Raw genomic sequence first — 144179 nt, 5'->3', positions numbered from 1 at the left:
CCGGTACCCTCCTTTCCTTAATTTTATCAGGCACAGCTACTCCCCTGCTCCGGAGTCTGCTGGTATTCACGGACTCACCTTCTCCTTCCATACCCTCCGGTGAGTTCCCTTGAGGCATCTAAAGGCAAAAGAAGCAAAATGAATATACGTAAATGAAAGGGATGCCATTTTGATTGTAAGACAGAGCCGCTGACTAGCTGCACGGGCATTTCTCCATTCCAGCTCAATCCCTTTTGACACTAATTCTTGACTCCAAGCCCCATGATCTTTCCTTTTTGACCTCCATAAAAGTATGAAGTCTTTCCTCCTCATCATCCTATCTATCCTTATTTCTGTTCTTTGCACTGCCACTTTTCTTGACCTCTTCAAGGTCAGTTATTGCCTATTAGTCTTAAGAAACCTCTTGACCCGAACTCCTCTTCCTATTCCCAATTTCCAGCCTCACATTCCATTGAATCCATAGCTGTTCACTTTGTTCTTAATTCACATTCTGTTAGATGCCTTTGATATATTCTCCTTAGTCTCTTCACTCAGCTGTTCTGCAGTTCCTCTTACTTGGTTTGTTTCTTTTTTTCTTCATCTTGGTCACTTAGAGCCGTGGTTCCCAATCTTTTTTGTGTCATGGCACACCTGGCCTTCCCTATCACCTTCCCTATCCTCCCTCCCCTCGGCGTCATCATTCTATTTTTTTCCTCTTCCCCCCCCCCCCAAATTCCTAGCATTATCACCTTCCCTTCACCCTCCCCCTTCTCCCCATCCCCCCGCATCATCACCTTTTCTCTTCCCCCATCTCCCCCCCCTTACATCGTCACCATCTTTTCCTCTCTCTTCCCTCTGCCTTCACGTCACTGCAGTTCTCATTTTCTCTCCACCACACTTAGCAACATCACCTTCCCTTCCCTTCCCTCTCCACCTCCCCCCACCACCACCTCTGGTATCATAACTTTCTCTTTCCATCCCTCTCCCCCTCTCCCCCAGCATCAGCACCTCTCTTCCCTTTTTCTCTGCCCCCCAGGCATCATCACCTACTCTTTCCTTCTCTCTCCCTCCACCCTCCTGGCATCATCACCATCATCTTCCCCTTCCTACCCTCTCCTTCCACCCCTCCCCTGATATAATCTCCATCAAGCTCTCTCCTACCCTCTCCCTCCCCTCTACCCGTGTCCCTCCCCTCCCTGGTATCAGTACTTTCACTTCCCTTCCCTCTCCCTGAACACCCCCAGTTTCTTAGCAAATTCAGTTGCCTCTTCCAGCAGCACCTACCTAGTGCTACTTCTTTCTTCTATGTCTGTTTCCCTCTGTTTCCCCCATGCCATTTCAATTGCAGAGTAGAACCAGCAGTGGGGAAAACAGAAGCAGCAGCATATAAGTGCTGCTCTCTGACTCCCCCTGCTGGGGGGGAAATATCCTGCAGGCCAGCTGTTGGGGAAAGAGAAACTGAAGGCTGTCGCGGCACACCAGAGCTACAGCTACGGCACACCAGTTGGGAAATGCTGGCTTAAAGGACAATTTTCAGAGAGATTCAGGGGAGTAAAAAGTGTTTTATATGCTTTAACTAGCCACCTGAAAATTTCCTTCCCCTTAGTATGGCTAAAAGTCCATGTGTTCTTCTGCAACGTATGTATTCTGCAACGCACTGGGAGGAGGAGTTTCCAGGAGCATGTCTAGGTAAGGGGAAGGAAAAATAAGCACCTATTTCAACTCTATGCATTTACTTTTCCAGCCAAATTCTACCCACAGAAAAAAAAAATAGGGGCATGTGAGGGCGCCTACTTTCTATCCAAGGCAAGTTTCAAAGACATGGGTACTTTCACTTTGAGAATTGCCACAGAGCCTGTGGGTAAAAAGCATGCAGGTCTTTATCCCAATGCTCACAGCTTGAAAATTACCCCCCCATAAAGTCCTGGTCAATACTTCCTGCTCACTCTGTTCCTCAGGCTCTGTCCTGGGGCATTTATTCTTCACTTTGCACTAAGCCCGTGGACAGGGATGAGCATAGAGGAAGTGCTAGCGCCGTGAGTGTTGAATACCGTGGGAGACGCCGCAGAAAGCTTGAGGAATGGTTGGCTGTTTGGCGGTCGGATTTCAGTACTAAAAAATGCAGAGTTGTGCATTTGGGATGCAGAAATCCAAGAGAGTGGGATCTAATTGAGGGGGAAAAGAAGAGATTACCTATGTTCATAGAGCTGGAAAAAGACCCAAGAGAACAAAATAGTGTGACAAGTCGATGGGCAGAGCCAGAGGGATGCACGGGTGTATAGGGAGAGGCATCAACCCGGTTGGTTTCTAAGGAGTTGTAGCCTACGGCTCCTCCCCCAGCTACCCCATGGCCTTCAGTGTTGCTAGTATGTGTTTCCTTTGGCCGCACCATTTCTTTACTCCTCCTCCTACTCTCCCCTTCTCTCTGCTTTTGAGGGAGCGAAAGGTGGCTTGTTTGCAATACTGTAATCCCCTACCCCATCCTCCGTATCTACCTCCAGCATGCTTGAATTCTATTACGGTTTTGGTTGCCGGTGGGCTACCTCTGCTTGTAGGCTATGCAAGGTGTCTTCCACCTTCTCAGAAAAGAAATATTTCCTCAAGTTCCCTCTGACCCTTCCCGCCAGTGACTTCAATTCAGGACTTCTTTTCCTTTGCTATGAGGGGGCACTCCTCAATCACATATTCTTTTACTGTCGTATTCCATAGTGCTTAGCTTACACTTTGATCATTATTTTCAGGGGTCCTCCAGATGGGAGAATCCAACAAGAGGCTTTCCATTGGCCTTCCTAAGAGTATCCAAATTGCTTAGCAAGGGAGCTGAAAATTCAGACTGCTACCCCCTGAATCAGCTGCTGCCTCGTTTCAGTCTCTCTGCCTGCAAGAAAGATACTCTCTTTCAGAGCATGCCCAGATTTCACAGGAGGAACACAGAGCTCACTGGAAGATACCACAGTAGCATGCAGAGGTTTTGTGTTTCCCACGCTGAAATCTCTTGTGCCCTCACATAACATAGTTCATCTAGGTACAAGAAAACAGGTAATTATTCCTTTCTGTTATGGGCGATCAAGTCATAACAAGCTGTGTGACCCTCACAGGCATGTGGCACCTGGGAAACATTTCCTCTTAACTTATTTACTTAAGGTAAAACATAACTCAAAAGGATTTTCATGCATAAACCTCAGTGTACGTGCATAAAGCTGCTTTTGAAAATTATTTGGGGGGAAAGTCTGGGAAAACGTGATTTTGTGCTTATTTTTTCCAGACCAGCAGGTGGTGTTCCAGGGGGTGGAGTTGCAGTGGGGGAAACTATTCACACTTGAAATTTTTGCAGGTATATGTGTGTGTGTGTACATGCACATGTGGTAAGTTACACTTGCTCGTTGTTACCTGGTTAGTGCTGTAGCTTCCTAGACGAGTTTCTTTATCCCCTGGATCAGGAAGAGTAACCCCCTGGGGTAACTGTAATAGGATCCTTCCATGAACCTGGCACCCACTTTCAAGTAAACACCACCAAGAGAACTACCAAACGTTCTCCCATGGGAGAGGAAGGCACTCTTTCATTCCTTCAACAGGAACAAGGAGATCAAGAGCAGCTTCTTTTTTCTCCCAAGCTCCTCTTTTTCTCCCACTAGTGATCCTGAGCACGTATTGATTTTGGACAAAGAACCTACCCTGTGACGGATGGACCATTGACAAACGCATACTCTCATAGCCACTCCCAGAGCTAGAAATTTCTACATTATCTCATATGGTGAAGGTCTAATAATGATGGCATCTCCTATGGTGAAGGCCTAAATACATAACAATGGCAACTGACAATTTTTTTCACTTTGATCACCAAAATTTAGGTACCTAAATTCACAATTTCCTAAATGAAGTGCTTCAAAATTGGATAGGTATAGTGGCAGGACAGGTCAGGGGAGGAAATTAGTTGCCTAGCACTGATTTTCAGCAGTAGGCACTTAACATTTATTTACAATATTTATTAGTTGCCATATGCCCATGCCCTAGATGACATACAATGTAAACACTCATAAAAAAATTAAATACAAACAGAATATAAATCTCAAGTAAAAACAAAAGCATATCAAAACATTAAATCAAGGGAACTTGGCTCACATTAGTGCCACTGCAGTTATAAATTACAGAAAAGCCTGCTTAAATAAATGTGTTTTCAAAAGGGACTTAAAGATCTTAGATATTTCGAGGGATAGTCGTGGTAGTCTGGTGTAGCAAAAATTACACAAAGCGGGTGCCATCTTATAGACTAACCAATTTATTGAGGCGTGAGCTTTTGAGGACAGAGTCCACGTCATCAGATGCATGAAGTGAAGTACAGAGGTGAGTACTGAGGGAGCTTCCAGCGTACCCCCTCCCCCATGCCAGCATCTCCCAATTTTCCCACTTGTAAAAATGGGAGGGGGCAGGACAACAGACCCCCCTCTCATAAATCCCTCCTCCACTCATCAAAAGCCCCCTATACCCTCCACAAGTCAAGCTGGGAAGAGGACAAGGTCTTACCTCTTCCCACCTCAACCGAATAGCAAGTGTTGGTAGGCTGAGAGGATACCAGCACTTAGTATTCATTTATTAAATTCTCTCTCAGTGTATAGATCATTCAGAACTCTGACAGGGACGGGACCACTCCCTCTTCAGAACTAAAATCTGAAAATAGACATCTAACTTGAGGCACTCTGTGATCTGTGAATATAGGCCTATAAACTAATAACAATGGGAAGAGTAATTTTCAAAGCTTTTTATGTGAGTAAACAGCTCTTTACCCATGTAAAAATGCCCTTTCAAAAATTACTCTCCCCCTCACTGAGGGTAAAAGTAAATGCCCTGTGAACTGTGTGTGTACTTTTGTCCTCCCACAAAAACAAGGTGGAGACAGGGCAGAAAGGGGGAGGAAAGGAACATGCTAGGCCAATGCAGGCTTTCCCTTTGAAAATGGGCTTGCAAGTCCTTGGTCTGTCTCAGAATTGCCCCCTAAATCAGTAACAGACATAACAATAGTCACATTGCCTAGCATGTGAAGCTGAAGGATGGTGATAAAACATTTTCACTGAGAGGGTGGTGCACACCTGGAAGAGATTTCCAGCTGAGCCTATAATAACCAAAATAATGACAGAATTCATAAAAGGGGAAGGCCGGAAAGGCATCCAGGGTCGCACAGGATCTATGTCTACATAGCAGACAGGTACAGTTTGGAAGATTGAGAGGACCAAGCTGTTCTTTTCTACCAACATCTTTAATGTTTCTATAGGCTCACACCAACATTTTAAACATAAACGCTTCACGTTCAGCATCACTAGATATAAACTTAGCCCATTTTCCTAAACACCAAACCCAATATTTACAGTATCATCTGGCCCAGCCTCATCCCAACAATCCTACGCACAGACACTTTAGTGACAGTATCAGGCACAGCCTTGCCCTGAGATCCTAAACATTTAGACTCTATGGTTACATCACAGTGCACAGTCACTTCTGCATATCCTCCATACAAATTCTGACAGCTATAGCCTCTGCCCAGCACTCTGCACACAAACCCCACCTCATCCTAAAAACTGAGCAGCACAGGGACAGCATCACATGACACTGCTTCACCCCCAAAGTGCAGAACACGAACCCTGGTTGCAGCACTCTAAACACAGAACCCATTCATTCACAACAGTACACGATACGTCTGCATCCTCACATTTTCAATATAGAAACCTATGTATTCCTTGGCCACACTGAAGGGCCATCAAACAACACCCTATTGGACACCCGGAGTTCTGCTAACGGGGCAAGAGACAAGCTTTTAGGGACCTTCAGGCTTTGTACCACTTCAGTGCCTCCCAGTACAAATGACTGCCACAACAGTCAATGCTGCTCCAGAAATAAAAGTTTACTGGGGTACTTGGTAAATCTGGATGACTTGGCAAACAATAATACACTTTCTTCTAGTGCAATCCATAAAGAAGAAATAAACTGAACACGCAGCCAGGGAATTTTTACAGTCACACAATCTGTAGCCTGAGGGTTTTCTCCTCTCACGCCTAGTGGGGTATCCTTTAGAGATGATCCCATCTGGGACTTTCCCTGTATTGGCATCTAAGTAAAGCTGCAAAATCTCCTTTTCAAAAAGTAGCAAAACTAGAAATTCTCCTGGAATAGCAAAAAAAAAAGCACTTATCTAAGATTTCTGAACAAATTATAGATGAAAAATCTTCAGGAGAATAGCCGTGTTAATCTGGTGTGGCAAAAATGTTGAAGCATGAGCTTTCGAGTCAGTGTCATCTCTTTCTATAAGGTGCCACCCGACTCCTGTCACATTATAGACGAGTTTCTGCTGGTGCTCCTGGAAACTGCAGTCCTGCAGCACTTTCAGCAGCCTGGCATCCTGCCCTCTGACTCTAGAATGTAGCTCTGCTTTGTAAGACAGCTGAGGTCATAAGCAAAGTAGACAAGTACAGTATGCAGCTAACTCCCCTCTCTCACCACGGATCGCATCTGATCCCCTCACTCTCAGGATTCTCCTGGACACCAAAACAGATTCCCAACTCCTAGAGGCGCTACCACCTTGAGCCCCAGCCACCTTGCTTGGATAGGAGGCAGAAGAAAAGAACAAGAAACCTCCGGAGCTTTTCCGCTTTACAGAAACAGTACTCCTGCAAGGCACCTTCCTGCAGTACCTGCTGAATCCTGATACCCTCTTCACTTACATGACTGAGAAATGCCTGTGGAGACAACATAGCTAAATAATAAGAGACCAGGGGACTTTTATGATACACACACACACACACACACACACACACACACTCACACACACACACACACACTCACACTCACACACACTCACACACACACACACTCACACTCACACACACACACACACACACACTCACACACACTCTCACACACACACACACACTCTCACACACACTCACACACACCTGCCTTCCTTACACCTACATTTACAGCATCACAAGACCTGGCTTTATCCACACAGCCCATCAACAGAGATTTGTGACAACAGCATCAGACTGCCCTGCCAGCACCCCACATCCCATCACTGCCACCAACCGACATCTCATCCATTTAACTCCTATAGTCACTACCAAAACCCAAAGAAATGTACCTTCTATAAGACACCACTCACCAGTTCTGCTTTAACTTCCATTAGGGGTGCTTCTGCTTTCCCCTTCTCCTCATCTTCTTCCTCCTTTGTTGCTGTCTTCCCTGATGTCACAGGTGGCTGTGGCACCACCTTTTCAAGCCACTGGAAGCCGAACATCCCGATACCTGCAAAAGAGAAATATCCAGCAGCTGGTTCTACTCGCTTCTAGTGCAAGCCATATGGCTGCTCCCTAGATCACATTCTGCCATGCTTAGCAACTTGTTGTGAGTCTGAAGGCAACCGTCCTCATGTACATTTAATTTCCTTAAACCTTATTCCTCATCCAGTGTTATTCATACCAAGACTCTGGTTTCCTGCAGCAGTTCAGAGTAGATTCTGCAAGAAGGGTTAAAATATTCTGCAGCTCAATTTTTTTTTTTTTAATTCTCTGGCGATTCTCTGCTTGTTTGGATAAATTTGCATCTGACTTTAGCTTTACTAAGCTTTTTTTCCCCATAGACACAGAAGGATAAAAATGCCTTAATACACAAAGCAAGGTCAATTCTATTGAAAATCCTAGCTTTAGCTGCTCTCTTAAATCAAATAGTTTTCTAACCTTATAACAGCATATAGTTTTGGTTCTATAATTCTCTCTGTTCTCCATTTCTCTTCCTCTTCCCTCATTTGCTTTACTTTTCAATCCTTTTTTCTCCAGCTTCCTTTCTTCCTTTCTCTTACTACCAATTGTTTCTCCCATTCTAAAGGCTCCACACCTGGTTCGGGTTCACCAGTTGATTTTTTTCCTGCCCCCCCCCTCCCCTCCCCATTCACTTCCCTTCCCACCAGCTTCCTATGTCCAGAGGTAAATTCAACAACTGCCATAGCCATAGAATCATGAGAAAATGGGAGACTTAACTATGATGTCTTAGCACAGTCTTTGAAACCCTCGGCAAGATTGGGTAGCTGGGTGGGCATTATTCCCCTTGCTCCCTTTCTTCTAGCACCTCTAAAAGGCCATAGATGCAGAGACGTTTATTACTGATATCATGGACAAGCAGGAAACATGGGCAGAGCTGTCTGCGTAGATAAGTTTGCTGTGTCTAAAGGCCTGGACTCTACTAACTGAAACAAAGAAGTGCAATGATAATCCTTGTTCTCCCTTTTCTCTGCTGACAAGCTGATGCAATGAGCCACGTGGACACAGGCTACAGAATTCCATCTTATGCTAGTGCAGAGGACATCCCCCAGAGCTTCTTGCATGCACTCCCACCAGATGCACAGATCTTCAGGTTTCTTCTTTTTTGTATGTGTGGAGGAAAACAGCAGTTTTTCCTTTTTTCTTCTCGGTTTGAAGTTCCATGACCCCTCCACCTTTAGAAGTTCCAAAGAGACACTTCTCCCTCCTGTTAGGGGTACTGAGCAGGGCCGGCAGGATGCATTAGGTGGACTAGGTGAGCGCCTTGGGGCGATGGAATGGGGCAGGGCACAATGTTTGAAAAAGGAAGGAGTTGTACAGTGCAGCACATAGATAGGTGAGATCACAGCCTAGGACGGCTGGACACATCCCTGTAGCAGCATTGATACTAAGAGCCCTTTTACAGTCATGACTTGTGATGGAGAGCGGTGAAAAGGCAGTGAAATACTTTTTGGCATGTCCCACAATAAGCCATTATTCTTGCTTTCTCTTAAGTTTTTTGACTTTTGAGCATAAGTAGCTTTATAATTACTCATAAGTCTTCTATAGCATTTATACTTCAGTTTTGTGCCTTGCTTTTGCTAAACAGACAGAGGCCACAGAAGAGAAGATGCTGGATAGAAATGCTGCATAAGCTAGAAAGCTGCTAGGCCACAGTATTCCAGAGTTATGTTTAGAAAACTTCAGGCTGATAGATAACATTTGCATAATGAGTGAGAGCAAATTTACATATAGCCACTTAGATTAATTGTTTAAATGAAATAGCTATTCATAGTAATATGTTGACAATTGTGTAACCCAGTGATTGGTTTAGGGGTTGGAAATGTGAAGAAGTGTAAATCCCTTATAATCACCTGAGAGAGAGCGCCATACTGGTGTCTTGCATGGCTCTTTGTCACTCTCTCTCCATAGGGTATACTTTAATATATTTGTAGCATTTAATTAAAAAAAGAGTTTCTTTTCTCCTCAGCTGCTGGCTCTAAGTGTTTATTGAACCACATCACTTCCCCCCCCTCACAGATATTGTTTAACAAAAAAAAGTTGAAAATCACTGCCTTAGATTAGAAAGTCCTTCCAGCCTTCCTTTCGTTTGATCTTAAAAAAAAAAAACAAGCCTCTTATTGAGAAAGAATACTGTTGTAATTGCATTTCTCATTTGTGAAGGAGCATCCCTGAAAACCCTCCTTAACCAGCACTGGACCAGGCATCTGGCCTAATCCACCTTAAAAAGAATAAGGCATCCAGGTAGCTCTAAGAGTGGGGCCCTGAAAGCGGGATTAGGAGTACAGCCCTAGGGGAAGGAAGACAGGCCCCAGGGACCCCAGGAGAAGGCAACTCCTGTGACATTTCTGTCCGAGCCCTGAGTCGAAGGCTAAGGCAGCTCCTTTAACACAGCTGGCCTCTGTTAAATGTTTGTGCATGTGGAAATGAGGGTTTGAATAGCTGCACTGTGAAGAAAGCACTGGGAGAAAAGCCTTGATCGCTTGTTTTTCTGTCACATCATTGGTATATAATTGTGAGTTTGACCTTTTGTGAGCGAGTGCTCTTCCAATTCTGACTGTATTCAGTTATTTATCTCATCTAGAGAAAACGAGTACCTTGGGGAAAATTAGTGCATGTGCACGTAAGTAGCCTGCATTAGCGTACGTGCCGTTTTATAAACATCAAAAGCACTCACACATCTTTGGATTCACACTCTTATTTATCTATGCAAAAAAAGGAGCAATCTGGGGCATTCTGAGGCAGGGTCAGAGGTACATATGGAAGTTGCTTTTTTTTTTTTTTTATAAGCGGTTTACATTAGCCAACTTATTTGCACACTTTTATACCTGTTAATTGAGTTGGGCAAGTAAAATTGTACTTGTCTATCTATTTTTGAGTGGGAGGTCTGGGTGACCCAGGAAGAATTCAAGATGAAGTACATGAGGGTCTCAGTGAACTGGAGAAGGACTGGGTGAACTGGCGGAGGAATTGGCAAACTGGTGATTTGAAGTACGCACACATGTCTGAAAGAGAACCTGCCTCCACATATAGATCAGGGTTTTTACATGTACATATTGGGGGGGTTTTCACACATAAAATATATGCATGTATGTTTATAAAACATACTTTCAACGCATTGCAAATATTCACATTTACTGAAGCATATACATGTACTTTCAGAGCTGAACTATTCTGTATTTCATAAATTGCGCAGCAACCCACTGTATAGTTTATAAAATACTAGGATAAATCTCTGCACATCCACTTAGGCACGTAAACACAATACAGCAAAAATGTTTGAAAATTATCCTCTTATGGTTTTTTTCCTTTTGAGAGCTTTGGGTCCTTTGTCACCTGCCTGCTAATTTTTTTCTGAATTGGGAGTGGGAGGATCTCTAATGAGATGCAAGGGTGGTAATGGTGTCATATCAATGCCCAGGCTCTGAAAAGTTGATTAGCATTGGCTTTGTGTGAATCTGATTATATGAATGGAGAGTTATAGTGTCAGTTTGACTCCCTAGGTCTATTCAGGGTGATGACATGTCTCAGATGTCCTCAGCTCTTCTGACCCTACCAAATGAACATAGGCAAATAGGGACAGATATTGAAAACAAGCTGCCTAAATTTAGACCTCTCAATTAGGTGCCTAAGTTTTCAGCTGCAAATTCAGACACATTTAGGATTCTAAAAGTTAGGACCTAAATGTAGGCCTGCTATTTATTTGCCTAGATTTAGGAACCTAAATTAGGTGCTTAGGTCTGAAAATCAATGCTAAGTTCCTAACTTTGTTTCCCTGCCCTAACTAGGAGCCTAAATTTAGGAAATCATCCATAATACATTTTCAAAAGGGTCAATTTAGGATCCTAACTCCAAAGGTTAGGAGCCTAAACCCTTTGAAAATCGGCCCCATAAACACCAGGCCTAAATTTAGGGGCCTAACTTTCAGGGTCTTTACATTTATGAGAATTTTCAACTGAAAATAAAGATGCTTAATTTAGAGGCCTAGGAGCCCAGCTTTTTCTGGATATCTGCCCCAGAGTAAGCACACCCTGCTGAAGAACATGTCTGTTCCAAACACGGAGCCATGTCAGGCTCGGTGGGCGTATTAAGGATTACAAAGTGAACCCAGAAGAAGGGGGGTGAAACAGCAGCGATTATAATACTGCTAATGAGATAAGTACAGGTTATTACAGGTTAAGGTATCAATGACATTTTATTTGCAAAAGAGAAACCTTTTCTAAAAAAATATTAAGAATATGCGTATGAAGACCAATGATTATATGTAAGGCGGAGACAGACAATATGTGAAAGCATTGTTGTTGACGCTTAATATGACGGTCACATTATACATTTATTTATGAAGGATATCTTTTGAGTTGGGGGAGGAGCATTACAGTGACCTGTTTGGTGTATCCACAACCATTTCATTGAGATAACCAGGGAAGAGAGGTATAAGGAGGTACCATCCAGGTATGAACAGGGAAATAAGGGCAGTGACCGAACGACTGAACTGAAAGTATGAAAAATGGGACTTTAATGAAATCTAAACTGGGAAAATATCATCCTATCCAGCAAATTCTGGAAGGAAGCTCCAAAACTGCCTCACTACTTGGTCAAGATCAAGAATAAAAGATTCATTTGACTTCAGTAGCATTATACACTAACTGGAACTAAAGCTGTAACTGGACTGAAGAGAATAAGAACTTGAAACTGACCACTTTCATCAACTTTCATCTTTGCTTAGTAAAGGTTAAGTTGGAAACCACCACTTGCTTCAAGTTTTATTACTGCTGTTTACTACAATGGGATTATTAGTGCTGTATACCATAGACTAATACTGAATTAAAGGTGATCAATGCTCAGAGCCTAGGCAATAAGCTTTTCCCCCTCTCAGGGAATCTTGGACACTCGGATAATATAAAAGCTTGGGAAGATATTACTTAAAAGAATGTTTGAGGTGAGGTTCCTGGGACCCCCTCCAGGACTATCACCCCAGGGGCTACATATGCAAAAGGAGGGACTTACATAGCGGTGTTTTGCCATATGTAATGTTTAAGCCCCATACACCAACTAGGGCCATGCCTGCACACACACCCTGCCATATCCTGGTGATTTCTGTGTATCGATTAATTTGCTGTATAGACAAATTATGACAAGGCCCAGGCTGACTTGAGAAGCAGAAATTCCAGTACTCATGCCCATTTCCAGCTATCGCCTCCTGAGCCAGGAGCATTCAATGTGCCACATACCTTGAAACCAATAAATCACAAAACCCACTAGGCGGTGCATTATGTGTACAGTAGACTGGTAAATAACATGGCACATTTAATAAATATTCTTAATAGCAAGGAGCCCTTACATACATGATTCTTCATAACCTATTCAGCATGTTAGCATTCACCTTTACAGCATTCTGTTACCTAATTCCTTGTTCTCCACACCTAACTACTATACATAAACTCATGAAATACTAACGTAGTAACCTAGTAGATGATAGCAAAAAAAGACCATCTGCTCCATTGAGTCTGCCCAGTTATCCTGCCCACACTGCTAAGGATACAGCCCAGCTGCCAGCCACAGAGTGTGACAACCTGCAAGATTTATTCTTATCCAATCTTTTTTGTCCTTTCTACTCCACCATCTTGGTTAGAAAAACATCAAAGATCTCCACTTATTTCTCTCCAGCACCCACCTTCCTCATGCCTAATCACAAGGCTCTGTAATAATCTAAATATCCAGCAATACTAGCATGAACCAGTGCACAAACACCCAAACTCCAAAGTCCCTTAAGAACATAAGAAATTGCCATACTGGGTCAGTCCAAGGGTCCATCAAGCCCAGCATCCTGTTTCCAACAGTGGCCAATCCAGGCTACAGGTACCTGGCAAGTATCCAAACACTAAGTGGATCCCATGCTACTGAGGCCAGTAATAGCAGTGGCTATTTTCTAAGTCAACTTCATTAATACCGTAGCAGTTAATGTACTTCTCCTCTAAGAACTTATCCAAAACTTTTTTAAACCCAGCTACACTAACTGCCCTAACCACATCCTCTGGCAACAAATTCCAGAGCTTAATTGTGCGTTGAGTGTAAAAGAATTTTCTCCAATTACTTTTAAATTGCTACTTGCTAACTTCATGAAGAGCCCCCTTGTCCTTCTATTATCCGAAACAGTAAATAACCAATTCGCATTTACCCATTCTAGACCTCTCATGATTTTAAAGACCTCTATCAGATCCCCCCTCAGATATCTCTTCACCAAGCTGACCAGCCCTAACCTCTTTAACCTTTCCTCATAGGGGAGCTGTTCCATCCCCTTTATCATTTTGGTTGCCCTTCTCTGTACCTTCTCCAGTGCAACTATATCTTTTTTGAGATGCAGTGACCAGAATTGTACACAGTATTCAAGGTGCGGTCTCACCATGGAGTGATAACAGAGGCATTATAACATTTTCCGTTTTATTCACCATTCCCTTTCTAATAATTCCTAACAGTCTGTTTGCTTTTTTGACTGCTGCAGCACACTGATCCTTACTTGTTACGCCATTATTTCTCAGGCTACCAAGATATCAAACTCAAAGCTAAACTTTTATACCTCTGTATCCCATGATCCCCATCTCTGCAATGTGTGCTCTATGTCGACCCACTACCTCTCCAGCACTATAGTTGTCAAAACTGCTTCCTTTTTCTCGCATCTATTTTGGCCTTCTCAGATCTCTACCTGGAGATTCCGTCCCCTGCCTCCTGGTTTCCGCACGTTACAGGATTACTCCCTTGCAGAATGTTCACAGTGCTGGGAAAGAATCATTCGGGCCGAAGCCTTGTGTTTTCTTCTGTGAAGCTGCAGTCCACTAGACACCCCAGACATTCCTAAATCTGTACACTTGGACAGATTCACTGCAATCCTCTTAAGGGCTCAGTAGATGATTAGAAACTTCCCAGCATGCCAGCTGGGGATTAATGAAACAGAGCTGTCCCATAACAAAAGCAATGCAAGGCTAGCCAATAACCATGTTAATGAGACACTCCGACAACCCACATTAATGGACCCACCCTCAACACAAGAGAAGGAGATCATCCCATAACAGAGGGGAATGGGGGACTTCTGATAAGCACGTAAGAAGGGAACGGCGTTGTCCTGCAGCCCATGGGAAGGGGAGCAATCCCGCAATCCAAGGGAGCAGAAACTCCTTATCTAATCCAAGAGAATAGGAGCCCTCCTGCAAACCTAGGGGAATGGGGACATTGCATAAGAGAGAAATGGGAGCAGGAGATGGAGGGGGTCCTCTTGCAACTAGGAAACAGGAATTGTGTAGAACAATGGAATGGGATTGGACCACAGGCCAGAAAAAGGGGACCCTCCCACAATGCTAGAGAATGGAAACATTCCCGTAGTCAGGAAGACTGGGATCCTCCCACAACCAGTGGTAATAAGGTCTTCCTGCAACCTGAAAGGACAGAATTCTTCTACTGACCAGCAGGGAATTGTAATTAATTTATTTCTGTATGTATCGGATGCCCTCCTATAGGGCACCCCATAAAACAAAATAAACAGAGTTGTTGGATAGTACAAAGTGAAGCAGGTACTACAGTAGTCTAAGAGAAAGCGAGACAAAAAAAAAGAGGTTTTTACTAGTTTTCATTTGAAGAACCTAAGGCAGAGATATTTTGCATATCAACAGAATTTGATGCCAGAGGAGTGGTGCAAGCAGAGACAAGGCCTAGGAGTGGGAAGGAGCTTGGCTTGAGCACGGCAACATAAAAACAGGATGGTTTCCAGATTGGAGTGATAAGGGAAATAGTATGAAATAAGGGATGATAGATGAGGAGGACCAGACCGCAGGCAAAAGAATTATACAGTGTACTGGCAAGAGTACAGTATTTGACAAGGAACCAGTGGAGAGCTTCAAAAAAAGGAGCAGCATGATAAACTTAAGGAAAAAAGAGAGAATATAAGAAGTAGAATTTAATAAGAGCTGAAGGGAATAAAAAGCAGTTTTAGGGAGACCAACTAGCAGCGCAATACAGTAATCCAGATGGGACAGAAAAAGTGCACAAAGGTGAAGATGACAGGAAACAAAACAGCTTGAAAAAATGTTTCTGGAAGATAGAAGATGAGAGATGAACAGATCAAATGAGAGATGAACAGATCAGATACAGGTAAATGCAAGGAGAAAGAAAACAAGGAATCAATGAGGACACAAAGATTTTTAACAGAATAAGAAAAGGAGAAAGGAGTAGAGCCAAGGCTGACAAAATCAGAGGGTGGAAAAGATTAACTGTGTTATATAGCATCTTAATTTTAGAAGCATTAGGGATGTGCAGAAGAAAAACATTTGTTTCATTTCGTTTTTCATTTCGCTGGGACCCAAATTCATTTCATTAATTTCATAGGGGGAAAAACCAATTTGTTTATTAGTTTAATTCGTTTTTCGTTTTGCCATTAAAGTCAGTGGGGGAAGAATTTGCAGCCTATTTTTGGCTGCAGAATTGGGGTTTTCTTATCAATTCTGATGAAACTTCTGGGGAGCAATCATCAGAACGAGAAAAGAGCTCCAAGGTACTTAGACTGTGGCAAAGTGGCACCAAAGTGCATGAATAGCCTAAGACACTGTAAAGGGGCAAAGGGGTACCAGGAGTGGCAAGAGTGATTTAACAGAGGTGCAAAGCAGCAGCGAGAGAGTGTCAAAAACACACCACAGCTTCAAAAGAGAGCACCGATAACAGCTGCATGAACCCTCGAAGGCAGCACGACAGGTAAAGTGGCAAGACAAGTGGCATCAACATCCTATTTATTTAAGAACATTTATGAATCTCCTTACAGATTACAGTAAACCTCTCAAATCGATGTGCATCTCGACAAAAGCATTGGATATCGAATTTTGAGGACAAGTGAAACAAAATCAATAGGAACGTGTGACAAACAAATCAGACATATAAGCTACAGTCACATGGTGGCTGATGAACTGAGACTCTTCGATACATGACTAGCTGGCGGTTGATTTGTGTTGCGGCAGATTGTTGGCAATCTGAGATCAGAAGCCTTCTTATTATTAATTTAAAATTTGATAAAGGAAGTTTCACTATCTCCAACCGGTCTACAAATGGAGTATAACTATTAGGAGGGTAGAGAGGTACAGCGACAGAACAAAATGCGAGTAGAGGTAAGTCCTTTACAGTAAAAGGATTGGAATGGCCGGTACGGGTTTCTTCCCGGCAAAGGGTCCTGGGTGATGGAGACTTGTTATTTATTTAGTCAGATTGATCAAAGGACTAGTTAAACAGCCATGGCGTAGCCTTTTTGCAGAAAGTAAGGCAGCATGATTCAAGGCGAATGGGCTGTGGGACCTCATTCCAGAGAATGGGGGCCTATCAGCTAAAGGCTTGCTGCCTCGTGCAGGTCAATTACGCAGCAGTTAAGGGGAGGAGGCAAGAAGGGTAATGTACACAAAGAGGGGTTGGATTAGCACAAGTTTAAAACTTGTAATGGGCACTAAAGCACAGAAGTTTCAGACTTCCTCTAATTCAGCCTTTCATGCGTTCGTTGCATATCTGAAGAATGTTATGATCGATTTAGTATGTACGCACTACTCCAGCTCGATAGTACAGCTGATCTTTACCAGGTGATAAAAGTAACCATCCCCCCCTCCCCCATTCTTGTCACAGGGTATCTGTGCAGCTTCATGAAATTCACTGTAGTTATGAATAAGGAGAGAAAGAAAGTGGAAGGAATCAGGGGAGGGAGAGAGTTAATGTGAGAAATGAAATTCTGCAGATGAATCCAGGTGGAGGTCACTGAGTTCATGCCTTAACGCTGAGGCCACCATCCCTGCACTGATCCAGTTACCACCTAATAGGCTTTGTCGGTGCCCCTAATCTTCAGCACTGCTCCTGTCTGCATTTGCACACCTGCTGGGGTCGGAAGGCCTGGTCAATGGTCATACCCTGTGGGATGCAGGGCCCTTTACGTTTCTTCTTGCAGCAAAGGCTTGCCTTTGGCAGTCCTTCAGCGCCCCATTTTTTTCCCTTAAAATAGTAGAAGGCATGGTCTTCTGGGAGAAGGAAGGTGGTCATGTGCAGTCTTAGCCCTCTCAGGCACGCTGTCACTAACCATAGAACTGAATCGGTCTATAGGGCCACCTCTCTCTCTCAGTATCCTATCTCTGACTGCAGTGTATCACAGGTGCTCTGTTTGTCAGACATTTTTCAAAGTATGCCTCTTATGCGAAAATACCCTTTGAATACTCTATACATATAATCCAACATAGAGGGTGAAAATACCGTACTTGCTAAATCACTTGTCCGGTATTTTACCGCAACGGCATCTTTTATTTTATTTATTTATTTATTTATTTATTTAATTTTTATATACCGGAATTCCTGTATACAATACAAATCAATCCGGTTTACATGAAACGATAAGTTGCCCTGGTCTGTGAGGTCCGACCGGAGCTTTTTACAAGGAACATTGAACAGAAACAATAAACCATTAAACGTTTTCGTATTTTAAAACAATTAGGCTATGCCTTGACTGAGAGTATACCGTTTTTAATTTGAAGTCTCAAATTCTTTCTATATTTTTGTTTGTTTTTGTAATGCAATTAAAAATAACAATCTTTTAAAAAATTCTAATAGTTCTTGCCTTGTATTCAGAAACCCTCTCCAAAATATGTATTCTTGGTGGCTAGGGAACACTTAGGTACCTGAAATGTTTATTTCTGAGAGACGCGAGCGACTTAAGGTCATATCATGGTTCCCTGCCAACTTCGACTTCCTTCGCCCGACACTGACAGCGTTTCGACCAGAAGGTCTGCTTCGGGGGCTGGAGAGAATGCATTGTGAGAGTCTCGCTTCTTTCAGCTTGCCGCCATTCTGAGATTTCAAATTAAAAACGGTATACTTGGACAAGTGATATAGCAAGAAAGGTATTTTCACCCCTTTATGTTGGATTATATGTAAACACTTTTCAGAACCACCCAATATTCAGGATACAATGTTACAGCTGATGCCTTAATGATATCAGGTCCTATATCAAGATTTTAGCATTGGAGGGGCCTCTAGAATAGAAGGAAGGGCCACTGCAACAGTCCTAGCAGCCTTTGCTGTTTTAGCCGCTCCGAGATGCAATCTGAGCAAAATTCTAATATGTTGCTTTGTATCCAGATTTAGTAACACACAGTGGTGGATGGTGACCCTATGAGTCCCTAGTCCAGTGCTTATATACGAAGCTCTCTCCCACTTTCAACTAAAATCTCAGCTTTTTATTGCTAAATTTGATGAATATTTAGTTAGCTACTGTGAATGAAGCTGCTTTCATTAAACTTTAGAGGTGGCAAAAATCATGATACGCAGAAATATTGAATTTCATTCCCATGATTTATTCATTTAGGAAAATAAACAGAGTAATAATTCTGCAACATCAATAAGCGCTTGACCCCTCCTCAAACTTTTTTATACCACTTATGCTGTGAACTTCCTCAGGGAGAGCCATTCTGTTGAAAATCTTAGTGTTACAAGCAAAAAGACAAATTTTTCCTTCTAGCCCTTCAGCAATATCACACAAAGATATTAAGTAGAAACACAGGAACAATCCTAGGAGCATTCCATTAACCATCCTTTTGTCCTCGGAGTTAAGTCCTTTTACCACCAGGGCTTAATTTGTAGGGGAATGGACTGGAACGCAATGCAGGCACCTCTTTTCAGATTTAAGAGGCAGAGCAGGAGAGGTGTTCTGCTCTAGCCCCTCCCCTTCAGGCAGCCTGCAGGGAAGAGGAGAGGAGGGGATGAGCTGGAGCAAACAGAACAGCCCTTCCCCTCCTGTTCTACAAGGAATAGGAAGGGAAGAGATGTTACCAAAGCAGAAACTGCAGAGCAAAAAACAGACCCAAAAAGGATTTGAATTAGCATACGTTTGAAACTTAAGTCCCACTATTGCTCCTTGTGACCTTGGGCAAGTCACTTTACCCTCCATTGCGTCAGGATTTTCTAACGTAGTGCAGCTCTCTGAATTCGGCAGTAACGGGGGCGGGGGGCGAAGCAGGGGGTGGACCTGCGAAAGCCGGCAGCGATCGCACCACCCCGGTGTTATCGCTGCCGGCTTTCACACCCAATAGCGCCATCGTAAAAGGTGGTACTATTGGGTGCGCTACTGGCAGCGATAAGAGGGTCTTACCTTATCGCTGCCACCAAAGTTTAGGCAGCGTCCGCCCTGACGCCACCCCGACTCCTCCTCCTCTTCCGGTACCAACACCGCCCCGACTCCACCCCGACTCCGTCCCTTTTCGCTTGCGATAGGGTTAGAAAATAACCCCCTTAGATTGTAAGCCCTCTGGGGATAGGGAAATACCTACAGTACCTGAATGTAAACCACTTTGAAGTGCTGAAAAAAGTGGATTATAAATCTAAATAAAAAAAACAAAAAAAACAAACTTGTGAGCAATAGTGCCAGTAATCAAGGCTTCAACCCTGCCCTTAATGACTAGGGACTAAAGCTCACAAGTTTCAAACATGTGCTAATTCAGCCCCTTCTGGGGCCTATTACCCAGGGCTTAATTTCTGATGGCATTCTGTCATCTTTTTTCCGAGGCCTAAGGAAGCAGGGTAGCGTTGGCAGTGTAAATCAGTTCTGGTTCCCCTGAAGAAACAGAGCAGATCTGGCAGTGTAAATTAGTTCCAACTTTTCTACAGAAATGGAGCAGAGCCAGTAGTGGCACGTTTTATTTCTGGCCCCCCAAATTACAGACGGGCCGATGCAGTAAAGTGTGCTCAGGCCGAGCGCACTGTTAGCCCCCAGTTGGACACGCGTTTTCGATGTGTGGAAAATGGGCGGCCAACCCCCCCCCCCCCCAAAAGTAATAGCGCTCTGAACATGCAAATGCATGTTGATGAGCCTAAAGTTAGTCCCGCTCGACACAGAAAGTAAAATGTGCAGCCAAGCCACACATTTTACTTTCAGAAATTAACGCCTGCCAAAGGCACTCGCATCCTCCTTCCTTTTAAAGGGGCTGCAGCGGGAAACCAACCTGCGGCCCCAGATGATGACATCACTAGGTCCCAGTATATAAGGCCAGGCCCTGCCTCAGGTAGTTGCTTTGCAACAGGTCTCCATGCTGGTCGTGTACTTCATTGCCTCCTCCAGTGAATCCTTCAAGTTCCTAGTTCCTGTCTCGACTCTGTTCCTGATCCTGGTCTTGTTACTCTTCCTTGTTCCTGTGTCCAGCGTTTACTCTACTTGTTCTACGGACTGACTCCTGGACCCAACCTCTGCTTTGCCTGATCATGCTACTGATCATCTCCTGGACCCAACCTCTGCTTTGCCTGACCACGCTACTGATCATCTCCTGGACCCGACCTCTGCTTTGCCTGACCAGGCTACTGATGATCTCCTGGACCAGACCAGACCTTGGGGGTGGCCCAAGGTTGAAGGCAGCAGCTCATGGCTGCGAGGGAAGTGGAGCCAGACTCTGGAACAGGCAGATGAGGGTAAGAGGGCCTGGCCGTGGGCCTGCCTTGGCCAGCACACGCAATAGTCCTCCAGTCAACATCTGCTTCAGAGGTGAATAGAGGGATATCATCTGAAGTTGGAACCAGTGGTAAGTAAGTTAGCCATAAGTATCACTATATTAAGCAGGCTAAGGTTTATGGCATGTTTGAAACACCCATGGTACAGAACTTTCTTAAGGTAGATGGGTGATTAGTGGCCAGGATATTAGAGGCAGGAATTGTTGTTATTTTCTAAATGCTATATCCTGCCAAATATGATAAATAAAAATCTTTTTCTAAGGAAAACATATTGTCTTTTTCCTGAGCTTAGGATCGTGAAGTAGCAGGTGAACCAAAAGTGTCCTGTAGCAGATATGTCCCTGCACCCCTAAACTTTCTTATAAGCCCCTGCCCTTTCTCTAAGCAGGGTAATATACCCTTTTCAAAACCCAGGCCTTAAGGGCTGAACCAGTCTGTCAGTCAAAGTGTTACCACACACTCCCTCTGACCATTAGATGACCCCACACTTTCTGGATCCTTTCCTCTTTCATCATACCTCTCTCAATTTCCCTTAGGAAGAAATAACAAATTTTCACCATTATACACTTTACAATCTTCTCTGTGTCCCACAGGGGTCACAAATGATTGATGCAGTCTAGCAAGCAAACCCACTAGGCTCACACCGTCAGTAGGCAGACATGCTTGGGGACTGGTTCTGAGTTTCACTATTATCAACCCCTTTCCCCACAGGTTGAGCCCTTGGGTTTGCGGGCTGGCAAGACTTAGGCGAGGTCCCAGTGAGCGAAGGAAGTCCAGGAATTGGTCAAAGGTCAGGGCAGGCAGCCTCCAAGGGAAGTCAGATACCAGACAGAGATCAAGGCAGGCAACATTAAGACAGAGTCAGATAACAGGCCAAGCTCAAGCACAAGAGATCAGTTCAAGAGGAAGCAAGGGTCAAGACAAGGAGAAGAGGCAGGCAAGAGCAAGGGACACAGACAGAAGCAGGAATCCAGGAGGCACAAACAGGATCAGGAACCATGGAGTAGCAACACACACTGCAGAGCAGGAGAACCTGTTGCTGAGGCACTGGCTGGGCACAAGAGAGCTCCTTATATACTCCTGCCGGATCTGATGTCATCAGCCAATGCCACAGGAAGTCCTGGCTGGAGAACCTATAAAAGGGGTTCAGATCTACAGGAAGTTTACATGTTCTTTGGATGCAGCATGATTTCAGAGGCGCTTCATATTAGAGATGAGGGGCATTACAATGTGCAATTTCCTGGCACAATTAAGGATGCCAAGGTCAAAGAGACATGAAGTGAATGCCTGTCAACCCACTGCTTCTGCCGTTACTGAGATTGCTGCTTGCCATGCTAGATTCCTGGGCCCTGCTGCCTCTGCCTCTGCCATTGGTGACCACACTAGGGAAGGGAGAAGGAGCAAGAGAATGAATGAAAAGGGGTAGAGTGAATGAAGGGATCAAAGGAAAGCACAATGAGGGTGGAGGAAGGGTGTTGTGTTTGTTGACCACAGAACTTTGCAGCCAGCCGAATCACCTTCCAATGCCGCATTCCCCCTCTGCAATCAGAAGCCATCGCCAACATGCAGCCAACCCCCTCAGCCACCGCCACCACACCTAGTCTTTATGGCTCAGAGCCACCACTGCCTCCAACTTTCTGCACCTGCCGGCATTACCTTAGGGGGCCGCAGCAGAAAAACCTCCGCGGTCCTCCCTGATGATGCCAGCACTCCCAAGCTATTGAAGGCCAGGTCCTGCCCTTGGTCCTGGCCTCTGCAACAGGTCGAACTCTGTGTGAGTAACTGGTTGCCTGACTCTGTGTTCCTGACCCCGTGTTTCTGACCCCCTGCATTGACCCAACAACACAGGAAAATGTGGGAGGGAGGTTCTGGAAGCCAAATTTAGGCTCTTAGGTAGAAAGATTAAATCCAGAACCTCCAGGGTAGCATTCTCTGAAATGCTCCCTGTTCCACGCGCAGGTCACCAGAGGCAGGCAGAGCTCCGGAGTCTCAATGCGTGGATGAGTCGATGGTGCAAGGAAGAGGGATTCAGTTTTGTTAGGAACTGGGGAACCTTTTGGGAAAGGGGGAGTCTCTTCCGAAGGGATGGGCTCCACCTTAACCAGGGTGGAACCAGACTGCTGGCACTAACCTTTAAAAAGGAGATAGAGCAGCTTTTAAACTAGAACAAAAGGGAAAGCCGACAGTCACTCAGCAGTTCATGGTTCGGAGAGAGGTATCTTCAAAGGATACTAATGATGCATTAGAATTAGGGCATCCCGACAGTGAGGTTCCAATAATAGGAAAAGTAGTCCAAGTGCCTGTAACTAAAAACTCACCTGAGCTAAAAAAATTCTAACTTATCCCTATCAATTAAAAAGCAGAATGAAAATACAAACAAAAAACAAACTTTGAAATATTTGTATGCTAATGCCAGAAGTCTAAGAAGCAAGATGGGAGAATTAGAATGTATAGCAGTGAATGATGACATAGAATTAATTGGCATCTCAGAGACATGGTGGAAGGAGGATAACCAATGCATTAGTCTCATGCAGGATGTTTATCCTGTTGGACTCTATGCCATCCCGGACATAAAGCGCCACACCGCCACACTGGGAGGCGGTGCAGCGCTTTATGTCTGGGATGGCATAGAGTCCAACAGGATAAACATCCTGCATGAGACTAAATGCAAAACTGAATCTGGGTAGAAATCCCTTATGTGTCGGGGAAGACTATAGTGATAGGAGTATACTACCGGCCACCTGGTCAAGATGGTGAGCGGACAGTGAAATGCTAAGAGAAATTAGGGAAGCTAACCAAATTGGTAGTGCGGTAATAATGGGAGACGTCAATTACCATCCAAAGCCACAAGAAGCAATAAACCTGCACTTAAGCAAGTAATCAACAACACGATAGTGCAAGGAAACATCAAAGTTCCACAGGAAGTTCATCAAAAAGTGTATATTTATTCACAAAGATTCATACGGCAACTCCACTTTCATATAGCAAACATCTTATAGAAGTCCCCCGACACGGACCCGTGTTTCGCCGTGGCTGCGTCGGGAGGGACCATGGACATCAAAAGGATCTAAAAAAGAATACATACAAATGTGGAACTAAAAAGAGGCTACTCAACTCATTATACATGCAAGTAAAAAAGCATACCTTTATCCATGCATTCCAAATGTCAACAGGGAGCATGTACATCCTCATCAAAGATAGGCATTTAAACAGAAAAAGGTGCGAAAGAGTGATCCATCGCGAGATTCACACGGTCCAATCACACCAGAGAAAGAAACTTTAAACCAATCACAATCACACAAACAAGTGCCATTCAATCTCTCTATTAAGTCCTGCTGGATTGACAGTACCAAGTGTATGAATCCATCTCTGTTCCCTTCGACCCAGGTGGTCCGCGAAGTCACCTCCCCTAGAGGGGCATGTGACCACCTCCACCACAAAGAAGAAGAGATCAGAGATGGAATGGGATGCCAGAGACCAATGATCAACCAAGGGTTCATTTAAGTACGAATATTTGAACAGTGCTCAATCAGTGTCTTAACCATCCTAGTGGTTTTTCCCACATACAAAAGGGGGCATGGACACCTTACAACATATATTACCCCCTGCGTGGTACAATCTGAATCCGAATGAAGTCGAAAAACTCGTTTAGTAGGATATTCAAATGATGATATTCTATCTGTATGACTGCACATCGTGCAGTGCCCGCAGGGTCTATGTGTACCTCCCACCTGTGTCGATGTAATTTCTCTAGGAAACACTGTATGGACTAATCTGTCACGTAAATTTCTACCCCTCCGGAACGTGAACCGCAGAGTGCCCCGAAAAAGTCTTTGCAATGATAAAGCCCGCCAATGCCTCCGGACAATATCCGAAACCGGCTTACTCAAAATTGAAAAAGGAAGAATGCAATTGTTGCAATCCTCATCTGACGAAGCCGGGGGTAAATATTGACTGGGTAAATGTATCATCAGAACACACTAGAGAGATAACGTTCCTGGATGGTATAAATGATAGATTTATGGAGCAATTAGTTCAGGAACTGACGAGAGAGGGAGCAATTTTAGATCTAATTCTCAGTGGAGCACAGGACTTGGTGAGAGAGGTAACGGTGGTGGGGCTGCTTGGCAATAGTGATCATAATATGATCAAATTTGATTTAATGACTGGAAGAGGAACAGTATGCAAATCCACAGCTCTCGTGCTAAACTTTCAAAAGGGAAACTTTGATAAAATGAGAAAAATTGTTAGAAAAAAACTGAAAGGAGCAGCTACAAAAGTAAAAAATGTACAAGAGGCGTGGTCATTGTTAAAAAAAAATACCATTCTAGAAGCACAGTCCAGATGTATTCCACACATTAAGAAAGGTGGAAAGAAGGCAAAAGATTACCGGCATGGTTAAAAGGGGAGGTGAAAGAAGCTATTTTAGCCAAAAGATCTTCATTCAAAACTCGGAAGAAGGATCCAACAGAAGAAAATAGGATAATGCATAAACGTTGGCAAGTTAAATGTAAGACATTGATAAGACAGGCTAAGAGAGAATTTGAAAAGAAGTTGGCTGTAGAGGCAAAAACTCACAGTAAAAACATTTTAACATATCCAAAGCAGAAAGCCTGTGAGGGAGTCAGTTGGACCGTTAGATGATCGAGGGATTAAAGGGGCACTTAGAGAAGATAAGGCCATCGCAGAAAGATTAAATGATTTCTTTGCTTCGGTGTTTACTGAAGATGATGTTGGAGAGGTACCCGAACTGGAGAAGGTTTTCATGGGCAATGATTCAGATGGACTAAATCAAATCACGGTGAACCTAGAAGATGTGGTAGACCTGATTGACAAACTGAAGAGTAGTAAATCACCTGGACCGGATGGTATACACCCCAGAATTATGAAGGAACTAAAAAATGAAATTTCAGACCTATTAGTAAAAATTTGTAACCTATCATTAAAATCATCCATTCTTATGTTCTTATGTACCTGAAGACTGGAGGAAAGCTAAAGTAACCCCAATATTTAAAAAGGGCTCCAGGGGCGATCCAGGAAACTATAGACCGGTTAGCCTGACTTCAGTGCCAGGAAAAATAGTGGAAAATGTTCTAAACATCAAAATCAGAGAACATATAGAAAGACATGCTTTAATGGAACAAAGTCAGCATGGCTTTACCCAGGGCAAGTCTTGCCTCACAAATCTGCTTCACTTTTTTGAAGGAGTTAATAAACATGTGGATAAAGGTGAACCAGTAGATGTAGTATACTTGGATTTTCAGAAGGCGTTTGACAAAGTTCCTCATGAGAGGCTTCTAGGAAAAGAAAAAAGTCATGGGATAGGTGGCGATGTCCTTTCGTGGATTGCAAACTGGCTAAAAGACAGGAAACAGAGAGTAGGATTAAATGGACAATTTTCTCAGTGGAAGGGAGTGATCAGTGGAGTGCCTCAGGGATCTGTAGTGGGACCCTTACTTTTCAATATATTTATAAATGATCTGGAAAGAAATACGACGAGTGAGATAATCAAATTTGCAGATGACACAAAATTGTTCAGAGTAGTTAAATCACAAGCAGATTGTGATAAATTGCAGGAAGACCTTGTAAGACTGGAAAATTGGGCATCCAAATGGCAGATGAAATTTAATGTGGATGAGTGCAAGGTGATACATATAGGGAAAAATAACCCATGCTATAATTACACAATGTTGGGTTCCATATTAGGTGCTACAACCCAAGAAAGAGATCTAGGAGTCATAGTGGATAACACATTGAAATCGTCAGTTCAGTGTGCTGCGGCAGTCAAAAAAGCAAACAGAATGTTGGGAATTATTAGAAAGGGAATGGTGAATAAAACGGAAAATGTCATAATGCCTCTGTATCGCTCCATGGTGAGACCGCACCTTGAATACTGTGTACAATTCTGGTCGCCGCATCTCAAAACAGATATAATTGCGATGGAGAAGGTACAGAGAAGGGCTACCAAAATATAAGGGGAATGGAACAGCTTCCCTATGAGGAAAGACTAAAGAGGTTAGGACTTTTCAGCTTGGAGAAGAGACGGCTGAGGTAGGATATGATAGAGATGTTTAAAATTATGAGAGATCTAGAACGGGTAGATGTGAATTGGTTATTTACTCTTTCGGATAGTAGAAAGACTAGGGGGCACTCCATGAAGTTAGCATGGGGCACATTTAAACATAGAAACATAGAAATATAGAAATGACGGCAGAAGAAGACCAATCGTCCCATCCAGTCTGCCCAGCAAGCCCCACACTCCCTTCCCCTCACACCTATCTGTTTCTCCTGGCTCCCAGCAACCCCTGGTTCCACCTCCCTCTCACCCCCACCACCAATGCAGAGAGCAGTGATGGAGCTACATCCAAGTGAAATATCAAGCTTGATTAGTTAGGAGCAGCAACCGCCGCAACAAGCAAGCCACACCCATACCCACCTGCCCACCCAGACCATGCCATTCAGCCCTTATTGGTTGTTTTTCTTCTCCCCTGCCGTTGAAGCAGAGAGCCACGCCGGATATGCGTGAAGCACCAGTTTTTCTTCTCCCCTGCCATTGAAGCAGAGAGCCACGCTGGACATGGGTGAAGCACCAGTTTTTCTTCTCCCCTGCCGTTGAAGCAGAGAGCCACGCTGGACATGCGTGAAGTATCAGTTTTTCTTCTCCCTTGCCATTGAAGCAGAGAGCTATGCTGGATATGCGTGAAGTATTAGTTTTACTTCTCCCCTGCCGTTGAAGCAGAGAGCTATGCTGGATATGCGTGAAGTATTAGTTTTACTTCTCCCCTGCTGTTGAAGCAGAGAGCTATGCTGGATATGCATTGAAAGTGAAGTATGCATTGAAAGCCACATTAACTATCAACAAATATTGAATAAGCCTAATAATTGGTAATACCTATAGCCTATGAACTCTCCGTTAATTTTACATACTCTTACCCACCCCTGTTTTTTTAATTTGGAGATGGCAGCCCTCCATTCTTCCACTCCATGAAGGTGGAACACCAACCACTGGCCACTGGCATCCCGCTCCGTGAATGCCTCTGTGGCTACTGCCGCGCCGTGCAGTGTTTTGCTGCCTCCTCTTTATACAAGTCCTCTAGACCTGATGGATCCACAGTGTTTATCCCACGCCCCTTTGAAGTCCTTCACAGTTTTGGACTTCACCACTTCCTCCGGAAGGGCATTCCAGGCATCCACCACTCTCTCCGTGAAGAAATACTTCCTGACATTGGTTCTTAGTCTTCCTCCCTGGAGCCTCAGCTCGTGACCTCTGGTTCTGCTGATTTTTTTCTGACGGAAAAGGTTTGTCGTTGTGTTTGGATCATTAAAGTTTTTCAAGTATCTGAAGGTCTGAATCATATCACCCCTGCCCCTCCTTTCCTCCAGGGTGTACATATTTAGATTCTTCAATCTCTCCTCGTATGACATCCGATGAAGACCCTCCACTTTTCTGGTCGCCGTTCTCTGTACCGCTTCCATCTTGTTTCTGTCTCTTTGTAGATACGGTCTCCAGAACTGAACACAGTACTCCAGGTGAGGCCTCACCAAGGACCCGTACAAGGGGATAATCACTTCCCTTTTCTTACTCGATATTCCTCTCTCTATGCAGCCCAGCATTCTTCTGGCTTTTGCTATCGCCTTGTCGCATTGTTTCGCAGACTTCATATCATTAGACACTATAACCCCTAGGTCTCTCTCCTGCTCCGTGCACATCAGCCTTCCACCCCCCCCCCCCATCGAATACAGTTCATTCGGATTTCCACTCCCCATATGCATGACTTTGCACTTCTTGGCATTGAATCTCAGCTGCCATATCTTCGACCACTCTTCCAGTTTCCTTAAATCCCGTCTCATTCTCTCCACTCCTTCTGGCGTGTCCACTCTGTTGCAGATCTTAGTGTCATCCGCAAAAAGACAAATCTTACCTTCTATCCCGTCCACAATGTCACTCACAAAGATATTGAACAGGACCGGTCCCAACACCGATCCTTGCGGTACACCACTTAAAACCGCTCTCTCTTCAGAGAAAGCTCCATTTACCATCACACATTGTCTTCTGTCCGTCAACCAGTTTGCAATCCAGGTCACCAACTCGGCACTCGCTCCTAAGCTTCTCGTTTTATTCACCAGTCTCCTGTGCGGAATCGTATCAAAAGCTCTGCAGAAATCTAAGTAGATGACATTGAGCGCTTTTCCTTGATCCAATTCCTTGATCTAATCGGAGAAAGTTCTTTTTTACTCAAAGCACAATTAAACTCTGGAATTTGTTGCCAGAGGATGTGGTTAGTGCAGTTAGTATAGCTGTGTTTAAAAAAGGATTGGATAAGTTCTTGGAGGAGAAGTCCATTACCTGCTATTAAGTTCACTTAGAGAATAGCCACTGCCATTAGCAATGGTAACATGGAATAGACTTAGTTTTTGGGTACTTGCCAGGTTCTTATGGCCTGGATTGGCCACTGTTGGAAACAGGATGCTGGGCTTGATGGACCCTTGGTCTGACCCAGTATGGCATTTTTTTATGCTCTTATGTTCTTATGTTCCTTACTTCTCCCTTGAGGTGGCAAAGAGCAGGATGCCCTTTTGAATTCCAGATCCTCCTCCACCCTGTCTGAGGAGGATGAGGAGAGCGAGTGGTGTATGCCAATCTGCTCCCATTCCCAAGGCAGAGGAGCACCAGCTGAGTCCAATCCAAAGATGAGGCCTGTGCCTTATTGGCCAAGGAGGGAGAGGAGCAGAGTTGCTGGAGAGGATAATTTTCCAGAAAGGGGGAATTAGTGACCATCATGTAGAGAAGGGCTCAAGAACCACAAGGGATTGGGGGTGAGACTTGGCTCTAGGACCACTGGGTTGAAATGAGAACAACCGGAGGAATCGTGGGAGGTGGGGGTGGAGGCTTGGGATGGAGAACCAGGATCACCAGGGCAGAGAAGAGGAGGAGGAGGGTAGAGATAACGGGCCTCATTCTCTCTAATTTTTTTCTTACCTCAGTGACTCTATATCCGCAGCCCCCAACAGTGTTCAACCCTCGTTGTCCTTCACCCTTTAGTACTTACTCAGCCCTGTGGGTGAAGAACAGCTGAGGGTTGAGCACTGGTGTGTGCTGGGAATGAAGAGGCATAAGGAGGAAGAGTGTTGAGTGTGTCACATATATTTGTGTGAAACAGAGTTCATACCCGGCCCTGGTCTTGGTCCTTCCCCCCCCCCACTCCCACACACACACAGGTCACACCTTGCCTGGGCACCGCTCCCCCAGTCCACCTCCACAGTTCCATTTCCTTTTGGTCTACAAATCAAGTCTTGCTTACCACCTCCCTCTGTAGCCTATCACTCAGTCAGTTTCTAATTTTGCCTATTCCAGAGCCCACCCTCTGGCTGCTCGGATTATTTATGAGAAACAATATAAAAAACGTTGCGAAAATCCGAGTGTACCACACCCGTTGCATGCCCATGCCACGGTCTAATTATCTGGTCCCCCCCAATCAAAGAAAGTGGTCAGATTCGTTTGACACTGTTGCCCCCTGGTAACAACCAATTTGCTGCAGATCCAGCTGGATTCAAGATACCCCAGTATCCTTCCTTTTATCAGAGCCTCCTTTAATATTCATCATTCCTGCTTTTTTTTTCCTTGTCACCATCCCTGCACACTCATACCTTCTTCTTCTCCTCAGTCTCACAATCCTTTCACCAAAACAAAAATCTTGTCATCTTGCTTTACTGCCCTATTACCTATCCTTTCTTCTGCTTTCACCTTTGACATTGTTTTCTGCATTTTTTTTGGTTTGTTTTTAAATCTTCTATGGTCAGTGTACACCATGTACAGAAGCACTCAGACTGTCCACCTGCCCACATTGGGACATGACTGAGGCAGTTTACAATGGCAGCCCAGGATGCTGGTAATTTGAGATGTCTGCTACAGTATCGCCCCCAAACTCAAAGTGTTTGCTTCCCCCGTCCCCGGCTCTGTAACGAGCCTCTGCTTCTTCTGTAAAGCACACCACGGCCAGGCTGGCCACTGCCACCCCTGGAAGAGCCAACAAGGCTTAAGCTCTGGGCACCACCAACCCTGCAAGAAATGGATCTTGTTACCTAGCAACCTCCTTTGAGACCTGTTGCCATGAGGACAAGTAAACAGAAGAGATAAAAAAAAAAAAAGCCACAGACCAGAGGGAGGACAGCAGCCTTACCATGCCAGGGCGGCACACCACGAAAATAGGTAGCACAGTATTTCATTTTCTCGCTTTCTTTCTGTATCTCTTTTCTTGAAGATGATGTCTTTTTAAGGGCACACAAAATAATTTATATATATATATATATATATATATATATATATATATATCTCTGGGGCTATCTTCCTCTGACACTTGTCCCCTCCAATATTAGTATCCCAGGGATGAATCCTTCTTCTGGGGGGAAGCTAGTGCTTGTGGTCTGGGTGGTGAGGTGAATTCTTTTTCTGTGTGCAGCTGTGTAGTGTGGTGCTGATGCTTGGTTGGGACAAAGAATGCAGGGCACAGGTCTCTGCCCTCGATCTGCCCAATGCATGCCCACTTTTTTTGTGCGTACATTTTAGCCATATTATGGACGTGTACGGCTAAGCGGCGGCCGCTGAATGTACGCGCATATTCAGTGGCCGCTACTTAGCTGCATATCTGCTTATCTGACTAAATAGCGCTGGAAGCACTTTGAATATTGACCTCAATAAGAATTTTAAGAAATCACTCACTCTCCATACCTGGGAACGTTTGACTTCGGATCACCCTGAGATTATCGTGGATTAGTGGGACGGGAAGGGTGGTGCGCAAACTTTCTCTTCTTTCATATACACACATGCTCATCCTCGTTCTCACACAGACACACACAAATGCTCTTTCAAAATTCACACATGCTCTCAGACACACATGCATACTGGCTCCCTCCTTCGCTCTCACGCGCACACAGTTTCGGTCTCCCTCTCTTTCAAATATATACATACACAGGATCCCTCTCTCTCAGGTACACACATACCATACATGCTGGCTCCCTCTCTCTCAGGCACACTGACACACTATATCCCTCTCTCTCAAGCACATACAGACACACACTGACTCCCTCACTGTTTCTCAGGGACACACATACATGCTGGCTCCCTCTCACTCAAGCATACACACTGTCTTCCTCTCTCAGACACACACACACACACACACTTGGGTTCCCTTTCTGTCAAGCACACATATATATAGACATACTCACTGGCTCCCTATCTCTCAAGCACAAACATGCACTGGCTCCCTCTCTCTTAGACACACACACACTGGCTCCCTCTCTCAGGTACACACACACACTGGCTCCCTCTCTCAGGTACACATACTCACTGGCTCCCTCTCTCAGGTACACACACACACTGGCTCCCTCTCTCAGGTACACATACACACTGGCTCCTGCTGTCTCAAGTACGTACATACACACCGGCTCCCTCCCTCCAGGAATACATACATACACACACACTGGCTCCCTCTCTCAGGTACACATACTCACTGGCTCCCTCTCTCAGGTACACATAAACACTGGCTCCTGCTGTCTCAAGTACGTACATACATACACACCGGCTCCCTCCCTCCAGGAATACATACATACACACACACAGGCTCCCTTTCTCTCAGGTATACACATGTGGCTCCCCCCACTCCCCCTTGGTCCATACTATATAAATTACCCCTATACTTCGGGTGGGGAGTACCACATGAAAAATTATATTTACTAATATGATTTATCATCAGGCTTGTAGTCTGAATGGGGGATGAGACAAGGTCCTGTTCACCTTGATGCCACAATTCTGTGCCCTTCCCAAACAACCTCTCACTTGTGGCTTCAAAGACCAGATAAAATCATCCCAACACAACAGTAATTATAACCTTTTTACTAGTATTATGTATATTCAGTAAATCCAAACAGAACATTAAGAATGCAAAAATAACACTGGGTATGGCTTGATACCCAGGGCAAACAACTTACTCATATGGATAGTAAAAACTAGGGAACGCTAACAGAGAAAGGTTGGGGGGAAGCAGTAAAGTACACAGCTTCCAAAAATTGTCTTTACCCCTGAGTACTCAACAAAAGGGGGGGGGGAGGAACAGATCCACCTCAATATCACCCTTTTGTAAAGAATGCATCCTGTCCCAAACACAAAACTGTGTGGAAAAAAACAATCAAGAAGTCCATCTTGATGGTGGAGCTGGCTAGAAGACAAACCAAATAGATGAGCATTGGAGTGTGTGGATAGTTTCTCTCTCCTGGGGAGCTTCCCCAAATGGTTTACTTGGTATTAAAAAGAAAGTGGGCCTGGTTTCAGTCTCTTAAATAAAGTCCATGGTCCATCAGCTTCTCTTTCCCTATTTCATGTGGCTGTGGCTGAGGCAAAGGTTTATGCTTGACATCGGCTGAAAGGCTGAAGCAGTTAAGATGAGATATGAATTTGTGACAAAAGGCAAGGAAATAAACCTTCTCTCTCCTAAGATATTCTGTGCAAAGTGTAGATTACTTAACTCATTTACAAATGATCTGGATAGAAATACGACGAGTGAGGTAATCAAATTTGCAGATGATACAACATTGTTCAGAGTAGTTAAATCACAAGCAGATTGTGATAAAATGCAGGAAGAACTTGTGAGGCTGGAAAATTGCGCATTTAAATGGCAGATGAAATTTAATGTGGATAAGTGCAAGGTGATGCATATAGGGAAAAATAACCCATGCTATAGTTTTTTTTTGGGGTTTTTTTTTGTAATGTAATTTTTTATTGAGGAACCATATCAAGTCAGTACAACATGTAACGGAGAATAAAGAGAACATAAGAACTCCTCAACTGGTTTACATTATACCATTAATGCCTTACCCCCCCTCCAACCCCCAAGCCTATTGCCTACCCCCCCCCCCCACCCTCCCACCCCCGTACAGAGATTGTCAGAATTGGCGAACCAGTACAACTATCAGAAAGGAGAACAGCAAGGAGGTACTTGTCATATGAGGAAGAAGGACATGTTATATATAACGGTAGGCAAATTTCTCTGACCAAACTGGGTTACTGTACAGTGGACCCGGGAAGTCTACCACCATTACAGGCATATCCATGGCTACCCCCCAAAGGTAGAAAATATATATGTAAGAGTTTTATAGTCAATATGCTATAATTCCAGCCTGGCCAGCAAAACAGCTGTCAGTGAGTACTCCATCTCAAGCGGCGAAAGGTGTTGAATGGGTAGTGGGAGGGTATCATAGTAGGCCTTCCAAATGTCCTGGAAGTGCCGCTTTTTACCCAACGGATATCGTTTGAACAAAGAGCCATATTCCAGTTGATATAGTTCAGTCATGAGAGTAGACCACTGGTGACGGGAAGGCGGTGTTGATTCTATCCATTTGAGCAGGATACATTTTTTTGCAATAAGGCACGCTTTGGACACAAAAAGAATATTGTCCGCGGAGACACTAGATTCTCCCACTTCGTTGTTTAATAAGCAGAATGAACAGGACCAGGATAATTCCATACCCAAAACTGATGCTAGAAAGCTTCTGACGTCCTCCCAAAACGTTTGTATGGAGTTGCAGGACCACAAACATTGTATGAGTGAGGCCTGCGATTGTTTGCATTTGAGGCAAGAGTCTTCCGAAATTAACCCCATCTTCCTTGCCCTTGCCAGAGAGATAACGGTTCGATGAAAAATCCGTTGTTGTAGTTCCCGGAGTGTGACATTACTTATCATTTTGGGGATAGAGACATAGGCATCCCTGAGCATCGGAACAGATAAGTCCTCCCCACAATCCGGCCCCCATTTGACACATAAAGAAGAGAGGATAGAGTAATCCTGGATAACACAGAGATATGAGTACATACACAACAGAGAAGCTGTTCTTGCCACAAAACTTTGGATCAAATCTGAAAAATGGAGAGAGTCAATCTCTCCAGTTACCCCTTTCATCACGGCAGTATAAGCAGCTCTGATGTTACCATACAATAAAAAGTGTTTAGGTTGCATGCCCAAATGTTCCTGGCACTGCTGGAAAGAGCGAAACTGGCCTGTCTGAGGGTTGGTAAACTCTTGTAGTAGCCACCCCTCAGAAATGCGAATATTGTACCTTTGGGGAAAACCGGGAGAAACATCAATAAGGCTAGCTAAAGGAAATTGAGTAGAAACGTGTACAGGGAGCTTAAGGGCCGTTCGAATATAAACCCATATCTGACGCATTGTTCTGACCATTCCATATCGTAATTGCTTCCCCAATAGCCCCTCACCTTGAGAATGTAGCACATACCGTAGGTCTAGAGGGTCACACAGAGCCCGTATTAACGGAGCATCTGTATATTGAGAGGATTCCAGAATCCAATCCCCTAAGAAACGAAGGTTGGATGCCATAGAATAGAGCATAAAGTCAGGAAGGCCCAAGCCACCTTGAATTTTTGGTGCGGTCAGTGTAATGTAGGCCAATCTGGCTCTCTTACCCCTCCAGAGAAATATTCTAATTGCCTTCTGCAATTTACAGTTGTCTTTGAGAACTAACTTGCAGGGAATCATAGAAAGCAAGTAGAGTAAACGTGGTGCTAGTACCATCTTAACTAATGCAATCCTACCTTGCAGAGAAAGTGGGAAATTTTGCCAGCTCTGGAGAGTGCGAATGATTTTATTTATAGCTGGTGGGATGTTCAACATGTACCAGGTTGCTGGGTCAGGATGAATCTGTATCCCCAAATATTTAATAGTGGAGCCACCCATGCTATAGTTACACAATGTTAGGTTCCATATTAGGTGCTACTACCCAAGAAAGAGATCTAGGCATCATAGTGGAATGCACATTGAAATCATCAGTTCAGTGTGCTGCGGCAGTCAAAAAAGCAAACAGAATGTTGGGAATTATTAGAAAGGGAATGGTGAATAAAACGGAAAATGTCATAATGCCTCTGTATCGCTCCATGGTGAGACTGCACCTTGAATATTGTGTACAATTCTGGTCGCCGCATCTCAAAAAAGATATAATTACAATGGAGAAGGTACGGAGAAGGGCTACCAAAATGATAAAGGGAATGGAACAGCTCCCCTATGAGGAAAGACTAAAGAGGTTAGGACTTTTTAGTTTGGAGAAGAGACAGCTGAGGGGGGATATGATAGAGGTGTTTAAAATCATGAGAGGTCTAGAACGGGTAGATGTGAATCGTTTTTTAACTCTTTTGGATAATAGAAAGACTAGGGGGCACTCCATGAAGTTAGCATGTGGCACATTTAAAACTAATCGGAGAAAGTTCTTTTTCACTCAATGCACAATTAAACTCTGGAATTTGTTGCCAGAGGATGTGGTTAGTGCAGTTAGTATAGCTGTGTTTAAAAAAGGATTGGATAAGTTCTTGGACGAGAAGTCCATTACCTGCTTTTAATTAAGTTGACTTAGATAATAGCCACCACTATTACTAGCAACGGTAACATGGAATAGACTTAGTTTTTGGGTACTTGCCAGGTTCTTATGGCCTGGATTGGCCACTGTTGGAAACAGGATGCTGGGCTTGATGGACCCTTGGTCTGACCCAGTATGGCATGTTCTTATGTTCTTAACTCAGTCTCTCAGGAGGGTGATCCAGATATGTGCTTCTGGGCCTGGATATCTCTGGAAAGGAAGACTCTCAGTTTCCCTTGTTGGGATTTTATATGTAGCTCAGCTATGAAGCTGTCTCTCTCTCTATTTCTTCAGAGTGCAGACTTCTGTCTGTCCCTCTTGACAATTAGTTCTTCAGGAGAAGAACTGATTGCAGAGCTGCCAGATACGCTTCTCTCTTACAGACTCCAGGCTCCAACTCCTGGCCGTTCCCACCCCTCACATATAGACAGAGCCAGCCAAATTGCACCTTTTCTTCCTTGTATGGTCTCCCAGCATTCCTTTGGCTGCCTCCTCTGCTGGCTATGTAGTTCTGTTCTCTGGGCAGGCTAAACAGTAGAGCCCTTTTCCTAACTTGTTAATACTGGGGTAGATTTTCAAAGGTTGCGCGTGGGCATACATGTGCGCGCGGTACCCGGCGCGCGCACATGTACAGCGATTTTATAACTTGCGTATGCAAGGGGTTTTGATGTATTTTTATATTCTTTCACCTTGGCTGGGGCAACTTGCAGTCTCTGCAGGGTTGAAAACCCCTTTTTGGCAGGTCCAAGACACATGATTCAGATCCAGACACAACTCAATCCACATTGTAAGGCTCATGGGGGCAGGAACCTAGTTTATAGTAGCTTGCTACACACACACACACTGCCTCCCTCTCTTTCTCATGCACACGCACCCTGGCTCCTTCTTAGACAGACACACACACACGTGCACACACTGGCTCTTCGGCCCCATGCTGCCTTTTCTTCAAGTTCAATTTTTGCTGCTGCTGCAGGTGCTGACAGGCCCAGATAGAAGCATGGCAGCAGCGCCTAAGTCAATTTGGCACCAGAGACAGTTACCTACATTCCCTATGCCCAAACCCAGGCCTGAGAACAGGAAAGGCATCACAGAAGTTGAGACTACCTCACATTCGGGCCAATACAGTACAGTGCGCTCCGTTGGAGCGCACTGTTAACCCTCTATTGGACGCACGTTTTCGATGCGCTAGCGTTACCCCTTATTCAGTAAGGGGCCGAAAATGCGCGTCCAATCCCCCGAACCTAATAGCGCCCGCAACATGCAAATGCATGTTGATGGCCCTATTAGGTATTCCCGCGCGATTCAGAAAACAAAATGTGCAGCCAAGCCGCACATTTTACTTTCAGAAATTAGCGCCGACCCAAAGGTCGGCGCTAATTTCTTCGGGCACCGGGAAAGTGCACAGAAAAGCAGTAAAAACTGCTTTTCTGTGCACCCTCCAACTTAATATCATGGCGATATTAAGTCGGAAGTCCCAAAAGTTACCAAAAGTAAAAAAAAAAAAAATTTGAAGTCGGCCTGCGGGTCGAAAACCGGACGCTCAATTTTACCGGCGTCTGGTTTCCGAACCCGTGGCTGTCAGTGGGCTCGAGAACTGACACCGGCAAAATTGAGCGTCTGCTGTCAAACCCGCTGACAGCCGCACTCAGGTCCAAAAGGAGGCGCTAGGGACGTGCTAGTGTCCCTAACACCTTCTTTTGCCTTTTTTTACCACCGGGCCTAATTTGAATAGTGAATCGCGCGCACAGGAGAGTGGCCTGTGCGCACGATTCACTTAGGATTTAAGTCCTAGAGGTTCTGGGACCTTTTCCAGAGATCCAGAGCACAGGTTCAAAAACTAGAGTTCCTAAGGGTGAGCCAGGTACTCTGATCAGTTCAGAGATTTCACCACATGGCTCAAGATGGCAGTGGAAAGCATTGAAATGAATACTTGGACCGTGAGAAATATTGGTGCACAGGAACCAGGATTCCAGCTGAACAGTTCAGATCAAATATGGGCAAGAATTTAAACTAGAAGAGCAAATAACAACTGATCCCCATCCATATGTAATCTGGCAGTTGCTTTTCTGCAGATCAGAGAATCAGGGATAAACCCAGTGACTTCCCATTATGGTATTTACTTTTTTTTTTTTTAATTCTTTACTTAACAAACTTTCTCGGCATAAATCACATACGTACTTCCAGTGTACAGCTTTTGTACATAAAAGAAAGGAAATCAGGGTATAACAGATACAGGAGACCCATAGTGTGAATGGTACAGACCCCGTACTTTTTCATACTTATAAAATTCCCCTTTTAGGTCAAAGTGCAACTTTTATAGATTGGCAATATCTCACACCTGGGTCCGCCAGTAAACCAGAGTTGGGAGTATTTACTTTTGACCCATGATCTCCTTCCAGGGGTAATAACTTATAACGGTAGAACTACTGAGGTGAACAGAACCTATTCAGAATCCATCTTTCTCTTGAGTTTGAGCTCTACTAGGAGAGAAAAACTTGCCAGTCAAGTACAGTAAGATTTTCAGAAGTTAATACTTACTATGCTGAATAGAAATTAATATATAACCACAGTTAGTGGCGCATAAAAAGGAGACCTAATGCTGCGGTTCTGATTTTGGTACCAAGTCTGTGGGTTCAGAAGTGGTTGGCTAAGATGGTGAATTGGACTGGGCTCAGAAGGACTATGGGAGTGGGAATTTCTTGCAGGGTAGGGAAAAGATTTTTAAAAATTGCTTCTCCCTTCTGTTACCATCTAACTGCCTCCCCAAAGTGGAACTTGAACTCTCCTTTTCAGACCTTTCTCAGAACACCTTCTCTTTCTGGAACCTACAACCCAAAGCTTATGATTCCATTTTATAGCTTTATTCTCTCTTCTGGAGGTACCAGCTGTAAAACATTGCACAATCCTAACTGCAGAAACAGTGAGGGACAGCCTTCTGTAAACAGATCCCAAATCTACAGGCCGATTCAGTAAAGTCCGCGGGAGAGCAGATGAACGCCCGCTCTCCCGGCATGCACACCGGCCCCTCGCCGGTGCGTGCGATGCAGTATTCAAATTAGGTGGTGCAGTAGAAACGGGGAAAAGGAGGCACTAGGGACACTAGCGCGTCCCTAGCGCCTCCTTTTGACCCGGAGCGGCGGCTGTCAGCGGGTTTGAGAGCCGACGCTCAATTTTGCCGGCGTCGGTTCTCAAGCCCGCTGACAGCCATGGGCTCGGAAACCGGACGCCGGCAAAATTGAGCATCCGGTTTTCGGCCCGACAGCCGCAGGCCCAATTAAAATTTTTTTTTCTTTTTTTAGTTTTTACAACCTTCGGGACCTCCAACTTAATATCGCCATGATATTAAGTCGGAGGGTGCACAGAAAAGCAGTTTTTACTGCTTTTCTGTGCACTTTCCCGGTGCCGAAAGAAATTTTTGAAAGTAAAATGTGCGGCTTGGCTGCACATTTTACTTTCTGTATCCCGCGCGCATACCTAATAGGGCCATCAACATGCATTTGCATTTGCATGTTGAGGGCACTATTAGGTGCTGCGGGTTGGATGCGCGTTTTCCTCCCCTTACTGAATAAGGGATGCGCGTTTTCCTCCCCTTTCTGAATAAGGGGTAAGGGAAAACGTCGGCCTGCTAGATAGTAGCCACACTGTTACAGCTCCAACAGTTCTAGGGGCCGATGCAATATTTGTGTGCTGAAAGCGTGCGCTGAACTGTCACGCCCACTTTCCTAATGCGCCCCCGGGAGGGGCACCTGGGGGCACCATGCAGTATTTAATTCAGGGGTTGCATTCTCAAGCAGGCACTAGGGTCGCTTGCGTGCCCCTAGCGCCTCCTTGATAACGGAAGCCGACGAGCCTCGGCCGTCTGCTGGTTAGGAAAACAGACGCCGAATTTATCAGCGTCAGTTTTCCTAAACCGCACACAGCCAGGGGTTCAGGAAACGGACTCTTGTCAACTGAGATTCCGTTTCTGCACCCGACTGCCGGCGCTTTTTTTTTTTTAATTATTTTTTTAAAGATTTGGTCCTCCTACTTAATATTGCAACGATATTAAGTAGGAGGCTATACAGAAAATATGTTTTTTTCTGCTTCTCTGTACTACTTTTAGGAGCGCTCAGAAATTAATGCCTGCTCCGGGCAGACGTTAATTTCTGAGCGCAAAAATGTACGTCTGAGACGCACTTTTTTTTTTTTTTTTTTTTTTGCATTTGGGGTGAATAGCTAATAGCCTCATTCACATGCATTTGCATGTGATAGGCGCTATTAGTTTCACTGCATTGGATGTGCATTGTGGAGGTGCTAATCCCCATATTGCATAAGGGGATTAGTTAGTGCCTATACAACCTGTGTCCAACTGCGGGTTATACTGTGTGCTCAGCTGAGCGCACTGTATTACATCGGCCCCAAAGAGAAACATTTCCAGCCTGTCTCCGTGATAAACCAGGTAGAACCCACTGGTAGCCCTGAGTCCATCAGCATAGTAATCTTCATGGCAAGAAATTAGTCTTGTAGGTATCAGTGTTCATAATTCCCCTTAAGGCTCTTTATAAGTGACTAAGGCCTGGATTTATCAAAATGCACTAAATACCGCATGCGATAGAAAAAGGGGCATGTTTTGGGTTTTTTTCGCCGCAGCTCACCTCTTCGCTGCCTGCCTCTCCGACCTCTTCGGCACCGCCCCGCCCGGGAACCAAGCCCCGCCGACCATCGAGCCTCAGCACCGCTCCCTGCGATCCGAGCCGCAGGCCACGTGGGACCGCTGCCACCAATCAGAAGCCGGACTCCAGGAGCTGCAGACCGACGCAATAAATAATTAAATAAAGGTAAAGCCCTTTATATTTGGGCCCCTTCGTCTGGCGTCGCTCGCTGGGCGACGCGCGCCAAAGGAGCGCATCAAAGGGGCCTGCCCCTTTGTGCGCTCCTTAGTGCAGCTCCTGAAGGCAGCTCCTTGTGAAACATTGCGTTGTTCACTTTATCAAGAACATTCTTTTCCTCCAAACCCTCGGAGTCTCCAGTTCTCTCACAGACCAACTCCTCCTAAGAGAGTCTTGACTCTGTTTTCAGTCTTATCTGGCACACATCCAACACCCTACTTCCTCATTCACAGTCTACCATTGCTGGCTTACCATGATTTCTCTCACAATCCCAATCATTCACAAAAGAAGGAGCTACTTAGATAAAATCCCCTACCCACCCTCAACATTGCAAAAGAGACTAACCCCTATAATGATCTCTCCTCTGAATCAACTTCTGGGTCTCACACTTTTCTCCCTAACTCTCCTAAATGCCCAATCCCTCTCAAAAAAAACTCACCTTCTCCATGACTACCTATTGGACTCCCAACCTGACCTATGTGCCATCACAGAGACCTGGTTAAAAACAGAAGATATTGCCCTAATCAACCAACTTCCACTTTCCTCTTACAACCTCTTCTCTATCCCCAGACCTAAGAAGAGAGGTGGAGGTCTGCTCCTCGCCGCAAATAAAAAACTTAGACTCGCTCTCCAGTGGGCAAATGCATCTCCCCCCTTGGAACTTGCCATCTTCAAATCTAACAACCTTCAGATTGCCCTCACTTACGCCCCTCCCGGATACCTGGAATCAGATCCATCGCCTTTAATAGAGCTCATAGCTAAACATATTAACTCAGACAAACCAGCCATCCTTTTAGGAGATTTTAACCTCCATGTGGATGAGACCCCCCTGTCTGCTAGCTGCGACTCATTAATTAATTCACTGAACTGCATGGGCTTCAAACAAATTATTAACGAACCTACCCACAAAGCAGGTCATACCTTGGACCTGATATTCATAAATGAGAGCCTCTCCCCCTCAGCTGGCACAATCTGTACACCTATTCCTTGGTCAGATCACAAGCTGATCTCCACTACTTTAAAAATCCATCAACCTATCCCTTCTCAATTTCAAAAGACCACAATCCAATACGGGAAGTTATGCAACCCAGACACACTCATCAATCACCTAACTTCGGAGTTAGATCAGCTAGACCTCACTGACGCAGACTCCGCCACTGCTTCCTGGTCCAAAATCACGAAAAAAGTTGCAGATCTCACCTGCCCTCTAACTACCAAAACTCTCCTATCAAACTCTGACAACAGAAAACCCTGGTACACACCGGAACTAAAATCCATCAAGAGAGATCTCAGAAACAGAGAACACCTATGGCGCAAAAACCCTTCCTCTACTAGTTACCTGACGGCATACAAAACGCTCATGCATCAATACAGGACCGCCATCCTTCGCACAAAAAGAAACTTCTACTCTCAAAAAATCCATCATTTCATCTACGACCCAAAAGCGTTATTTACCCTGGTTTCCTCGCTCACCAAGCCTTCACCTACTGCGGTTCCAGATGACCAAGCCGCAAGCAAAGCAGCTGAACTAGCTACTTACTTCAAAAACAAAATCTTAAACCTCTTGGCTCCGCTCACGTATAACAATACTCCTCTACCTTCACCCCCCATCACGGCAAACACTCTTCCGATTTCAAATCTGGAAACCTTCGAACCTACTTCTTCACTGGAGATTGAACTCATTCTCAATAAGCTCAAACCAGCTTCCCACCCTTTGGACACGATTCCATCCAACCTGCTTATCTCCATTCCTAGTACCATTTCCAAGCATATTGCAGAGATCATCAATTGTTCGCTCTCACAGGGCCATGTCCCTGACCCGCTTAAACTTGCTATCCTAAAACCTCTGTTAAAAAAGCCTAATCTTTCCCCTGACGATCCAGCTAATTTCCGCCCTATTGCAAACCTTCCATTCATCGCAAAAATTCTGGAAAGAATAGTAAACCAGCAACTCTCAGAATTCCTGAACAATAACAATATCCTCTCCCCTTATCAATTCGGGTTCAGGAAAGCCCGTAACACTGAAACACTCTTAATCACTCTTACAGACACCATCCTCTCAAGTATGGACAAAAAAAAACCATGTCTTCTCATTCTCCTCGACTTGTCGGCGGCTTTTGACACGGTGAACCACGCCATCCTCTTAGATCGTCTGTCGGACATCGGCATCAAAGGCACCGCCCTCAACTGGTTCAGGTCTTTTCTCCAAAACAGGACGTACAAGGTCAAAATCAACAAGGAAGAGTCCCTACCCGTCTTCTCTACTCTGGGAGTTCCCCAAGGCTCATCACTATCCCCAACACTCTTCAATATTTACCTTCTCCCACTCTGCCATCTCCTCTCCAATCTGAATCTAATTTTCTATCTGTACGCAGACGACGTACAAATTCTCTTACCTATCACCGAATCTTTAAACAAAACCCTCGAGTTCTGGGACACCTGCCTCAAGTCCATAAACAACCTGCTATCAAGCCTCAACTTGATCCTGAACACTAAAAAGACAGAATATCTTCTCATCTCTCACGACGGCAATTGCACTCTGCCCAACACCCATCCTGCAAACCATCCTGCAAACCATCCTGCAACCCTTCCCACTTTCTCCGCCCAAGTCAGAAATTTGGGAGTCCTCATGGATAAACAACTCAACTTCAAAACCTTCTTCAACAACACATCCAAGGACTGCTTTTTCAAACTCCAAGTTTTAAAACGGCTGAGACCCCTCCTCCACTTTCACGACTTCCGGACAGTACTTCAGGCAATCATCTTCTCAAAAATAGACTATTGCAACTCTCTTCTGATCGGCCTCCCTGCAAATTCTATCAAGCCATTACAGATGGTGCAAAATGCCGCAGCCAGAATTCTAACCAGATCCAAAAAATGGGACCACATCACTCCCATCCTGAGGAATCTTCATTGGCTCCCTATCAACTACAGAATCCTGTTCAAAACTCTAACCGTCACCCATAAAGCAATATTCAACATCACACCTTTGGAACTCAAGATCCCTTTTAGACTTCACTTACCTTCCAGGCCGGTAAGATCAGCATACAAAGACACACTCCAGGTTCCCTTTCTAAAAACAACCTTAGGAATGAGAGTCCTTTCAGCCTCTGGGCCAAAACACTGGAACTCTCTTCCTCCAGACCTTCGGCTTGAACATTGCCCGGTCACTTTTAAGAAAAGACTCAAAACCTGGTTGTTCAATCAGGCCTTCCCCGATTCAGACCAGGAGCAGCACTTCTGACTCTTCCTATCATTTAGACTGCTCTAGCCTAAAAATTTCAGGCCCAGATTTAGTTCCATTACTATCTAACATATCCCTTTAGCCAATAAAATCTAAGTAGTCCAGAGTTAGCTTTATTCATAGTTTCTGCTGTACTCATAGTATCCTATTATGTTGTAGAGTGACACACAGAGAGCATCTCATATTTTTAGAGGTACACACTGATATTTTCCCTTAATTCCTCAATCCTAGTATTATGCAATCCTCTGTCGTCTTAAATCCCGAGTAGTCTGTTCTTAGTTCAAGATTTGAGCCTCTGCTATCACGGGTTTATTTATTCTAGACACTGTTTTTGAGGCATGTTATTCTACTTCGTTTCCATTTGCTCGTTTCTGAAGCATTGTTACTGTTCATTGTAATCCGAACTGTTATTGTTCAATGTAATTGCTCTCTTCTGAAGCACTGTTACTGTTCAATGTAAACCGAACTGATTTGTAACCTCTTACAAGAATTTCGGTATATAAAACTGTTAAATAAATAAATAAATGTTTTATGGTAATAGGCTGTTTATTGCAATATTTCCTACATACAACCACTAGGGGGACCATGTTTACTATCACAGCCATTGGGGGTTGGGGGGGTTGGGGGGGGTGCCCCACTAGATAGGTATTTATATCTCTATGGGAGGCCCACCTAGTAACTCGAGGTGAGGTTTAGGTATTAGTGTATGAGTTAGGGGCCACTTTGACATTCAAAGTGAGACGTACGAACAGAACAGTGCTCTCTTGTGAAGATTTGATGACCTTCGGAGTGAGGAAACTCACTCAAAGATGAGATTTGTGCAATGTTTTCTCAACCTAGCGTGATGGACCCTCTACCTGTTTAACATCAAGCTAGGTTGAGAGAACATTGCACAAATCTCAACTTTGAGTGAGTTTCCTCACTCCGAGGGTCATCAAATCTTCACAAGAGAGCACTGTTCTGTTCGTACGTCTCACTTTGAATGTCAAAGTGGCCCCTAACTCATACACTATTACTAATACCTAAACCTCACCTTGAGTCACTAGGTGGGCCTCCCATAGAGCTATAAATACCTATTTAGTGTGAGGATACTACAGCTAGTCTCTCTCTCTCTCTCTCATTTTTCAGACAGAATCATATTTGTCTGAACTAGCTCACCCTTCACTGCGTGTGTAAGGGAACAGGACCTGCTATTAGCTAGGAATCAATTCTTTCTTACGGTAACTATCATACCCATTAATATCTTTTTCCTCTACAAACTAGCTCAATTTACTTTTGAACTGATTTAGTATTGCAGCAATTACTACCACTGCTGGCAAAATGCTACATAATTTCACCATTCTGAAGAAATACTCTTGCTTTGAAGGTAGTGAAATCTGTTACACCGTCTCCCAAACACCCCTTAATATTACAGATGTCCCCTTCTTTGGTTTGTAGCAGCATGAGCAAAAAAAACCCCTGCAAGATCCCTGTAGGCAGGATCCTCAGTTTCCCGTAATTCTACAACTGCCTGAGGCCTGCCCTGAAATTGTGGAAAATGACCAATCAATCAAGAGCAGCCGCTGCCACAACCGCTACCACTACCACCACCTTCTCCACCTCCTCTGCAACCAGCCTGCATAGGACTGGACCCTCCACTGGGCCTTACCGGGCTGCCATCAGGTCGGCACCAAACCATGCCCTCCTTCCTCTTGTCAAATGCATGTCAACTGCATGGCACCAACTCTCTTCTCATGGTAAATAGTGAATGCTCTGTATTACTGTCAGCAGGCATGAGGTAGATCAGAGGTGGCCAATGCCAGTCCTCAAAAGCCATAAATAGGTCTGGTTTTCAAGATATTCACAATGCATATGCACGAGAAAGATCTGCATACAGTGGAAACAGTGCATGGAGTTGGCCACTCCTGGGGTAGGAGAAAGTGCCCTGGAGAGTCTGAGACAGAAAGAGAGACAGGAAGAAAATGAATGGGAAGAAAGAAAGGCCAGACCGCAGATGAGAAGAAAAGCATGAGGGAAAAGAAAGGAAGAGACAAGAAAAGGAAAATTAAAAAGGAAGAATTTCTGTCCTTTCTCCATTTCGTTAAAAACTAAAGCAATTAACCTATCATACACACAGCTGCCAATTTTCAAAAGGTTTACCCGATTAACTTCTGGTCAGCAGGATAAACTTTGAATTTTGAATACTGTCCACTGCTAACCAGCTACATTAGTGGAGGAGTAGCCTACTGGTTAGAGCAGTGAGCTATAACCTAAGAGACCAGGGTTCGAGTCCCACTGTTGCTCCTTGTGACCTTGGGCAAGTCACTTTACCCTCCATTGCCTCAGATATAAACTGACATGGTCATTTATCAAATAGCCTCATGGTGTTTTTGCATACATTAGTGCACTTTGATAAATCCAGGCCTTAGTTTGTAAACCCTCTGGGGATAGGGAAGTACCTGAATGTAATCCACTTTAAAGCGCTGAATCTAAATCTAAATAAATAAATACATGGTACATAGGTGCACAAATTTAGCTGTTCAGAAAAAAGGAGGCTCGCTCGGGCAGCATCCCTGGGGAGGAGTCAGCACAGATTTTCAAAGCCAACATCCTAAATTTAGCTTGACAACGCCGGTTAGATTCAGGGGAATTTTCAGCCACAGACTTAGCCAGGTATGTGCAGCAGAAAATGTGGCTAAAGGTAACGGGATAAAATGACCCACTCAATGGGTTGTTGAAAGTTAAGCCCAAAATGATTGGAAAATAATTCTGAAAATTAAAAATGTTATTGAAACATTTACAGTAAAAAAATGAACCTTATAAATAGTAAGTAATGTAAAGCTATGCAAAACTGAAGTAGAATGTTATAGCTCTTTTCAGAGATTCTACCCCTGAGTTGTTGCAAGAGACCAGAGCACCTTACCTATAGGGTTGATTGATATATATACAGTGGGCCCGATAGTCAGTGCTGGCCGGGTAAGTAACTTAGCCAGGTGTGACTTCTCCGGCTAAGTTACAAGGGATATTCAGTGGCAGGGCTGTGCCGCTGAATACCCACAGTCAAGGCGCTACTTAGCCAGATAAGTTAAATCTATGTCTGATCTAACTTATCCAATTAAGTAGTGATAGTCATTCTTATCTTATCTAGTTAAGTTAACCAGATAAGTAGCGCTGCCCAGATCCACCCACTGCCCGTCTACAAATTGGCCAGCTAAAAGATAATCAGATTAATGACTTATCTGGCTATCGAGCGCTGAATGTGCTTTCAATATCGGACCCATTATGTATAGTGTAATTAGATCTTCTCTTAAATGTCTTTTTTACTAATCTGGATAGTCCGGCTTAGACACTCTTTCAGCATATGTAAGCCCCTATACCTTTTCTAATATTTTAATATTCTTTCTGAGGATGGGTACCCAAAGTTGAATCCCATATGCCAAATGTGTGATCTGGCAAATACCTTATATAATGGATGAATATACTCCTCCCTCCCATTTAATGTACACCAACATAAATATATCCCTCCCTCCTATTTATACGAACACAGAATATAGTCCTCCCTCCCATTTAATGTACACCAACATAGAATATACTCCTCCCTCCCATTTATACCAACACAGAATATACTCCTCTATCCTATTTAATGTACACCAACATAAATATACTCCCCCTCCCATTTATACCAACACAGAATATACTCCCCTCTCCCATTTAAAGTACACCAACATAAATATACTCCTCCCTCCCATTTAATGTACACCAACATGGAATATACTCATCCCTCCCATTTAATGTACACCAACATAAATATACTCCTCTCTCCCATTTAATGTACACCAACATGGAATATACTCATCCCTCCCATTTAATGTACACCAACATAAATATACTCATCCCTCCCATTTAATGTACACCAACATGGAATATACTCATCCCTCCCATTTAATGTACACCAACATAAATATACTCCTCCCTCCCATTTAATGTACACCAATATAGATTATACTCCTCCCTCCCATTTAATGTACACCAACATAGAATATACTCCTCCCTCCCATTTGGGGATACATTTTAAACATAAGAACATGCCATACTGGGTAAGACCAAGGGTCCATCAAGCCCAGCATCCTGTTTCCAACAGTGGCCAATCCAGGCCATAAGAACCTGGCAAGTACCCAAAAACTAAGTCTATTCCATGTTACCATTGCTAATAGGGATGTGAATCGTTTTTTGACGATTTAAAATATCGTCCGATATATTTTAAATCGTCAAAAATCGTTAGAGCCACGATACAATAACAATTCCCCCGATTTATCGTTAAAAAATCGTAAATCGGGGGAAGGGGGAGGGGGGGAAAACTGGCACACTAAAACAACCCTAAAACCCACCCCGACCCTTTAAAATAAATCCCCCACCCTCCCGAACCCCCCCAAAATGCCTTAAATTACCTGGGGTCCAGAGGAAGGGTCCCAGTGTAATCTTTTACTCTCGGTCCTCCGTGCGTTGTAGAAATGGCGCCGGCGCTACATTTGACCTGTCATATGACATTTGACCTGTCATATGACTTGCCAAAAGTCCAGTGGGGGTCCAGAACGATCTCCTACCGCGAATCGTTTTTCCGTACGGAAAAACGATTCGACTGCAGGAGGTCGTTCCGGACCACCGCTGGACCCCCAGGGACTTTTGGCCAGCTTGGGGGGGCCTCCTGACCCCCACAAGACTTGCCAAAAGTCCAGCGGGGGTCCGGAACGACCTCCTGCAGTCGAATCGTGTTGCCGTACGGCCGGCGCCATTTTGCTTCCTCTGGACCCCAGGTAATTTAAGGCATTTTGGGGGGGTTCGGGAGGGTGGGGGATTTATTTTAAAGGGTCGGGGTGGGTTTTAGGGATGTTTTAGTGTGCCGGTTTTCGATTTACACGATTTATACGATATTTAAAAAACCCAAACTGCGACGATCCGATTCCCTCCCCCTCCCAGCCGAAATCGATCGTTAAGATGATCGATCACACGATTCACATCTCTAATGGCAATGGCTATTCTCTAAGTGAACTTAATAGCAGGTAATGGACTTCTCCTCCAAGAACTTATCCAATCCTTTTTTAAACACAGTTATACTAACTGCACTAACCACATCCTCTGGCAACAAATTCCAGAGTTTAATTGTGCGTTGAGTAAAAAAGAACTTTCTCCGATTAGTTTTAAATGTGCCCCATGCTAACTTCATGGCGTGCCCCCTAGTCTTTCTACTATCCAAAAGAGTAAATAACCGATTCTACCTGTTCTAGACCTCTCATGATTTTAAACATCTCTATCATATCCCCCCTTAGCCGTCTCTTCTCCAAGCTGAAAAGTCCTAACCTCTTTAGTCTTTCCTCATAGGGGAGCTGTTCCATTCCCCTTATCATTTTGGTAGCCCTTCTCTGTACCTTCTTCATCGCAATTATATCTTTTTTGAGATGCGGCGACCAGAATTGTACACAGTATTCAAGGTGCGGTCTCACCATGGAGCGATACAGAGGCATTATGACATTTTCCGTTTTATTCACCATTCCCTTTCTAATAATTCCCAACAATCTGTTTGCTTTTTTGATGCCACAGCACACTGAACCGATGATTTCAATGTGTTATCCACTATGACATCTAGATCTCTTTCTTGGGTTGTAGCACCTAATATGGAACCCAACATTGTGTAATTATAGCATGGGTTATTTTTCCCTATATGCATCACCTTGCACTTATCCACATTAAATTTCATCTGCCATTTGGATGCTCAATTTTCCAGTCTCACAAGGTCTTCCTGCAATTTATCACAATCTGCTTGTGTTTTTTTTGGTTTTTTTTTATTGCATTTCAATTATTTTACACTTTAAGTATAAACATAGAATAAGTTACAGTAATTGTTTTCCCAATCCAGTATTAACATTTACACATCATAACTTCATTCTATTTCTAAAGGAAATAAAATAAGTAAAGTTTCTAGAGATTCAACTTATTACTAAGACAACTAGGAGCGATCAAAAAAAGAATAACTTAAAGAATATACTTATTGCATATCCACATATATCATACTTTCCCCCCCTTCAATTTTTATACATGTGTATCCAAAAATACCCTAAGCTGGCTAGGATCATTAAAGATGTATTTGTCTTTCCCAGATTTTATATGGCATTTACAGGGATACTTTAATACAAATTGAACGCCTTTCTCAATAGTTTCACTTCGCATTTCAATAAATTTTCTTCTTCGTAATTGAGTTGAGCGTACCACATCTGGAAAAATCCTAACAGGTAATCCATAGAAATCTATTTTCTGATATTTAAAATGTAATCTTAGTACCATATCTCTATCTACTGAGGATAAAAACTGTACTAATAAGGTAGATCTTACATTAATTTTTGATTCAAAAGATTTCTCAATAAACTCTGTCAGGTCTAAATTTTCTTTACTTTTCCCACCCTCTCCATTTTGTGGTTGCTGTAAGTAGTAACTCTTTAAAATAGTTGGAAGGGAATCATCTGTATATCTTAAGACATTTTTTAAGTAACTATTTACTAGCTCCCCAGATGTCATTAAATGGGTTTTGGGGAAATTCAAGAATCTTAAGTTTGTTCTCCTATTTAAATTTTCCAAATTCTCTAATTTTCCTTGATGTTCTTCAATAGATTTTATAACATTAACTTGCACTTCCTGTACCCCTTCTATTTTCTTCCCCATCTCATTTATATTGATCTCCATTTTACCTAAGTTCTCCTTAGTACTAACATCTTTCTTTAATGCATCTTGTACAGATTTCATTAAACAGTTGATTGACTTTTGCATTTTTAACATTATTAGTCCCAATTCTTCTAAGGAGAATTTTTGAGGAACAATGACAGGTACATCTTCAAGTCCGACCGCTTGGTCTTCCGGATTATGTATATTGAAGGGTCCCTCATCACCTGTTACCAATTGGGGGGTTTGTAAGTCCAACTACTCTGAACAATTTTGTGTCATCTGCAAATTTAATTATCTCACTCGTCGTATTTCTTTCCAGATCATTTATAAATATATTGAAAAGTAAGGGTCCCAATACAGATCCCTGAGGCACTCCACTGTCCACTCCCTTCCACTGAGAAAATTGTCCATTTAATCCTACTCTCTGTTTCCTGTCTTTTAGCCAGTTTGCAATCCACGAAAGGACATCACCCACCTAGCCCATGACTTTTTACTTTTCCTAGAAGCCTCTCATGAGGAACTTTGTCAAACGCCTTCTGAAAATCCAAGTATACTACATCTACCGGTTCACCTTTATCCACATGTTTATTAACTCTTCAAAAAAGTGAAGCAGATTTGTGAGGCAAGACTTGCCCTGGGCAAAGCCATGCTGACTTTGTTCCATTAAACCATGTCTTTCTATGTTTTGTGATTTTGATGTTTAGAACACTTTCCACTATTTTTCCTGGCACTGAAGTCAAGCTAACCGGTCTGCAGTTTCCCAGACCGCCCCTGGAGCCCTTTTTAAATATTGGGGTTACATTTGCTATCCTCCAGTCTTCAGGTACAATGGATGATTTTAATGATAGGTTACAAATTTTTACTAATAGGTCTGAAATTTCATTTTTTAGTTACTTCAGAACTCTGGGGTGTATACCATCAGGTCCAGGTGATTTACTACTCTTCAGTTTGTCAATCAGGCCTACCGCATCTTCTAGGTTCACCATGATTTGATTCAGTCCATCTGAATCATTACCCATGAAAACCTTCTCCATTACGGGTACCTCCCCAACATCCTCTTCAGTAAACACCGAAGCAAAGAAATCGTTTAATCTTTCCGCAATGGCCTTATCTTCTCTAAGTGCCCCTTTAATCCCTCGATCATCTAACAGTCCACCAGGCGCGAACAAAAGTACGCCGGATTTTATAATATCCGGGATCGGCACGCACGAGGGGGTGCACATTTGTGCAACTTGCGCGCGCCGAGCCCTGCGCGCGCTGCCCATTCCCTCCGAGGCCGAAATCGGAGCGGCCTCAGAGGGAACTTTCTTTCCACCTCCCCCCACCTTCCCCTCCCTTCCCCTACCTAACCCACCCCCCCCGGCCCTATCTAAACCCCCCTACCTTTGTTGCAGAAGTTACGCCTGCTCGAAGCAGGCGTAACTTTGCGTGCGCCGGGCCGACTGCCCGGCGTCATGTTCCAGTCCGGTTGCCCGGTGCCATGTTCCGGTCCGGCTGCCCGGCGCCATGTTCCAGTCCGGGGGCTGTTCTGGAGGCCGCAGCCATGCCCCCGAAATGCTCCCGGGCCGAATCCACACCCGTGGCACCGCCCCCAGATGATGCGCCAACCGTGTCATGCCCCCAACACGCCCCCGGATGATACGCCAATCGCGTCACGCCCCCCGACACGCCCACCCCAAGAAAGCCCCGGGACTTACGCACGTCCCGGGGCTTTGCTTGCGCCGGAAGCCTATGCAATATAGGCTCGGCGCGTGCAGGGCCATTTTAGAAGGGTTACACGTGTACCTTATGCGCGTAACTCTTTTAAAATCCGGCCCTTAATGTATACCAACACAGAATATACTCCTCCCTCCCATTTAATGTACACAAACATAGAATATACTCCTCCCTCCCATTTAATGTATACCAACACAGAATATACTCTTCCCTCCCATTTAATGTACACCAATATAGAATATACTCCTTCCCATTTAATGTACACTAACATATACCCAGTTTTAACTGTTGCTACCTGTTTTTTATTTGCACTCATTGCTAGTTTATCAACCAATAATCTATTACCTGGCTAGTGTTATTAAATAATACTTCATTCAATGTATATTGCACCTGCCTGCTCTTGTGCCCCAAATGTATTATTCCATGTTTGTCCATCTTAAGAACCTTATTCAAAATCCCCATTCTATGTCTATGAAAAAAAGTATCTTTATTGAATAAGACTTTAAATCTTTGTCTGCCATGTATCTACCTAATTTCCTAAGGCATCTATGTTCTGTAAAATCAGTAAAACCTGCTGTGTATTTACAGTATAAGTTTGGTGTCATCTGAAAAATAGAAGTAATGCTGTGTATTCTTTAGATCATTGATAAAGACATTAAACAGTGGTCTCAGCACAGACTCTTGTGCTGAGATCACTTTTCATCTAATTCCAATGAACATGTGCATCATTAATTGTGATTGTCTAGAGCCTCCTCTTCAGCCAGTTCCTAACCCGTTTGTAAATTTTATCCTCAAACCCCTCTTAATTTGAAAATGAACAGTAAGGCCTCTCAGAATGGCTCTGGAAAGGTGTGGGAGTGTAAAGCCATTAACATGAAGCCTCCTAACATTCTTATTGGCGCTGTAGAAGTGCTCCCTCACAGTTACCAGAGAGAGGTGCTTGTCAGAGTGTGGCGTTAAGGAGTGAAGCGGTAGAGGCAGCGGTTTGCTTTCCCAAGAGAGAAAGGGGAGATTGCCTTCCCCCTTCAGGTGGAGAATAAGGCAAGGGGTCCTCTTGTCCTGTGATGCAGGAGTTGATGTTATGATTTGGTGAGAGATCTGCATCTGTATTCAGAGGAGGGTATCCATCTCAAGCCAGACCGTGAGAGCTGCAGAGTCTGTATTCAAGGGAGAGTCTTAATTGCTCTTAATGAGGTCTTGGGAGGCAACAGAGACCACCAGGGACTTAGGAGCTCTAAGTGCTGGAATTCTTATAAATGTTTGGAGTGACTGTAAATCCTTATTTTTGTACTGTTTTCCGGAAGTGAAATTTGTGTTATATGCCACCATTCTGCTATGGTAAGCTTTTTCTTGTATTGAGCTCTTGGGATCAAAACTTTTATTATGAGTAACTGTGCCATAGATCCCTTGGGCCTAGGAGCAGGTTGCTGCTCCCTCCCACTTCTCTCCCCCCCCCCCCCCCCCCAATCTGGAAGATCTCCTGGGACAGCAGTGAGTCAGAAGTGCCCGAAGGTGTGCCCCGACCCCTAAGAGGGGAAACCCTGAAAAGAAGGGGGGGGGGGGGGTGAGTGATGGGGAGGACCCAACCTTTTTAACAGTATCCTAAGAAAAGCTTTAAGCTATATTGTGTTTCCTTTATCAAGTTGGCTGCTGTTGAAGCACATATTTTCTCTATAACTAACTAGTCAACAAGGATTCTAAAAGCATCCTTCATCAACCCTCGTGAAATATTTTAAGATGGCTGCTTTCTCTGATGTAGACCCTGTCATACAAACGTGAGTGGTGTATTATGTTCTCTGTCACTTCTCTTTCCTCGAAGGCTCTAGTAACATGTAGACATGGCACAAACAGCAGCACCGGGATGCAACGATGATGGGTGCTGGACCTATTCTGCTCCAACATTGGCCAAGCTGGCCGGGATAAAGGAGGGTATATATAACCCAAACCTTCCCACGATACGCCTCATGGATATCGACTACATGAGAGGGAGACTCAGTGATGAGCACTGCAGGACAACGACTGCCCTTAGTCGAGGTAAAACCGGGGAGGACCGGGAAAGCTATCAGAGCAGATTGAATAGGAAGGAGAAGGGAGAAAGTCAAAATCGGACGGGAGAGAAGAGAGAGACTATAAATGAGAGGAAAGGGGAGGGAGAGCTACAAAAAAAGGAAGTCCAGGGAATGTGATGGAAAGGAAGAGAAGAGAAAGTAGGAAGGTTGAAATGGAAGGGGAAGAGCTCCTCTTTGCATTACCAATGGTTGGGTTTAGCAAACAGTTAAGGTGAAGCTTACACTAATTTAACTGAAGAAACTGCTGCACATAGACAAAACTAATCTACTAGAGCTTCCTGCTTTCTTTCTGTCTCCCTCCAGAGGATTTCAATAATGCAACTTTCACACTGCTTGGAGTTCCCAACCGGCGGCTCCCGTGCCTGGTGAGTTATGTGCAAAGGAACAGCATATTTTATCACTGGTTGTAAGTGTTTCATTCCCCGCCCTTGAAATCTAGAAACTCATGATGCACTGTTAACTTTGAAAATAAACATAACAGCAGAACATAAGATGGGCCATGCGGAATCAGATCAAAGGTCCATCCTGTCCCTGTCAGTGGAGAACAATCCAGATTAGAAATGCCTGGCAGATCCCAAAGAATAGATCCATTCCTTGCTGCTCACTCCCAGGGATTTTCCCAAGTCTTTCTGGCTAATAAAATTGTCTATGGACATTTTCCTCCAGGAACTTGTCCAAACCCCTTTTAAACCCAGCTTTGCTAGATGCCTTGACCACATCCTCCACTAACAGAAATAATCTATTCAGAGGTCCATATTCAAACACATTTAGCCGATATATAAAAAGTTATCCAGCTAAATGAACATCTGGCCACTTATCTGGCTAAATTCTAGCCAGATAGTTATTTGTCCAGGGTGTTCCAGGGGCAATCCAGAGGCATTCCAAGAAAGAACTGAGTTAGCCAGAAAAGTTATCCAACTAACTGTGAATATCAGATAACTTATCTGGCTAATTCTGGTTGTCTTGTATTGCATCCTAAAGTTAAGACAGGTATAGTCAGTGGCGCAGTTGTGCTGCCAAATATACAGCACTAGTGTTGCGCTTGGCAGTTCGTGGACTCTTACCTCTAGCCCTGAGCCGCAACAAGGATTCCCCGATGCCGGGGCAGACAACCGGGCTGAAGTGCAACAAGTCACCATGCCTGAACAGGCCCAACGCGCAGTACAGAGGGTCACCACCGCCAGCTGTTCCAAGCTTCCCTTAGGGTGCACATGCGCCTGACTTGCCATCTCTTAAAGAGCCCGCGGTGGGAAAATTCCCCGTAGCGCCTCCTGTATATAAGGCTTCCTCCATTGTCCCTCAGACGCCTTGGCAATAGGTTGACTCCTCCTGGAAAAGTGCTTTGCCAGCATTCCTGATTCCTGCATCCTGCTTCCTGGTTCCTGTCTCCGCTGTGGTGTTCCTGAGTCCATGTCTTCTGTCCTTGGTTCCTGCCATCTAGTTTGTCTCTGGATCCCTTCATTTGTGGTCAGTCTTCCTCTCATTTGCCTTCAGCATCTCCTCGTGTTCTGTGGTCCCTCATCTTCCTCCTCTTTGTCATCTTCCTTGGATTGATCTTCTGGCTTTGACTTTGGATTGGACTCCCAACACTGCTTGAACTCCACCTGCCACTGACCACAGCACGTACCACATCTTCGATTGAACGCTGCCTGCCTCCTGTCCCTGCCTCATCCAGACTCTGCTGCCTGTCGCCTGTCTAGACTGTGGCCTGACCCGACTGCGCTTCCCACTTTGCCGTCTGTCTCATCTACCAAGCTTCAGATCTTCACCTCCTCAGAGGCCCGCGCCTAAGTCTAGCCAGCCCCGGCACCTGAGGGCTCAACCTAAGGGGAAGGAGGGCTGGTATGGTTGAAGCTCCAGTTGGGCCTCTCTGTTCCAGCCAGCTCCACCTGCCGATAGTGGGGTCCTGCAGGGCTCCTCCCTGCAGGTTGCGCCAACTCCGCCTTGGCCTAAGGCTAGTTAGCTGGATAAGTTTATGGGGTCCTGAGTTTTTAACTTTTAAAAGCTCTCGCACCCAAGAATAATTTATTACGGTTTTTTTTTACCTTTAAAGGCAATCATACACAGAAGTAACCTAGTTTTTAACTTCTTAATGCAATCACACATAGAAATAACCAGTCTTCCCCACAATCTCTCTTTTCTCCCAAGCTTAAAGTCACAAAACTTTCCCAGCAAAGCAATATTCACAGATCCTGTTCAGTCACCAGCAGAGACAGCTTTTACTCTCAGTCTTCTCTGTATTGGCTACTGATAGTGACGAGAGTCAGTTTGAAGGCTGTATTTTATTTTGATGTGTTTTTATCATGTACTGATTTTATTTTATTGCATAGACTTGTACACAAGTTCTGGTACTTTAACAGTCTAGGGAAGTGGCATATACACTTTTAATAAATACATGTATTCAAGATTTAGGATTATTGCCTTTTTTTTAAGTAACAGAGATATGATGCCCACAGAGCAGGCAGGATTTAGAGTGAATATGTCATCCTTATGTCGTAAGGTAACAACATTTTTCACTGGCTCCAGCTGTCCAGGGTGGTCCAAAACAATCTATTAATCCACCTCTGACTGTAGCCTTCAAGGCCATTATACAATAGGGGGAACTCCTACCCTTCTGTCCTATTCTTCTTCACCTTTCCAATGACCCTAACATCTCCCCCGTTTATGTGGCTCTCAGGGAATCACTGAAACAGGCCGAAGTCTTTCTGGAAGGTATCCAATCGGAATGGGGCGTGCTGTGCCTTCTGGAATCACCAAAGACGAATGGCCATGCTACACCTCAGCTGCAGATGACTGGTCCCAGCTCATATCCTCGTCAGGAGAATTCAAGCTGCCAAGTGTAAGGGGGAGAGGTAAGCAGCACGGGAATTGAGGAAACAGGATCAAGGAGACCAGTCATGAGGAGCTTTGCTTCCCCCTCCCACCCCGCCCCAGCTTGCATGAGGGCAGGATAAAGTTATTCCTAGGCTGTGTCCCTGACTGGACAGCAGTGTTGCTAAGTCCTTTCGGAAAGAGGAGGGTACGGGTGCAGTTATGGACTCACAGCAAAGAAAAAAGTTAGAGGCTGTTAAATAAATAAATATATTTAGACACCCCCCCCCCTCCCCCAAAAAGGGAAATACTGAAATGGAGCCGTGCTATGGCTTTCTAAGTACTTGGTTCTCCTATTACTATAATTGGTAGGAGGAAGAGAAGTAAAGCAGTCCATGAAAGTGTGATAACTTTCTATAGCTTTTCTATAGCCTCCCTTACAAGGAGAATTTGATGTTTCCTTAGCTCTGGGAGCAGTGCAGAGATCCCAGCCAAAGTTACCAACTCAATGTCCTGTCAGCGATAAAGACCAAATGGACTCACAAATTTATCCGGCTAACTACTGCTGTCAGAGATGTAGACACATAGAGGGTAACTTTCAAACTCAGACACCTGCGCACAGGGCACATACGCATATATGTGGCTGCACTCATATTTCCTATAATATTTTATAATATGTGCAAATGATATTTACGTGTTTTATAAAATATGCATAATTCTACCACTCAACATATGTAACGCCTCAGCGCTACCCCTAACACTCACTCAGAGTTAATCCTGTTGCCATTCGGAGGGTCTTGCTAAGCACTGCCCAGGCCCACCTGCACCTATGCTCCTACACTGGCAACCTCCCTCCTGCCAACTGGGTTCCTGATTGCCTCTGGGCAAGTTTCCCATCCCCAAGCTCTCCTCTGGTAGTTTTTAGGGACACTGGGACTCTACACAACCCAAGGGTCACAAAACTCCTAGAAATACACCCACAGACCAAATACACACAATACTGGGATCATTAATCAATCCAAGGCAGGCATAGCTAACAAATATGTTAATTAGCAGAAAGTAAGAACAGTGAATGAAAAAAGGATTTAATCTTCAAACAGGATCAGGTAAAACAAGGATTATACAGCAAAAGTTAATGCAACGCTTTTCACTGCCTAGTGCCTGGGAGGTCAAGATAGGCTGTCCACAGGCGCTGAACAGGGCCTCAGCACAGAGATCTGCTCCCTCTGTACTCCCAGCCCAGACTAGAGAGTTCCAGAACCTTCAGGGCGAGTTCTCTGTCTGCCTGATCAATCTGTGCACACAGAACTTACTATCACTCCCTGACCAATGCCCTTCTGACTAGTAATAGTTTTCTGGCCAATGGCATTGCAAGATGTTTAAGTCTTACATTTCTTCAGGGGTGGTAGGATGTGTATGTTGTTCAAGCCTCCTTCTGAACCAAGGCAGCATCCAAAGCCCCTGCTTGAACTAGAGTGTAGGGGTAGGGTGACCAACTACCCAGTTTTGAACTGGACAGTCCGGTTTTCCCCTCAGTTGTACAGTGTCCAGTTGCAAGTTTAACCAGACACTGTAGAATCCGGTCAAAGCAGGCAGTAGAAAGCAAGAACAGTGATTCTCAACCAATGTGTTGAGGCTTCCTGGTGTCCCACTGCCAGGAGTGGTTCTATCATGAGACAGGGTGAGGCGACTACCACAGGCAGCAACATTTTGGGAGCTGCAAAAGGTGCCCCCCAAAATGCTCCTATGGGGACCGCCTCACCTTGCCATGAGACAGGAACCCACCAAGTTCAGATGCCGCAGACTGGAAGAGCCCCAGTTCAGAACTCGCAGCCTGGAAGCCCCAAGGGTGACGCGCAGCAAGTTCACACCTTCCCCGGGCCTGCAGAGGAGCCTCATGGCGGTGCAGCTCAATGATTCGCCCGTAGGGGATAACATCCACCCCCCTCCGTGGGCCTGCAGAGGAACCTCGCATGGCACAACTCAATGATGAGCCCATGGGGTTTCCCACCCTTCCATGGGCCTAAAGAAGAGTGCGGCGCAGCTCAATGATGCGCCTGCGGGGTTCCCCCTCCCCGCAGGCCTGCAGAGCAGCTTGGTGCGGTGCAGCTTGATGACTTGCCCGCGGGCCTGCAGAGGAGTCTCATTCCCTTAGGGTTCCCACCACCCTCGGGCCAGCAGAAGAATTTCAGGGCACCGACGATAGTTTCGAGTCAATGGGGTTTCCACCCCACCAACGGAAAGAAAAGGAAGACTTGTACAGGGAAAGGAAGGGAAGTGGGCTGAGGAGGAGGGAAGGTCTTGAGGGAGAAAGAAGGGGAGTAAGTGTCAAAGAGCAGAGGAAAAGAGTGAGAGAGGGGGAAGGGATAAGGAGGTGAGAAGAGAGGGTCAATGAGTGGGGAGGGAAGAGAGGGTGAGAAGAGGGGTGGAAGGGGTGAATAAGCAGGAAGGGTTGAGAGGTGGAGGGGTGAGAAGAGAGGAACGAATGAGCTGGGAGAGAGGGAAGGTGGTTGAGTGAGAAGGGAGAGAAAAAAAAGGCGGGTGAGTGAGGAGAGTGAAGGGAAAGAGGATGAGTGAGAAAAGAAGGTAAAGGGGTGAGTAAGAGGGGAGGAAAGAGAAGAGGATGTGCGTGAGAAGAGGTGAGTGAGAGGGAAAGATGGGAAAGGGTGGAAATTAGAGAGGGAGCAAGAACGTATGAGGGTGTATGAGTGGGACAGAGTACAGGGCAGCACTGCTGTGTCAGGACGGTGACAATTGTGCCTCCTAGTTCTTCCTGCCTGCATGGGCCTGTTAAAGGAAATTATATGGTATGGGCTTCACCAGGTGGAAAGGAGGCGGCACAACTGCTGCAGCCATAAAGAGTAGGAGTAGTGCCAGCATACGTGGCCAGAAGAAAGGAGCAGGAGCTGCATCAGCCCCTGCCTCAGGAAGAAAGAGGAGTCTCATCAGCTGTATGGGCAGAAGGTGGAAACTGTTGCTGCTACTTGTGAGCTCCAGAGGGGGAGAAGAGAGAGTGAGTGAGAGTTTGTATGTGTGTGTGAGGAAACATCTGAGAGTGCAACCCTGTGTGTGTGTGTGAGAATGTACATATGTGAGTTAGAGAGTATGTGTATTTTAGAGGGGACAAAGTTTGTGTGCAGCCCCCTTCCCCCTCTAATCCATAACAATCTTGGGGTGACTGGAAATCAAAGTTCCCAGGTATGGAAAGCATTGAATTTTTTATTCTTATGGCTTCTAATTGGTGGGTGGTTTGAAGTGTTTGATGTTTTGAAATATTTTGTTTTTTCAGAACTTTTAAAAATGTTGTATGAGTTTATTGAATGATTATTTATTTTGAAGCTGTTTTGAAATATGTATTCTTGTTTAGTAGTATGTTTTTACTGTTATGATTAATGTGTTATATTTCTTGATTTTATTATTGTTTTATGAAGAAGGATATTTATTTATTTATTTATTTCTGTTTTTCCATTGTTGCACTGCATAGTGTCTGGATTCTTGTGGTTTCCAGTTCAGTTTTCGTCTGCACATGTCTGTCTATACTGTATGATCACTTTATTCTATATTTGGTGAATGTCTATATTCTGCATGTGTGACCGAGGTGAGGTTGCTGCGCAGTTTCTTTAGATGTGTGTAGTTTCTGTGTATGGGTTTATACCAGTTTAGCTTGTTCTGTTTTCCTAATGGGATGTAGATTGGAGTTTTAGGGCCTGGTGTAATACTTGCAGTATTGCCTTTTCATAGACAGGGATGTTACCGTGCACATGCTGGCATTTAGTGCTGTTTTGGTATGAGAGTTTTACTATATTATGAATGAGTTTATTTATGTCTTTCTGAGGGCCAAGCCCACACCCAACATGCTTTACAATATGACAAATATCATATGGGCTCCAAGCGTTTTTTCTGCATGCACTGCTGTGGTTGCCACCATAGCAGTGCATGTAAAAAATAATATATATATATATATTGTGATATTTTTATTTCAGAAAACTATGCATTGAAGGTCCTTTTTCATGTAAAATCTGTTATAAATGCATAATTTTTAATTGTGTGTGTGGTGAGGATAGGAGGAGGGGAGTTGCAAGACTGTAAAGACCGCCCAGGGCACCTAATACCCTTGGACTGGTGCAGAAAGTGCACCAGACACAGTCCCTCACCACTCACCCATCTCCTCCAGGGGGAAAATGCTGGGGGAAAAGTGGGAGGCACATCATAAACGTGTCTCTCGCTCACAAGTGGCTCTGACGCGTTTCTCCCATGCAGTCACGCTCTCTCTAAATTTAGTGCATTAACGATCCCTTATTATTTACGTGCTCGATCCCTCTGACGCAGCCCGATGCGAAACACGGCCGTGTCGGGGGCCCCTGTTTCAAACCTGTGAACTGTAATTTGTTAAGCAATGTACACCACTGGTGTGACTGCATTTTCAATAAAAGTGTGTCCTTGTGAGATACAGTGACCAGGTCTTTATGTTTGGCACGCATTAGTTCTTGTTGCATTTGCTGTTGTATGTGTGTGTTACTCCACCCTTTCCGAGTACTATACAATAAACAGGTTTAATATCACAGATAATTAGCAGGTGTACAAATACATGAAGAAATTGGGGAAAAATGTATGTGTGAAAGTGTGTTTTAAACTAGCAACTTATGTGCTTATCTGCTAGCCCCGCCCCGGAACACCCCTAGACCTCCTCTTTTGTACACACGTACATGTGTGCATGAAAGTGAACATATGCACACTTTTTCGACTTTTCTAAAATATGGAATACGGGAGTAGAGGCTACTCACACGCATCTCTACTCTATTTTACACTCGCAACATTTCGGAAATTCACCTTAATGATCGATGTCACGGGATGCAGACAATAGATGCAAAGGCACTAACAGAAGAGGAGGGGGTGGATCTTTTGTTGGTGTGACTGAAAGAGGCCTGACATGCTTTTGTACTTGCTGTAGTTACGGAAGGGAGAAAAGCAATAGAAAAAGCAGCAAGAGGGAGGAGTGAGAAGGAGAAAGGGTGAGTGGAAAGGAGAGAGAATAGGAGTAAGGAAGGGAAGCAAGGCAGCTGTCAAGAGGGGCTGGAGGAGGAACGAGAAAAGACAGAACACGGGAGGAAGAGTTGAATGTGCAAGAGAAAAGGCAAGGAAAGAGTATAGGAGTGAGGAAGGAGAGACGAGCAGGAAGAAAATATGGAGAGGAGAAGGAGGGAGAAATGGGAAAATGATAGAATAAAGAAAGGGGAGTGAGGCAGAAGAAGAGACAGAGGGATAAGACTGAAGAATTTGCTGAAGGAAAGAGAAAGAAAGAATATAACTAAAATGGAAAATAAAAAGAAAGGAGAACAAATGGACACCAGAGAGTAACAAACAAAAGGCAGACAGATATGGACAGAAGATGAGAAAAAAAAGAGAGAAAGAGGCATAAATCCAAAGACACCAAAGATTGGGACCCTATTTTATTTTCCGAAAGAGAACATTAACTAATCAATATACAGAATCGTAATATTACTACTGCACGCTACTATTTATTATTTCTCTAGCTCTATCAAACATACACAGCGCTGTACAGATATACACAAAAAAGACAGAGCTTACAGTCTATCCAATACAGGGCAAAAACAAGCTATGGGCAAGAGAACCAGGAGTTAATGCTTACATGGAGTCTTAAAAAGGAGGGTTTAGGCTGGAGTCTCTGCATCTGTCTGTTTCTGTGTCTGTTTCGCTCTCTGCCTGCCTGGGTATGGGGTGCCTGCCTTTGTGCCCATGTGTAAATATGAGCTTACGCCTTTCAGCAACTGGAAGAGAAACAAGCTGAGCGCTTTCAGCCACTAGTTGGCAGTGTGGCTGCCTGGTGAAATACCCTTCACAAATATATGTATGTGCATATCTCTATATATATTACATGATAATATATAATATTTAAATGCATTTGCTTATAAAATATAAATGTGATATAGGATACATTAGTGTTCCATGTTTGCTTTTTATGGTGCATGTAATATGTATATAGGAAGACTTTCGTCTATCTGATTTGCCTTATGGTACCAGGGGGACCATGACTCAAAGTTTGCTAACCCCTGGTTTAAAGGAATAGAAATGAATGGCCGTGATTACTGCTCCCTGCAGCATCAGAGCATAGCGCTGGTCTGCGCACGCTGAATAGTTATGTTTCTCTTATCTTGGTACAGTTCTTGGATACAGTGGGTATGCTGTGCGCTTCCTGAAACCCGATGTCACGCAGACCTGGAGGGTAAGCAACTCTCTTCTGTACTTTCATAGATGCAATTCTATATTTGCTCACTGACCAAGGGATTTTGAGCCCTTCCCATTTTATCTTACGCATCAAGGCATTCAGGAGGTTGTAGTGCTGCTTTTATTATTAAGAATAACAGGGCAAGTTTCAGACTGCCTTCAGGTGGGAGTTAAAATAAGGTTAGCCCATTGAGGACAGTGATGGATGTGCTTTCCCAACAGCTTTACTTTCGGACTGTGAGCATTACCCAGGCACCAGCATACTATGGTCAGTATATGCAAAATGCTGCACACTGGGCCTGACTGACCTGTTCCAGACTCTTGTGAAGAATGCAGCCCCTCTTGTGACCCAACAGCTGTGGCTGGCTTCAAGCTCTGCTAGTGACCAACAGTTAGTCCAGCCTGTTACTGACAGCCGTTGGAGCTGCTGAAACCCCCAACTATGACCAACACTGATCTTATCTGTGACAGACAGCAGCCCCCGGCAGTGACTGTCAGTCATTGGAGCCTGTGACTGGCTCGTGGCCTATCTGTGGCCAACAGTTGACAAAGCCTGTAACAGCTGACATCAGCCGCCCCTGTGACTGGCGATGGTCCCTGACTGTATTTGAAAGCCATTTCCACCACTGACAAATAGCTTGTGAAATCTTTGACTAAACAGCCAGTCCCTCCCTACACTTCAAGCAACCTCAATTTCTTCTACCTGTGTTCAACAGCTGGCCCCACCTGCAATCAAGATTCGGTTCCCTCTGAGTCTAACAACCAGGAAAAACCCACCTAATATTTAGCTGGCATCCTACATTATTTTAAAATATTAATTTAGAGTGGATTTTCTTGTGATATGGCATCTCGCATTTATCAATAAAAAGTCTATTAACCACTCCATTTCTAAAAGGGGCACTTCAGTTTAGTGTGACCTTGAAGCCCTATGCTGAGGCTGGAATGCTGTGATCTAACAGAAGATCTCTGAGCAAACAGATAACCCATGTCACAGAAACAACTGCTTTTAAAGTGATACGTCACAAAGGCACAATGAATGAAATAGACAATAGTAGCTACAGGAATTCTATCCCATGGTCTATTATTACTCGAATGCCCCTGTCCCCACTGCTCTATTTATGTTATGTTGTATTCTGCTTATATACCACCTTTCTCAAAGCGATTTACAATAATCAAATGTATAATGATAAAATACCTCAATAAATTAATGTTTCAAAAATCTAAGATACATCCCAAAAGTATAAGTATGTCAAATACTGTAATACATTTAAAGGTGTAGGGGCCTATTTTCTACAGTGCGGCAAATATCTCTGTAAATACCTGGAATCATTTTTGGGGTTTCTCACCCAGATATTAATGGTGAGGTGGAGAGTGGAAATCATTCAGCATTTTCTGCTACCTGTGATACTGCAAGCAAATGCCATTTGGTGCTCATATACTTACTTGGAGGAGAAGCGCCTCAGTGCCTACACAGAGCCTTATCTCTCACTATCGTCTGTACCTGAAAACACTAACCCCCTGCTGACTCTCACCTAGATTTGCTTCCCCTCCTCCTACTCTCCCTCCACAACCACTGTCTATGCAGCTTCTCTTACCTCCCTCAGGTCCGTTTGGTCTCCATTTCATCCATCTTCTGTACAGGACCTTAACTATTCCTCCATCCTCTGAGCAAGATCCTCCATGTGTGTGCCCCTCTGTCCATCTTATTTCACTCTCTGTTCTCCTCTCTCCTTCCCCTACATTCATTTCTCCCCTTTGTCCTCCTTGGCCCCATCTAAATGATTTTCTCACTGTGACATCCCTTCTCCCTTTGCTTTTATCCCTCTCCTTATTTCTCCACAAGCCACCTTCACTCCTCCTGGGCCTAATTTTTTTCCATCCCTCCAGTCTTTCCCCCTTCCTCCCATTGTCCTCTGTACTCCTCTCTCACCCTTGTACCTCTTTAGCTGTTCTCCTCTCCCCACTCCTTCCCGTACCAGCTGCTGCCTCCTATTCCTCTGGGTCCTTCCCTGGGATGGGAAGCCTTCTTCATTGGATCAGCGAGTCAGGGCACCTGTCATCTCCTCCTCCAGGCCCCACCGAAGCCAGGTTGCTTGCCACTTCAGGCTCTGCTAGCTGTTGCTTCTTCCACATCTGGTCGGCTGCTACTGCCTTTTGCTGAGGCTGCACTACTTCCTGCACCTTCTGGATGGCTCAGGAAAATGGTTACAGCCAGGGGCGGCTCAAGGCAATCTGCCACCTGTGGCAAGGGATGAGATGATGCCCCCTCGACCTACCCCCTCTCACTCCACACCCCCCCCCCCCCCGCTGACCCCACCCTTACCCCTCCTCCCTCCTCCACGCCGCCAGCCTGGCTTTCAGCGGCAGCGGCCCATGGCAGCGACCCTCTTTTCTGCTGCTGTCGCCGGCCTGGGTCGGCAGCTGCGGCAGGGACAGGCCAGGGTGAGGCGGATGCCATAGTGGCATTCTAAGAGGGGCATGTTTTGCCGCCTCAAACTTCTGCCGCCTGAAGCGGCCGCCTCACCCTGCCTCATTATAGAACCAGCCCTGGTTACAGCATTTTAAAGCCTTTTGCCTCTAGGTCACTGGTTCAAATTGCAGCTCCAGCGATCTATGAGATGTTGGCCTTAACCCAGTTCCAGGGGCTGTAGCAGAAGTGTTCACATTGTGGCTCCTGTCAGATTCTTATGAATTCGCTACACACCTTATCACTAATAATAATAGTTAATTATGTTAGTACTCTTTGATTTACTTTTTTAAAAAAAAATTTATTTTTATTGATCAAGATGCAGATTGTATTTTTATTCTAACTTTGTTTTATTATTTTATTTTATTTGAACTTTTGATTTAATTTCTATGTTTATTATTATTGTAAACCACTTTGGTCAATCTTGTATTGGTAAAACGGTATATAAATATGTTAAATAAATAAATAAATAAAAACTTGTGACAAGGACATGATGAGCTGAGGCTGTTTTGGCTTCCAGAACCCCCTGCTGGTTCATTGTGGTCCATTTTGAGTCCTGATGGAAACAATATAGAAATAACCCAATTAATCACAGCCATAAAAGTAATTCTGAAAATGTGGTATTTGTGCAAGCAACTTCAATCATTGAAAGATTTTTTGGAATTGTGTAAAGGGGCACTAATTCATATCTGATACTCTGCAAATATTCACAAAACTGTCATTTTTATAATCATGGCACCATTTGTCTCTTCTCAAATTTTTTATTTTCTACTATGCAAATAAAGCCATCAAATTATATACTGGAAGTACCTCAAATAGATAATTGTATGTGTGACAAAAAGATTTCTTGCCAAATAGTGCCAGTTCCTGCAGATCATGTCTCAGCACAGCTGTTTCAGCACCTGCTTTACGGCTGCTACAGATCTTTAATATCCAAGTTTTTATTATTTTTTTTTTATTAATTTTAATAAAAGGGATTAAGAGCAGTTTACAAAACCAAAATTCATAACATACAACAAAATTGCAAAATTACAATAAAATATTTTTAAAAATGATTAAATCCACTTTAAGAAACAATATTTCCCCATTACAAAATAGCAAAAACAATTATCCATACCAAATTTCCCTCCTATCCTTATCCCAACGCCCCTTTTCACAGAGGGATTCGGGTATAACGAAACCCATACCTCTGTGACCAAAATGCCTCTTTCATATAAGAGTTAGGTCATCTTCTCAAAGACGAGGGTGGAAACTAAACAAAATCTGCCCCAAGCACTCTCTCAGTGGCATGAAGATATGTTATGGCTATACCGACATTTTGTGCAGTGTGGGTTTTGAATGCTTCACATATTTACTTCAAACTTTTATTTTATTTTTTTGTTGTTGTTTTAAGAAATTTGTGTCTTTAGCATTTAGATAAAATGGTGAACATGTAGTCTGTACATGTTCACCATTTTATCTTCACAGAAAAACGCAAACAGAGAAACACAGTAATATGTTTACTTATATTGTACACATGATCACCCTCAGCCAGTCGCAATCCAGGTATTCCCCTGACATCATCACAAGTAAAATGCTTTCTAATAGCCATTGTTTTAGTGAATGAAATCACATGCCCAAAAAGGGCCAATCATGCTGAATTTAGTTATTGTAAGTGTCACATGATCACAGTTGTCCAATTACCATTTGGGAGTTTGACATCAGTATATGCAACCAAGGCTCTCTAAAGGTTATCTCCAATGGGCAAGGTAATGTGACAACAAAGAACCAATCACACATCTCCAATGGTTTTATCTGTCTGGAAAGACCCAATCATGTGTCTTCAATAATTTGTACTACACCAGTTACATGAATGGGGATCCCTATCTGTAATCTCTCACTGGAATTATTATATACTCATACGCCAATTCTACACACAGAAAATACCATTTGAGGAGACTGTGCTCCAACACTGCTGAATATAACAAAAATTGGGGGAACTAGGATGTAGGTTTTTCAGCAGAGGATACCAACATACTTTGTTAAAAGGGATTCTAATAGATCCCTATACTTGACAAAGCTGATTTGTTATCACAAAGTTCAAAGGGAAAAAAGAGTAACTGAATGACTTATATATTATCTTTTTCTACATTGTCATCACATATTAATAAGGCAAGAATATAAAAACATAAGATTTGCCATTCTGGAATAGACCAAAGGTCCATCAAGCCCAATATCCTGTTTCCAACAGTGGCTAATCCAAGTCACAAGTACCTGGCAGGTGTCATGGCATGAGGAAGTGAGCCTTTGGGCCGCTGTTAAGTTTGCATAGCCTATTTTGCACAAGCACAAGATAGGCCTCAACAGGCAGCAGCTGACACACGGTAGGTCCTCTGCCTAACCAACCATCTCCCCCCTTTGGTTTCAGCCTGCAGGTTCTGGCAGCTGGCAGGACATCCCAGCCTTGATCTGAAGGTGGAAGCAAAAGGTAGAATTGGTAGTCGAGCAGAGCAAGGTTGGGATTCAATCCGAGGTCTAGGCAGGCAAAACACAAAAGTGAAGTCCAGCCCCATTCTAAAGTCAGGCACAAGGAGTCAGGCCAGGAATACCAAGTCACAGGGGAACACACACTAACAGACACGGAGAGGACAGGACAAATTCAGGAGGCAGACACTGAAGAAGGCAGGGAACCAGGAATGGAGGAGAACCACAAAACAATCAGGAACACCAAAGATGCTAAGCAACTAGCACTACTAAAGCAGGAGACCTGTTGCAAAGGTATTGAGTGGTAGTTCTGAGCTTCTTTTATACTAGGCAGGATGTGATGTCATCAGGGTTTGTTACAGGAAGTCCAAACAGCTGGGCCTATAAGAAGGGCTCAGGAATTGCAGGAAGTTCAGCATTGTTCCTGGTATGCCACATGATGCTGGAGGCACTTCATATTGGAGGTGGGGAACGTTACAGCAGGATCCCAAAGTAAATAGATTCCATGCTACTTATCCCAGGGATAAGCAGTGGATTTCCCCAAGTCCACCTTAATTATGATTTATGGACTTTTCCTACAGGAGTTTGTCCAAATTGTTTTTAAACCCAGTTATACTAACAGCTTTTACCACCTCCTCTAGCAATGAATTCCAAAGCTTAATTATGCATTGAGTAAAAAAATATTTCTCCTATTTGTTTTGAATGTACTACTTAGTAACTTCATTGCATGTCTCCTAGTCTTTGTATTTTTTGGAAGAGTAAACAATCGATTTGTGTTCACCCATTCCTTTCTGCTCACTATTTTGTGGTCCTCTATCATATCTCCCCTCAGCTGTCTCTTTTCCAAGCTGAAGAGCCCTAACTTCTTTAGCCTTTCCTCATAAGGGAATCATTTCATCCCTTTTATCACTTTGGTCACCCTTCTTTGTACCTTTTATAATTCTGCTGTACAGTATCTATTTTGAGATATGATGACTAGAATTGCTTTCTTGGCCACCACCACTCGATAAGCAGAAGATTTGAATGTATTATCCACGATTATACCTATATCCTTTTCTTGAGTGGTGACTCCTAATGTGGAACCTTGCATTGTGTAGCTATAGTTTAGATTGCTTATCCCCTATGTGTATCACTTTGCATTTGTCCACATTAAATGTCATCTGCCATTTGCATGCCCAGTCTCCCAGTCTTGCAAAGTCCTGTTGCAATTTCTCACAATCCTCTTATGAATTAACAACTTTGAATAATTTTGTATCATCTACAAATTTGATCACCTCACTTGTTCCCATTTCCAGGTCATTTATAAATATATTAAAACGTAGTGGTCCTAGAACAGATCCTTAGAGTACTCCACTAGTCTCCTTTCTACATTGAGAAAATTGACCATTTAGCCCTAGTTCCTGTTTTCTATCTTTTAACCAGTTCTCAATCCACAATAGACATTGTCTCCTAGCCCATGACTTTTAATTTTCTCAAGAGTCTCTCATGAGGGACTTTGTGAAATGCTTATTGAAAAGCCTTACATGTGTGTGTGTGTGTGGGGGGGGGGTTACGCACGCCAGGCCTGTTTTAAAAAGGTCCGGCAACGCGTGCAAGTCCCGGGGCTTTACTAAAGGGGCGGTCCAGGGGCAGGGCCAGAGGCCTCCAACACAGCAGCCATTGCTGCTGTGTCGGAGGATCACGTGCCAGCAGGCTGCCGGCCCAGAGGCAGGCGCAAAGGTTAAGACAAAGGTCGGGGGGGTATGTCAAGCTAGGGAGAAGGGAACGGGGAAGGCAGCGCAGCTCAGCACGTGCAAGGTGCACAATTATGCACTCCGTTGCGCGGGTTGACCCCCGATTTTATAACATGCACACGCCTGCGCGTGCATGTTATAAAATCGGGCGTACATGTGTGCACGCCAGGTAGTGCGCACACATGTACGCTCGCGTGCACCTTTTAAAATCTACCCCTATATCAACTGGGTCACCTTTATCCATGTCTATTCACACCTTCAAAAAAAATTTAACAGACTGGTGAGGCAAGACTTCCCATGACTAAATCCATGTTGACCTTGTCCCATTAAACTATGCTTATCTATATGTTTGGTAGTTTTGTTCTTTATAATAGCTTCAATCATTTTTCCCAGCACTGATATCAGCCTCACCAGTTTGTAGTTTCCTAGATCACCCCTGAAACTCTTTCTTATCACTGGCCACCCTCCAAACTTCAGGTACCATAGCTGATTTTAATGATAGCTTACAGATTACTAATTGCAGACCTACTATTTCATTTTTCAGTTCTTTAAGCACTCTGTATTCCATCTGGTCCAGGTGATTTGCTACTCTTTAGTTTGTCAATTTGCCCTATTACATCTTTCAGGTTCACTGCGATTTGTTTCAGTTCCTCTGAATCATCTTCTTTATTATATCACTTCTGACATGGATATTCTGCCTTACATCTTCCTCAGTAAAAACTGAAGCAAAGAATTAATTTAATTCTCTGCTATGACCTTGTCCTCCCTTAGTGCCCGTTTAATCCTTCAGTCATCTAATGATCTAACTGGCTCCTCACATGCTTTTTGCTTTGAATGTACCTGAAAAAGTTTTTATTTTGAGTTTTTGCTTCCAAAGCAAGCTTCTTTTAAAAGTCTGTCTTTAATTCTCTTAGTTAAATAAGCTCCATTGTGCTACAGATTTCTAACATTTTTTGATAGTTTTATTTACATAGTAGAAAATTAACACATTTCGAGAAGAGACAGATGGGGCCATGATTCTAATATGTGAATATTATGTGAATATTATGATTATGTGAATATTATGATTCTAATATGTGAATAATATGTGAATATTTGCAGAGTTTCACAATTTAAAAAATTATCCATTTTGAGTCCTACCATTAGAATATTATTAAAATAGTTTGCAAGACTATTTTAGTCAGGAGTTAACATCCTTTTAATTAAAATGTAGTTCTTAATGACAAACAAAATATGTAGTGGTTGTCCTATAGATGTAGGCTTTATTCTCATAGCTGCCTTGTCATTTTAAAAACACTAACAAAAAGGCATAGAACATCACACTATTGAGTGTGGGCATTTTTTAAAAGGGTTGATGTTTCATTACAAATTTGCTCACAGGTAGCATCATAAAAATATTTTGTCTAATTCTTACATATGAAATTTCTTTATTTGCTTGATTTTCAAAATTTGTCTAAAATCTTTACAAATACCACTAACTCTGATTGTGTCACTTGTAGTTTTGCCACTTGTGAGCATTAAAACCAAACCCATTATTTTATTAATATTCAGTATACATCTCATCTTGCATATGCATTTGTCACAGCACTTCATGCACATGCAGAGTGTGGAGGTTGCAGGGTGAGGGAGTGCCATTCATTTTCTGGTGTATGTGGTAGGAGTGAGATAATATTTTCATATGAATGATTGTGTTGTGTTCAGCCAGGACAGTTATGTTCTCTGATCTCTCTGTGATTTGCAGTTTACCCTACAACAGAACCCCAGCCTGGACAAATACAGCCAGAAACCACTGCCCTTTGACACACTGTGAGTACCCTGATCTAACCCCAGCGCTGTGCATCTGTTACTTCCATCTGCTCCGCCTCAATCTAATTCATGTTTCTTTTCTTTCCAGTAACACTTTTCGGACTTTTGGCTCAGCATACAGGTAAGAGGGTTTGGAACAAGAGGCATTGTACAATGTTCTCTCACCTTAATTTGATGGACTCTCTACCTGGGTAACTTCAAGCTAGGTTGAGAGAACATTGTACAAATCTCATCTTTGTATGAGTTTCCTCACTCTGAATAACATCAAATCTTTACAAGAGTGTACTGTTCTGTTTGTACGTCTTAGTCTGCATGTAAAAGTGGCCCCTAACCCCTACACTACTACCTAAACCTCACCTCGAGTTACTAGGTAGGCCTCCTATAGTAGCATAAATAGCTGCTTACTATACTGCCACCCCAGAGGTGTTCTCTCTCTCTTTCTCTCTCCCTTCCCCCCCTTTCTCCCTCCCCATGACCCTTAGCAGGATATCTGCAATATTCAGCTAAGTTAGCTGAATAACCCAACCATGCCTTTTTTAAATCCAGCTAAATTATAGCCAGATAACTACCTATCCCCATCCAAAAATGATATGCTAACGTGATGATGTTGAAAATCATCTTGGCGATTTAACCATCCCATAAATCCCAACAACTCATGAATAGAGCCTGACCAAATAAAAAATATATCGTCTATAAATCTTTTCCATGTAGCAACATGTTCAGCATTTACAGAACTGTGTGCATATTTAGTCTCTAAATCATCCATATATAAACAGGCCACCAATGGAGCCATCAGTGACCCCACCGGTAATCCCTTAATCTGTTGGAATTCCTCATCAAATTGGAAAAAACTTTGTCAACACTATGAATGCCAACTGCATCCATATCTGCTTGTTCCTTCCTCCTATGTCAGAACATCTAAAGATCTTTCAATAATGATTAAGGCCTCCTTTTGTGGGATGTTCATATATAAAGCAGTAACATCCGCATTGACTAACCATCAGTCCTGACAAATCGATTGACTGAGAAATGAATCCAAGTGTTTGGTAAAATCAGTTGTATCTCTTATATATGATGGGATGGCCGTCACTTGTGGCTGCAACAAGCCACCCAAATACTTGGCAATAGGCTCAAACAGATTCTTTACCTGAAATGATGGGATGTCTGTGGGCGGGGTTTCCTGATTTATTAATTTTAGAAATCAAATATAGGATGGGAATAACAAGATACTCTTTTTTTTTTCCATCTGTTTATTATGAAGTTGTTTGAACATACACTGGTAAACAGTACAGCCGAAAAAACCGTGAACACATAACTACAGACTGGATTCAAGAACTGTTATCCCCACTTAATGTATAACAATTAATAACCCAGCTTTCAACAATCACGTATATATATAACTTCACTTTTTGGATTTCTCCCCAACCCGTAACGGAGATACCCCCTTCATCGCAGAGTCCACATTTTGCTCCTCGTAATGCCTTTTGGGGGTGAATCTTCCTCACCGCCCCCCCCCCCCCCCCAAACTCTTCCTCTATTTGCATGGGTGGCTGTTATATTAAGGTGGCCGTCCTGTAGGCTAATAGGGAACTCCTTGCACTCAGACACTCTCTTTAAGTTCCGATAAAGATGTGGTACCGGAATGAATGCCGTTAAGCGGTTCACCTTAACCTCTATGGGTGATTGCTGTGGGTGGTTAAGTTAATTTGGTCATGACTATTGGTCTATGTAGGTTTTACTATCGGCCTTATATATGCAAAGAATGGTACCAGGCCTTTTGCATTTTATCTCTGCTTTTGGTCGTTGAATTTTGAGCTATTTGATATTCGTGGGAGCTGAGTTTCAGCATTTTTTAGAACCAATGATCAACATGTGGTGCAGTGTTTGCAAGCCAACCAGCCAGGATAACTTTCTTTCCTACTATCGCTGCCTTGGTTATAGATGTTAGCAGGTCAGAGTTAATTGAAGATGCATCCTGCAAAATCCCAAAAAGCCAGGTAACAGAATCCTCTAGTAAGGGGCATCCCCATATCTTCAAGCATGTTATAATATCCATCCAGAATATCTCTATCTTAGGACAGTTCCAAAAGCAGTGAGTATAGGATCTGACAATGTGCCCACATTTTTGACAACTAGGCGAAGGGCAAAGCTTATATTTAAAGGCTTGGGCAGGAGAGATGTACCCTCGCCAAAGAAATTTATACTGAGTCTCTCGCAGAAGCTCATTGGTTGTAATTGCTTTGATACGTGAGAACAGGGCCTTAAAGTCTTTCAAGGATAGACAAAATGCGGGCCAGGCCTTCCATGATGTGTAAAGTGTGCAAAGGGCAGCATCATCTGGATTCAGCGACAATTCCTTGTAGAAGCTTGAGATAGTCAGGCCTTTCTTGTCCCCCGCCATCATAAGGTTGGTAAGAGATTGGATTTTGTTCCATTGGTTATGGTCGTCTCCAAGTAAACGCAGAAATTGACGGAGTTGCAAATAGGTGTAAAAATCCAATTTAGGGAGCAGGTAGAGTTCTTGGAGGTTGTGGAAACTATGCATGATACCAGTATCCAGTTGCACCAATTGTGCAAATATTTTAATCCCCCACTCCTCCATCTTGGGAACACTGATGATCCTTAGCCTGGGGGGAAGTGAGTATTGTGTGAGATACTTAGCAATGGCGTGATATCGTATTTCAGCCCAATCTGTTTGCAGACGTACTTCCATGTATTCCGGTAGGTCTTAACCAGTAGGTGGTTCCTCAGATGAGGCGGAAGCTCCCTCTGCTGCATATGTAGAAGCGCATTTAATGAATTAGTCCCGTACCACTCCCTAAGGTAGGGACATGCTGTAAAAAATGTGGTCTCGAATAGCCAGTCATGAAGGAATCAGATTACAAGCCAGACTGTATCTGAAAATGTTTGGGCAGCAGAGGCCTCCCTCTTGCTCCAGCCGATGTAAAATGTGGAGGGAGATCTATGCTTTCTTCCCCCCCCCCCCCCCCCCCCCCCCGCCAAAAGGAAGTTAGAGAGTGTTTTATTTTAAAAAACTTGAAGATCCTGGAATCGGGGCCAGATGGGGAGCATTTGAAGTATGTACATCCATTTGGGTAGTATTACCATTTGGTATAGGGGTAGCAATCTCCATTTTGCTAGCGAATCTATCGTGCTTTTGAGTTTAGGCTGGACGTTAATCTGGTAAATTGTGACCAAATCAGTAGGAAGTAGGATTCCCAGGTATTTCAATTTGCTACTTGCCCACTTTAAGGGGAACATACCCTGCCACCCCCTGCTGTACCATGTGATAGATGTCTAAAGCCTCTGATTTATCTCTGTTAATTTTTAATCAGGCAAACAAACCAAATTGGGATTGGAGGTCTAGCAGTGTAGTTAATGAAGCAGTTGGATGTGTCAGAAAAACCAGGACATCATCGGCAAATGCTGCCATTTTAAATCCCTTCCTTCTTCTTACAAAACCCTTGATTGCTAGGTGTCTTTCAATTTTGCGTAACAACGGGTCTATGGATAGGATATACAAAAGAGGTGACAAAGGACATCCTTGAAATACCCCCCCTTTGGAGATAAAATTTTGCAGACTTCCCATTAACTAAAATACTAGAGGCCAGGTGGTTATAGAGTAAGGCAATGTATTTTAAAAATACCCCCAAAAAGCCATATTTTTGAAAGACAGAAAACAAATAGACCCATGAAACTCTGTCAAAGGCTTTTTTGGAGACAAATCCTACTGCCAACGCCGGGATTTTCTCCAGCTGTGAGAATTTCATGGCAGTTAACAAATTAAGTATGTTGCTTGTGGCTCTCCTGCCCTTTACAAACCCAACTTGATGTTCTGAAATTAAAGAAGGAAGAAGGGTGTTTAGACGTTCCGCAAGGACTTTTGCAAGGATTTTTAGATCACTATTTAGAAGTGATATAGGCCTGTAGGAGGCTAGGAGACACAGGTCTTTCTCTTCTTTCGGTAAAACAATAATATGGGCACTATTATATTCTTCCAGGAACTTATTGTTCTTGAGGCCATCCAAAAAATAATCCATTAATGGGACCATAATTTGTTCCTGTAATATTTTGTAGAAATCATAGGAAAACCCGTCGGGTCCTGGAGCCTTCCCTTTTGCTTCCCCTTTAATCACCTGAAGAACTTCATACATTTGGATGGGTCTATTAAGAAGTTCTTGTTGGCTCTCCGATAAGTTGGGGAGAGCTATGTCAAAAAAGAATTCCTTCTCCCAGCTTTGCATCAGTTCTAAGTCATCAATGTAAAGGGACTCATAAAAGGTGCGGAACACTTCGCACATTTCATCAGTTTTTGTGACCTCCGATCCAGCACTTGTTTGCATTTTGTGAATGAGAGAGTGATGTCTTATGCCCCTAACTAAATTTGCTAAAGGCCAGCCTATCTTATTTCCATATTTAAAGAAATTGTGGTTTGCTGCTTGTAAAGCTCTGAAGGCACAGGTGTGTAAAATGGTATTTAGTTGTCCCAAAGTACTGGAGTACGCCCTTTTATTCCTTTCCGACGGGTGGTAACCCAGCTCATTTTGGAGCTTTTCAACTGGGCTTCGAGCCGTAGAATTTCTGCATCTGTTCGTTTGCCTTAGCACTGAGGTAGGCCATAATATCGCCTCTGAGTACTGCCTTTCCAGCCTCCCAGAACAGTTGTGGAGTGGCCATGTGTTGCACATTGTTTGATTTGTATTCCAACTATCTATCTTTTAAATAAGACTGGAATTCACTGTCCATCGCTAAACCAGTAGGAAACCTCCAGATTTTATCTCTGGTCCATTTTTCCCCCCATTCAGAGCATAAGGGATACAGGGGAATGGTCTGAAATAACCGGGAGCTCCACATCAGCCCTGGTGACGAGAGGGAAAAGCCACTTCGTGATAAGTATGTAATCAATTCTGGACATAGACCCATGCGAGTTGGAGAAGGTGGTAAAGTACCTCTCTATTGGGTGTAAAACTCTCCACATGTCTATTAAGTCCAGATTTTGGCACAGAAATTCTACTCCGGTGGGTTTCTTGGTTAATTGTGTTTGTCTTGCTGGGGATTTCTCCATGCTCGTTTCATGTAAACAGTTTAAATCACTGGCTAAAATTAATGAGTCTTGCAAGTGAATAGTTATCATGCTCAGTAGTTTTACAAAGAAATCCTGGGAGTGATTACTTGGTGCGTATACATTGCATATCGTCACTGCTTGCCCCTTCCAATGACCTGTCACCAAGACAAATCTCCCTTCCGGGTCTGCTACAGAGTGCTTTATACTGAAGTCTGCTGTTTTGTGTATTAGTATTGCGATCCCTGCTTTCCGACCATTTGCTGGAGGAAAGATACATTTCCCGACCCAGTCTCTTTTCAGCTTCTGACTTTCCTGTTCATTTAAGTGAGTCTCCTGTAGACAAGCTATTTCTGCCCCCAGTGTTTTGAAATTGTTTAATATCTTTTTCCGCTAAAATCGGCATTCCCAAGCCGTGAACGTTCCAAGAAATAATTTTATTCACGTGATACCCATTTCTTGAACCGCATACCAGCTGTTGTTATCCATAAGCCAGTTGGAGGGGGTGCCCAGTCCCCACAATACTCCATCTCGACTGCAGCGCAAACCACGTTTGTTCCCTACTCCCTAAAAGCTCACCCATCCCTCCTGAATCACATACCCGAAATATGTCCCCCCTATTTCCCCTTATTTGCTCCCCCTACCCACCTCCCTTCCCCCTCCCCCCCCCTCCCCCCCCCCCCCCCAAACCAACAATACAGTCACCAACAACCTAGAGTCTTTCTCCCTCTGCATGCAGATGGGAGATGAGGGTCCGTAGCTGGATGCTTGCCCACCTCGCTACCTAACATTAGCCGTCCTGCTAACTGTGGTGAGGACCCAGCGCATTCCGTCCTGGGATCCAACTGTCGGTGCAATCCCGGGGTTCCGATCCTTGTTCTGCCGGGCTCGAGCCAAAGTTGATACTCTGTGAGAAGTGCGCAGACTGGAACGGAGCTCCATTGTGCCCTTGCCCTGTACCCACCGCTAAGAAAGCAGATAACTAGACTCCCTAAGTGCTGTAGCCCACTCCGGCTGGACCAGCATTGTTCCTTAGCCTTGGCAAAGCCTCTCCAACCAGGCAACCAGCTCAATGATAAAGATGTGCAGTAAGAAAAAGAGAAAAAGAAACATAACAGTAACCAGCATCTTTAAACCTGTGCTATTAAGTGGAGGATTGTGACAGTCTCTCTGCTTTGATTTGGCACATGGTTGTAAAACATTTTTGGCTTCCTCTGGCGAAGTGAAAGTGTGTACCTTGCCGTCAATCCAGACTTTTAAAGTTGCTGGGAATTGAAGTGCTAACTTGGTATTGGACTCCACTAACTGTGTGCAGATCGCTGAGAATTGTCTCCTGAACTGAGACACTCGGATGGAGTAATCTTGCATCACACGGATTTTGTGATTTTTATATGAAAGTTCTTTTCTTTGTCTAAAAGCCAGCCACACTTTTTGTTTGTGGGCATAGTTTAGGATTTTGGCGATTGCTATCATCGGGCGCTGATCCAACTGCTTCCTAGGGCCCATTCTATGTGCCCGTTCGATAGAAAGGACCCCTTTCAGCTTGGGCAGGCCCACTGCCTCCGGGAGCCATTCCTCCAAAAACTTCTCCCAAGCCTTTATCATCCACTTCCTCAAGGAAGCCCGAGAAAACGGAGATTTGCTCTCCTCGACCGATTTTCAAGGTAGTCGAGCTCCTCCTGGCAGTCCCTAAGTGCTGACTCGCTGTTTTGAATTTTCTTTACTGCCGCCGCCATTTCCTCCTCCACCGTCGCTACCCCGAGTTTCCACGTGCGCGAGCCGCGGGCCCAGGTCGGAAATCGCTTCGCTCACCTCAGAAATTTTTGTGTGAATGCCCGCTAGTCTTTCGTCTAATGTGTCCGCTATTGTTTCTCTTAGCGTCTCTATTGTAAGCGCACTCAGCGGGCTGGGATCTCAATCGCTAGCCACCGCCGCCGCCATCTTGGCCTTCCCCGCCTTTCCCTTGTCCTTCTTACGGGTGCTTTTTTTTGAAGCCATCAAATGCGGCAAATTATTCATGTATTTAATAATCGACATGTGCTGAAGCCCTGCGATCGCGAATTCTTGTCCTCTTAGCCGGTTTTAGGGTCAAAGCCGGTGAGTTTAGGAGCGAGGTGCCCGGAGCTGAAGGGAAACGCGTCCTCCTCAGCACATCACCCCACGTGACCCCCAACGAGATATTCGTGATACAAAAAAGCAAACAGGTTCTCAGTAAAAAGTCTATGCTGTAAAGCCCCCTTCAAAATAGTGTAAATTTCTGACTGAATATCCTGACTCGGAGCTCTGGCACATGACCCCCGGCAATGTCTGGGAAGGGATGTAAAATAATAAGGTTGCAAATGAAGGTCCATGGCACTGATTCCTAGACCAAATTCTGATTGAGCTGGAAGCCAAAAAAACAAGTGCCCCCTCCCCCCCCCAAAAAAATGTCTTCATTAAAATCAGTCAGCCAGCCTTGCCAACGAATGGCATTTTAAGTCAGATTCCCTTTCCTCTAAATGTAACTTCTCTAATGTTCGCTAAAACCAGATTTTTCCATTGCTCCTGAGCTTTTAAAAATATTTTTAGTTAGCCATTTCACCAGCTCTGCAGGCAAGCTAGTCAAATTAGTAAGACTAGACAGCACCTGCAGCCAGAGACCCTGCTTTAACAGCTACTACCTAGGTCTACATCTCTGGATCTGAAGGATTCTGCTTTCTGTGCCTTTTTTTTTTTTTTTTGCCCCTTGCACTGTGTCTCTATGCTCCTTTTTAAGTTTATTATACAAACCTTTTAACCCTTTCTCCAACATTATTATAAATTATAACCAAGAGGCTCTGCTATAAACACCTATAAAATGTATTTATTCCAGCAGCCAGGTAAACAAACGAGAGCCGGATAGGCTAGTTACCTTACAGTCCAGCACTAAGGAATCTGGGCCATGCCATAGCATCTCGCAGTAGTGTTGTCGTTTTCTTTTTTTTAAGCAGACACTATTGTAGTTAGCACTGGATTTTGCAGACAGCCTTCCCCTATCGAGGAAACTCCATCCTCTTACGGTTGCTGCCAATGCTTTTACGCTGGAGGGCCTGCTGTTAGTACTATGTAGCTTCCATCCAAACTGCTACCGCTGGTGCTTGAACCTTGGAGGGCTGCTAACCACTTCAAGATCCTCAGGAGGGGAAAAAACTAAACAAAACAACAACAGAGCGTCAATTCCAAGATCCACAGATGGGCCTGGTTTTCAGGATATCCACAATGAATATGCATGAGACAGATGTGCATATCATGGAGGCAGTACATGCAGATCTATCTTCTGCATATCCATTGTGGATGTCCAGAAGTTGGCCATCCCTGGTCTTAGTAGAACCTCCTAGAATGTGAGCTAATCTTCCAACATCCAGTTCCTCCCCTTACTGTAACAGGTAGGATAGCCCTCACATTCATAGTATTATTGCACAGTGTTAAAACATTTGGGTCCTAATTAAAATATTTTCATACTGCAGTTGCTGTTAGATCTTTCTGTTGTACCTACCTTAGTTAAGTGATCAGCTTTCAGCCTCGTGCCTCAAACTTTCTGTAACAGGACAATAGCTTAGCATTGCATTCGCTGCTAAGCCTCGTTGATTACGTGGAGGCTGACACCCTGGACCTCCAGGGCCACAAAAAGTCTATTTTTCAGGATAACCAAAATATATAAATTGGCCATAAAGTAGGGTCACCGTATACAAATCATTTTTTTTATTGCAAACATCCTGAAAACCCTTGGTTGAGTGACACAGGAGGGAGCAGCAGAGAAGATTGAGACTGGGTATGAATCAGGTGCTTTGGAAGGGATAGCCTTCGCTCACCAGAGGCGAGAGGCATAAAGGGATTGTTTCTAAAATCTTTATTACTCTGCCCCCTTGTTCTTCTCTGCAGCCGTTCCACCTACCTCCGTCCCTGGCGCTGAGGAGCAAGAAGCAAGACCAGAACAACCAAATGGACAGCAAGACCTGGCTTCTTCCAGAGAATGTGTACCTAACAGTAAAGTAGAATAAAAGGATACCATCCACCAATATGGATGTCATGATACACTTTATTATCTTAAAAAATATGCATGTGTTGGTCAGCCCTGTAGCTCTGCTAAAGGGTTTTCATATAGAACCCTGGCTCAAGGCTCTTTCCTCTACAGGGCAAGAAGGGAATGGTTGGGTCGCAGGTGATATGCTGAGTTCTGGGAGGGAGAGAGGGAGAAAGCTTAGCACTGTAGATGGACGAACTCCCAGTTTGCAGAAAAATAATCTTGAGGAGTTCAGTTTGGTTAGCCTTCCTCTCTAGATCTCAACTGGCAAGGGAAGTAAGTCACCCAGGTAAGTTAAGAAAAACGATAAAGGTGGAAAGTAAAAAACAAAATAAAAATATGCATTGAAATAAAAATTTAGGAAGCTCAAGTTCAACCTGTTTGTCTCTTAAGAAAAACCAAAAAAAAACCCTGACTGTCCAGACTGGCATTTTGTGCCAAATGTGCCAACGGGTCTATGGCAATGACCTCGACGGCCTTTCTAAGTACCGCATTACTGAAACTTGTGTAGCAATCTCCTTTTTGGGGGAAGGGGGGGGAGAGGAATGTTGCTCTGACCCAACCGCTGAGAACCCATTCTGCAGTGGCCATGGGAAGGGTGGTGGATAAAACTCTTAAGCCTGATTTGTCCGCTTTCAATTGTAACCATTGTCTTGAAACTCCCCAAGTCTCTTTTGCCCTGTATGTTTATCTTGATTAGAATGTAAGCTCTGTTGAGCAGGGACTCTCTCTTGTGCGTTGTTTGTACAGCGCTGTGTATGTCAGGCAGTGCTATGAAAATGTTAAGTAACAGTAGTAGGAGAAAGTGGCAGCTGAGTGTATCCTTACTCCCCCCCACCTCTGGCACTCCCATTCCTGCACCCCAGCTACCAGTTTCTCCTTCCAGTAAGTCAGATTGTTAGACTGGAGGGAGATACTCCCTTTCACCTGTGGGTCTTACGTAGTGGCCAGCAAGTAAGGATTCAGCTGGGTGAGGAATCTGAGCCAGAGCGGCAATCGCAGCTGCAAGGAGGCCCCAGGTAGCAACACCGCTGCTGCCAGACCCTGCTCCTGCTGGAAACTCTGTAGTTTCTCCAAGATATCGACTATAGGGGATGACCTCATTGAGGGTGGCTCTTGTTGGATTCAGATCCTCCACGGCATCCTTGAAGAGCTTTAGGACTTGTACCACCTGTGTACAGAGAGGGCAAGCCCCACCGATTCAGGCATCCACAGACAATTCACGAAGGGGCGCCTGCCGCACCACTAACCTCTGCGTTATCAGATAGGTGGAATCCCAGCTGGTGCACAGGCGCCGCCCCCGACTGCTTCCTGTTTCTCAGAGTGGCCGCCCACGCTTCACGCCGCTGTTTTCTGCACATCAGTTCCCACAGGACAATGCCACCACTCTCCTTGGCCCCCACAGCATTGGGCCTAGGTGTCAGGACCCGGCCTCAGGGCCAAGCTCCAGGCTGAGGACCTGGCCTCTGGACCAGGACCCGATGTCAGGCAGGGGCCGGGGCCTGGGCTGAGGCCCTGTGCTTGTTCTAAGCCCTGATATTAGACCTAGTCTGAGGCATGGGGCCCAGGCTTCGTTGCTGAGTCCTCTTGGACTGGGTAAGTAGGGGCTGAGGAGAATCCTGGCCCCGCCCTTTTTTCTGGTGGGAGGGATTAGTGGTGGGGACAGGAAGCCTTGGGAGGCCCACTTTCTCTTTTTTTTTTTTTTTTTAATGTTTATTGTGGGATTTTTTTAAACATTAAATGAAATAAACATTAAACAAAATTTGAAAGGGAATTCCTCCCCCCCCCCCCCCCTCAAAAAAAAAAAAACGAAACAAAGTTTGTACTTCTTCCCACCCCTAAAACAAATTACTAGTGGGTATGGGCTTTTAGTGTTACAGCGTTTATATACCTTAGTGTAGACAAGGACAGTAGACCAGTCAGTCCCTTTTGTACACTTTCACACTGACACTTTGAGAGAGAGAAAGCAGAATGCTGCCTCAAAGTCATTGCCATGCAGAAACGCTCCTTAGGCTGCAAGAAACAGGCAAACCGCCTCTCTCTTTCCTGTAGCCACTGGCACAGTATCAGCTCCAGTAGTGATGATGCACACTGTAACTCCCTCACAGAGACTACAGACTTTGTCCTGCTACGAAGTAGCACCTAAAACCACAACTCGGCACAGTGTCAGTGAGTGAATCTAACAGCAGTTTGCTTTCTCTGTCTAATCTTTTCTTTCACTTCTAAATTTTGAAGCAAGAAATTTTAGAACTTTGAAATTCAACAGAGGAACAACTGAGAACAAATTGGTTACTGCTCATGCTCAAAGTACCATTTAGTTTCATGTTCACCCTCAAATGACAAAGTCAGCTGCGAGCTGGGAGAGACTAGGTGAAAAAGTGCTGAAACTTGATGGGTCCCATTCCTTTCCTGCTATACTTTGTCTGGCTTGGAGTACAAAAAATGATTTACTTGCTTCCCCCATAGACTTTAATGGGACTGAACAAAAAAGGATTTGGATTTTTCAGGGGATCACACTCATTCAGTTAATTCAAACCCAACATTGATTCATTTGTTGCATTTTTCCATTTGGATTGAAATGAAGGCACAACCCTAGAACCAATGTATTTTCAATTTAGATATTAGAGAATGTGAGAGTATTAAATTATTGCATATAGTATCTCCAATTGATCTGTGTGCATAATAATTACGGCAACTGAGTTGCAGCTGTAATTGCCATCAAATTTGCTTCTTGCTATGGAATCATACCAAAATGGCCAGAAGCCTACACACCTGCTGCTGGCCTAAGTCATATTTTCTATAACTCAACTTCAGCTGTTGCTACTGCCTTCCAATTCTCCCCTCCCTTTACCGGCCAGACTCTTACCTCACCACTGTCTCTGCAGGACCTCCCTTCTGCTAGCCTCTTTCAGAACTGCCCCTTCCTCCCTCAGCCCCTGCCAACCCATCTCCCTTTCTCCCATGGAAAGCAATGACGAGACAAGAGACAGTAGGGAATAAGGGAAAATAAAGAAGATGGTAGATCAAGGAAGAGGCTGGTAAGAGAGGAAACAGGAACCTTTAGAAGCAAGAACCTATACAAAAGTAAAGCTAACTTTGAAAAAAAGAACAAATTATACAGACAAACATCTGTAATATTATAGTGGCTGGTGTGGATGGGTAGACTAGATAGGCTATATATATATATACATAAACCATTAAAAATCTGTATGCAATTGTGCATCTAAATCACCTTAGGGGATCAGCTCAATGATAACATTATATATTGCCATGCAAGTGATCTGGGATGCATTCCCATGCTTAGTTTCTGCTCCTCAAGGCACGGTAATGTTGCAAGAGATGTCCCGGTGGTGACAGCTTTCCAATCATCATGCAACAGTAACATCTGCTGGTCAGACAAATTACCTGTGTACTATGTTTTTGAGGTTGCTGTGATATGTGGCACCTAGACAGTGATTGACGTTATAGTGCCTGGACAGCCTGGGCTACATGGGCTATGATCAAAAACAGGGCTAAACCACCATCCAAGGTAGTTGCAAATGAAGTCTCATCATGTTTCTAGTTGAACTAGAAAGTTAAGCAGGGCAAAAAAAAAAAAAAAGCAAGGAACGAGAAGGGCTCCAGAATGTCAAATTCCCTTGCCCTTGCTACAGAATCCATCCTTTTACTGCCACAGAAAAACCAAGGCCTTGGTCATAACTGCCAAGTTGTACTGCACTACTTGGCAGCTTTATCACTTGTGTCTATTTACAGTAAAAACCACCTAATTTTTGGCATATTTTTAAGACCATAAGATGTTGCTATACTAGGTCAGACCAAGGGTCCATCAAGCCCAGCATCCTTTTTCCAACAGTGGCCAATCCAGGATACAAGTACCTAACAAATACCCAAACAGTAAATAAATCCAGTGTTACTAATGCCAGTAATAAGTTGTGGTTATTTCCCAAGTCAATTTGATTAATAGCAGTCTATGGACTTCTCCTCCAGGAACTTGTCCAAACCTTTTTAAAAACCCAGCTATGATAATTGCTTTAAACACATCCTCTGGCAGTGAATTCCAGAGCTTAATTGTGCATTGAGTAAAAAATAATTTACCTTGGTTTGTTTTAAATGTGCTACTTGCTAACTTCATGAAGTGCCCCCTAGTCCTTGTATTATCTGAAAGAGTAAATAACCAATTCACATTTACCCATTCTAGTCCTCTCATGATGTTGTAGACCTCTGTCATATCCCCCCTCAGCCATCTCTTCTCCAAGCTGAACAGACCTAACCTCTTTAGTCTTTCCTCATAGGGGATCCATTCCATCCCTTTTATCATTTTGGTTGCCCTTCTCTGAATCTTTTCCAGTGCAACTACATCTTTTTTGAGATACGGAGACCAGAATTGCAACAGTACTCAAGATGTGGTCTCACCATGGAGCGATACAGAGGTACTAAGACATTTTCCATGTTATTCACCATTCCCTTCTTCCTAACATTCTAATTGCTTTTTAGACCACCACAGCACACTACAAAGATAGTTTAAATAATTTGCTATAATTGTTGCTCCTCTCTCCCATTTGTACTTTTGATAGGTAGTATTGCAAATTGGGCTGTGTTGTGGATTTAGGGATTCTGCTGATGGTATTTATGTTTTAGATATCTTTAAATTTTGTTATGATCACGTTTTCTTATATTTAGATTTTGTAACTCAGCTGAGAATCCACTTTGTAAGAGTAGGAAGTGACACTGGGTTGGGTGTCAGGGTTTATTGTTTGTTTTGATTTTTATTAAGAATTGTTTATTATCTGTTTTAATGTATTTTTATGAACTGTATCTTTAATGTATTTAATTTTGCAAGTTATATATAATTTTTAATACAGCGGAAGTCACTTTGGTTGGTTCTGTGTGACGAATAAGGTGGGATACAAATGCAAAGATTAATTTGCCTGCAACCTCAGACGGTCCAGAAAAACTGCCTGTGGCATCACCAGATTTCAGATGTCTCTGGCCACAGATCATCAGTTCAAGGCTCATTTAGATTGGTCACACCTTGGGAAGTTGTGTTCAAATTTTGCTTCAGTGTAAATACCAATATATCATCTATTGGAAAGGGGTACAACAAATGAGGTGATCAAATTTGTGGATGTCACAAAATTATGCAGAGTAATTAAATCTCAAGCGGATTGTGATAAATTGCAGGAGGTCCTTGCGAGACTGGAAGATTGGACATCTAAATGGCAGATGAAATTAAATGTGGACAAGGTGATGCATATAGGGAAAAATAACCCTTGCTATAGTTACATGATGTTAGGCTCCATAACAGGAGTTTCCACCCAGGAAAGAGATCTAGGTGTCATACTGGATAATACATTTAAATAGTTGGCTTAGTGTGGTGTGGTGATAAAAAAAAAAAAAAAAAAGCAAATAGAATGTTAGGAATTATTAGGAAGGGAATGGCGAATAAAATAGTGGATGTCATAATGCTCTGTATCACTCCATGGTGAGACAGCATCTTGAATGCTGTGTGCAATTCTGGTCACCGCATCTCAAAAAAGATATAGTTGCACTGGAGAAAGTACAGAGAAGGCTGACCAAAATGATAAAGGGGATGGAACAGCTCCCCTATGAGGAAAGGCTAAAGAGCTTAGGTCTTTTCAGCTTGCAGAAGAGATGGCTGAAGGATATGATAGAGATCTACAAAATCATGAAAGAACTTGAACAGGTAAATATAAATTCGTTATTTACTCTCTCAGACAATAAAAGGACTAGGGGGTACTCCATAAAGTTAGCAAGTAGCTCATTTAAAGCAAAACAGAGAAGACTCTCTCACTCGATGCATAATTAAGCTCTGGAATTCATTGCCAGAGAATGTGGTTATGGCAGTTAATGTAACTGGGTTTATAAAAAGTTTGGATAAGTTTCTAGAGAAGTCCATAAACTGCTATTAATAAGAAATAGTAGCTTGGGCTCTATTTAATGTTTGGGTACTTGCCAGGTTCTTATGGCCTGGATTGGCCACTGTTGGAAACAGGATGCTGGGCTTGATGGACTCTTGGTCTGACCCAGTATGGCAAGTCTTATGTACTGAGAAGTGCAAACTGCTCTAGATCCCTTCACAGAAACTACACATTAGCAGAAACCCCTCACCTTGGTCAACAGGCAGAACACAGAGAAACCCTCAACAAAGAGAAAATTAGTTACCACAAACTGGAAACCGACACCTGCAGACAAAAATCAAAATGGAAACTCCAAGAAATTAGACTCTGCACAGAACAAATATCTGTTCTCTTGTTGCAAATACAAAGATACAAGAGGCACATATTGCCCAAAACCATCAGGAAAAAGGCTTCCCATTAAAGAATAATCAGCAAAAGCTATGTAATCTTTAGAGAAACAGCATCTAGAGCAGCAAAATATGGTGTAGTATCCTGCCAGCAAGCCAGAACCATTGTCCACAGACTATACTGATTCACTGAACATCATTAGAGCTTATGCACTGTCATTCTTTCCTTTTACCTCATATCACCTTGGCAACATGTGAAATTTGTCATGCCAGTAAAGTTCCTTAAATCTGAATCAGAGGGACAGTCAGAGAAAGCAAGAGTTGGAACCAGAAAAAGTCAGAATGAGAAAAGTTATCAGAGAACAAGAGTGAGAGTTAATATGCATGTCCAAGAGTCAGAGAGATTGAATGCAAGAGTTTGAGTTAGAAAATGCCAGAAAGAACAAGAGTCAGAGAGTGACACAGAGAAAACAAGAGTGGGTGATCGTGGAATCAGAGAAAGTTAGCACGAGGCAGACAGAAAGAGTGGGAGTAGGAGACAGTATTAGCTGCCAACAGCACTGGCTGCCAATTCACTACAGAATCATATATAAGTCCATAACCACTATTTTCAAAGCTATACAGCAACACTCTCAGCTCAACTTTCAAATTCCTCTCAAAAAATTTACATCCAACAGACCAATCAGAGAGTCCTATAGAGAAACACTACAAGTACCACACTCCAAATCCATGAGGCACATAACCACCAGAGACAGGGCTTTCTCCACTGCAGGACCAACATTGTGGAACTCCATCCCACCAGATTTGCGACAGGAACCCTGCCTGCCCACATTCAGGAAAAGACTCAAAACGTGGCTATTCATGAAAGCCTTTCCTGAACTAAACTGAATCTATTCCATTATTAACTAGGCGCCCAGACATTGCCTTATTCATGGTAATTAATATCCCTACCGCATAATTAATATCCCTACCTCACAAGGACAATTCATTAATGCTTTAAGCACAATGACTGGCATTTACGTTCTCTCTATTTAATCCCCAGCTTTCTTTTCTATGCTCCAAGTTGTATTACTCCCTTGTTTTATTGTAACTGCATACCTTAACCTTCTCTTGTTTAATGTTTTATTATTATTATTACTACAACTATTATTATTATTATTAAGATAAATGTTAGTTTTTACCTTTTTTTGTTACCTATCTACTTGTTAATTGTAAACCGACATGATGCGATATCTATTGCGAATGCCGGTATAGAAAAACTTTAAATAAATAAACAAACAAACAAACAAACAAATAAATAAATAAATAATTATGGCTGTATCTCTTGCTGTTGCTTTATTTCCAGTCTTTTACGGATACGAGTTTGAAACTCACTCTGAGGTTGGGGTGGTAAAGCATGCAATAAAATAGAACTAAATCAGAGTAAGAGTGAGGGAGAAGTGTCAAATAGAGTGAAAATGAGTGAGTCAGACAGAGGATAAGAAAAAAAAAATCAGAAAACAGAAGTCAGAATGAGGGACAAGAAACTTTACACAGATGAGAACTAGCAGCTCTACTGAAACAGTGTGTGCTTGCAACTCGTCCTGGCAAGCCTCCAATGATATACTTTTAAGCACTGCCAAGCACTAAACTCCAAGCTGCATTTTGAGCATTGCCAAGCTCTCTCAGCAATGCTGATCATCTCCAGTAGCATAACTTTGTGCCCATTTATAAAACTTCAATTTGATTTTTCACTACGATGCCAGAGGTAGCTGGGTTGGTACCAGCAGTCTACAATGTTCCAGAAATCAACCAGGTCTCTACTACCAAGTTGGTGGTGGCTGGATATTGTCCATCATGGTTAGGAGAAAATGAGGAGTGGATAAAGGAACCCAACCTACTAGTAACAAAGCAATTCATGGGGTAGACTGTTTAGTACCAGCAGGCTACAACTCCTCAGAAACCAGTTGGGTCACTGCCAGCAGGTTGTGGACAAGGTACAGTGCAGCAAGGTGATGAGGAGAAAGGAATGAACAAAGAAAGCACAGCTTAGTAATGCAGCAGACCACAGGATAGCTGGGCTGGTACACCAGGCTCCAGCATCCCAGAAATGCAGTAACAACTAGTTTTTCCTACTAGAAACACAAGCACTCCTCTTGCAGGGTGCAATGGTAGATTAGCAGTTGGGTCTGTCTGGCAAGCTGCAAATATAACTAAAGGTCCTAGTGGAAATGCAGGCACTCACATAGCCGAGTCCCTCAGGCAGGCTGTGTGCTTCTCAATTTAACTGGGTTGGTGGTGCTAGGGTGCTGACAGGAAAGGTTACATGGACCTAGGAGGACAGGCATATAGGAAAGAGCCATATTAATTTTAGTGAGTGATTGGATTATTGCAGTACTTGGGAAGGGAAAGTTACTGGGTGTGAACTAAATAAGAGATCTTGTATGATCAGCTACCCAGCTAACTTTCTTGACTAAGGAGCAATATCCCACAGGTAATCATGCTACAGGCAGCTGGGATATATCCTTGGCAGTGTGGACTGCAATAACTGGGTAGAGTGGATGGGTCAGTTGCTATTTTTCTGCAATCATCTACCATGTTACCATTTAAACCAGCCAAGTTGATGCTAGTAGGTTGGTGGTGGCTGGGTGCCTCCAGGCACCAGCAATCTAGGATGCAAATATTTGGACAACAGCTCACTGCTTTTGGTAGCTGCTTGGATTATTACAAAGCCTGGTGGTAAGACAGTTGTGGGGTGGGAGGCACAGACTGTTGGATTAAGAATGGGATTTTGTATGCTCTCACCTACCCATGATGGTAGACAACCAGTGAGGAAGAAAACAACTGGCTTGGTTAAGGGGCGAGTGCAGCTGGGTATTAAGTTAACACCCCCCTACCTAAATACAGACACACACAATTTGATCTTTCTGAACCCGTTATTCTATTCAAGATTCTGTCCAGATTAAACATCAAAAGGTCCTTTGATTGGACATTTGTTCGTTTAAGTCTGTAAAGTATTTGAAAACTGGTCTGAACCATCATATTATTAAGCATGATCATATTGATGCTGATGTATTTAAGACTACTGATTCCTTGTCTGTCTGAGCTTTCAAAAAGTGATATAGAAGCAGCTGTCAGACCCTGGCATTCTACTAACTTGACCCTACTGGACAGGATTGTACCTTTAAAAAAAAGTCTTTCAGATCAAGTGTCATAAATTTGCACCATGGTATACAGCCGCTTGGAGGTTAATGACGCAATCGTTGTAACGCTGCGGCAGCAGGACACATCTTTAGCTACAAAAGCAGCCTATTACCAGAAACTTGCGGCCTATCGGGCTGATTCACAGCTCTAAGAGAGAGAATTGTTCTCACAGCATTTATTCTGTAAGGAATAACTCGGCTAAATTATTTCATGAGCTAAAGTCTTTAATTTTTAAAGTTAGCTAATTTAAGAACAGGTGATGCTGCCACCCTTGCCCACTATAATGAATTTGTGGCCTGCTTTGCAACTAAAATTTGATGTAATTTTTGTCTCCGGTTCTCTTATCACTTTTATAGCTGATACTCAATCTGAATCCGTTTGCAAGTCCTCTGAGCTTACATCGAAAGAGGTTGTCCATATTTTAACTATGATGAACCCATCCCTTCGATCCTCTGAGCCCTTGCCCTACTGCATTAATAAAACTTTTGAGACAATGTCAGTGAATCAATTCCCAACAATCCGCATCTGCTTCTCTTCCTAATGTGCTTAAACAAGCTTCTCAAAAAGCCAACTGTAGCTTCCCTCATCTTGGCTAACTTTTGGCCAATATTCTCTTTGCCTTATTTAGCAAAAATAGCTGAAACCGTGGTTCACGCTCAAGTTATCTGATTGTGTAGAGAAACATGCAATCATTGATGGATTTCAGTTTGGTTTCAGAAAGCTACACAGACAGAGATTCTCTTTCTGTCCAGTTTCATCACCATTATCAAGGGTTTTGACAGCAATGTTAAGTACATTTCAGTTATTTTGGATGTCTCTGCTACTTTTGATACTCTTGATCAGGATACCTTCAAGCACATATGAAAGCATTAGATATAGTATATCTGACATTGCCTTTAGCTCGTTTGCTTTTTCCTAACAGGTCCAACAAAGCAGACTGGAAAATGTCTGCTCAACTTGGAATGCTGTGGCAATTGGTATATCACAGAGCAACTCTACATTTATCTTGTCCCTATTTGCAAGGTTTTTTCCTGTTTCACTGAAAGCTACTGAGTTTATACTGATATACAGTTCTTTGTCCCATATTCATTCTCTTGTCCTGACACTTGCATTTGTATCCTGATGTTTGCAATGTGTTAACCACTGGTTCCCTCAAACTACTGTTAAATATTGCAAAAACTGAAATTATCTTAAGTAGATTTCCATTGCACAATATTCCATCATCTTTTCACTTTGATAATCACAGCATCCAAGTTAGCCAATTGCATAGTTTGGGGGTGGTCATTGATACTAGCCTATCATTAGTGCCAGAGATTAAAGCAGTGGTTAAATCTTTTTTCAAGTTGCATATGATTGCAACTTGAAAATTGCATACCCTCCCTTGGCACTGCCAGTTCCCTCCCCGCCATTGTACATAGTAAGTTAAATTCAGAACATAAGTACTGTTAGTATAGCGATTATGTAAAACAAGTTTCATTATATTTACTTGGTTAATCTGTTATACTGTATCGTGACACTCAAAGGCCTGCCTTTGAGACATCCTGTTCTGTGTAAACTGGTGTGATAGTTTGAATCGAATATCGGTATAGAAAAATAAATGATTAAGATTTCACCCATTGTTAGAGTTACAGGATCTCTGCACTGTCCTATAGGCTTTGATTTCGGTAGAACTGGGCTTCTGTAACTCTTTGTATGCTGGCCCACTTCAATTAGAGCAGAACACTGCAGCATGTATTTTAATGGGTATGTGAATGCGGAATGCTATAACTCCAGTATGACCTTCATTACATTGGTTGGCCATCAAATGGAGGATTCAATACAAGTTAGCCTTCTTAATACATAAGATAACCCCATGGGGATTCAGTCCTTCGCATGTATGTGCCTTCTCAATCATTGAGCTTTAAAGGAAAATACTTACATAAAGCTAGCACATCTGGCGCAATGTTTCTTGTGAACCGATACGATGTGCAAACGGCTATAGGTATATAAAAGCCAATAAATAAATAAATAACTAAGGCCAGACGGTCAGCTGTGGGTCTGATTCTCTATTACCAGAGCAGATTCAGACAATTGAGTGTGAGAAATCCTTCCAAAAGGCCCTGAAAATTCATTTATACAAGATGACATTTAAAGAGCTTTCTGCCTAGGCATCTTGTTCTGCACAATTAGTTCAGCAGGTAAGGAATGGATATAAGATGCTGGTATCATTTATTTAAAATTGTACGCTGATTTTGATTTTATGTATGTCAGTACGGTTCTCTGCCTAAAATTAATTGTGACAAGTTATAAATTGTAATAGATTCAAATGGAGAAATTACTTACCTGATCATTTCGTTTTCCTTAGTGTAGACAGATGGACTCAGGACCAATGGGTATAGTGTACTCCTGATAGCAGTTGGGAGATGGAGTCAGATTTCAAATGGATGTCAGCTTGCATATACCCGTGCAGGAAGCATAGCTCTTCAGTATTCTCCTCAAAAAGCAATTGTGGATATATGTGTGTTTTGCTAACTTGATTAACTAGGACTGGTTCAACTGATTTCCAATTGGAGACCACCAGTGCACTCAACCGGATAACGCAGACACCGGGCAACTATGGGTGTCTTGAACTAGGGGTAATACCTGGCTTACCCGTGTTTGTCTTGTTCTCGGAGCTTGTCACCCGAGGTTTCCAGATTTTGGGGCAGCCGTGGGCGGGATGCTGAGTCCATCTGTCTACACTAAGGAAAACAAAATTATCAGGAAAGTAATTTCTCCATTTCCTAGCGTGTAGCAGATGGACTCAGGACCAATGGGATGTACAAAAGCTACTCCCGAACTAGATGGGAGGATGCCCGAGGCCCACTTAGTACTGCCCTTGCAAAGGATGTGTCCTCCCGGGCTTGAACATCCAGGTGGTAGAACCTCGAGAAGGTATGTATGAAGGACCACGTCGCCGCCAGACAGATCTCGGCGGGTGACAGCATCTTGGTTTCTGCCCAGGACACTGCCTGGGCCCTTGTAGAATGCGCCTTAACTTGTAGAGGTGGAGGTTTCCCTGCTCTACGTAGGCCACCTTGATTACTTCTTTGATCCAGCGGGCTATGGTTGCCCGTGAGGCCGCTGCCCCTTGTTTCTTCCCGCTGTGAAGGACGAATAGGTGGTCTGTCTTTCGAACGGATTCCGATCTTTCAAGGTATTGGACTAGGTGTCTGCCGACGTTTAGGTGACAAAGATGGCATAAGTCTTCCGAGTCCTTATGTTCGTCTGGAAATGGTAGCGATATGGTTTGGTTTAGATGAAATTGAGAAACCACCTTCAGAAGAAAGGAGGGGACTGTGCATAGGTGTATGGATCCCAGGGTGAACCTGAGGAATGGTTCTCGACAGGATAGGGCTTGAAGCTCGGAGGTGCAACGGGCTGAACATATTGCCACTAGGAATGTAGTCGGCAAGGTCAGTAGCTGCAGTGACAGACCGCGAGTAGGTCTGAAGGAAGCTCCCGTGAGGAAGTCTAGTACTAGATTGAGATTCCATAGGGGTACTAGCCACTTTAATGGTGGTTGGATGTTTGACCCCTCTCAGGAAGCGGGAAACATCTGGATGAGTTGATAGACTAATGCTGTCCACTCTGGCTCTGAAGCAGTCCAGCGCAGCTACCTGAACCTTGCAGAAATTCCAGGATCATGGGGATTTTAACTGTCCGTGGAAGGATCTCGCGGTCCTCACACCAGGCTTCGAATATTCTCCATATTCGTAAGTTAGAGACATGGAGAACTTGCATGCTCAGAGTAAGGTGTCAATCACTGCCTTAGAGTATCCGCTCATATTCAGGCGTGTCCTCTCAATGGCCAGATCATAAGAGAGAATAGAGTTGGGCCTTCGTGGAGGATCGGTCCTTGCCGGAGAAGGTCCCTGTGTGGAGGTAGGCACAGAGGGTTCCCCGCAAGAAGTCTTCACATGTCCGCGTACCATGGCCTTCTTGGCCAGTCCGGGCCAATAGAAGTATTAGCCCCCTGTGGTGTTCTATCGTGCGGATGATCCCGCCCAGTACTGGAATGAAATGCTTTTATCAATGTTTGTTAATTTTAGGTTTGAAAAAAATTTTTTTTGAAATTTAGAGAGGATTTTTTGACACCTACTCTGTGGAGTGTTGTATGTGGGTTGAATTTATATTTATATAAATTTTATGTTAAAATTATAATGGAATTGGAGGAAAGTTTCATATAAACTAGTTGGTGTCTCCACACCACTGTTTTGTGGTGTTATAATCATTAACTGTCCTCCTCCTCCTGTGGATTTTTTAAGTTTTTTATATTAAGATTACTTCACCTCTGACTCCATCTCTTCACGCTCTGACTCCATCTCTTCACGCTCTGACTCCATCTCTTCCGGAGATGGAGTCAGAGCGACTCCATCAAGAGGCATCCACACTAGATCATCAGAGGAATTTTTCTAATGGAGTTATCCAGATTCTTTGAAAGTTGGTTGTACAGCAGCATCTTACATCCCTGAGGAAAGACAATACGTCTGAAACACGGATCGTTCGTGTCGGGACCACCGTCGAAAATTGGACAGCACACACCAACATCTAATGGGGAAGTCTGAACTTTACTCCTTATAGTTTATGGTAGAGATCTTACAATCTTTAAAATTATGTGCCGTAGTGCACACAAAAATAGTTTGATGCTCACATTACGGAAGATTTTCAGGTTTACAGAGGTGAAGTAATCTTAATATAAAAAACTTAAAAAATCCACAGGAGGAGGAGGACAGTTAATGATTATAACACCACAAAACAGTGGTGCGGAGACACCAACTAGTTTATATGAAACTTTCCTCCAATTCCATTATAATTTTAACATAAAATTTATATAAATATAAATTCAACCCACATACAACACTCCACAGAGTAGGTGTCAAAAAATCCTCTCTAAATTTCAAAAAAAAAAATTTTCAAACCTAAAATTAACAAACATTGATAAAAGCATTTCATTCCAGCGATCGAGTAGTATCTCATGATTTGTTGACTATAGTTATAATCGCTGAAGCAGTGGCGTATTGATATTTCCTGCCCAGTACTGGCCATGGGGGAAAGGCATACAGCAGGTCTTCCTGTGGCCAGGTCTGGACGAGGGTGTCGATTCCCTGGGAATGCGGTTTTCATCTGTGGCTGAAGAACTTGGAAACTTGGGCATTGGACCGGGTTGCCAGGAGATCCATGGCTGGGGTTCCCCAACGGTTTACTATCAACAAGAAGGCTGTGGTCGACAGCATCCATTCCCCTGGGTCTAGACTCTCTCTGCTGAGGTAGTCCACAATGATGTTGTCTTTTCCCACGATGTGGGCGGCTGAGATCCCTTGCAGGTTTGCTTCTGCCCATGCCATTAGGGGGTCTATTTCCAGGGACACCTGTTGGCTTCTGGTTCCTCCCTGGCGGTTGATGTAGCCAACTGTTGTGGCGTTGTCCGACATGCCTGACAGATTCGCCCCGGAGTCTGTGACTGAATTGTAGGCAGGCTAGTTTGACTGCTCAGGCTTCCAGTCGGTTTATGTTCTATCCCGACTCTTCCTTGTCCCATTGCCCCTGGGCCGTCAGTTCCTGGCAGTGGGCTCCCCACACTCGCAGACTCGCATCCTTGGTGAGCAAGATCCAGATCGGTGGGGACAGTCTTACTCCCTTGCTCAGATAGTCTTCCTGTAGCCACCATTGGAGCTGGGTCCGAACCTCTGCCGGTAGCTGGAGGCGAATGGAGTAGTTCTGGAACATCGGGTTCCATCGTGAGAGTAGGGAACTTTGTAGTGGGTGCATGTGGGCCTTTGTCCATGGAACAACTTCTAGGGTTGATGTCATGAGACCGAGAACTTGGAGGTAGTCCCATACCTTGGGGACAGCATAGTTCAACAGTTTTCACAATTGGTCCATCAGTTTCCTTCTCCTTGTAGGGGGAAGAATAACCCTGTCTTGTTTGGTTTCGAACCGGACTCCCAGGTATTCTAGCGATTGGGAGGGCTGCAGGCAGCTCTTGGCTGTGTTCATGACCCACCCTAGATTCTGCAATAGATTCTTGACTCTGGTGGTCGCCTAGTAACTTTCCTCTGGAGATTTTGCCCTGATCAGCCAATTGTCCAGATACAGATGTACGAGGATTTCTTCTTTCCTCAGTGTCGCCACTACCACCATGATTTTGAACATCCGTGGAGCAGTAGCTAGTCCAAAGGGTAGCACCTGAAACTGGTAATGATGGTCCAGTATCGCAAAGTGTAGGAAGTGCTGATGGTCATGGTGGACCGGGATGTGGAGATAAGCTTCAGATAGATCCAGTGAAGTCAGGAATTCTCCCGGTTGTATTGCTCTTATGACAGAGGGTAGGGTTTCCATGCGGAAGTGCAGTACTCTCAAAAAGTGACCGATGGTCTTGAGATCCAGGATGGGCCGGAATGTTCCCTCCTTCTTGGGGACAATAAAATAGATGGAATAGTGACCAGTATTTTGTTGGTGCGTGGGCACCGAGGTTATTGCCTTTAGGCTGAGTAGTATTGCTGGTGTGGTTTCCACTGCCGTCCTCTTGGAGAGGGCGTGGCACAGAGGTCTCACAAATTTGTCTGGAGGGATGCTGTGGAAGTCCAGATAGTATCCCTCTCGAATGATGGTTAGGACCCACTTGTCTGACGTTATCTCAACCCATCTTTGGTAGAAAAGGGAAAGTCTGCACCCTATGGCTTCTTCCTGTGGATGGGTCTGTTGATTCTCATTGAAGTGTGCAGCCGGGGCCTGTACCTGAGGCAGCTCCCCTCTTGTTGTGTCTGTTCCGAAAGGACTGGGCCCTGCCTGCGGGGCGAGGTGCTTGGTATGTGTTTTTGTACGGTCTACAACGCTGGGCTCTTTGCCTTTGGTTCTTCAGGGAGAACAACGCTGGTTTCTTTTGTTCCTGTCCTCCGGTAACCGAGGTACTGGGGATTCACCCCATTTGTTGGCTAACTTCTCCAGTTCGCTTCCGAACAGGAGGGATCCTTTAAAGGGCATTCTTGTGAGTCATCTTGGAGGTCGCTTCGGCTGATCAATTTCGGAGCCATAGTTGCCTTCTGACTTCCACTATGGATGGGACGTCCCTGGCTGAGGTGCGCACCAGGTCTGAGGTCGCATCCGTGAGGAAAGATATTGCTGGTTCTAATGTTTCGGCGGAAGTGGTTATGTCCCTAGAGAAGAGCAAGCAGGCACATGTCACCATGGTGCAGCAGGAAGTGATCTGCTGGGTCATTGCTGTGACATCAAATGACTGTTTAAGGATGGATTCCTGACGTCTGTCCTGGGCATCCTTGAGTGCAGCTCCTCCTTCGACTGGGATGATAGTGCGCTTTGAGATAGCGCAGACCATGGCGTCCACTTTCGGGAACCCTAGGCGTTCTTTGGCCGTGGGTTCCAGGGGGTATAGGGCTCCTAGGGCCTGTCCTCCTTTGAAGGTGGCCTCCGGGGCATTCCATTCTAGGTCAATCAGTTGTCATACAGCCTGCAGCATTGGGAAATAGCATGACGGAGACCGACCAAAACTGGGTTCGTCTTTGGCTCTGCTGTGGTACCTGTGCCAGGAATGGCCAGTCTTCAGGCTCAGAGACACAAGGTCTGGTAACTCGTCTTTGGAGAAAAACCGCATCATGGTTCGGTATGGTTCCATCCCTGGAGGGATTTCCCATTCCTCTAGGGAGTCAGGCTCTTCCCCTGAGGTGTCTATGTCTCCTAGGGGGGAGGCCTTGCTCTTCTGATGGAGACTGTGGCTGTGCCGCAGGCGGTACCGATTGCACCTGGACAAAGGTTTGCAGCCCTTTGAAGAATTCCACCCAGGAAAAGGTCCCTGGGTTCATATTGAATCCAGTGGAGTTCCCAGAGGTGCCCATCTGAGGAGGGGCCAAGTCAGGGATACAGAGGTCTGTGGTACTATCATTGGTGGAGCCGGATTCCTGTACTGGCTGAGAGAGACCTTGCTTCGGTTCCCCCCGAGTCTCTTCACACTACAGGCATAGGGCAGAGGTCACTTCAGGTTGCGCAGCTCGCAGGTGGCAGGCTGGGCAGAGGGCTTGTCCCTTGGCTTTCTTGGCCGCCGATGCAATGATTTGTGCGCGTGGAGTGGCTCAAAACTCGTCTGTACGCATAGGTGCGCGCACCGGGAGACTTAGTTGTGTGCTCCAGGTGCGCAGACGATGTGCTCACAGGATGCAGATGTGCATGCAGGCCACTGTGCGCTTAGCGGGGATGCGCGTGCCGCTGTGCACACAAGTCATTTGTGCGCCTGGCTCGCCGCTATGCGCACGGCTCAGTTGTGCGGACAATACGGCGATCAAGGGGGGGAAATGGCGCAGACAACCATGTGGGCAAGATGGCGACCCCTACCCTCCCCCAGAATGTCTCCACGTGTGAGGACCCTCACACCGGATCGGGGTCTAGCCCGGACAGGGCTGCTCAACCGAGCCTCAGAGACCGGAGACTTCAAGAAAGTTTTCTACCTTAACTTGTCTCGGCACTTCCCGGTCTCGTGCCGGGCGGTCTCCGGCTGCGGGGGGAGAGGGAAATACCTTCACCGCCACGCTCGGTGTTGCACCTGCTGCCTCTCAGCCATTCTGGGGCTAAGTCCACGCTGGGAACTAGCTACCAGACTGAGGCTTGCCTCAGAGGGATCTCGGAAATCACCTCAGGAATTCTCAACTAGGGGAGGGACCCTTAGGTATCATCGCAGGAGATTTTCTAACGCTGTGAAGGCGTCTTTATAGAGTACCAAACTGCTAAGGAGACGGAGAAATACTGAAGAGCAGTGCTTCCTGCACAGGTATATGTAGGCTGACATCAGTTTGAAATCTGACTCCGTCTCCCAACTGCTATCAGGAGTACATTATACCCATTGGTCCTGAGTCCATCTGCTACACGCTAGGAATTCAAAATTATCTTTGCAGCTTGGATGAGAAAAACTAGGCTAACTAGTCTTTTCCTGCTGTCATGTTCTACATAACTATGTTAAAATGTCTCTGCTCCAATGACACCCCTCTCCCCCACTTACTTTTTACCCTGGAAAAAAGAGAGAGGAAGACCCAAAGAGCACAATTTAATAATAAACTTTGCTTTTATTTTAGTATCTGTCTGCACCAGCATCCATTGACACCTGATGTGCAGCAACAAACCATGGGAAGGAACATGAGGTGCAGAACAGGCAGCCCACAACATTCCTGCCAACACGCTACGCGCTACTGAATCCCTATGCTGGTTCTGCATTTTCAAAAATCATGTGCCAACAAAAACTGTCCTAATTTTGTGTATCACATGATTAGCACAGGCAGAAATGTCAATGTGTTAGCCTTCAAAATGTTCCCAATGGCAGCAGAAAGATTCACTGGAGCAGCAGCATGACGGCATTAGTGGTGGTGACAGGGAAAGAGGTCAGGTTGATAGGTTGCAGTGCACTGGGGGGGGGGGGGGGGGGGGGCACGACACTCCACCTCCTGACAGCTTTCTATTAGGGGCTCACCACCCTCCCTTCCCTGGTACCCCAACATCTCTAAAACAGATGTTGCAAGTTTTGGGCACTCTGCTTAAAACATTGCTAGCCCCTCCAAGAGTCGCCTGAAAGCTTTTCCTGCTTGATCAACTTCCACTTGTACAGGTTGAAGCTAATCCTAGCAGCTGCTATACTGCCCAACTGCAAATCATCTATCTTCCCTCAAAAGTTTGGCAGCCATGGTGGATTCCATGCGTGGGAAGGGAAGCACACGGGCAGGCACCTTCTCCAGTATGACATCCTGAAATTACAAAACACAGCCACGCCCTGCCTGCATGGTACAGCTCTGTACATTCAAAGTAACTGGCCCTTGCCAGCTGAAATCCGCTTGTGAGCTAGGAGGCAGTAAAGCTGATCCCACAGCCCTTTGGATCACTGCTATGCTGTCTGCTGATCTCGGGGCTATCCTATGTAACTATTTCTCCTGTTCTGATAAACCTCTAGGCAGAATCCAGGGATTTAAAAATAAGATACATTTTAAAAAGTTGCAAATGTATAAAAGAGGTGGGATGGAGGAGGAGGGGGCAATGGCTTACACTTGTATACAGCAATTGAGAGGAGCTGCGGCATAACAGTGGCATCCCTAGCAGTAGCCTGCCATGCCTTGCATGCCAAGCCTCTAATCATTTTCTCATGGCGCTGCAACAACATGGGATATCCTGCAACAGTATCTCTAATGCTTCCATCACAAACATATCTGATAACAGCTTAAGGACCTTATTTACTCAGGTTGTTTCCCCATTCTGCATCTATGGGAAAGGAGCTTAGTAACTAGGCCTTAAATGCAAAATGCACTGCATAACTGAGGATAAAGGCACAAAGGTCTGGTCACATTCAGCCTTGAATTTGGGGATAATACAAGAAACTGTCATGTCTTTAACAGCCTCTTCAAAAGTATAGATCAGGGGGTTGGTTTTTAGAATATCCTCAATGAATAGGCATGAGATGTTTGTATATAATGAAGGGAGTGATTGCAAATATATTCGTTTCATTCGTTTAATTTGTTTCATACGTTTCCCATTACATGTCTATTAGATGTACATTCATTTCATATGTTTCATATTACATGCTTGTATAGGAAGCGGATGAAACGGATGAAACGAATGAACATCCCTATACCTCATGTATATTCATTCTGGATATCCTGAAAACCAGACCTGGTTGTGATAATTCAGGACTGGAGCTGCCTACCCTGATATAGATGGTTATTACATAATCTCTTGCACTCTCCCTATGCTAACAGTAAATAAGATCCTTTCAATATGTACTTTTTATACACTTTGATGCTATAATTTTTCTGTTCACCAAAGCATCTTTCAGGTCCTGATGAATATTGATTCAGTCAAAAGACAGGTTAAACCTTATTTGGAAAAAGTATGAAAGCAAAGAATGTTTCTATTTTTTTAAAAATTCACTCCTGGAAAAGGAAAATGATACTATTTGTGCTTAAAATGCAATCATATAAATAAAAAGGTGTTTTAAGGCATAGAATTTTGGAGAAAAAAAAAATCAACTTATTGCTGCACCATTGATCGATCTATTCCAGCAAAACAAAAAAAACCAAAAACTGTTGTAGTTCTGATATCTTCTTTCTTAAGCCAGAAACAAGTGACTAGCAACGGCTGCTACTCTCAGCCTTGTCCCGATATTAGTGAATTTATGCTCCTAAGTCCACCTGTCCCACAATAAAGACTGCACAAGTGTAGCCCATGTTCCGTGTTTGCTGTTTACGCCAAAGGTGGCCATGCATACATGGTACTCAAAAGGTGGTGTTAGGAATTTCTTTTTTTCAATGCAAACTGTCACATTTCCATAGGAATATATTTCTTTTATAAATTCCAGACAAAATGAAATTAGAACAAGACACTTTAAATGAATACAGACATTTTTTGAAAGGCAGAGTGCAAAGTGGACAGAGACGTGGTAAAGCTTGGCTGAAGAGCTCCATCCTCTTCAGCACACAGGACCTTGCCTGAAAGTCATTCTAGGGTGGTCCTTTCCCCCCCTCTCCCAGTACTTGGGCAAAATAATAGGAAGTGGTAGGAAGTTCCTATTAGCTTGAGCATTTGTTTTTACATTATTAAAAAACTAAAAGCACTAGGGCAGCATGTATTAAAAGCTTTCCACTTGATGCTGAAATTAAACAATGCCCTTAGAAGAATGGATCCTCTCTTGTCTGCCACGAGAGCAGACAAGAAAAGATGGAGATCCAACAAGGAGAGCCTATTATGAACATCATCATTCAAATAAAGATCATGTCTAGTAACCTCATGGTTCCAAGATCTGGCTGATAACAGAACTCCTGTCCTTCGCTCTCAAGAAAAGCAGCCCTAGGTATTCCCAATGATGAACCAGTCCACTAAAGTGAAGCCTTCGGAGAAGATGGTGGTAAAAGGCCTTCACTAGCCACCACTATTGATTTAAAACAAATGCTGGGCAGCAAACCCTGGGTCCCAATAAACTTAAAGGAGATTCCACTGATGATCATCTGAGAGACTAAATCGGCCAAGCAACCTAAGGAGAAACAGTGCACCGACTTTTGCATAGCTAATATTGCCTCCCAATTTTATCTATTCAAAATGAAAAGACTCACGGGAACAAAACTTGCTGTACAATATGGAAATTTTTAAAAAAAAAAAAACCCACCTAATGTCACAGGGGCTCTGAATGAGGACAAAACATTGCCTGAAACCTCTTCGCTACTGAGATGTGGTGGGAGGATAAAGTTCAGAAGGGACCTTCAAGTCTCCATTACAGACTTAACTAAATAAAAACTTTGCTTTTCCATTAGAGATCCTCATAATGCCCACTGTCTTGACCTGAGAGGAATTGCTATTCTACAGCTGAGACAGCAAAAATATCTTACATGTTAGATGTACAATCAAGAAAAGTGCCTGTCTACTTCAGCCAGGATTGCTATAATCACCAATATATACTCTGGACATAAGCAGATGGTTTTTACCTAGTAGTCCACATCTCTCCCTCTTGTATTAAAAAAATAAAAAATAAAAGACAAAAAGTCACGTTATACTGCTAAACTACATGAATCCAAATTGTCTTCCAATCAATACAATCTTATGGATTATGTCTGTCGATGCTCACACATCCTAACCCCACAGATCGCTCAAAGCAGAAAGATACAGTAAAGTAAAGTGGATGTGCTGCGCAGCATTTTCTTAAATGGAGTACCTCTTCTCAAATACGGCTTTTGGTGTTCAAAAATGGGAATGCATATTCTTTCCATATAGTGGACCAGCTCAGCATTCAGCAAGATCTGCTAATGCCTCAGGAGGCCAAATATCAGGTAGGGGTGTATGCCACCACATCCAATACCTTTAAAAGTAACCCCCACACGCGCTGCTTGTGATTTCTGTGTCAAACTCCCCAAATGGTCAAGTAAGTGCTTATCCTTCCTCCGAGATAGTTCTGATATGGAAACTTAGCACATTATCCCTATGATGGGAGGGGGGAGGGGGGGGGAAGGGGAATTATTAAACTAAAACCATTTCTTGGGCTTCCGTAGCCAATTTACACTGAACGGCCCATGGCAGACATACATTTTGCTAGCAGGCTACTTTATAAAAATTATAGTGTTGATATTCAGCTTCAACAATAATGAATCTGGCTGTTTTATCAGTATACAGAAGCGTCCTGACAACTGATGTCTATTTCCCCTACTGACTACTTTCAGGGGCAAGGGAACAAGTCCCAAATCCATTTCCAAACAGAGGGAGAGCCAGACTGATTTGGTCATATGTGGATCAGAGAGATGCCAAAACGGCCCACTGTCCAGCACAGAACTCCAGCCTAGGCCACAACATCTCCAAACTGAGATCACTACACTCAGGTTTAAATCTATGGGTTAAGCTGTGTTACTTGGGTTTTAATCTACCTCCTCCTGTGAAATGATTCAAACATTGTACATTTGGTGACCAGCAGAAGGAAGATCAAAACAAGTGGGATGACAAGGTGACCACAGTAACATCCCTGCTGCGGACAGCTATTAGGCCAGACACTTTTCTCCTGCTACAGGCATGAGTTTTGCACAAGGGAAGAACCAAGAGCTTGGGCAGATGTCTGCAGGCCAGCTGGAAGCCACTAAAAAAGGTTTATGGTAGGCAGGCTGCCACCTGGTAGGCTCCCTCTGCAGTATGCTGCACACTGTGCTCCTGCAGCAGGGCCAGGTCCAGGAAACGCTCTCCGCACCACATGCACTTGTACTGCTGCTCCCGCGTGTGCACGCTGTTGTGCTTGTTCAGGTGCTCCCGCTGCTTGAAGGCCTTCTCGCACGAGGGGCACTTGTAGGGCTTCTCGCCCGTGTGAACCCGCCGGTGCCGCTGCAGGTCCGAGGCGTACTTGAAGCGCTTCTCGCAGTCCACGCAGTTCAGGGGCTTCTCCCGCACGGGGTCGCAGCGATGCTGCACGAACTCCGAGGAGGAGAAGAAGCGGCGCTCGCACAGCGTGCACCTGAGGGGCTTCTCGGCGCAGTGCGAGGCCCGGTGCTTCTGCAGGGCCGACGGGCGCTTGTAGGACTTGTTGCAGACGGTGCACTTGAAGGGCCGCTCCGTGTTCTGCAGGCACTTGTGCCGCAGCAGCTCCGAGGACTGGTTGAAGCCCTTCTGGCAGACGCTACACCTGAAAAGGTTCTCGATGCCGTGCACATGCTGGTGGTGCGCCAGGTGCGAGGGCTGCACGAAGCCCTTCTCGCACAGGTTACATTTGAATGGCTCCTCCACCTTGTGCGTCCGGCGGTGGCGCATCAGGGCGTACTGCTGCTTGAAGCTCATCTGGCAGAGGTCGCACTTGAACGGGCGCTCCTCGCTGTGGGTGCGCTCATGCTGCCGCAGGTCAGAGGGGCGTTTGAAAGACTTCTGGCACTCCCCGCAGCGGAAGGGGCGCTCTCCGACAGGGGTGCACTGGTGGTGCAGGAGATCCACCGACTCCTTGAAGTGCAGCTCGCAGACATTGCACTTGAAAAGGTGCTCGCCGGAGTGCGCGTACATGTGGCGCACCAGATGCGAGCGGTGCTTGAAGGATTTTTCGCACACCGTGCACTTGTAAGGCCGCTCAGAGCTGTGGGTGCGCTTGTGATGCACAAGGTGAGAGGACTGGCTGAAGCTCTTGTCACACAGCGCGCACTTGTACGGCTTCTCGCCAGTGTGCACGCGCTCGTGGCGCGACAACTCCGACAGATGCTTGAATGTCTTCTGGCAGATGGTACAACTATAGGGCTTCTCGGAGGTTTCTGGGACAGGCTCTGGTGGGCGCTCTGCCTCGGGCTGCTTGTAGGTTTTCTCACAAATTGAGCACTTGATCGCAGCCCCATTATGGACGTTGTGATGCTGTGCTAGTGAGGTGAGCAAGGAGAAGCCCATTTTACAGACCCCGCAGACAAAGGGCTTCTGCTCCACCTGCACACACTGGTGCTCCAGCAAGTCTGTGGCCTGATGGAAAATCTTCAGGCACTGAGTGCACTGGAAGGAGCGATCGTGCCCTGGCAGACACTGATGCTCCTGCGGGTTTGACAGGTGGGCGAGGTCGTGTCCGCAGACCCCGCACTTGTGCAGCTGCTCCGGCGGGTGCTGCAGGTTTGGGTCTGGCTGGAGCAGAATGCCATACACCGCGCAACCCAGGGGGTTCTCAGCTGGATTTGACGGCACCGAGTGCTCCCCCAGGACTGCCGTCCCCACATGGTGCTGTGGCAACTGCTGCTGCTGTGGAGGTGGAGGCTGCTGCGGCCAACCTTCAGACATGCTGGGGAAGAAGAAATTCGTTTTAAATACGGAGGACTTCAGTTTTTCGCAGGATTGGGGGGAAAGAAGGCAGCAGAGATTCCTGGGCAGACAACCTGAGGTTTGGAGGGCCGCTGATGGCCAAGCCCTATGAAAGAAGCGGGAGGAGAAAGGTCAGATGCTTGCTTAGGTGTCTCTGTTTTTCAGTGGAAGCCATCACAAAGGTTTGGAGAATTGCAGCAGATTCTAGTCTCCCTCCTCCAGTGCTGAAGTGGGACAGATTCCAGCGGGACTCAGAGGATGAACCCTGGAAGGAAAAAAAAAACCAAAAACATTTATGTATCAGCAATAGGAGAAGAACTTAACCGTCAGGTGTCCCCGTGTGCGGTTCTCTGTGCTGCCCGAATTCATTCATCTGGAAGATAACTCTTTAGACTGATCATACATACCAAAAACCTTAGCCTGCATTTCTGACTAAAAAGACAACGGGAACATTGGAAATATATATTCTGCCTGCTGGTATGGATGAATGGGAAGCAGGAGCTTCTTAGAACGGGAGCTGTAATGCATAGCGCAATCTTCTTAAATCTCACGTTCTAGCTGCCAATGGGATTTATTAATTTAATAGTTTTTATATACCGATAACCGTTTTCACGTCGCATCGGTTTACAGGGAACAAGGAAACAGAGCGCCTAAAAAAATGGCCCAACAATTACATGGAACGCATATGAAACAAGTAACTTCATCACATAATAATAAATTCCATGGACTGCATGGTAAGAAGGAAACATGGTAATAGGGAAACCTGGTAACAAGGTAACATGATAATAAGGGCATTAAATATGTTCTACATTAAATAAGTTAGGAGGGAGGGGAAACCAAGGAGATGAAAACAAGACTTATGTGCAGTTTACATTTACACAAACAAATCTGACATTTGATTACTGAGGGGCCATACACATAGGTCAAACAAGTTGTAGGCTAGGATTCAGTTGTAGACTAAACTGTGACTAGCTTTTGAGAGCAAACCAAAGTAAACAGCAAAAGGAAGCTTACCTTTAAAAAGCTAGTCATTAATGGAATGCTAGTCTCATAAAAAGGATCACCTACAACTTGTTTGTTTGTTTTTTATTTGCAGGCATCCAAGTGAGGGATTATGGAGAGCTATCACTTTCAATCTGCATTCTGCACCAACGGCACATTATTTTTAGATCTGTACTTTTAGTTATAGCAATACCTATAAAAGTACATTACCCCTGTAATTACTGTGTGTGTAGTGGAGTAGCCACTTGGTGGATAGAGGAGCAGGCTGAGAACCAGGGAAGCCAGGATTCAAATCTTGCTGACGCTTCTTGTGACATTAGGCACATGCCTTCACCCTCCATTGCCTCAGGTACAAACTTAGGGCCCTTTCTACTACGCATGGTTTTTCCATAGACACAAAATTGGAAAAAAAACCTTTTAGTAAGTAACCCCCTTAGGTTGTGAATTCTCTGGGGACAGGGATATACCTACAGTACCTGAATGGAACTTGCCTTCAGCTGCCAATGAGGAGATCCGAGCTGAATCCAAATAAATATTATTTCTCTCCTGTGAACAAACTTCTTCTGAGCATTAGACTAATCCCCTTTCTTGCTAACAGACCTTAAGTAGCCTGTTAACAGTTGTCAGTTTAAGTAGTAGCTATCAGCTGCAACCTTCTCTTTGGGGATGTGCTGTTTCTATGAAGAGCCTACGCTGTGTGTACACACATAACAGAGGGCGAAACAGACAAGGAAAAATATTTAGAAAACTTGGGTGTCTGCCAAGAATTTTTAGGAGCCAAGGGAATATTTTTTCTTTAACAAATCACTATTATTTAATTACCTGCCTTTCCTAAAAAAGTTCAAAGCAAGTAAACACAGTATAAAACAAAATGTAAACAAAAACCATAAAAGACAAATCACAAATATTAACAGGTTGTATTTTTTTTGTGTTTGTTTTGCTCATATTTTTGTTACTTATTTTGACTTTTTATTGCTTTTTCCTGGTTCAAACTCTTTGATCTCCACTTCCTTCAAATTCTTTTCCCTTCCCCCTTCCCCCAACCCTGTTTCTTCCCTCCCTTCCACAGCTTCTCCCTTCAGCTGCCCCCAATCACAAAGCTTCTTCTTGCCCTCCAACCTCCGCCTCCGCCTCCCCCACACCCCTACCCTTCTCTCCTAAACCCAGGCCCAGGCTCAGTGGCAGGGCTTCCACCTAGACAGGTACCAGGAACCAAACTTTACGTGCCCAGGCAACCTGATGCTCAGGGATGTTCCAGCCTTGGAGAGATGGATACATCTAGTGAATGCAAACAGCAATGCAAAATGCATTCTTAATACGCAAGAATCTCTCCATGGGCAGTCAAAAGGTCCAGGACTGCCCAGTTTTCAGGCTCTGACTCTACAAAGCAAAAAACTCTTAGTCATTTAGCAAAGAACGGTAGTCACACACTCAAATTTGAAACCCTTCATATAAAGCTGCCCACTAAAGGCTAGACTCTGGTTATCTATTTATTATGTATCTCACTTTGAACTATCACTGAAAAAGCAAACAAGAAAAGTGATTAAAAAATATATCAGATATTCTTCTACATACAGGTAGAACACACTAAGGGCTTGATTTACTAAGGCTTTTCTCCATTTTGTCTGGAGATAAAAAGCTTTGTAAATCAGGCCTTAAGTGTGGTCATGTGAACTCTAGTGCATTTGAATTTCAGAGCAAACTCATAGGATGTAGAAGCTAAACAAGTAGTTTATAGATGAGACTTGTACTTTCACTAGAACACAAATCTTCTTCACTTTAAACCATTAGCTTGACTGACCGGATACTCACAATAAGACAAGAGGGCTTGAAACGCCACTTTAAACATGAGTCGACTTATTTCCACAAGAGCCAACTTTTCAGAATGATTGGGAGTGCTAGCTCAGCACAAATGACACCCCCCCCCCCCCCCCACAGACACAGTGAAGGAGTTTGCGCAATACTGGCCTATTTCTATTCTTTTTAGCATCCAAGCAATAGGGGACAGAAAATGGATATTGGGGTGAAAGGAAGATGTGCTGGTTAGAATCATAGAATAATGCCAAAAAGGATATCATCTAGACCAGTGGTTCTCAACCTTTTTTCTGTCAGGACACACCTGACAGATGGTTCTCACATGCGTGACACACTGAACACATGACCATCACAGGGCTAAATGTAAAAGTACAGTTTGCATCCACACGAATCCCCCTGACCCACAATTATGGATGTAAAGCAGAATTATGACATTCCCCGTACAACTCACCTTACAAAAAAGATATTCTGGTTCTAGTGTCATCTCAGTAACAGCAACACAAACTCCAACTACCAGGCTCAATAGCTCTACTTATGAAAAGACAGCAGTTTATCACCAATGCATGTCCTCTTGAGAAAAAACAATAAATAAGGCTGATACAAACGCTTACATGCTAGTAAAATATCTTATCTCGGTAACAGACACAGAACCAACCTAACATACACCCAGGATATGCAGTTGTGTACATAAACTAATCCGCACACAGTTATACTTGTATTATGGAACGCACTCAAACAGTAAGAACCCTACCTATGAAAAGGCAACACTACAAATATTAAATCAGGCCCTAAACACCAATACACCTCCTATTAGGAAAAGAGAACTAGCCAAGCAGCTATAGGTTCCAACACAGAAATAATTGTATAACTATACTAATAAGCAGAATAAATGTTTCACAACAACTATGTATAATGAATATTGTGAATGTTGGGATTTTGTTTTTTTTTAACTGATTAGAATTAAAAATTTGCGATATATATATTTTATATAAATAAATAAATAGAATTTTCTTCTGTCTGTTTTAAATGTGCTACTTTGGGTTAAAGTAGATATCCAACCAATACCTTAAGCTCTCCAGCATACAGGTGCACTACTGCTACAAGAACCAGATCAGCAGCTCCAGAACGGAAATGAGCAGTTAAATCTATTGGTAAACCTAAAATAGAATTAACATGGATGGACAAAACATTTATTTATTTATTTATTTTGTATACCGACATTCGATCGAGATATCACATCGGTTTCCAGATAACAGGTTGAATAGGGCGAGAACTGCCCTATTTTACATTGTAACAAGATAACAATTAATTAAACAATTAATAAATGAAACATTTGCAGCCAAATGAGTATTTGCAGCCAAATGAGTATTTCTCCCCCTTTGCCCCCTCATCCCTCCTCCCAGTTATAGTACCCCTCTTTCCCCCTCACTGTTTGTTACAAGGGCAACCAGCTTCCTTTGCCAGCTCAACAGCTTCCACCTTACCATCATTCTGATCTTGAGTGTGGCCCATGCAGCCAAAGGAGCCCACTGATCCAGTCCACGACAGCCGCATGTCTCCAGCCCCGCACAATGCCCTGAGAGCCAGGCATGCACACCAGTAGATTATGCTATGTAAACCCATTGATCCAGATGCCACTGCACATTCACATACAAGCAGCTGCAGTACCAGCACCGGCCACAAGATGCCAGTATAATAGCATACCGTCACCTTGAGGCCAATGCCGGAGTGAATCACCAAAGACAGATACCACGAGGTCACAAGCTTAGAATCAAACACTAGCAGCAACCCACAGGACCTCTGCAGTGAAATGACAGACTTTCCATCCCTCATTCTCAATACTCCCTCTCCCCTGGCAAACAAACACTCCCTCTCCAGCCCAACCCTATCACTCTTCTGAGGTCCCTCTCCAGCCTGACCTCAGCACTCTCCCACCATTCCCTTTCCTTCTTCCTCTGCTGCTGCGAGGTGATGCTACCATCATATTAGTTTCTTTTCTCTGTCAGACGGAACAGCAGAAAAGGACAATGGCAGCACCAAGTTTACATAGATGAAATATACTGCTTACTATTGGCCTCTGTGAATCATTTAAAAAGTCAGCTTTTCTGGATAAAAAAAAGACCTCCTAATTCCAGTACCATTGGTCAGACTGTGAATCTGAAGGAAAGCTGTGAAAATGAAGACCAAAGAGCACTCTAAGAAAATTAAAGATAAAGATATAGACGTGTACAAGATAGGAAAAGGCTACAAAATAATATCCAAGTGTCTGCATATCTCAGTTAGCACCATTGGATCAACTGTGAGGTAATGGAATGTTGGCCACTGTGAATGTTCTACAATGGCCAAAAAGCCCAGATCTCAATCCAATCAAGAATCTGTGCTGCTATTTGAAAATCAACCTGAACAACCTGGAGCAAGTCTGCCAGGAGGAATGGGCAAAAATCACTCCCAAACAGCGTGCAAAGCTGGTAGAAACCTACCCCAACAAACTTAAAGCTGTTATTGCAGCAAAAGGTGCTTCTATCAAGTACTAGTCCAAAGAGTTGAATACTTATGCAAGCAGCACTTTTCAGTTTTTTATTTTATTTTACAAAAAATGCAGAGATATAATGAATTGTGACTTTGAAAATTTACTTTAAGCGCATACTGGTTTGCAATAAACAAACTGTCTGGAACAATCTGTGGAAGTGCCATTTGTGATCCACACATATCTGCTGACGTTTTAGGGGTAAAATACTTTTGTAAGTCACTGTTTCTACATAAAAGCTAGAAGCCAAGATAGTATCATCCTGCTGAACTTATGGATCTGTCCTAAAATTGGGGAAAAAAAAGAAAAGCAAAAAATAAAAACAAAATCAACTTTTTCATAAATCAGTGTATAAAACTGGAATTCCTGTATATCAAGACCACGAAAGCTCTTACTTAATCTGTGTCATTTTAGTTCTGGATTGGGACTTAGAGGGGTGAAGCATGGGGCAATTCAGCCCATGTCCCCCAGGCCCAAGATACTGAAGAGCAGGGAAGGGGCACTGTACCTTCTGGCCTGATACAGACACCTCAGTGTACAGGCTGCTGCGGTTCCTGCCCCACTGGTGCTCCCCTAAAGCATGAGACGTCAGAGAGCAGGGCTACTGCGGCAGCACGAGGTCCCCTAAATTCCAACTGCTCTCTCCCCCAAAAGGTGGCTCTGCACAGAGGGGACTGTGAGCACTCATACAACTTGCTCTACAATTCTTACTTTTTTTGCTCTTTTTTTCTTGCTCTTTTGCTCTTCATTGGAGAAATTACTTACCTGATAATTTCATTTTCCTTAGTGTAGAGAGATGGACTCAAGACCAGTGGGTTTATGCTCCCCTGTCAGCAGATAGACGCGGAGCAAGCTGACATCAAGTATATATATACTCCTGCAGTGACCCCAGCCTGCCAGTATTCTCCTCTAAAGCAACTGTGGACAGATTAACAAAAAACTTGATTAAAAACAGATAACCAGAACTGTACTCAACCGACCATAAACACTGAACTCATATAAGATTCAAGGTACTCCAAGCTAGGGACTGGATGAACACCTACCAGTAATCCCTTGAGACCCAGAGCCCCACAGGACTATTGACACACTCATGCGGCAGCCGAGGAGGGGAAGCTGAGTCCATCTGTCTACACTAAGGAAAACGAAATCATCAGGTAAGTAACATCTCCATTTCCTAGCGTGTAGACAGATGGACGCAGGACCAGTGGGATATACCAAAGCTACTCCCCAACAGGATGGGAGGCTGCCCACAGTCCAGTCAACACTGTACATGCAAAGGCTGCATCCTCCCGGGCCTGCAAATCCAGACAATAAAACCTGGAAAAAGTGCATAAGGTGGACTACGTCGCAGCTTGGCAGATAACGACGGGTGACAACAGACTAACCTCCAATCATGGCACTGCCTAAGCCCTAGTGGAATGAGCCCTAACCTGAGCAGGCAACAGCTTTCCAGCATCCACAGACACGGCCATGATCACCTCCTTAATCTAACGAGCTATGGTAGCCCGTGAAGCCGGAGCACCCTCCTTATTTCCACCATGGAGAACAAACAAGCGATTGTCTTTTGAAAAGACTCAGAGACCTCCAGATACCACATGACAAGACGCTTAACATCCAAGGAGCGCAAAAGGCAAAACTCCTCCTCATCCCTCACCTTATCCAGGGATGGCAAGTAGATGGACTGATTCAAATGAAAGTCCGAGACTACCTTGAGCAAGAAGGATGGAACTGTAATCAGCTGTAACACCCCCAGAGTCACCCGAAGGATTGGCTCCCGGAAAGACAAGATCTGCAGCTCAGAAATCCTACGCGCAGAACATATAGCCACCAAGAACAAAGTCAACAACTATGAGGAAAGGCTACGCAGTGGTCAGAACGTAGGGCCCATCAAAAAGTCCAGCACCAAATTAAGACTCTACAATGGAACCGGTAACCTCAAGGGAGATCTAAGGTGCTTCACTCTTCAAAAAACGGGCCTCATCAGGATGAGACAACAAGGAAACACCATTCACCAGGACTCTGAAAGAGCCAAGAGCCACAACTTAACCTTCAGGGAATTAAGGGCCAAGCCTTTATGCAATCCATCCTGCAAAAAAACCCAGAATGAGAGGGATCTTAACTGAACGAGAAAGACCACAATGCTCCTCACATCAGGCCTCAAAAACTCTCCAAACCCGGACATAAAACAAGGAAGTGGAGAACTTGCGAGGGCAGAGTAAAGTGGCAATCACCACAGAGGAATAACCATGCTTTAATAAGCAAGCTCTTTCAAAGGCCAAACCGTAAGACAGAATCAAGTCAGATCCTTGTGAAGAATGGTCCCTGCTGAAGCAGATCCATGTGCAGCGGAAGATGAAGGGGGACCTCCCACCAGGCGTCATCACAAACCCCCATACCACGGATGCCTAGGCCAGTCCAGCACCACCACAAGTATTAGCCCCCTGTGGCCTTCGATCTTGCAAATTATCCTGCCCAGCAAGGGCCACGGAGGAAAGGCATAAAGCAATCTGCCTTCCAGCCAGACTTGTACAAGAGCGTCTATTCCCAGGGACCATGGATCTCTCCTGCGACTATAGAATTGAGGAACCTTTGCATTTTGTAAACCGTTGTGATGGCGAAACCGAACAACGGTATATAAAACTCGATAAATAAATAAATAAATTTTGAGAAGCCGTCAGGTCTAGGAACAGAAGGCCCCAGAGAACCACATTCAGCTGAAATGCCTCAGCTGACAACACCTACTCTCCTGGGTCCAGACTCTCCCTGTTGAGAAAGTCCGCTCTTACGTTGTCTTTTCCTGCAATGTGAGAGGCCAAGATCATCTGCAGATGACCTTCTGCCCATTCCATCAGCTGGTCTATTTTCTGCAACATTTGCTGGCTCTTGGTTCCTTCCTGGCGATTGATATAGGCCACCATTGTCACGTTGTCCGACATCACGCGAACCACTTGATTCTGCAGCCTGTGGCTGAACTGCAAGAATGCCAGCCGTACCGCCTGGGCCTCCAGGCAATTAATGTCCAGTGGGATTTTTCGGCATTCCAGCGCCCCTGGACTGTTAACTCCAAACAGTGAGCCCCCCAACCGTGGAGACTTGCACCAACCAGGCCAGAGAGGACAAGGGAATTCCCTTTTTCAGATGATCCTCCTGCAACCACCACTGAAGGTGAGAGCAGATTTCTATCGGCAAGTGGAGCCGAACCACATAATCTTGAGACTGTGGGTTCCAATGAGATAGCAGAGAGCACTGAAGAGGATGCATAAGCACCCTTGCCCATGGCACCACTTTCAGATTAGCTACCATCAAGCTGAGTTCCTGTAGGTTTGACCACACTGTCAGGCATATAGTGTTCATCAACTGACGCACTTGAGAGATAAATCTCTGGATCTGAACTTCCGGTAGGAAAACTATCTCCTGTATCAAACCAGACCCCCAGATATTCCAACGACTGGGATGGATGAAAATTGCTCTTGGTCAGTTTCACCACCCAACAGAGCTCCTGCAATAAGGAGATCACCTTGTGTGTCACCAGGCAGCTCTCTTCCTGAGACTTGGCTCGAATCAGCTAGTCATCCAGGATTCCTTCTTTTCGCAAAACCATTACTACTACCATAATCTTGGAAAATGTTCTGGGAGCAGTGGCTAGACCAAAAGACAGTGCCAGACACTGATAATGATGCCCCAATACCACAAGCATAGAAGTCGTTTGTGTTCTAATTGGATGGGAATACAAAGATAAGCCTCTGACAGATCCAAAGAGGTCAGAAATTCCCCCGACTGCACTGCCATTATTACACAGTATAAGGTTTCCATTCGAAAATGAGTCACCTTCAAGTGACTGTTGACCCTCTTGACATCCAAGATGGGACAAAAGGAGCCTTCCTTCTTGGGCACAACAAATATAAATGGATTATCGCCCCATACTTTCTTGAAACATGGGCACCAGAACCACAACCTCAGTCAGAGGAGCCTTTGAAGCGTGAACTCCACTGCCTGCTTCTTCTGCGGAGAGTGGCAAGGGGACACCATGAATACGTCCCGAGGAATACTGCGAAATTCCAGTGCACACCCTTTGCGTATCAGCTCCAGGACCCACTGGTCAGACATGATTTTGACCCACCTCCGATAGGGGGACATCTCTCTCTCTCTATTTCCTGTTCCGGGTCAGCAAACCTTCACTGGGAAACTCAGGAAGGTCCACCACCCGAGCCCGCTCCTCTCTTGGGCTGCCGGGGACAAAAGGATTGAGACCTACCGAAAGGCCGAGTCCGCTAAAATATCATCTCTTTGTAAGGAAGAAAGCACCTGGAATCCCAAAATCAACCCCGCATACCAAAGGGGCGCTGTAACTATATCTTATCCTCCAGAAACCGAGGCACTGGAGACTCGCCCACTTACTGACCAGTTTCTCCAACTCGCTCCCAAATAAGAGCGAGCCTTTAAAGGGCATCTTGGTAAGATTGGCTTTGGAAGCTGTGTCAGCTGACCAATTTCGCAACCAGAGTTGATGCCTGGTCACTATCACCAAAGTCACTCCTCTAGCTGAGGTCCGGACCAAAACACAGCCTACGTCTGCTACAAAAAAAAAGACAGCAGCAGGCTCCACAACCACTCTGGAATTCCTTCTAGACTCATCAACTCCTGAGAGATAAGCAGACAAGATCTCACCACTAGGACGTAATAGGAGGCAATCTGTAAATTCATCACCACTGCCTCAAAGGCTTGCTTAAGAATAGCCTTAATCCTTCTATCATGTACATCCTTCAAGGCCGCTTTTCCCGCCACAGGGAAAGTCATCCGCTTAGACATGGCACACACCAGAGCATCCAAATGCTCTCTCACAGCCAGATCCAGGGAGTACAGGCTTTCCAATGCCCGACCCCCTTTAAAATTTTCCTCTGGGCATCCCATTCCAGATCAATCAATTCTTGGATGGCATCCATCACCAGGAAAAAACAAGAGGCTTTACGTAAGTAAACCAAAATGGGATTCTTCCTTGGCTCTGACATAACATCTAAACCAGGAACATCCAGTTGTTTCAAGGTCTGGGAAATCAGGCTGGTTCATCTCTATGAAAGAACCGCAACATGGTTCGATTCAGTTCCAGTCCTGGAGGAATTTCCCCATCTTCCAGGGAATCAGGATCAACAACATCAGTGCCATCCGGATTCCTGTCGGGAACACCTGCAGCGAGCCGAGGCGAGCACCAGCATTTAAGCATAGGACTGGAAGAGGGAGCAGCCACCGGCTGAGGGACCAACCGGACAGAAATGGGAGAAGCGGAAGACTGCGCTGGAAGAAAAGCTTGTAAGCCTTGAAAAAAATTCCACCCAAGAAAAAGCAGCCGGGTCCAGACCAAGCCCAGAAGAAACTGGAGCTGGTCCCACAGAACTGCCCTCGCCAGCAGAGGAGCCAGTCCAGGGAGAAACAAGATCTGGCATTCCCCCAGTGAAGGCCGTGACCAACCCATCATCAGAATGGGAAGAGCCAAGCTTAGCAAAATCTAAGGAAGTCAGTCAGGCTGAGAAGCCCTAAAAAGACAGGCAACACAAATAGGAAGACATATAGGCTTTTTGCTTACCGGCGCCATTGCTGCGGTAAATGTGTGTCGGAATGGCTCACGCTCAAAAATGAAATGCGCCCAAAAAATAAGTGCCTAGAAGAAAGCGTGGCAAGGTGCACACACAACCTGTGTGCCAAGCTAAGCACGTGTTCGTGTAAAAAGCATGCCCAAAAACAGCGAACGTGTGCCGAGAGCCGACGCACTGTGCACACCGACAGCCCCTAAGTGCGGGGCCTAGCCCACCGGCGGCCATTCAACCTGCCAGTTCCCCAACCCCAACAGGAGCAGGAATAAACATTGGTACGGCACACCAAGAACGAAGACCGAAGGAATTCCTGAAAACCCTCCATCTCTGATTCAGGTAAAATTTTCTCTCTTTTTTTTTTTTTTTTTAAAAACCTTACCTTCTGAGCTCCACACTTACCAGATGAGCAAAGAGGTAGTCTCCGGCTGCAGAGGGGAGGGCATCTGCCATCACCACCGCACTCGGCCTCCTGCACCCGCTGCCTTTCAGCTGAACTAGCAGTTAAGACCAGGCCAGGAAACCCAGCCACCGGATGAAGGCACACCTTTTAGGGACCACGGAAATCGCCTCAGGAATTCTCAACTGGGTGAGGGACCTTTAGGTATCACTGCAGGAGAGAGGGGCTTTCGTTTCCTGAATTTAGAATTTCTCCTTTCAAAAAGCTCAAAGCAATCCCCATAGGGAGATGCACGTCCATCGTCTGCTGGAGACAGAGAATACTGGCAGGCTGGGGTTACTGCAGGGTTATATATATACTGTGACGTCAGCGTGTTCCGTCTCCATCTGTCTACACATTAGGAAAGGTTTAATTTTTTTTTACTTTACTCCTCTTTGCACTCCTTCCAAACATTCTCCTCCCAACTTCACTCTCCCTCCCAGATTCTTTTCCCCCACACAAGGCACTATGCCTGCCATCAGCTTCTTCTCATCCCTCCAGTTGCTGTCACCATCACCCTCCTGGTCACCGCTGGTGGAAGCAACTGAGATAGTGTTACTCCCTGGCCCATGTTCCAGCAATGGCAGCTTCCACAACTCTCTTCCCTTCCACCTCCCATCACCCCTGCCGGCAGTTTCCACAACCCACTCTCCCATCCCTGAACCCCCCTCTCACTGACCTGGGTCCTGCCAGTACCTCTTCTGTTGGACACCTGGCCCTGAATTCTAGGCAACCTGAATTTTTCCAGCCCTGCCATAATCTCCAATACATCTTAGACATCTGAAGACCAATTCTCTAAAATATTTTCCTGCAAAATACCATTGGGGGCTTTATAATTGACAAATTTTGTTTTAGAATTCACAGTTTCTCACCCAGAGGCTAAAGTGGGGCTTTAGGATAGCTATAATTTAATGTTTCTTTGCTATTGCTGGCTAGAAAATCTCTCCCTCACTCACCTAGGCCCACCTTACTGTCTAATATAGAGACTGTACCCTATCTGGGATGTATAACGCATTATTTTTTACTGGTTACAAGGAGCAATTTGTAAGAAACGTTTCGAAAACCGTAAGATCCAGTTTTATTGAAGCAAGAATAATGCTGAGTTTGGGCCAATACAACAACTGTGGGGCAGCAGACTTTAGAGAAACATTCTACGGGCTCTGGAGTTATCCTATCTGTATCAGATGATGGAGATTGCTCGGTGCAGGATAAAACTGGTCAGAACTGGTGGCTCAGAGGCAGTGTGTGGAAACCTGGGTTTGCCTCCCAGATCAGGTTTGCCGTTCTCCTGGTCAACTCAGGGCTGGGGATGTTGTAGAGCCCTTAGCTGCTCACTGGTTTGTTGTGGAGGCAGTGTTCACAGCCCACCAGGTAGAAAGGAGAAGGGAGCAAAGGCTTACGCAACACAAAGTGACACCTAGTGGCTGGATTTGTTCATGGCTCCAGAAGCAGCCATGGTACACGTTTCCTGGCCAAGGACCATCATCACAATGACTGGGCTACATAAGTTGAGAGGCGATATCAAATAAGAAGGAAAAAAAATCCCCAAGTAGTTAAGAACATGCCAAACTGGGTCAGACCAAGGGTCCATCAAGGCCAGCATCCAGTCTCCAGTCTTCAGATACAATGGATGATTTTAATGATAGGTTACAAATTTTTACTAATAGGTCTGAAATTTCATTTTTGAGTTCCTTCAGAACTCTGGGGTGTATACCATCCGGTCCAGGTTGCCTCCTTGCTTATGCGACCCCCTAATTTAAATATTGCACGACGCCAGTGCATTAAGAAAGCAGGAGCTGACTGTTCAGCACCCGCTTTCTACGCAAAGTTATTGCATCGGCCCCCATGTGTGGCTGGAGCAGAGAGAAGGGTGTCATATTCACCTGGTTTTAAAAAGGCAACCCCTACAGAAAGCAGCAGGAGACTTGCAAGTGAATCACAAGTCCAGGTAAGGCTGCAGAACCTCCTAGTAAGCTTAACCTGCTCTAATGACTGCTGAAGCTCTCTGTAGGCCTGGCTCTCTGTAGGCCTGGCTCTCTGCTGGTGTTTCCTGAAGCTGTTCAGTTTTCCTGCCTGGATTTCTAGCCCTGTTTCTGCCCGATTACACCTTGGGACTGATAGTATGGCTTAGCCTGTGCAATTCCATTCCCATCTGATCACCAGATCCTGACCTCTGCCTGGACCCGACTCCACCTCACACTGAAGCTCTGCTTCAGGGATCTCAGCTATGCTTTAGCTACTAAGGGGCCTTGACCTGTCGGTAACCTATGGCCTGACTAGCACCTGACTAAAGGAAAGTGAAATTGATGCAGCAGTCTACTATCAGACGAATGGTCTGGCTAGGAACCAAGTCACTATGGTACAAGAGGAGCTGAAATCAGCAGAGGATCCTAGGCAGCTGTCAAGGGCAGTGATGTTTTCTGAATTATTACCCATATATGACAAAGGAGAAAAAAAAAATGTTGTAACAAAGTCAATGCATAAATGAACAACTGGTATAAAGAAGGTGGCCTGGGATTTTTTTGGAAACTAGGGCTCTACCTGAAGATATAAAAAAAAAAAAGCTTCACTATAGCGATGGCGTGCATGTGTCTGAGAAGAGAACCAAGATCAGGATGAATTGTTCAGGAATTTAAACTGACAGTGGTGGTGGATGGAAGCTGGTTTGAATCTGGTTTTCACCTCCAACAAATAAATCAAACATAGAAACATGAAAGCAGAAGACAGACCATTATGGTCTAACCAGCCTGCCTATCCACATCAACTACTCAGCTTTATGATCCCTACCTCCCTACCACGCCCTCAGAGATCTTCTGTGTTTATCAGATACTGGCCTGGTCTCCAGCAACTCCATGGAGAGGCTATTCAAGGCCTCCACCATCCTTTCTGTATAGAAATATTTTCTTAGATTACTCCAAAGTCTACCCTCTTTCACGTGCATGGAAAAAGCACAAAGGTGTGAATCTTGCAAAGCTACCTGTAAACAGGGAGATTAAGAAGTAGGTAGGAGGATTAGTTAGAGGGAAGACCATGGAAGAAGTAATGCCTGAAAGGCTATGTGCACAAATATTTATGGTCTTGGTAATAAAATCCCAGACTTGCATGCCCTAATGGCGGAGACAAGTTTGGATACTGTTGCTGTGACCAATGTAGTTTAATGAGTTCCATTACTAGAATACACCCATATCAGGCTATACTATGGCTCAGGACAGACAGGGTAGGTACTTCACGTAAAAAAAACATTAAAGCAACTGATGAGCAGGAAGCACTGGAAAGGAAGTAGACACTGTTTAAGTTAACTTGGAAAGAAAATGGTACTTCTACTTACAATGGGGAAATCCACAGACCTTCAAATCAAGGTGGCAGAGTTTTAATCTGCGAGATGCTGACTAGAATGATCATCCCATCTGCAGATACAGAGATATCCTGATCCCCCTTCAACAGGCTCTCTCTCAAGCAAATGGCAACAGAGCCCACAAGGGCAATATGGGGTTTCTAAAGTCCAAATTCAGTTTATCGTTCCATTTTCTAACTCCTGGCAAAACACTTTATCACTGATCCACCTTCACCTAAAAACTATAAAAACTTGGTTATTCCATAATCGTCTTGAATTAAACACCTCAAACACAGAACTGGTAGTTTTATCCACAATCCCGCAAACTTCCCACAAACCACCTCTTGAACTCAATTTTCGAAACCACACTATACACATAACCAACTGTGCGCGTAATCTCAGAATACTGATTGACTCTAAATTATCTCTCAATATTAATATCTCCACTAATGTAAAGAAATCATTTTACAAAACTCAATTACTTAGAAAGCCGAAACCATTATTATATCCCCCCCGATTTCCGTTCAGTTTTACAATCTCTCATCCTGACAGCATTAGACTACTGCAACTCTCTATATCTTGGTCTTCCAAACTCCTCCATCCAACCTTGTCAATTAATTCAAAACTCTGCAGCACATCTACTCACTAAAACTCCTCATATTACACCAATTATACAAGCTCTCCATTGGTTACCCATTCAGTACAAGTCCTTATTTACAATCCTTCCTCCATGTGGTTAGGTTCATTTCTTAGAATCTACCAAACATCCCGACCACTACTTTCAGCTATCAGATGCTTAACTTGAAATCCCCAGAGTCAGAGCAGCAAGACTTGACATTATTCTCAATCAAGACATCTCAGTATCAGGCCCTACTTTATGCAACTTACTTCCACACAATATTCGTCTCATTTCCACCCCTAAAGCTTTTAAAAGTTACCGATTGAACACAGAATTAAATACAAAACCCTATGTACCATCCATAAACTAATTCATGATGAGAAATCAGACTGGCTAAACACAGCATTATGGGTTCACGTCCCACATAGAAATCTTCGATCAGCAAATAAAACACTCCTAACCATCCCTTCAGTTAAAACAGCAAGACTAACCCAAGTGAGGGAAAGGGCCTTATTAGCAGGATCCACAATTTGGAACACAATGCCTCCAGAGATCAGATTACAAAGTGATCTCAAGGCATTTAAGAAAAGTTTTTAAACAGGCATTTTACAAGGAGACGGGAGAATATAAATTATTCAGGAATAAGCAGATAAGCACCGACACACAATACTTAGGACAATACAGAAGAGTAGTCTATGAACCCCACATCACAACTAGCAGATTGATAACACTATGTATGATAAATTTACCCGTAAAAGTACTTTCAGTACACTCTGTCATGACCCACTTCTCTAAAAATTATTTTGTCTAATGATATATTGTAACCGAACCTTTAATGGCACCTGTTAGAATGTACTATAGTACACTTTTACCTACATTAAATATGTGCCTACATGTAAACCGTTACGATGGTATATAACTTAGTGACGGTATAGAAAAGATTTTAAATAAATAAAAAAGCTCTCAAAACTTATGTACCTTTGCATTCAGCAACCCTAATTTGTAACCTCTTTTCATTTATTCTTTTTAGCTATTTTTATGTTTTTTTTATTCTACATTATTAAGATCACTCTTTTTTTACTATCTGATAAAGTTTCTTTTACAACTTGTTCTTAATGACTTATGGTTTTATCATGTATCGGCCTGGTTTTACCTGTATTGGCCTGTGTGAGACTCTTCCCCTGGCACTATCTCGCTACATGACTGACTACAGTTTCAATTATATAATATATATATAAGATTTCATCAAGTCCACTATATAAACATCTTGTACCTTCCCAGACCATACCCTGTAATGTGTACATAGTTCTGCTTATATTTAATTTTTTTTTCTACATATATTAGTTTTCCCTCAACACCTTATACCTCTACATACCATGTTCGTACCCCCACCATTTACCATACCATGTAACCAAATCGTTCCATGTATTTTCTCTATCATGTAATTCGTTACCTGTAAACCGATATGATGTGCAAACGGCTATCGGTAATATAAAAACCTTTAAATAAAATGTAAACCACTTAGACCAGAGCTTCCCAAACCTGTCCTGGGGACCCACCAGCCACTGGGGGTTTCAGGATAACCACAAGGAATGTGCATGAGATAAATGTGCATATACTGAGTCTCCATGGTATGCAAATGTACCTCATGCATATTCAATGTGCAAATCCTGAAAACCCAACTTGCTGTGGGGTCCCCAGGACAGGTTTGGGAAGCCATGCCTTAGACTTAACACCCTTTGCATAGGCGGTATACAAATAATTTTAAATAAATAAATAGTTGCCTGAGTTCCAGTGATCACCAGTGTTTAAGAACAAAAGCAGAGAGGGCTCTCACAAAAATTGGGACCCTGGACTTAGAAAAGAGACGATAGACAGAAATGATAGAAGTTTATAAAATCATGACTGGGGTGGAATGGGTAAATAAAAGATACCGTAGTTATTTACCCATTTAAAAAAAATACTTAAAAAGGGGACACTATGAAGCTAGCAACTATCAGATCCAAAACAAATAGTAGAAAGTGTTTTTTCACTCAGCTCACAATTGTGGAATATATTGCTAGAAGACATGGTCAAAGCAACTGGTAAATGGGGTTTAAAAGAGATTTCAGTAAGTTCCTGGAGGAAAAGTCCATGACACATTAGAGCCAGATAGACTAAGGAAAGCCACCACTATCCCTGGGAGTACCAGGAAATAAATCTGTTTTATGGGACCTGCCAGGGACTTCCATCCTGAATTGACCACTGTTAGAGACGGGATGCTGGGCTGCATGAATCAAGGCACTTAAGTTCCTATCTAGTACTTCTTTAGGGAGGCACTGGCAGGTTAGGAAGATCTTAGTGAAGTCTCACACAGGCCGATACAGCTCCGGTGGAGCGCACTGTTAACCTGCATTTGGACGCGCTAGCTTTACCCCTTATTCAGTATGGGGTAATAGCGCGTCGAAAACGCGCGTCCAAACCCCCCCCCCCCTTGAGACTAATAGCGCCTGCAACATGCAAATGCATGTTGCAGGCGCTATTAGTCATTCCCGCGCGATACAGAAAGTAAAATGCGCAGCCAAGCCGCACATTTTACTTTCAGAAATTAGCGCCTACCCAAGAGGGTGCACAGAAAAGCAGTAAAAACTGCTTTTCTGTGCACCCTCTGACTTAATATCATGGCGATATTAAGTCGGAGGTTCCGAAAATTAAAAAAAGTTAAAAAAAAAAATTTTTAATCAGCCCGCGGCTCGCGAGTTGAAAACCGGACGCTCAATTTTGCCGGCGTCTGGTTTCCGAACCTGTGGCTGTCAGCAGGCTCAAGAACTGACGCTGGCAAAATTGAGCATCGGCTGTCAAACTCGCTGACAGCCGCCGCTCCTGTCCAAAAAGAGGCGCTAGGGATGCACTAGTGACCTAGCACCTCTTTTTACCGCTGGGCCTAATTTAAATATTTTAGTTTACTGAATGGCGCTCACAGGACACTGGCCTGTGGGCGCTCTCCCGCGAACTTTACTGTATTGGCCTGACAGTGAGCTAACCTAGGAAGAATCACGGTAAGGGCAATAAATCCTGGTGAGGAAATAGATACAAGAAGAGGGGGAGAGACCAGTACAGATTTTAGAGAGGTGGCTGTAAAGGTAAGGACAAAAAGATTAATATTCAATGGGTTCAAGAAAGAAGGATAACAGGGAAGACTATCTGGAAAAGATGACAGAGGCGAGGAAAGTATTCCAAACAGCAAAGGCGCAAGCAGAGGGAAAAAAAATAGCTGAAGCAGTAAAACAGAGCTGAAAAAATCCCAGTAAAGCAAAAAAAGAAAGGAAAAGAAAAAAATAAATGTATAAAACCAAACAGACATGACAAAATGACAGCAGAATAAGGACACAGTGCCAAACAAAACAGCAAAATACCAATAATAAAAAAGGAGCTAAATGGTGAGAAAACTAGAAAAGAAAAAATGTCCTTGGCTCCTAAAAATGTTGACTGGCACCCAGGTTTCCTAAATATATTCCCACCTCCTACAATAAAATAAGCCTTTTAGGTATGTCAGTGAAAGAAGGGAGAATTATGAGAGGAGTGCAACAAAACATGCAGAATTACTGAATAACACTCACCAGAGAAGGGACTGGAGCTGGACCATCACTAGCGGGTCAATGCCACTCCCACTTTACAAGCTTTCCATGGAACTAGCAACAAGAAAAACAAAATTCAAAGACAAGGGCTCAGGATATGAAATTGAAGGGCTCCGAGAACTACTTTTTCACCGATTGCCTTGAACAGCAGTAACCAAGCTCGTAACAGAATTTATACACACACACACTTGGGACAGATACAGAGGGCAGTGGTAGGAGTAGGGTGAGAGGAACAGTAAAGTCCAGAAAATAAGGTGGAGGTGCATGCCTGGGTGTTGGATGAATTACAAAAACCTGTACATGAATCACATGAAAAAGCAGAGGGCTAAACTGAAGATGACCGAGTCAACTTCCATAAAGCATCAGCATGGCCAGGTCAAGCCCCCAAGAAGACAAAACAAGGTCAACCAACGTGAAACTATAGCAAAGCTTTGGTAAATGTTCAGATATAGCTGAACAACATGACAAGGAGCTACAGGCTGAGTTGGCTACACTTCCCAATGCCATTCTCTGTCTGTCTTTTCCTCCTTACACCAGTGCTCAATCGAGCATGTTAAGAGTAGGAAGTGTGTGTTCAGGTGTGTGTGACAGAGAGTTCACACCTGGCCCTGGTCCTTTCCAGAGGTCACACCTGGCCCTTGCCTATCTCACCCCCCTCCACTGTTCCACTTCCTTTTTGACTACAAATTAAGACTTTGTAGTAAGGGAGAGCAAAGGTTCAGGCAGCTCCACTGAAAGCTCTGTTCATTCCTTAAGAGCATAAGACTTGCCATACTAGGTCAGACTAAGGGTCCATCAATCCCAGTATCCTGTTTCCAGCAGTGGCCAAGCCAGGTCACAAGTACCTGGCAGGATCCCAAAGGGTAAATGGATTCCAAGCTCCTTATCCCAAGAATAAGCAGTGGATTTCTGCAACTCTGCCTTAATAATTATTAATGGACTTTTCCTCCAGGAACTTGTCCAAACCTTTTTTTTTTTTTTTTTTTTTTTTTTTTAAACACAGCTACACTAAAAGCTTTGACCACATCCTCTGGCAACAAATTCCAGAGCTTAATTACGCATACAGTAAAAAAAAAATAAAAAAATTTCTCTATTAGTTTTAAATGTATTACCTAGTAACTTCATTGTGTATCCCCCGGTCTTTGTAATTTTTGAAAGAGTAAACTGATTAACGTTTACTCGTTCCATTCCACTCATTATTTTATAGCTCTCTATCATATCTCCCCTCAGCTGTCTCTTCTCCAAGCTGAAACGTCCTAACTTCTTTAGGCTTTCTGCATAGGGGAACTGTTCCATCCCCTTCATCATCTTTGTCATCCTTCTCTGTACCTTTTCTAATTCTGCTCTCTCTTTTTGGAGATGTGGTGACCAGAACTGCACACAATACTCAAGACGGAGCGATACAGAGGCAGTATGATATTCTCTGATTTATTCTCCATTCCTTTCCTAATAATCCCTAGCATTCTATTTGCTTTCTGGCTGCTACTGCTGCTGCACACTGGACAGAAGATTTCTCTCTTTGGAGAGAGCAGTGATTTTAGAGGACTGGAGGCAGATATATATAGACTCTCATGGGGAGGGAAGAAACATGGGTGCTCCAGGTCACCCAGGCACCTAAAAACTAGCCTTGAAACTTCAGTCCCCGGAGCCCAGGAGTTGCTGCCCCTGCCATAGTGAGCTTGGGGCCAAGGAAATGAGGGGATACCAGAGATCAGGAATGAAGTTCAGTAGACCAGATGGACATAATAGTCTTATCTACTGGCACAGTCTATAACAGTAGTAGGAATAGGTTTAGGAAGTTGCAGTACTGCAAAGGCTGGAAAAATCCCAGAAGCCAGCTCACCCAAGTGCCTGACATTCAGTACTTAGAGCACGCACCCAGGAAAGAAGCCACTATTGATGGTGAGTGCAGAAACCAGGTCTGAGCAGGAGTGGAACTGCCATAGGTGGCGAAATTAGAAGCTGCTGCCTGTCGGTAAGAAACTAGCTGTATTTGGGTTGGGGCTGAGAGAAAGAGATAGAACAGTACAAAAAAAGTGAAAATAAGCTAAACAATTTACCCTAATTAAGTCCACAATAAAGAAAACAAGAATCAGTGATTAAGAGTTTGCAATAGCAAAAAGAAAACTGAATCCTAACACAACATTTTTTTTAATTTTAAATAATGAAAATATCCTTCATTCAGGATCCAAGGTAGCATGGCTTTACCAAAAGGAGACTGTGTCAAACAAATAGGAGCAATTTCTTTTACCAGGAAAGTAGAGAACTAGATTGGGGTGGCCACTGGTTATGATTATATTCAGATGTCAGTGAAACTTTTGGCAAAGTCCCACTCATAAAAATAACGGACTAGCCTAGGGGTGGGCTCCAAGATGGATTAGAAATATATGGGATACACAACAGAGCGTAGTGGTAAATGGAGCTCATGTCAAAGGAGATGGGATATAAAGAATGCTTCAATGATTAGTCCTAGGGCAGGTTCTGTTCAATATTTTCATACATGATTTTAAGAAGGGTTATGAAAGATTTGCCTTTTGGAACTTGATACTAAAATCTGCAACACAGGGGCATTTCCTGATGGAGCAAATAAAATGAGAATGTAAGAAAGCTTGAAAAAATGGTCCAGTTCTCGGCAGCTGATATTCAATGGGAACAAAAGTGTAGAATCATATATGGAGTGGGGCAAATGTATGACTCCCTGCAGTGTTTGCGGATCCGCAAATACCAAGTATGCTGTGGCACTTCCCTCTGAAAATCCCTTCCTCAGAGGGAGCCACAGGTACATTAAAAATAAACTGTGTGTTCTTTACACTGGGGGGAGGGGTAATTTTTAAATGGCCTTTTCAGCATGCGTAAACACCTGTTTATTCATGGAGAATCCATTTGAAAGGTGGCCCCTTAGGATAATCATATCGAGGGTTGCAAAACCCTATCATATCAAATCATATCATGCAAACCCTCACATATCATGCAAATCCTATCATATCAAATCATATCAAGGTTGCAAAAAAGCAGTGGCCAAAGCCAATTGGGAAGGAGATATTATCAATAGGAAGAAAAGGAAATAATTCCTCCATACAAGTCATTGGTCAGACCACTTCTGGAGCATTTTATCCAATTCTGGAGGCTGTACCTCCAAAATGAATTTAAACAGAATAGTGAGACTCCAGAAAAGGCATATCATAAAAAAGCACAGTCTGTGCCAAAACCCTGACGCATTGAAAATTATAGATCTAAATACATACCCTAGAGGAGAGGCGATAAAGACAGAATATGATAGAGATCTCTAAATACCTCAAAAGTTACAAATGCACAAGCAAGTATTTTGAAGTGGAAAGGAATCTAGAGAACTTGATAGGAGATTCAAAGGGACCAGACCAAAAAAAAAAAGAAAGAAAAGAGTTGAAGTTTTGGGGGGGGGGGGGGGGGGGGAAAACCTGGCGAAGGGAAGGTAAAGGCAGAGATGAAGTGAGGTCTGTGGTATTAACAGCAGAAGAAAGTCAGTCAGCCTAGGTGGACCTTAGGATGCAGGAGCACCATCCCATTCCTCCCAGGCTCCGGTTACTTTTCCAGTGTCTTTCCCTGCCTGAGGGCACGAGAGACCTGTAACATGCACCGAGGGATGGGAGCGGGGCAGTAAGAAACCCCAAACCAGGCAGGGCAGAGGCTCAGAGCCCAGCGCGCAAAGCCCGGGAAAGCAAAGCCGCCCGCACCTCGGGGAAGTCGTAGAGGAAAGGCCGGGGACGCCAGGGCCGGCCGGAGCCTCCCGCAGTGCCGCGACTCGCTGCAGGGAAGGAGGAGCCGGGGAGAGGCGAGTCCGAGGCCGCCTCACCTGCCGCGCCGCCCCGGCGCCCTGCCAGCTCCCTCTTGCCCGGCTGCACCGCGGCCTGCTCGCCCCACCCAATCCCGGCCTGGAATCGGAGCCGCCGCCGCTCGGCGCTCAGGGAGCGGCTGCTTCTTCCTCTTCCTTTCCGGGGGGAGGGAAGCCGCGGCGGCCGCGTCGGGTTCCCTTCCGCGAATCGCGAACGAGGAGGGGGAGGAGGCCGGGCCGCCGGTGCCTCTCTGGGAAACGCCAGCGATGGGCAAGCGGGGGCGGAGTCGGGAGGCGGTGCCTGCCCCCTTCCGGGCCCGAGACACAGAGCGGGGCCCCCCCCCCCGCCTGACTTGGCCCGGGAAGCGGCAGCAGCGAGGTCTGCGGTGCTCGCTCCGGCTGGGCCCGGCGCAGGCTCTCACCGTGAGAGCCCATTACAGAGCTCCTGAGAAACCGAAAGTGCAGCCCGCCCGAGCCCCCTCACTCCAGGAGGCTCGGGGTCTGGTTCTCACCAAGCAAGCGGGCCCCACTTCCACCACTCACTGCAGCTGTTACAGAGTTATACTTTCAGTGCCCCATTGTGGGCGTATAAATTGCATGTAGATGACCCCGGTGCGCGTTCAAGAAGTCATTTTCTTATATACGGTGTTTGTTGCACAACTGGAAAATGTTTGCTTAAGGAACATCATTTTTACACGTATTTAGATTTGATATGTTGCCTATTGAAAACCTCTTGAGGTTTTTGCCAAAAGAAAAGCACACAACTTTGTACTAGGGATATTAATATAGATGTAATATTACAACAAAAAAAAATATGCAGATGACACAATTATTCAGAGTAGTTAAATCACAAGCAGATTGTGGTAATGTGCAAGAGGACCTTGCCAGACTGGAAGATTTGGTGTCCATATGGCAGATGAAATATGCGGACAAGTGCAAGGTGATGCATATCAGGAAAAATAATTCATGCTGTAGTTACATGATGTTAGGTTCCATATTAGGAGTTACCATGCAGGAAAAAGATCTGGGCATCATAGTTGATATTAAATTGAAATTGTTGGCTCATTGTACTGTGGGGGTCAAAAAAAATAGCTGCATACGCTCAGGAGCAACATGAAGCACAGGAGCTGGGGGGGTGGGAGAGAGTTAAGAGAGAGAGAGAATCTGTATAGAGTCAGTCTGACACTCTATATATCCGTACCACTCTAGAAAGGCATTTAGAAACAGAAATTTGCGGCAGAAAAGGGCCAAATGGTCCATCCAGTCTGCCCAGCAAGTTTATGGTAGTTTCTTCTGCACCATACAGTTTCCCAAACCGTCAAAGTCAGGGCCCTTGTTGGTTGCTGTCTGAGTCCAATTCCCTGTTACCTCTTGCTGTTGAAGCAAAGAGCAATGTTGGAGTTGCATTCAAAGTATCAGGCTTATTGTTTAAGGGTAGTAACAGCCGCATCAGCAAGTTACCCCCATGCTTATTTGTTTTCCCAGACCATAAAATCCAATGTTCTTGTTGGTTGCTGCCTGAATCTAATTCCCCTTTTCCTCTTTTACCCTTGCCGTTAAAGCAGAGAGCAATAATGGAGTTGCATCAACAGTATGAAGGCTTACTGGTTAAGGGTAGTAACTGTCACATCAGCAAGTTACCCCCAATCACTCTTTTCTTCATTTCCACCCTCTGGCTTTTAGGGATCCACAGTGTTTATCACATGCCCCTATGAAATATTTCACCGTTTTTGTCTTCACCACCTCCAGAGGAAGGGCATTCCAGGCACCCACCACCCTCTCTGTGAAGAAATATTTCCTGACGTGGGTGCTGAGTCGTCCTCCCTGGAGTTTTATTACGTGACTTCTAGTTCTACTGATTTCTTTCCAATGGAAAAGGCTTGTCGATTTTGTATCATTAAACTCCATCCTGTCTCTGTCCCTTTTGAGATACGGTCTCCAGAACAACACAATACTCCAGGTGAGGCCTCACCAAGGGACCTGTACAAGGGGACTATCACTTCCTTTTTCTTACTGGTTATCCCTCTCTCTGTGCAGCCCAGCATTCTTCTGGCTTTAGCTATTGCCTTGTCACATTGCTTCGCTGTCTTCAGATCGCTAGACACTATCATCCCAAGGTTCCTCTTTGCTCTGTGCACATCAGCCCCGCCTCCCCCAAAGACATACAGGTCTTTTGGATTACCACAACCCAGATTCAATGCTCTGCACTTCTTGGCATTGAATCCCGGCTGCCAAATCTTCCACCACGTTCAAGCTTCTTTAAATCACATCTCATTCTCTTTACTCCTTCCGGCATGCCCACTCTGTTGCTGTTAGGATCTGCTCCTCCAGAGGGGAGGAGTTAGCAATCTGTTAGGATCTGCTATGCTGATGAGAGGAGCAAGCAGATGAGAGTTAGCAGTCTATTGTGCTCAGCTCCTGAAGTGGGAGGAGTGAGCACTCTAATATAAATAGGTGAATCCTTGGGCCGATGGCAGATGACAGCGCCCCCAGGAGGATATCCTGAGAGGAACCACCGGCTAGGCTTAGGTATGGAGACAGACACAGACAGTTCTTTATTAGACAGGTTAGTAGAACCACCAGAGGTGGCAGTAGTGAGCTGATGTGCCCAGCAGGGCTGAAGTCCCTCAGATACTGGAACTGCGATCCCGGGGTTGCTGAGCTGTAGACAGACTATAGATAGTGAGTAGACAGGTAAGCTGTATACATAGCCAGTAGTAGATGACACACTCACATAGATTTTTAAAGAGGCTCAGTGGCTGGAAGGAACTAGGCCCTCGAGGAGCGAGTACCTGGTTCCAGGGAAAGCTCTGAGAGAGCGGTGGTAACTCACGAATGTCTGTATCTGCGATAGCTTCCAGGCAGTAAAGAATCTTCAGAGTATTCACGAACATTGGCCCTTGAGGAGCGAGTACCAGTTCCTATCTGCAATCAGAAATAGAGAAGAGAGAGCGAGGCCCCCGAGGAGTGGGTACCTCTGGTAAGTCTGAGGAGGCGGAGTAGCTTGGACGAATTCATATTCCTTGACCAAGTTCAATTCGTAGTCCTTGCTAACTCAAATCGTAAGCGTAAGTGAAGACCTTTTATGTTGAAAGCGGTTGACGTCAATAAAGGGGGATACATCTGAGGTTCACGCCCTTGCTGGTACATACTTCGGAGCGTGCCGCGCGCCCTACGTCATCAGGAACATGGCGGATCCGCAGCGTCGAGCCGGTCCGGGGTTGCCGGGGAGAAGCGGCATGGAGACGCCGCGGCAGCAAGCCATCCATCAGACCCGGAGGGAGTCACCACAGAGATAGAGAGGGTGGAGCAAGGGCGAAGAGCAGCCACGAGCGCAACAGTACCCCCTTTCAAAGGGCAATCTCCTCTTCGGGTACCAGGCTTAAGTTTCAAAGGATGCACGAGGTGGAACTGATGAAGCATCTCTTTATCCAAGATATTGGTCTGAGGCTCCCAAGTGATTAAATCGGGGCCGAAGCCTTCCCAAACCAGAAGGTATTCAAAATTCTTGCCTCTGTTACGAACATCCAGAATTTCTTTGATTTTGAGTTCAACTTCGTCTTCTACAACGATGACAGATGGATCTAGAGATTTGGAAGAATCTTGCAGAGTGTTATTGATGATATCAGCAGTAATAGGAGCTGCTGAGGACGTCACTGAGGGATTCAGTGGAAGTGGTGGTGTAGAAGAATGTCCAAAATCCCCTTCTAAAGATGACTCTCCAGTAGATGTAGCTGGATGAGAGTTGATAGCGTCACCAGCAGGAACGGACTGGCTGGTTGCTAGAAATATCTTCTTTGGATCTATTATGTGCTGTGGTTCATCAGGCACATCTTCTGAGTGAAACAAACGAGACAGTGTGTCTGCTCTGGTGTTTTCATCTCTAGGTCGATACTTAAGCACAAAATCAAAACGGTTGAAGAATAAAGACCACCTGGCCTGTCTGTAATTCAAACGTTGTGCGAGATGGAGATACTCAAGGTTTTTGTGATCTGTGAAGACGGTTACATACTTCGGAGCACGCATGCCCTAAGTCATCAGGAACATGGCGGATCCGCAGCGTCGAGCCAGTCGGGGGACGCCGGGGAGAAGCGGCTTGGAGAAGCCGCGGCAGCAAGCCGTCCATCAGACCCGGAGGGAGTTGCCACAGAGATAGAGAGGGTGGAGTGAGGGCGAAGAGCAGCCATTTATTTATTTATTTTATTTATTTTAAATTTTTCTATACCGGCATTCGCGATAAATATCGCATCATGTCGGTTTACAATTAACAAGTGGATAGGGAACAAAAGGCAAAAAATAACATTGATCTTAGTAATAATAATAATAATAATAATAGTAGTAGTAAAAAACATTGAACAAGAGAAGGCTAAGGAATGCAGTTACAATAAAACAAGGGAGTAATAACTTGGGTCAGAGAAAAGAAGCAGGGGTTTAAATAGAGAGTGCAACAGTTGCAGATCTTAGTATCATCCACAAAAAGACAAACTTTACCTTCTATCTCTTCCTCAATGTCGCTCACAAAGATATTGAACAGGACCGTTCCCAGCACCAATCTTTGTGGCACTCCACTTAACACTGCTCTCTTTTCAGAGTACATTCCATTTACCATCACAGGCTGTCTTCTATTCATCAACCAGTTTGTAATCCATGCCACTACCATAGCGCTCACTCTCAAGCTTTTCATTTTATTCACAAGCCTCCTATGCAGGGCCTTATGAAAAGCTTTGGTGAAATCCAAGTAGATGACGTCGAGCACTCTTCCTCGATCCAGTTCCCTTAGTTACCCAATTTAAAAAAGTCAATCAGATTTGTCTGGTGAATCCATGCTGCCTCTGGTCCATCAATTATTTTGACTGTAGATAGTTCACTATTCTTTCCTTCAGCAGAGCTTCCATTAATTTTCCCACTACCGAGGTGAGGCTAATCGGCCTGTAGTTTCCAGCCTCATCTCTGCTCCCACTCTTGGGAAGCGGGACCACTACTGCTCTTCTCCAGTCACTTCCATTTCCAGGGATCTATTAAACAGGTCATGCAGCGGACCCACCAGCACATCTCTGAGCTCCCTCAGTATCCCGGGATGAACCTCATCAGGCCCCATGGCTTTGTCCACTTTCAGGTTTCTTAGCTCTTCCCATACATTCTCTTCTGTAAACAGAGTTTCATCTACTCCACCCCTCTCCATTTTCTTGTTAACTAGCAACAGTCCTTCTCCAGGGTCATCTTTAGTGAACACTGAACGAAAGTATTTGTTTAATATTTCTGCCATTTCTTCGTCTTTCTCCACACATTGATCCTTTTCACCTTTCAGTTTCACTATACTACTTCAGACCTTTCTCTGATGTATCTGAAAAATGTTTTGGCACTTCGCTTTACCTCTTTGGCAATCCTTTCTTCCGCTTGACTTTTTGCTTTCTTGATTACTTTCTTCATCTCTCTCAATTTCACCAGATATTCTTCCTTGTGTTCCTCCCTTTGGGATCCTTTATATTTTTTTGATCGCTGTTCTTTTTGCTTTTATTTTATCAGCCACCTCCTTTGAGAAACAGATAGGTTTCTTATTTCTCTTGCTTTTGTTTTACTTTTCTAACATATAGATTAGTTGCCTTTGTAATTGCTCTTTTTAGTTTGGCCCACTGTTGTTCCATCTCTCTCATTTTCTCCCAGTCTTCTAGTTCTCCCTCCAGATACTTCTCCATTTCAACAAAGTCCGTATTTTTCAAATGCAAAACGCAGATATCAGAGCACTATTCAATTTAAATTCAGGAGGTTCTCCAGCTCCGCGAGGACGTAATGAAAATGCTCGCAGAACAAAAAATTACTAGATAAAACAGAGAACAATCCCTTGATATACAAGTAACGGAATGTGAACTTGGTACCAGAGAGGTTCCTGAGGCAGCTGGGAAGCGAAAGGTGATCACGTCACTAAAGGGAAGTACCCTGAATTTAAATCGCATCATGATTTCCATACTTCAGTAATGTCTTGATTTCTACATCTTGAATGTTGATTTTAATATATCAAAAATAAGAAAAGGAAAAAGAAGTAAAAAACAATTTTGAATACAGGACTGAGTATGACCAATGATTAAAGATGGCCCCTTCAGCGATTTAAAAATGGAGCATTAATGCCCAAAATACCGAGGGGTGTTATGAAGGTCTATTAAACTCATACCTGGTATACGTGAAATAATGAAAATTGGGACTCTGTCTTAATTTCAGCATTAAATTTAAAGACATTTCAATGTTAATGTTGTGTTGAATATCTTATGTTCTTACATAAAACCTTGTACTAAAAAGCTGATGTACGGTGTTAAGAGAATGGTTAGAGCAGGAATGTGAGAATCAGGGAAACCATGATGTTGCGATTCCACTCTTGGGAGGGCCCTACGAGTGGCCTCACTCACCCACTGCTCCTCCCGATGCCGTCTGGCTGGTCTTGCCACTTGTCTCCTGTGTGGCCTTGGGGCACTGCAGACATCCGATGCCATCTCTGCTTCCTTCATGGCCTTGGAGCGCCGCTGTCCAGATGACACCTGTGCTTGGCTGCCACTATCCGCAACTGGAGAGAAGCCACTAGAGATGTAAATCGGAACCGGTATCAGTTCGGATTCCGGTTCCGATTAACATCGTGAAATTTTTATCTTGCAGTCCGATCGGGGTTTTTTTTTATCGGCTGCGCCCGAGCCGATAACCAAAAAATACAGCCAACTCTTTAAAATGAGTTTGTTAGTATCCCCCCACCCTCTGGACCCCCCAAAAAATTTTTTAAATACCTGGTGGTCCAGCGGGGGTCCCGGGAGCATTCTCCCGCAGTCGGGCCGTCGGTTGCCAGTAAACAAAATGGCGCCGATGGCCCTTTGCCCTTAGCATGTGTCAGGGTATCCGTGCCATTGGCCAGTCCCTGTCACATGGTAGGAGCAATGGACGGCCGGCGCCATCTTTAAAAATGGCACGGGCCATCCAGTGCACCTACCATGTGACAGGGGCTGACCAATGGCACCGATAGCCCCTGTCACATGGTAAGAGCAAAGGGCCATCGGCGCCATTTTGATTAGTGGTAGCCGACAGCCCGAGCGCAGGAAAATGCTCCCGGGACCCCTGCTGGACCACCAGATATTTAAAAATTGTGGGGGGGGGGGGGTCCAGAGGGTGGGGGGGATACTAACAAACTCATTTTAAAGGGTCAGGTTGTGTTTTTAGGTTGTGTTCTTTCTTCCCGCCCCCCCATAACGATAAGAAAACCCACTAAATTAATCGTGGGGTTTCCTATCGCTATCGGGGACCCCCCGATATCTGACGATATTGAAAATATCGGACGATATTTTCAATCGTCAGATAAATGATTCACATCCCTAGAAGCCACCTGTTCACGGCCCAGAACACCACCGCCAACTGCAGTCACACCAATGCTCCAGCCTGGTCTTCGCTGCCTGTGGGCCGCTGACTTGTGTCCCTGCTCCTGCACGTCGGTCTCTCCTTGGGCGCATGTGCCTCAGCCCTAGATTTAAAGGACCCGTGGTGGGAAATGCTGCAGCACCTCCTGCCAGCCCTCTAAAAGGGCTGTTCAGTCTTTGCTCCTGGTCTTCGCAAAGATCTGCTAGTGCTTTCAATGTCCTCCATGTTTCCTGTTCCATGTTCCTGGTCCCTGTAGTCACTTCATCTTGTTCCTGAATCCAGGTCTTTGTCTTGTTCCTGAACCTATGTCCTTCCTTGCTTCTGCTTCAAAGCCTTCATCCTGTCTGAGTCTTCAGAGTCTTCATTGCTGGTTCAAGTCTTTGGAAGTCCTTCCTAGTTCCTGAGTCTGAGTTCCTGAATCTTTTCCCTGGTCTCTGGAGTTCTAGTTCCAGCTTCCATCTTGTTTCAAGTCTTTGAGTCTAATGTCTGTGCTGCTCTTGCATAGTCCGTGACCAGCCCTGGGGTTGTGTAGAACACACAGTGGTGCCGGACTCTCTCAGAACCTTTGTCTTGTTTCCAAGTCCTGAGCCTTCTTCGTCAGAGTCATGTCCAAGCCTTTCTCACATCTTGTCTTGAGTCCTCAGCCTTCATCTGTCCTTGCACAAACCGCTTCCAAGCAGCAGTCCAAAAGGGATTTTGAGTGGCCGGAGGGCTACCCCAGAGCCCAGCATTGTGTTGCTGGGTCTCAGTTCCTGGTGCATGTTGGCCGTCCTAGCGTTCCTGTTCCGAGTCAAGTGTTCCTGTGTCAAGCTAAGCGTGTTCCGGTTTCCAAGGCAAGAGTATTCCTGTTTCAGCCAGCCCATGCCCGGATGCATTCGCCCGCTAATGGCATGGACCACGGCCAGCCCCGGGGTTGTGCAGGTCACATCGCAGCATAAGATCTCACACTCTCGAGCGCCCATTCCTGCCCGCAACATAAGGTCCAAATTTTTCACTAATACTCCTTGTGACCTTGGGCAAGTCATTGTTACTTTCTGCTGCCACAGCTACAAATGTTTGCAAGCCCTTTGAGGAAGGGAAATACCTGCTGTATCTGAATTAACATGCAAGTCGATGCAATATCAGCGCATGTTAAACAGGCGCTCATGACTGAGTGCCCACTGTCTTTACGCATGCCAATCCGCCTCTCCCAGGTGCCCAATTGTATATTAAAATTAGGTGCCACAGTAAAAAGGAGGCACTAGGGGAAATTGTGCATCCCTAGTGCCTCCTCAGCATCGGCAGCACCGGTACTAGTTTTTTTGCTATCCTGTGTGAAAAGTTACTGTGCTGCCCCCCGCTACCCCCAGCAATTCATTCCGTGTCTGTCCCGGGCCCATCAAATAAAGCCCAGCTCCATCCTGCAATCTATATTTTTAAAAATGACATGCCTCCCCACCCAGAACCCATGGATAAGGAAGTATATTAGGACCCTAGGCAAACCTTACAGCCTTGCACACATGCAACTCCTCCCACCACCACCCACACTCCCTCCCACACCCTTGACAGATACACACAATTAAATTATGCATGTATAACAAATTTTACATGAAAATAGAACATTCAAGAGTACAGTCTGCTGAGGCAAAAATATCACTTACAACGTACATATTATATTCCGTTGTCAGTGGGAAGCTTTTCTAGAGTGGCTGGACAAGGTACGGCTTCTATCATTTCTGAGGAGTAAGTTTGCATCTCCAGTCCACCGGGGTCTTTGTCTCTCCAGAGAAACTGGCAGTCATTACTCTTGACTCTCTGTGGGATCTCGTGGTTCATTTCGGGAGAGCTCTCACTTCTTGCGATTCCAAGGTACTTGCTGTGTCTCATCAAGCTGAAATTATTTCTAAGAATTGCTCTTCTCAATATCAAGAATTGCCTGGGAAAAATCAAAGAAGTCGAGGGGGAAGTCAAATCCCTTAAAAGTGTGCAATCTTCTATTATCCAAGACTGTAATTTTTTGAACAGAAGATACAAATTTATTGAAAACAAATTGTGCCATTTGAATTAAGAACATAAGAACATGCCATACTGGGTCAGACCAAGGGTCCATCAAGCCCAGCATCCTGTTTCCAACAGTGGCCAATCCAGGCCATAAGAACCTGGCAAGTACCCAAAAACTAAGTCTATTCCATGTTACCGTTGCTAGTAATAGCAGTGGCTATTTTCTAAGGGGCAGATTTTTAAAAAATACGCGAGCGCGAACAAAAGTACGCTGGATTTTATAAGATACACGCGTAGCCGCACGTATCTTATAAAATCCGGGGTCGGCGCACGCAAGGGGGTGCACATTTGTGCAACCTGTGCGCGCCGAGCCCAGCGCGAGCTGCATGTTCCCTCCGAGGCCGCTCCGATTTCGGAACGGCCTCGGAGGGAACTTTTCTTCGCCTTCCCCTCCCTCCCCCTACCTAACCCAACCCCCGGCCCTATCTAAACCCCCCCCCCCCCCTTACCTTTGCGTGCGTCGCCGGCAGCCCCGCTCCGTCCTCCGGTCCCGGGGGCTGGTCTGGAGGCTTCGACCACGCCCCCGGGCCGGCACCACGCCCCCGGGCCCGCCCCCGAAACGCCGGGGCACACCCCCGAAATGCTGCGTCGTTTCAGGAACGCCCCCTCCCTCCCCTTTTCGAAAGCCCCGGGACTTTCGCGTGTCCCGGGGCTTTACGCGCGCCGGCGGCCTATGCAAAATAGGCGCGCCGGCGCCTTTTAAAATCCGCCCCTAAGTCAACTTAATTAATAGCAGGTAATGGACTTCTCCTCCAAGAACTTATCCAATCCTTTTTTAAACACAGCTATATTAACTGCACTAACCACATCCTCTGGCAACAAATTTCAGAGTTTAATTGTGCTTTGAGTAAAAAACAACTTTCTCCGATTAGTTTTAAATGTGCCACATGCTAACTTCATGGAGTGCCCCCTAGTCTTTCTATTATCCGAAAGAGTAAATAACCGATTCACATCTACCCGTTCTAGACCTCTCATGATTTTAAACACCTCTATCATTTCCTCCCTAAGCCGTCTCTTCTCCAAGCTGAAAAGTCCTAACCTCTTTAGTCTCTCCTCATAGGGGAGTTGTTCCGTTCCCCTTATCATTTTGGTAGCCCTTCTCTGTACCTTCTCCATCGCAATTATATATTTTTTGAGGTGCGGCGACCAGAATTGTACACAGTATTCAAGGTGCTTGTTAAATTTTCCACAGGTGGTGGGTGAAAACCCAAGGTCTACCTTCAAATGTTACCTTTTGGACATACTGGCTTTTTCTTCTGATTCCACTCCAACCATGGATAAAGTATATTTCTTGCCATCTCGTTCTTCTAATTTAAATCAAGGTTTGAATGTTAATTTGACTGCTTTTCTCAAATCCTCTGATTATGAAATCTCTGAGAGAGCTACTTTATTAGTCTCTTTGTTTCTGAGTATGATTTGAGCTCAGTTATGAAAAGTTAAGTTACTTCAAGAATTCCAATGCTTTGTTTATGGGACAAAAAGTAGAATATTCCTGGATCCTTCCAAGATGACACAGGAAATAAGAAAAGGATTCTTGGCTGCTCACCAAGAAACCCTATGAGTGGGTACATCTTTTTTCCTGTGATATCCCTGTAAATGCATCATGAGATATAATAATGATTGTTTTGCTTTCTATGCACCAGAAAAATTACAAGCCTTTGTTGACTCCAAGAAGTTGATGATTCCCATTGGAGTCCCCGACTCGTTATCCATTTTATAATAGTCCAGGACTTAGGCTATGTCGTTACTATTTACCACATTTTTGCGGTTATATTTCTTTTATAATTTCTCCAATTTTTCCTTTTCCTCCCCCATGTTTTCCTTTTGAGGTCTAAGATAGATGTTATTGTTTCTTTAAATTGTATTTCCTTTGTATTTTTCTTTTTCACATCTATGTTTCTATCACAAAGTGGATGTTTTGTTATGATTTAAACTTAATAAATAAAGAGTTTTAAAAAAATTAAATAAAATCAAGAAATATAAAACATTAATCATAATAGTAAAGTTATATTCATAAAAAGAATATTTCAAACCAGTTAATAAATAGAATATTGAAAATTTCCCAAACACCAAAATTTTTTTTTAAAAATCTGATGAATAAAAATCCAAGTCATAAATTAAAAATTAAAAAAAAAAAAAAAAAATCCAAGTCGGGCCTCTCTGGGTATGGGCATGCATGCACACATGCCCGCACACAGCTTCCGCTCACTGCTCCCCACCAAGCAGGAAGATCAGTGGACCATACGTCCAAAAAATAGCAGGACGCCCACGCTCTTTCCTTCAGCAGCTGACTAGTTAGGTTCCGCCAGCGGTCTGCTGCCTCCCCGGGTGTACTACTCCATACCAATGCATGGTATGCACACCCATCATGCCGGGCCTAGGCATCAGATGTCCAGGAAAGTTGGCTGTCAGCGGGTTAGGAAATGGACACTCAGTATGAGCATCCATTTTCTCCTGCTATCAGCACAATATACAACTACAGTATACATGGCCTGGACTGTGTGTATTGTGGATGTATATTGGGCACTCAGAATTTTTTTATTTGTGAACCTTTTTTTTTTTTAATGATTCTGCTTTCTGTAGTCCCTCATACTTAGTATCACGACAATACTAGTAGGAGGGATCACAGAAAGCAGGACTTTGGGGTTTTACCAATGTTTATTTATTTATTTGTGTGTTTTTATATACCAAAGTTTGGCACAAGCCTTCACTCCGGTTTACAGGTATAACAACTTCTTACATTAAAGATCATAACATTAATATTGTGCATTAACAGATACAGTTTGTTAACGTTTAACTTTACTAACAGTAACATGTAACTAGTAATATAACATTTAACATTGTTAACATTTTCTAGTCAGCATTTTAGTGCAAATAGTTTCTAATCTTCAAGTGTACAGTTGGAAGAATATAGGGGTTCTGGGTGTGTGTGTATATTGAAGTGTATAGTTTGGGGGATTCAGGGGGTCTGGGGTGTGTGTGTATATTGAAGTGTATAGTTTGGGGGATTCAGGGGGTCTGGAGGGTGTGTGGATCAGCGTGGCAGACCTTTATGCCAGCCCTGGACTGGCATAAAATGTGCCGCATTGCATGGGTGCATTGACTACACGGGACATTTTTTGCATCACGGGGATTAGCTGATAGCCTCACCTACATGTAATTTACATGTGATGAGCGCTATTAGCTTCGTGCTCGATTGGACACACATTTTGGATGCGCTAACCCCTGTTTTGCATCAGGGGTTATGGATGCACGTTCAAAACATGCGTCCATTCATGTGTTGAGCTATGCGCTGGCCGCAGCACATGGTATTGCATCGGCTTGATAGTATATAAGGGTAGATAAAGATCTAAGGGTCTGATTCACTAAGCTGTTTTCCCAGACACAGATTTGGGAAAAAGCCTTATACCCGAATTTTAAGAGGCCCATGCACATAAAATCCAGGGGTTTACGTGCATGGCTGAGCCGTGTGCACGCCGAGTGCATTTTAGAAATGGCCCGGCCATGCACGTAACCCCTAATACACGCAGACGTGCCGGACCAACAAAAAGGGGCGGGCCAGGGGCAGGGTGGCAAGGGGCAGGGCGGGGGGCCAAACAGGACAGCGGCCATTAGGCCCTGTCCCGGGGAAGTGTGCGCTGGCAGCTGGCCGGCACATTGAAGTTACTTTTGCTCCAAAGGAGCAGTAAGTATTAAAACAAACAAAAAAAAAATCTTATAGGGTAGGGGTTTAGGGTTGGGGAGGAGAGGAGAGGAGAGGAGAAAAGGTAGGAAGTGGTTGGAGTGGACTGGGAGGAACTGGGAAACCCGTGCTCCCATCGCCGTATGTTGTTTTTGAAAATCACCCCACCCCACCCCACCCCATTGCACATGGAAGAGGCCACCTGCCCACATATTCACGCATGGACATTAAAATCCGGCGCGCATGTTACAAAATAGCCACGTCCATGTGCACGTGCCAGAAACGCGCAGACTTTTGAAAACTGACCCCTCAGTGAAGCAGGCCCTAAATGTTCTATCCGGTCTGCCACGTGTATTGCAGCGTTTTCCCAACCAGTGTGCCTTCAGACCTGATTAGATGTGCCTCGGAAAAGACACCACCGCCTGGTGCTCAGATTCAAATCAACACCAGGGCTTCTCTCTCAGCACACCCCAGCAACAAGTCGCCACTGGTGGCTCTTCAATAGAACATGTGTAATCATGCATACCTGCTGTCAGGGCCGGTGCAAGGGGATTGGGCACCCTAGGCACCTTCAGCCTTGTCCTGCCCCCCCCCCCTGTCGTGCTGCCCCCAGCCCCGACTCCTCACCCCCAAAAGAAAACTTACAAAATACCATGTGACAGGGGCCAGCCAATGGCACTGGTAGTCCCTGTCACATGGTAGGGGGCTAAAGGCCCCCGGCGCCATTTTGGTTCGTGGCAGCCGAGGCCCCAGGAGCGGCAGATCACTCCCGGGCCCTCCGCTGGACCACAAGGGGGGCGTCAGGAGGGTGGCACGGTGAGGCGGGGGCTGGCAGAATTTTGAAAGGGCACTTTTTGCCCTTTCAAAATTCTGCCGCCTGCCGCGGCGCCCCCTAAATCACGGCGCCCTAGGCACAGGCCTAGCTCGCCTAGTGGTTCCTCTGGCTCTGCCTGTTCTTCCTGGCTAGAGCAGAGCTCCGGCGTATGATAATTAATGGGCAGCATGTAGGGTGTGGATAGCCGGGCCCCTCTTTGTTTGGCACACAGCACCTCCTCATTTTCCCACTCCTGAGCTCTCTCCTTTGAGACCTCCCAGCCTTTATCTTAATCCCAGGCTAAGTGAGACAGGAGAGGATACACCGAACTCTGGGTGCAGCGGCAGTCACATGCAGCAATGCCAAGAGGAAGGACAAGTAGTTCACTAATGTCCTTTAAAGTTCAATAATAATGGCTTCACAGTCCGTCCCTCTGTGACTTTTCACCACATGAGAACGTATTCGCAGATGTTTCCCTTGTACTTAATTGTTGGGGATTTCACATTTGACACAGCTTGATCCTCAAATTTCAAATGCTTGTTCATCTGTTTGTGGGTTCCCTCCCTACACAGTTCTCTCGAAACACTGTCCATGTCGGGGGGAATGTGAAGACATTATTACCGGTATATGTTATTTTCAGTGATGCTGACATACTTGCCTGTATATAATTAAAGATTGCTTTGCACTTTATAGGACATTAGTGAACTACTTGTCCTTCCTCTTGGTATTATTTCATTGATTGCTGCTGGCAGGACTTTTCGCCCTTGTAGTTTTTTGTTTAGTCACATGCAGCAGCCAAAATAACTAACCCAGCTGAGCACCTGCATCATACTGATCTCTCACTTTCCTCTGTAATAGAGAGAGAAGTGGCCCATTGTGAGGCGTTCATGTGCATCTCTGCCCCCTCTTTCCCTTTGTTTTAAAATGTGAATGAGACGGGCGGGACTTTCCTTGCTTCCCTAGTTCTTCTTTTGACAATATACTTCTGCTCTGTGGAGGTTTGTGTGCCACACAATATTTTTGTTAATGTAGGTGTGCCTTGTGCTCCGAAAGCTTGGGAAACTCAAACTGCCATAACATGCCTTGAGCTCAGATTTGGAAAGGCAGGTTATTAATTCCCATCCTGTGATTTAAAAGATGAAACAAACGATAGTTGTATTTCCCCGACACTGTAGCCTTTTTAATATAATTATTGAGTAATCAGATTGTGGTTACAGTAACAGCAATTATAGCTGAAACAGTAACTTCTGCATTCTGTTACAATTGTAACACATTACTATCAGAATATTTCTTGCTAGGCTGGCTTCCATTCAAAACCAACATTAATCAAATTT

General features: G+C 44.4%; 2 protein-coding genes across 6 annotated transcripts; one reads left to right on the top strand and one right to left on the bottom strand.

Annotated features, from left to right (window-relative positions):
- Positions 1-30925: 30925 nt before the first annotated feature.
- On the top strand, positions 30926-81420 carry TEPP (testis, prostate and placenta expressed). Its single transcript, XM_029609272.1, has 8 exons — positions 30926-30996; positions 54544-54758; positions 55097-55158; positions 57471-57645; positions 63787-63848; positions 72255-72319; positions 72408-72440; positions 81282-81420. The coding sequence occupies exons 2-8, from the start codon at positions 54563-54565 to the stop codon at positions 81310-81312; spliced, it is 624 nt and encodes a 207-aa protein (XP_029465132.1). The 5' UTR covers positions 30926-30996; positions 54544-54562; the 3' UTR covers positions 81313-81420.
- An 18518-nt stretch (positions 81421-99938) lies between these two features.
- Positions 99939-129451, bottom strand: ZNF319 (zinc finger protein 319). 5 transcript variants are annotated; one of them, XM_029609271.1, is made up of 3 exons: positions 129430-129451; positions 125089-125160; positions 99939-106433 (listed from the first exon to the last, which is right to left on the bottom strand). In XM_029609271.1, the coding sequence occupies exon 3, from the start codon at positions 106145-106147 to the stop codon at positions 104504-104506; it is 1644 nt and encodes a 547-aa protein (XP_029465131.1). In that variant the 5' UTR covers positions 106148-106433; positions 125089-125160; positions 129430-129451; the 3' UTR covers positions 99939-104503. The 5 variants fall into 5 exon arrangements, with proteins under 5 accessions (XP_029465131.1, XP_029465130.1, XP_029465128.1 ...); XM_029609270.1 differs by lacking the exon at positions 129430-129451 and adding an exon at positions 129340-129396; XM_029609268.1 differs by lacking the exon at positions 129430-129451 and adding an exon at positions 128820-129223.
- Positions 129452-144179: the final 14728 nt, after the last annotated feature.

The sequence above is a fragment of the Rhinatrema bivittatum genome, chromosome 7 (assembly GCF_901001135.1).
Source record: "Rhinatrema bivittatum chromosome 7, aRhiBiv1.1, whole genome shotgun sequence".
In the NCBI taxonomy this organism is placed as follows: domain Eukaryota; kingdom Metazoa; phylum Chordata; class Amphibia; order Gymnophiona; family Rhinatrematidae; genus Rhinatrema; species Rhinatrema bivittatum.
The sequence above is the reverse complement of the archived record's forward strand: the minus strand, read 5'-3'. Positions and strand labels throughout refer to the sequence as shown.

What these genes read in the sequence shown, in the direction of transcription:
- TEPP (XM_029609272.1), top strand. Translation starts at nt 54,563, where the DNA reads ATGGCACAAACAGCAGCACCGGGATGCAACGATGATGGGTGCTGGACC. An exon ending in AACGACTGCCCTTAGTCGAG is followed by an intron (nt 54,759 to 55,096) that starts GTAAAACCGGGG and finishes GTCTCCCTCCAG; the next exon opens with AGGATTTCAATAATGCAACT. An exon ending in ACCGGCGGCTCCCGTGCCTG is followed by an intron (nt 55,159 to 57,470) that starts GTGAGTTATGTG and finishes TGTGGCTCTCAG; the next exon opens with GGAATCACTGAAACAGGCCG.
- ZNF319 (XM_029609271.1), bottom strand. Translation starts at nt 106,147, where the DNA reads ATGTCTGAAGGTTGGCCGCAGCAGCCTCCACCTCCACAGCAGCAGCAG.